Source organism: Salvelinus alpinus, chromosome 6 (assembly GCF_045679555.1).
Source record: "Salvelinus alpinus chromosome 6, SLU_Salpinus.1, whole genome shotgun sequence".
Classification (NCBI taxonomy): Eukaryota; Metazoa; Chordata; class Actinopteri; order Salmoniformes; family Salmonidae; genus Salvelinus; species Salvelinus alpinus.
Window position 1 is genome coordinate 35,036,897 of NC_092091.1, and position 144,179 is coordinate 35,181,075.

At 42.2% G+C, this 144,179-nt stretch overlaps 2 protein-coding genes and 1 long non-coding RNA gene across 3 annotated transcripts; 2 read left to right on the forward strand and 1 right to left on the reverse strand.

Moving 5' to 3' along the window:
• The first annotated feature begins 40,243 nt into the window (after positions 1-40,243).
• LOC139578621 (uncharacterized) lies at positions 40,244-42,144 on the forward strand. The gene is made up of 3 exons (XR_011675582.1): positions 40,244-40,333; positions 40,514-40,638; positions 42,059-42,144. It is a non-coding gene; the product is annotated as an uncharacterized lncRNA (long non-coding RNA).
• A 16,331-nt stretch (positions 42,145-58,475) lies between these two features.
• On the forward strand, positions 58,476-75,010 carry LOC139579684 (uncharacterized). The gene is made up of 5 exons (XM_071408527.1): positions 58,476-58,930; positions 59,004-59,061; positions 64,351-64,476; positions 64,886-64,916; positions 74,895-75,010. Exons 1-5 carry the CDS (start codon positions 58,476-58,478, stop codon positions 75,008-75,010), a joined length of 786 nt encoding a protein of 261 aa, XP_071264628.1.
• A 44,788-nt stretch (positions 75,011-119,798) lies between these two features.
• On the reverse strand, positions 119,799-123,875 carry LOC139578622 (barH-like 2 homeobox protein). Its single transcript, XM_071406468.1, has 3 exons — positions 122,900-123,875; positions 121,619-121,844; positions 119,799-120,445 (listed from the first exon to the last, which is right to left on the reverse strand). The coding sequence occupies exons 1-3, from the start codon at positions 123,450-123,452 to the stop codon at positions 120,133-120,135; spliced, it is 1,092 nt and encodes a 363-aa protein (XP_071262569.1). The 5' UTR covers positions 123,453-123,875; the 3' UTR covers positions 119,799-120,132.
• Positions 123,876-144,179: the final 20,304 nt, after the last annotated feature.

Consider the following 144,179-nt stretch of genomic DNA (forward strand, 5'->3'; position numbering starts at 1 on the left):
TCCAGCATGACAACGACACGAAGCACACAGCCATGGCAACTAAGGAGTGGCTCCGTAAGAAGCATCTCAAGGTCCTGGAGTGGCCTAGCCAGTCTCCAGACCTGAACCCAATAGAAAATCTTTGGAGGGAGCTGAAAGTCCGTATTGCCCAGCGACAGCCCCGAAACCTGAAGGATCTGGAGAAGATCTGTAGGGAGGAGTGGGCCAAAATCCCTGCTGCAGTGTGTGCAAACCTAGTCAAGAACTACAGGAAACGTATGATCTCTGTAATTGCAAACAAAGGTTTCTGTACCAAATATTAAGTTCTGCTTTTCTGATGTATCAAATACTTATGTCATGCAATAAAATGCAAATTAATTACTTAAAAATCATACAATGTGATTTTCTGGATTTTTGTTTTAGATTCCGTCTCTCATAGTTGAAGTGTACCTATGATAAAAATTACAGACCTCTACATGCTTTGTAAGTAGGAAAACCTGCAAAATCGGCAGTGTATCAAATACTTGTTCTCCCCACTGTATATTACCAGACATGAACGATACACTGAGTGTACAAAACATTATGAACATAATGTTCTTTCCATGACATAGACTGACCAGGTGACTCCAGGTGAAAGCTATGATCCCATATTCACTTGGTAAATCCACTCAATCAGCGTAGATGAAGGGGAGGAGACAGGTTGAATAAGAATTATTAAGCCTTGAGACAATTGAGACATGGATTATGTATGTGTGCAAGACAAAATATTTTTAAGTGCCTTTGAACGGGGTATGGTAGTAGGTGCCAGGCGCACTGGTTTGTATCAAGAACTGCAATGCTGCTGGGTTTTTCACGCTCAACAGTTTCCCTTGTGTATCAAGAATGGTCCACCATTCAAAGGACATCCAGCAACTTGACACAACTATGGGAAGCATTCAGCATCAACATGGGCCAGCATCCCTGTGGAACGCTCTCGACACCTTGCAGAGTCCATGCCCTGACGAATTGAAGCTGTGGTGCAACCCAATATTAGGAAGGTGTCTTATTGTTTTGTGCACTCAGTGCATTTTGCCCTTGATGATGAATTTATTATGTGATGATACATTTAGTAAATATTGTTAAAACTCACATTCTTTTTTCTCTCTCCTGTTTGTGAGACATTAAACTCTTCGCCCCAATGGGAGCATCCCAAATGGTATCCCATTCCCTTTATAGTGTACTACTTTTGACCAGGGCCCGTAGGCCTCTGCTCAAAAGTAGTACACTATTTAGGGAACAGGGTGCCATTTGGGACACAAACCTAATAGTTTATGTCTGGATGGTAAACGTTGTGGAAGGAATGGTGTTTATCCCATCTCCCCATCCAGTGGTTAGTCAAATGGACTAACTCGGGAGCACCCTGAGACCCACACCACCACACTGGACGTCTTGCTGTGACCTGACCGATTGCACATCATACTGAGGGGCAGCAGAGAACATTGGAATATTTGATTTCTTGTCAGGCGACTGAGCATAACTAAAACCTTCAATAACCCAATAACCTGTTTGAGATGTCCATGCCTCATCCCTCTGCCCCCCCCCCCCCCCCCCACCACCACCACCACCCATGTCCAACCTCAATACCCAAAAATAGCTAGTTAAAAAGGAAGAAGGTACAACTTAAAAGGTAATGTCATCATAATAAAGGTGAAACTTACAATTGTTCACAGAAAAGCAAATATCATTCATATTAATGGTAAAAATAACCGGTCTTCAATTGGAACCTTATGGTACTCGTTTTACACTCCATGCCGTGATGAGTCCTAAGTAAGTAACTAAAGGTAATAATACGAGCAAATCTAGAGTGGTAAATCTAGTGGTGGCATGCGTTGATGTGTTGCTAGTATCGGTTGGTATACTTTTGTCACGCCCTGACCTTAGTTATCTTTGTTTTCTTTATTATTTTGGTTAGGTCAGGGTGTGACGAGGGTGGTATATGTGTTTTTTTCTTGTCTAGGGTTTTGGGTATGTCTAGGTGTGTGTGTGTAGTCTAGGCATTATGTAGGTCTATGGTGGCCTAGATTGGTTCCCAATCAGAGGCAGCTGTTTATCGTTGTCTCTGATTGGGGATCCTATTTAGGTTGCCATTTTCCCATTTGGTTTGTGGGTGATTGTCTATGTGATGTTGCATGTCTGCAATCGTTATATTTAGCTTCACGTTCGTTTTTGTTATTTTGTATTAGTTTGGTTATTATTCTTCGTTATAATTAAAGAAGATGTATTCACATCACGCTGCGCTTTGGTCTCCTCACTACGACGTTCGTAACAACTTTGCATTTTGTCCCATATTTAATACAGTTGTCAAAAAGGAATGCCTACCAAAGCGATTGACAACAAACGGCTAAGCCTGAGGGTATATCAGCAGGTTTCTCAACATATGGTTTGAACCTGAAACACTGCAGTCATCTGATCTGCCTAAACTATCCTGTCAGACTGTAGCCTCAAAAACATGCTGCAATAGAGGGGTTTAGTTAAACTCTAGCTAAACCCTCTCGCAATGCTCAGATACCAAATTAGGCCCTGGCTCCATGTACAACTTCTGGTTCCTGTTTATTCATGTATATTCTTCCAGTACGCTAAGGACTGTACATTATAGTTTCTGATATTTATTTCATAGCATCATGCTTCTTCTTAGAAACAAATAGACATTTCTGCTGCTGAGAAATGAAATATTAAAAACAGCTCTGTAAAATAAATAAGTAGAAAGACCAGTATCCATATTTACAACAGAGACATGTTGTGAGATTAGAAAATAAATTAGAGGCTCATCTGACATACTTAGAGAAATGATGTACAATGAGGCAAAAACTGCTTAGGGATATTTTGATCAAATGATTAATGAGTATAATAAATACATAATTTACTCGCCTGGCCGTAAACTATTTATCTGAAATGAATGCACCCAGCATTTGGTTTTCATAGCTCAGCACTTAGAAGGGTTTTAAGCAAAGCATTTTGGAAATAACCAGCAGCTGTCAGCTTTTATTCAGAGAGAGACGGAAATTGTTCTTGTGCTCAGAGAAGTGGAAATGTCAATAACTCGAAAAGGTGGTTTTATGATTAATTCAAACCTGATAAGATATCATTACACTTTTTAAGGATATCGACCGTCTCAGAGAGGCGTTGAATGAATAAAAAAGCATTTTTCTTCTCCACTTCATTAGTTTGTGCATCCTAAATTGACTCGTCAATATGCCTTTTGCACGAGTCAGCAAGCACATCATAGCAAGACAACATGACTATTTAATGCACACGTCCTCCGTCTTCCCAAAGTGATGATTCGCCCTCTTTTGGAATCAAATGAATTTATTAGCACCCAAGTATTTACCAACTTATATTTTCTAAAAGTGTTATAAATATACAAAGTGAGCGAGAACACAGCAGATAGATACTGTATAAAGCACAGAAGACCCAGAACCATAGATATCCTATAAATGATTGGATGTAGAATATAGTAATTATATATGTAAATCTATGCCCAGAACCTATTATAGACCTAATCATAACGTATGTAAGGCACAGAACATCCAACTTTAATACTGATCTCATTAGGAATGAGTGCCAAAAACAGCCTACCTGGTTAAATAAAGGTTAAATAAATAAAAAAATAAAAAGGTCAGATTAGCATACATTTGAAGAAGTGATTTTCCACTTAGTGTGGATTACTGACTCTCTCACCACTCTCACAAGTAAAAACTGTTGCATTAAAAGCATTTAACCCATTTTGCTTCAACATATTGCACACATCAAAAGGCTGTTTTTGAAAAGAGCTCTGCTCTTTATAACTGCAGGGTACACTTTGTACGCTTTTCCCCCCTTACCCACTCCCCTCGACCCCCTACCCTCGCCGCGCCTGGCCTGCCACCCTCCACCCCTTCACTCGTCTCTCTGAATAGAGCGAGAGAGCAGAGAGAGAGAGGAGCGTAGAGCTAGGTGTTAAAACTACAGAAGACGAGTAGAGCCAGAGAAAGATCTTGCAGGTGCCCTGTGGGTATCTTTCAAATTAATCGTCTGGCTGGTCTGTCTTATGTGCAGTTTTTAAACATTAACAAGACCTTTGAGAGCGAGGGATGAGGGGGGAGAGAGTGGGAAGGCAGAGGGAATGAGCAGGACATGTCATGATGGTCTTTAATGTTTTATTGAACAGACACAAATTATTTTGGCCCTGGCCTTTAGTGTTGGTTGGAAGTCAATGAGAAGGCGAGTCGGGGCATGCCATGGGCGCTGAGCGGTGAGCGTGACAAGGAAAGTGTGGGATTGAAGGGTCTTTCTGTCTCTCTGAGGCCTACAGCACGGCTCACAAAGAGAAGTTTTATGGATCAATGATGATGACAAGTTTCCACTTATCACCTAATTACTTTAAATTACAACTCGGTGCTTCAGATTGCTCAGTGAGGCTCAGTTGGTAGCGCACGGTGCTTGCAACGCCAGGGTTGTCGGTTTGATTCCCATGGGGGACCAGTATAGAAATGTATGCACTCACTACTGTAAGTTGTTCTGGATAAGAGCATCTGCTAAATGACTAAAATGTAAAATGATGAGCAATACAGTAAACATAGACAACCTGATCTCGTAGACTAGACATAACATAGTAAATGTAAATCTGTGACACTCAAATTAGGATGATATTAGGATGATACTGTGTGTTACGTATGGTTACATAAGACAGATGGCTACTTAAGGCTAAAGCGAAAGTAGGGTGGTTGGTCGGGGTGTGCGTATAACGTGAACGTCTAGCAACCAGAGCATTGGGCCAGTAACCAAAAGGTTGATGGATCGAATCCCCGAGATGACAAGGTAAAAGTCTGTCATTCTGCCGCTGAGCAAGGCAGATAAGCCACTGTTCCCCGGTCACCGAAGACGTGGATGTCGATTAAGGCAGCCCCCCGCACCTCTCTGATTCAGAGAGGTTGAGTTAAATGCGGAAGACACATTTCAGTTGACGGCATTCAGTTGTATAACTGACTAGGTATCCCCCTTTCCCTTTCCCAAAGATGGCAAGTTTGAATCTCATCAAAGACAATTTTAGCTAATTAGTAACTTTTCAACTACTTACAAATGTTTAGCTACTTTGCAACTGCTTAGTATGATAACTAACCCTAACCCTAACCCTTTTAGCTAACTCTTCCCCTAACCTGAACATTAAGCCTTTAACCTAACTCTTAAACTTGACCCTAACCTTAACCCTAACCCATAGCCTAGCTAAAGTTAGCCAGCTAGCTAACGTTAGCCACCTAACCAAAATTCATAACATATACTACGTTTTGTAAGTTCATAACATATTGAACGTTTTACAAATTCGTAACATATAATACACATTGTAATTCATAACATATCATACGAAATGAATAATGGACATCCACAAATTAATACATACCATACCAAACTTAACATATCATACGGAATGGAGTGTCTCAGATTTTCCTTCTATCATAATCCGAAATGCTCTGAGACAAGGTTGGCATAAAGTTTACTGTCCAATGGGGATGGCCAAGAGACTGTGGGTGGATGTCGAAATACAGTACCAGTCAAAAGTTTGGACACCTACTCATTTCAGGGTTTTTCTTTACTACTTTACTACTATTTTACTATTTAAAGGAGTTCCCACATATGCTGAGCACTTGTTGGCTGCTTTTCCTTCACTCAGCCAACAAGTGCTCAGCATATGTGGGAACTCCTTCAAGACAGTTGGAAAAGCATTCCTCATGATGCTGGTTGAGAGAATGCCAAGAGAGTGCAAAGCTGCCATCAAGGCAAAGGGAGGCTACTTTGAAGAAATCAAAATATAAAATATATTTTGATGTATTTAACACTTTTTTGGTTACTACATGATTCCATATGTGTTATTTCATAGTTTTGATGTCTTCACTATTATTCGACAATGCAAAAAATTGTAAAAATAAAGAAATACCCTTGAATGAGTAGGTGTGTCCAAACTTTTGACTGGTGCTGTAGATGATGATAATTTGTCAAGGTTAGCATTTTTTTAACTCAGTTTCTTTTATATAGCAGCTGACCGATGGGACAGATGGGAGATATCTATGGTCAGTTATCAGCCATGGAGAATATTTTCTTTCAAATAAATAAGTGCACTTTAAGCTCTCCGTAGTACATTAACCACCAGTAAGCACTATTTCCGCTGATGGCTGACTGACTGACGGACTGACTAGTGTTAGTAGATAAATAATTTGTGGTTCTAATTTACTCTCACTGGGTACGTCCCAAATGGCACCCTATTCTCTATATAGTGCATAACTTTGGACCAGGGCCCATAGGACTCTGGTCAAAAGTTGTGCACTTATAAGGAATAGGGTGTCGTTTGGGACGCAGGCATTGAGTAACGGAGATGTCCTCTATAAGAGAGTAAGGAGGAGAAGACTCAGGCACTCAAAGCTTTTAAAAATTCATTAGATTTATTTAAAAGCCTTACACTTATTTAAAAGCATTAGACTTATTTAAGTTGCTCTTGGTGAGCCCGTTTATACTACCCTCTATGTAGTAAAATAATTTCATTTTTGTTTGAGAGAGCTCAGCTGTTTATTTTTCAATACCCCTTAGCCCACTTAACGCAAACACATATATTACATTGGATGCCCCCTTTAATGTCTTATTATCATCTCTTAATAACCCTGACTAAATGACAGCTATATTCAACACATAAAAAATATAAGCAATAAGGCCCGAGGGTGTGTGGTATATGGCCAGTATACCACGGCTAAGGGCTGTTCTTCGGCACGACGCAATGCAGAGCCGCTGTATATTTCCATGTATCACAACCAACGTAATTAGAGCAGTAAAAATAAATTTACCATGGCTGTCAGCCAATCAGCATTCAGGGCTCGAACCAACCAGTTTATCAATGCCATTATAAACTGGGTGGTTCGAGGCCTAAATGCTGATTGGCTGACAGCCGTGGTATATGATACTGTGGAATAATAATATATATTTTTCCTGTTCTAATTACGTTGGAAAACAGTTTATAATAGAAATAAGGCACCTCGGGATTTGTGGTATATTGCCAATATACCACGGCTAAGGACAGTGTCCAGGCACTCCGCGCCGTCTCGTGCTTATGAACAGTCCTTAGCTGTGGTACAGTATATTGGCCATATACCACACCTCCTCGGGCCTTATTGCTTAATTATAATGAGACAATATGAAAGCTTGTACATGCTTATAATAAATGATAAAGCATTATACCTGTTTGCTTAGTGTTACCCTACTAGCCGAAATGACATATACACTCTACTATGTATTTATTTGGACGGTGAAGCTAAAACTTTTATTTTGGCTCAAATCTCCAGCATGGGTGTGTAGACTACTGTAGGTACAGCACAGCACAGTACTAAAAGACAGTGACAGCAGAACCCTTACTTTGGTACTAATTGTTATTCTGTGTCACACCCTGATCGGTTACACCTGTCTTGTTATTGTCTCCACCCCCTCCAGGTGTTGCTTTTTTCCTGGTGTATATATCCCTGTGTTTCCTGTCTCTCTGTGCCAGTTCGTCTTGTATGCCTTTCAAGTCAACCAGTTTTTTCCCCGTACTCCTGCTTGTATTCTCTTTTGCTAGTCCTCCCAGTTTTTGACCCTTGCCCTTTTTCTGGACTCCGTACCCGCCTGCCTGACCATTCTGCCTGCCCTGACTTCAAGCCTGTGTAACGGATGTGAAATGGCTAGTTAGTTAGCGGTGCTGCGCGCTAATAGCATTTCAATCGGTGACGTCACTCGCTTTGAGACCCTGAAGTAGTGGTTCCCCTTGCTCTGCAAGGGCCGCGGCTTTTGTGGAGCGATGGGTAATGATGCTTCGTGGGTGACTGTTGTTGATGTGTGCAGAGGGTCCCTGGTTTGTGCCCGGGTCGGGGCGAGGGGACGGACGAAAGTTATACTGTTACACCTGCCTGACACTCTGTACCTCCTGGACTCTGAACTGGTTTTGACCTTTTGTCTGTCCACGACCATTCTCTTGCCTACCCCTTTTGGATTGTTTAATAAATATCAAGACTCAAACAATCTGCCTCCCGTGTCTGCATCTGGGTCTCGCCTTGTGCCCTTACATACTGAGAGTATTGTCACTAGTTATTCATGATTACAAAAATTCTGCTAATTCCATTAGTGTAACGAGACAGGCCAGTTTCCCTCATCACACAGTTATTTCTAATGTGATAATGATACATTTGCATGGCTAATTATTATTTTAAATATTAACTATGTACACCTACAGAAGAACTGTCATTAGCGTTAATGCTCAAGTTGTCAAGAACTCGGATATGCCTGTTTATGCTAGCATACGATTATGTCAGGAAGACACATGTCAGTTGAATGCATTCAGTTGTACAACTGACTAGGTGTCCCCCTTTCCCTTTACTAATAGCATTTCAAACGGTGACGTCACTCGCTTTGAGACCCTGAAGTAGTGGTATAGGATACGAACACTCCATTCCAGCTAAACAATGGATGTGTAGCGTTTTGCAAAAAAATAACATTTTCATACACATCTAAAATCTATTAATAAAAACATCTGAGAACAGTAACATTTTACACACTCATGAAGTTACCCATAAGCAATTATGTCTGATTAAAAGCACAGTAACACATTACATTAAGTTGCCCCTATTACTATGTAACTACCACTAACTTGTTAATAACTCAAACCAAAATCGGACCATGAATACACTTGTAATGCCAGTCACACCCTGTCATTAACATGGTAATTCACAGGTGACTTTCAAACATGTAATCACAAAGCATTAGTTATATAGTGGAACAAGAAACAATGTAATATGTAGTTACACACGTGGAATAACCTGCAGCAAGTGAATGTGTAATTACACATTCCTCGTTCCAATTGTGCAATAACTGATTCCTCTACAACCATATTACCATGTGATTACATAGTAAAGCGTATGCAACTACTATGTTGTTAACAGTTGTAACTGCGCTAGTTACATAGTAATAGGGGCAAAGTGTTGCCAAAAAAACGAATGTAAATAATTGTTGGATAAAGTATTTGAAAATAAACTTAAATTGCTTCACAGTTCATATTATGTACTATAAATTGGGTGGTTTGATCCCTGATTGCTGATTGGCTGACAGCCGTGGTGTATCAGACCACATACCATGGGTATGACAAAACATGTATTTGTACTGCTCTAATTACGTTGGTAACCATATTATAATCGCAATAAGACACCTCAGGGGTTTGTGGTATGTGGCCAATATACCACGGCTAAGGGCTGTATCCACGCACTCCGTGTTGCATCCGTGTTGCATAAGAACAGCCCTTAGCCGTAGTATATTGGCCATATACACAAGTATATTGGCCATATACCACACCCGCTCTGGCCTTATTGGTTAAGTATCAATTAACAATGTGCATATATCAAGGTAAGTTAGCGTCCATCCTGAACCCTGGTTCTGTAAACAGCAGATAGAAGTGTATTCCCATCTCCACAATGTGTTCTATCAGTGATACACTGCTGGCTGTGCACAGGGTAGGACAAATGAAAAAGCTGTCCACAAGAATGTTTTCTAGTACCAGCACCACTGAATTTTATCAACCAGCTAGGGATTGAGTGCCACCACCAACTGATGGCGAAATAGAGTTTTTGGGCAACTTGCTTTCAGCCACAGAGGCTCTATCCTCTATCTGTGCACATGGACGAAAAGAGAAGAGGCGAGAAGGATGAGGAGAGTGGGATTGCATTACAATAAAAACATTTTTAGGTGGAGTTGTGTTTTAGTTTGAAAGAGCACTCTACTTGAGCGGATAAGATTGACATATGCATTCATTAATGAGAGTGGATGGATGATATGCAGCATTGTCAGCTTCTAGCTTCTGTTTAGTGAGGTTCTGATGATGGAAGATTAATCTGCATCCCAAAGGGCACCCTATTCCTTACATAGCGCTACTTTTAATCAGAGCCCCAACAGTGCACAAAGCTGGTCATAATTATTTCAGAACCAGATCTGCCAGGGATCAGCCTCGGCCATCGTGCAAAGTAGCTATCAGATAGTCACTTTTAATATAGGAGAGGAAGAGAAGAGAGAAGAGGAAAGTGGGGCGTTGGTCATTAAAATGTAATTTGGCTTTTTTACTTGGGAAGGATGGAAATACTATTAGAATAACTTTAAAGTGGCTTTAAAACAGCTTTAGAATGGGATGTAGAATTAGCGTGAAGAGCATTTACATTTCTGCACTGGAATGAATGAAAACATGCAAAGAGAAGCACAATGAGAAGGAAAAAACCCAGCTGTTTTATAGATTCATTGCTAAATCAATAACTCATGAATGAGAAACATGGCGATTTCCAAATCAAGCGTATCTTTTTTTTCTTTATTATCATTACTTAATTGATCTTTTTTTATTTTGTTGTCACTTTCAATCTCATTATTAGAGTTAATTATAACAATAACTTGTTGTGAATTATTGTGTGTGTGTGTGTGTGTGTGCGTGTGTTTGTAAAGTGGGAGGAGGGTGTTGTGCTGTGACTGCTGAGTGAGTGAATGTGGTTGATGAAGTGTGTCTGCTTCGTGTCGAACGCTACGGCATCTCCTCTTGCTTTGTATACTTAACTTTATTGATTTCTCCTTACTCTGGCCTTAGGAGTAGTAATTATGAGCCTAGACCATCTCATTGATTTGACTTCCCATCGGAGGCTAGCTTACACTGGCACATCTTTACAGACCAAATTAGGGTTTCTTTAGGACTCGATCCAGTTAACTACAGTTTGTGTTTTCACTTAACAGGACTCCAATCTATAATGCAACTGTACACAAAAATACATGTTTTATGAACAAATATTGATTATTTTAATACATTAATGTATTATTACTTTTTATGCATTAATACATTATTATTAATATTATTATTATTATTATTATTATTATTATGGAAAGCAGCCCATGTACTCCCCCTTCATTAAGGTGTTTACCCGTGTGACTTAAATAATATCGCCCATTTCCAGACGCTCTTGCCTAGCTAAAATCTTAGAATCCTTGGTAAGTACTCAACTTAGATCCTTTTTAACTCTGAAATGTATTCTAAATGATCATCAGTCGGGTTTCAGACCTGTTCATAGCACCATCTCGGTGCTTCTATGGTTTTATGTTATTCATTGTATGGAAAGGAACAAACACTGTGCAGACTTTTTTATTGACCTGTCTAATGCTTTTTATTGACACCTTGGATCACTCATTACATATTCAGAGGTTTTCTACAATAGGCCTGAACGAACCTGTGTGAAGCTGGTTTGAAAATGCAGTGTGTATTTTCTGATGGTGTTCAATCAGGTTTTCTGGACATAACAAAGGGTGTCCCACAGGGATCGATTCTTGGTCCGGTTCTTTTTACAATTTAAATTAACAATATTGGTTTATCTGTAAAAAAAAAAAAAAAGGATTAAAACACTTTCACCTGTATGCAGATGACACTGTTGTGTATGCTATTGCCCCCATGGCTGACCAGGCTAGTTCGGAGCTTCAATTTGCCTTTATTGCCTTGCAGAAAGCCTTTGTTTGTTGTTGTTTTTATTTGCTTTGTAAATATTGTCAACAACATTCATGTCAATTTACACACTCTAAAGAAAAAAAAGAAAGGAATACATATACAAATACAAAAATAAAGAAGTACGGTCAGATGCCAAGCAGTTGCCATATTAAGCAGTAATGCAGCCAGTCAAGATGCTCTCAATGGTGCAGATGTTGAACTTTTTAAGGATCTGAAGGTCCATGCCTAATCTTTTCAGCCTCCTGAGAGGGAAGAGGCATTGTCGTGCCTTCTTCACGACTGTGTTGGTATGTGTGGACCATGTTAATTCCTTTGTGATGTGGACACTGAGGAACTTGAAGCTCTCGTCCCGCTCCACTACAACCCTGTCGATGTGTATGGGGTAGTGCTCAGCCCCGTTTCCTGTAGTCCACGACCAGCTCCTTTGTCTTGCTGATGTTGACGTTGTTGTCCCCACCAGACTGCCTTGTCACTGGCCTGCTCCCTTTAGGCTGTCAGGATCCTACCCACTGTGTACAGTACATCAACACACAAGTCAAGCCACCCATGATTGTCCCGCCTTCTTGTAGTCCTGACACTAATCTACTCTACTTTTAGCAGGGTTGGACAATAATGATCGGTGACCTATTTTTTGGGGAGAGAGAGAATCCTCTCTTTCTCAGTTTTCTGGGCTTGTATGAGTTATTATGTTATTTCCAGTAACATACGTAGGTATACCTTCACAATAACTTACTCAAATGAATGTGTACACTGCGTTTTAAAAACACTGCATTAAAAACTACAGTAATGTCCTCAAAACACTAACTCTAGTAAATACTACCTCCCCCATATCCCAATTTGTGCCACCCGTAAGTAAGAAACCTACATGCGTCACGATTATAGACCATATAATGCCTTCATGACAGATTATAGAAAAGAAAAGAGAAGAAGCTCTGAACTATCTGTTCAGAACCCAGTCCTACCTACCTACAGGTTATGGACAATTTGCTGTTTTAGTATTTCTCTAGTAGGCTTCCTCAAGGAGAAAGCCTGCACTTCTATGTCAAAGACAATAAAAGAAAAACACTATACTAAACACTACTGTAATGGCCATAAAATTACTACAATCTGCAAAAACACTACATTAATTACTATAGAAAATACTACAGTTTTCTTTTACTACAGTTTTATACTAAAGTTAACTGTAAATACTACAGCATACTACAGTTAATACCACAGTAAAGTCCTCAAAATATCTACATTGAATAGTATAGTATTACCGGTATTATCCGGAAAGTATTCAGACCGCTTGACTTTTTCCACATTTTGTTACGTTATAGCCTTATTCTAAAATGTATTAAATAGTTTTTTTCCCTCAGCAATCTACACACAATACCCCATAATGACAAAGCAAAAACTGGTTTTAGAAATTACAGCCTCACGTCTTCATGGTATGACGCTACAAGCTTGGAACACCTGTAATTGGGGAGTTTCTCCCATTATTCTCTGTAGATCCTCTCAAGCTCTGTCAGGTTGGATGGGGAGCGTCACTGCACAACTATTTTCAGGTCTTTCCAGAGATGTTCGATCGGGTTCAAGTCTTGGCTCTGGCTGGGCCTCTCAAGGACATTCAGAGACTAGTCGGAACAGCTGGTGCTCTCATGCATGTTTCAGTGTTATTTACTTCGAAGTAAGCATAGAAGTAGTTTAGCTCGTCTGGTAGGCTCGTGTCACTAGGCTGTTCTCGGCTGTGCTTCCCTTTGTAGTCTGTAATAGTTTGCAAGCCCTGACACATCCGACGAGCGTCGGAGCCGGTGAAGTACGATTTGATCTTAGTCCTGTATTGATGCTTTGCCTGTTTGATGGTTCGTCAGAGGGCATAGTGGGAATTCTTATAAGCTTCTGGGTTAAAGTCCCATTCCTTGAAAGCGGCAGCTCTAGACTTTAGCTCAGTGCGGATGTTGCCTGTAATCCATGGTTCAGCCACGACTCCGTGAAGCGTAAGATATTACAGTTTTTAATGTCCCGTTGGTAGTTTAATCTTCCTCGTAGATCATCAATTTTATTTTCCAATGACTGCATGTTAGCTAGTAGAACAGAAGGCAGTGGGGGTTTATTCGATCGCCTACAAATTCTCAGAAGCAGCCCGACCTCCGTCTTCTCTTTACGTATTATGTCCTTCACGTCGGGCTCATTGTACTTGTTAATGGAAAAAGATGCTTCTGCCAGTTCGTGGTGAGTAATCACTGTTCTGATGTCCAGAAGTTATTTTCGGTAATTTTATAGATTTTTTATTTTACCTTTATTTAACTAGGCAAGTCAGTTAAGAACAAATTCTTATTTTCAATGACGCTTAGGAACAGTGGGTTAACTGCCATGTTCAGGGGTAGAATGACAGATTTTTACCTTATCAGCTCAGGGATTCGATCTTGCAACCTTTCAGTTACTAGTCCAACACGCTAACCGCTAGGCTACCTGCCAACCCTCTCATAAGAGACTGTAGCAGCAACATTATGTTCAGAATAAGTAAAAAAAATGTTTTTACAAACAACAACAAAAATTAACAACAGAACATATTTGGTTAGTAGCACGTAAAACGTCAGCCATCTTCTCCAGCGCCATGACACCACTGCACAGTTAGCTATGCTTAGCTAGCTACCTAGTTAGCCAGCCAAACGTGTATAGTTAGCTAGCAAACAACTGCTTCTAGCTAGCTAGCTACTCTCTTTTGCTTGCTACTGTTGCGCTGCCGTGTCAATAACATGTCTCCAGAAACGAAGAGGTGTCCCAGCTGTGTTGACATTTCACCTATCCACTTCATCCACTTTTGGCATTAGCTACCTCACTAGTTATCAAGCTAATGTTACCTAGGTAGGGATGAAGCTACTAGCCCCTGACAAGTCATCGAAAGTCACGATCTGTGTTAGCCTGGCCAGGCTGGTTACTTCAGACATTGGCTCCCATGACTATTTGGCGAAGTGAACGTCAGTAGCTTATCACAAAGCTTGCTAGAATAGCTATTTTTTTACTCACCATTTCATCATCAGCCCAAAAGCTCCAGGTCGAAGTGTGTTGCAGACAGCCGTAAGCCAGTAGTAACAGGTTGTAAACAGGAGTCCACATGTGAAACATTGTCGGTGGTTCCAAAATAACTCAACCCAGTCCTGAAAATAAATATAGTCTGAAGAGTGTATGGACATACTTTTATCTTAAAAACACAAGGCATCCTATTACATATATTTGACAAGAGCCCTATGAGCTAGAATGTCATCCTAGGCCCTAGGGTGCCTCTTGGAACACAGCCATAGGTTACACCCTGGTAGGATTACTGTTTTCTCTTTTCCAGCCTTTAACAGATCTACTACCCAATTCTACTTCCCCAGTCTACTATGAACTCTTCTGTCCTTCTCTTAGGAAGCGACTCCCTCTCAGACCTGCCTGATTTGGTCCGCTTGGCTTTCTAGCAGGGGTCCAAAAAAGCCTTCCCTTCATGCACTGCTCTGATTATTTAAGACGGAGAGAATAGTGGGTTTAAGGCTGCAGTGCTTTGGGAAAACACCAGGCAGGCTGGAGAAATCTCAAAGCCCTGCTCAATTATAATGGAGAATGGGGAGGAAGATGGAAGGAGGAGAGGGGGGCGACTGGCCTTGGGTAGCCACAGGGGAGGGTCCTTCTGCAGGCCAGCCAATCGAGAGGAGAGGAGGTATCAGGGGCTTTCTGTCGGTGTCTACAGGACACAGTCTAACACTGTCTCACCTGCTGCCATCATTACTGTCTGGAAGAGACCTCCTGCCATGGTGCCACCTCCTGTCTGTACTGTGAGGAAAATCTGTGACAACCCCTAACCCAGTGTTTCCCAAACTCAGAAACTGGGGACCCCAAGGGGTGCACATTTTGTTTTTTGCCATAGCACTACACAGCTGATATAAATAATGAACTCATCATATCAGCTGTGTAGTGTAGGGCAAAAACCAAAACGTGCACCCCTTGGGGTCCCCAGGACCGAGTTTGGGAAACGCTGCCCTAAGCCTTATTCCCTATGGCCAAAGTCATCACATTGGTTAGCTAACCGGTTGTTTATGAACTTCTAATTAATTTTTATCATATAACAATTGGATTAAAGTTTGATAAGATTCATTGTACAATCCATCGTGGCAGGAAATCAAAGTTTGTATTGTTGCTAAAAACTCCCACAGACAGGCATAACAACCCCTGTATCTCTTACAAGTTAATAAGCCCATCTAGCACTTGTGACCGGAGCTTGTTTGTTTTTGTCTGTCTCTGTGTCGGAGCTCTCTCCTCTCCACAGCTAACCCACGGCAGACCACTCCACAGGCCTAACACTATAGCAGATAGACCTCTTCTCCTCTCCTCAGGGGTGTTAGGCTACTGATACCTACATGGAACAATGCAGCAAAAGCCACCTTAAATAAGCAGATACTTTAGCCCAAGCTCTCTGTGCAGCCCTGGATCATTATTTTTTGAAGCAGAAAAACCCAGTTTGACAGATGAACCAAGGCCACAGAGATGCCCGGCACTGCTCCGCCACATAACAAGCTCTCAGAAGAGATACAACACACACTCATTACCATGGTAACCTGCATCAAAACACACTTCCAGGGAGGATTTCTTTGTTTTGTTAAAGGAGAGAGTGATGATTATATTTGATGGGAGCCTGAGCTGTGCACTAGCTAGCGAGACAACACCAGGTTCAGGGGTATTAGTGCACAGCAGCGTCGGGCCTCTGTGATGAGTTAAATAGTCCAAGGCGTAGAAGGCTGCTCTCCCAAACTGGGAATACTACAACAGGAGCAGGATCAGTGGAGGAGTCAGAGTAATTTAATGGGTGAGTTATATTTAGGTGTGATATTACTGCAGGGCTAGAGGAGGGTGAGGATGGTGAAGGATACGGGTGGAGGGGGATGGGGGGACGTTAACCACCACCGACCACAGACACACTGTAGCTGCTCTCTCTCTAACGACTCCTTCAACCTTCTCACCTTCCAGGCATCAGTGAGCGTGTGTCTTCTGTTTTCTTAGATTAGCTTTGATTTGTGAACAGACAGAGCCTTGAAGAATGGTCATTATTGTACTGTAGACCTGCCTGCACTCTTAGAAAAAAGGTGCTATCTAGAACCTAATAGGATTCTGCAGCTGTCCCCATAGGATAACCCTTTGAAGAATCGTTTTTTGGTTCCAGGTAGAACCCTTTTTGGGTTCCACGTAGAACCCTTTTAGGTTCCACGTAGAATGCTATCCACACAGAGTTCTACATGGACCCAAAAGGGTTCTTTCTACATGTAACCAAAAAGGTTTCTACCGGGAACCAAAAAGGGTTCTCCTATGGGGACAGCCAAAGGACCCTTTTGGAACCCTTTCTTCTAAGAGTGTATAGAAATACACAACATTTGATTTTATGGTGTACTGGCATTTTTATGACATCCAGGTTCAACATAACAATTTACACTGAAAACTGGCCAATGGACACAAGGGTCCACCTGACCCTATTAAAAACAGATATTGCATTCTGCTCTCTTCTATTTTAATATGGGTCAAGACTGATGTCATATCTGGAAAAAGCAGCTCTTTATTCCTCTTAACCTCCATCCCTCTCTCTTTCCACCTTCATTCCTCTCTCCTCAGTGTGCTCACAGCATCTGTCATTTGTCATCAGAAGTGACTGGGCTGGTATTACAGGGTCAGCCTGTGAATGCAGTTTAAAACCTTGTGTTTAGTCTCGTCCTCTGTCCTCTTGGCCTGTGTGTCATTCACCAAATAGTCATCCCTCCATCCGATCAACCCTTAAATCTAAAAAAGAGATCTAAAACATGATCAAGATGGGAGATAATTCCGCAGAAGACATTACAGTAAGAGGCCTCATGTTGCTAAGCACTAACTGTGGTACAGAAGTGCAGTGTTTTATCCAACTATCTGTCTGTTGAAATGCAACATCTACTAATTGAATTTAATGCAAAGAGAAAATCCCAATCTCACTGTACACATGTGTAGCTCTACATCATTACATGTACATAATTAAACATTGACATTCATAATCCAGTAATGAAATCCAGTAATGCAACCTCTTTGATTTTAAATCCAGTGGTGAAGGAAAAAGTATTCTGTATCAATCAATCTGTTCCATTCCCTTTCATTTGTAAAACACGTCAAATAAATATTTTGGCACCTGATGCTGGAGGAGCCTGGCTAAATCAAAGTGTATTAATAATTAGTTCTAATTAGCAGTGTGTGTGAGAGGTGTGATGCCTGTCTTCATGGCTGCGCTCCTCCCCTCCTCTCCTCCTCCTTACCTTTCCTACTTTCCTTCCTGAATCTCTATCTGTTCTGCATGTCAGCTGCTGTGAGAGACTGCACATTACAGAGAGGAAGTTATACTTCTCACAAAGAGAGAGAATGACAAAGAGGGAGTGAGAGAGAGAGTGAGAGAGAGAGAGAGAAGGCGTGGGGTTAACGTTTGTGACATCGAGTTAATTGAAACACACACACGCACACACGCACACGCACACACACACACACACACACACACACACACACACACACACACACACACACACACACACACACACACACACACACACACACACACACACACACACACACACACACACACACACACACACACACAAGTGAGAGCAAACATTCAAAAGTGTATCCATTTATTTCAACAGTAAGTTAATTAAACGCCCTGACCTGCAGGGAGGGGTTTGAAGCACCTGTCCACACAGGTTTGGTTGGTAAGCGAGAGCATTTCGGGGGCATCTGGTGATACAGGCCATGAATGGACCTTAATTAGTGTCCCAGCAGGGGTGTAACGAATGGGGAAACACAGCCAGGAATGACACACACACACAGCCAGGAACGACACACACACACAAAGATAGGCATACACACACACACACACACAAACGACTCGCACACACAGCCAGGAACGACACACACAGCCAGGAACAACACACACACACACCGCCTGACAGTGAGTTAGATTTCACAGTGTTGCATCATCATGGATTATCTAACGAGCACCAGTGTCACAAAGCCAACAAATATCCTTGGGACCTGCAGGGGTAAATTAGTCTCCTGCCTCACACCCCTACCAACGACGGGTACAAAATAATAGAACTCACACTATCACTCTCCTTTACAGCAGCCGGGGGCCCACAGCACTGCACTGCCATCACTTTAATGAGAAGCTGTATATTTGTATTATACCTCAAATCCCCTCCCACCTCCCGTTTTCATAGATTCATCTTGCTAGAGTGGATAATTCATCTTATGTTTAAAAAAATCTGATTAGGCCTAACACTTTGGCCCTGTTTTTGCGTGATGAATCATGTGAGTCATATATGCAGCTTTAGATTTATCTTCCTGACCTTTTGTATGCAAAGGAGACACGTTCTGTACAACCATAATGTGACATGTCAGAAAAAGAGGTCAGGGCTGTGAGAACACAAACACTCCCTCCCTTTCTTCTCTCCCTCCCTCTCTCTGATGACTCTATTGTTTTGCTGTGCTGTGGCCTGTGTAGTATTACAGAACAACACACTATGTTCTTCTTATCACAAAGCTAGCTATCTGAAAGTCATGCTTATTCATTTGATTTGATTTGTGGGAGCTAGGCTCACATTTTCAAATGACCAGGGCAAACCATTTATAAACGTTAAATTCTAGTAACCATGATGAAATTATTAGATATTGAGAATGTATGGCAAATGTAAAGCCTTCTAAGATAAGGAGGACCACTTTTGAAATACACTGAGTGTACAAAACCTCAGTGTATTTCAAAACACCTTCCTAATATTGAGTTGCACCCCCTTTTGCCATCAGAACAGTCTAAATACAGTTGTGTCAAGTTGACTGGATGTCCTTTGGGTGGTGGACAATTCTTGATACACACGGGAAACTGTTGAGTGTGGAAAATCCCGCAGCGTTGCAGTTCTTGACACAAACTGCCTGGCACCTACTACCACACCCCGTTCAAAGGCACTTCAATCTTTTGTCTTGCCCATTCACTCTCTGAATGGCACATATACACAATCCATGTCTCAATTGTCTCAAGGCTTAAAAGTCCTTCTTTAAACTGTTTCCTCCCCTTCATCTACACTGATTGAAGTGGATTTAACATGTGACATCAATAAGGGATCATAGCTTTCACCTGGATTCATCTGGTCAGTCTATGTCATGGAAAGAGCAAGTGTTCCTAATATTTTGTACACTCCGCGTAAGTGTTTTAATGAATGCTTTCAAGTGTTATCCTCTGGGATCAAATTGACATCCGGTTTGATGCATGTACCCAAAATGCAATTCTAAGATATATTATAACTATAGGCTAAGATGAGTAAAATGACAAAATTGCCTAATCAAGTATGTGTGTGTGTGTGTGTGTGTGTGTGTGTGTGTGTGTGTGTGTGTGTGTGTGTGTGTGTGTGTGTGTGTGTGTGTGTGTGTGTGTGTGTGTGTGTGTGTGTGTGTGTGTGTGTGTGTGTGTGTGTGTGTGTGTGTGTGTGTGTCCCCGGTTGTAATTAAACATGCATGGGTGTTTTTTTTGCTCATACAGTGTTTTTTTCCACTAGCCTGGGTTTTGACAGGACTTCACAACAACCCCAGGTGGAACCAGGCGTGCAAACAAGCTTGTGAGTACAGCCATGAAACACACACATTAGCACCTAGACCAAATTACTATGCACGCGCCGCTGGGAGGAGGGCCATAACAACACGCCGCTGGGAGGAGGGCCATAACATTGCCACTCGGCTATGTACCAGAGCACTCAGCCAAGTAAAGTGGAAGTCAATAGTCACCATAAGCAAGAATTATATACATTTTTATGTAACGCTCTTCATTGAGATGTGAGCCAATTTATTCAATATGGTTGGATTTTGAGTTTGTGGATATTTGTGATTTATTCCCCAAACACAACCGTAGGATACAATGCATTTTCAAAAATGACAGTATCATACATTATCATTATATATTTTTTAAATTTTCTTTAATGCTAAATAAAATGCAGTCAGGTTTACATGAGCAAACAGTATTATACGGAGCCTGTATGTGTAATCAGCAGGACGTGCAAGTGTTTAGGTCCGGTGTCTAGCAATGAGTGTCTATGGGGACCAGTCATCAGCCTTACTCAGCCCATCTCTCCAGCACCACAATTTACTTCAGTAATTAATACATAAGAGGCTGAAACATCAGCCAACACAGAGGCTGCTAACTGTTCATAAGTAAAGACCACGCCAAATATCACAGAACAAACAATAACGAAAAAAACAGGGAGGGGATACAGTGATGATGGGTAGACTGGAGAGACAGGAAAGACTGGGAAATAGAAGAGTGATGGATGTGATGGGAGGCCACTGAAGAGGCAAGGAGGGAAGAAGAAATGAGGTAGAAAACAGAGAGACAGAATAGAAAGAGAAAGGTAAGAGAGAGAGGGGTGAGAGAGAGAGAGAGAGAGAGGTGAGTGGTATGTGATAAGGGGTCCCACCAGAGCAGTGTAAAGTGAAGCTGAGTTAGTGGTGGAGGTGAGTGAGAAGCAGTCCAGGAGTGTCTCAGAGGGGTTTCCTGCCTGGACAAAGGGAGAATGGGAGAGGAGGGAGTGCTGGTCAGGTCCCCTGGTGGACCCAGTCCTAGCTCTGCCTGACATAAGTACCTTTCCAAAGATGAACAACATCACCTCCACTGTAGCTTAGAAGGTCGGGAAATTGCTCCCATTGCACATCACCCCGACCCCCCCCCCCCCCCCCCACACACACACACACACACACACACACACACACGACTCACCATGTGACCTTCCTCCTGTCCGCTTAGAGTTCCACCTCCCTCCCCCTTGTCCTGCATGTCCAGCTCTGGACAGCTTCCCCAGCCCGGCCTGGCATCTCTAAAGGTAGCTTTTACACTCCTTTACTCTTCCACTTGATGGGACATGGAGACCACTCGGGAACCGCGGCAGACCTTTTTCCACTTGACTTTGTCCATTAAAGTGGTTCTAAAATAAAGCCCTGTTACTCACACATGGAGTGTGGGTGCATTATGGATGTGGCAGTGGTGATGAAGTTGTGGGATATCTTAATGACACCCAACACGTCTCCTGGTAACCATCCCCAGCCCCCATGAATTAACTAGAGCTCATAATTAAACTGCATGGAGGGGAAAAAAATAACAACTTTGGACGTTAATAAAACATTGCTGGTGGTACCAATTTACTTACGCGATTACGCTTACTGATTATGTCAAGTCTCCACTCACACACTCCTCTGTGGCTTCAGCAGAGAGAGAGAGAGAGAGAGAGAGAGAGAGAGAGAGAGAGAGAGAGAGAGAGAGAGAGAGAGAGAGAGAGAGAGAGAGAGAGAGAGAGAGAGAGAGAGAGAGAGAGAGAGAGAGAGAGAGAGAGAGAGAGAGAGAGAGAGAGAGAGAGAGAGAGAGAGAGAGAGAGAGAGAGAGAGAGAGAGAGAGAGAGAGAGAGAGAGAGAGAGAGAGAGAGAGAGAGAGAGAGAGAGAGAGAGAGAGAGAGATCACCTGGTAATAATAGAAAACAAAACTAGAGTTTTCCCCTCCGTCCATGGACAGACAAATTTTTGTTTATTCCAAGAGGCTATAGGGAAGAGACTTCCGTTTAGATGTTCAGTTGCCTAACTCCTTAATGTTAATGTGGTGCTGCCTGCTGGATGATGCTAGGTTAGTATGACGTGTACTGCACTGTGCTTAGCTCACTGCTCCCATTAAGCTTTTGGGGTGTCATCAATTTTTATTCCTACAGAGGATCTGGCACGCGCCAGAGGAAACATTGCAGTAGAACTCTCAATCTACATCCATTTATCCACATTAAACAAATGCTTTAGGGCTGCCCTCAGAGAGATAAGAGTCTAATAGCACTGTCCTAAATAAGTTTGCTTCAGTGTAGCGGTGTATACTTCAGCAGCACATCCAACATTCATGTCCCTCTTTGATGCTTTTATCACCTAGAATAGGCCAGACCCAGCCAAGCATGCATCTACTGCTTTATCTGCCACATCCAGGTAAATCTCCTAGCCCACCCAAGTACACCAGCTTACCAGCTATCAGCTATCCAAGTAAACCAGATAAGGAATATTATGCTTTTCAAATCCCATATTATCAACATGACAAAATAATATCTCATCTCTAACATCTTATCTTTAATTTCATGTTTAATGGACGAGGATAGAACCAGCAGTCAAACATAATTTGTGATTGAAAGACAGCAGACTTCGGTGGCGGTTGGAAAACATTGTTGGAATTGAAAGTGAACCGTGTGAGTAGCCTACCTACAGTGCAGTTAGCTACAGTACAGTGATTATGTCTGGTTGTCTTGAGGGAGGGAAAGGTACATGTGCTAACTGTAATCAGGGGTTGTTCCTGCCATGTAGAGTAGCAGGAACAACCCCTAGCTCCCTGCTGGACACACTGAGGCTACATTATAGGATAATGTTCTCCAGTTTCTCTTACTCCCGGCTTGCAAAGAGAGGAGGAACCTGTCACCATGAATTTTACCGCAGGCCTTGCGGCCATGCAAACACAGGCTATCATATGTAATTGAAGTTAGGAAAAAAAGAGAGCGAGTGAAAAGAAAAGAACGAGGAAAGGAGAAAGGGCTCTTAAAAAAATGGTTTTGTCATCGCTAGTTACACCGTTGAGACGGTGGTACCCGATGTTTGAAACATAACAAAGCTTTTAGCGAAGGAGGGGGCAAATATTTGGAAGGTCAGGAGGCTGAAAAGATTTGGCCTGGGCCCTCAGATCCTCCAAAAAGTCCAACAGCTGCACCATTGAGAGCATCTTGACTTGCTGCGTTACCACTTGATACGGCAACTGCAGGCCAATACAGAGGGTGATGAGTACAGCCCAGTACATCACTGGGGCCGAGTTCCCTGCCATCCAGGACCTCTATTCCAGGCGGTGCCAAAAAATGTGAAGACTCCAGCCACCCAAGTTAAAGAATGTTCTCTCTGCTACCGCACGGCAAGCAGTACCAGTGCACCAAGTCTGGAAACCAAAAGGACCCTGAACAGCTTCTGCCCCCAAGCCATAAGACCGCTAAACAAGACTGCTAAAGAGCTATCCCGGACTACCTGCTTTGAACATTTTTTTTTGCACTAGCTCTCTATGCACACACACTGGACTCTACCCACACACTCACCATACTTAAAATGACACCCCAACACACACATATTACATACGCCCACATACACATAAGATCATAACATGTGCACACATGCATACTGACGCAACACACACACACACTTTCACACTCACCACATATGCTGCTGCTACTGTCTATTATCTATCCTTTTGCCTAGTCACTTTACCCCTACCTACAGTATATGTACATAACTACCTCAATTACCTCGTACCCCTGCCTGCACATTGACTCGGTACTGGTACTCCATGTATATAGCCATGTTATTTTTACTCAGACACAATACATTGGTGTCCTCAGGGCACCATTGTAAATGAGACACCAATCTCAATTGGGTTCCCCTGTATAAATTAAAGTTAATAGGAATACAATTATTTGTTATTCACTGTGTATTCATTCCTCGTATCACTATTTCAAATTATATTTTTTTAATCTTTGACTTTGCATTGTTGGAAAAAGACCAGTAAGTAAGCATTTCACTGTTAGTCTACACCTGTTGTTTACGAAGCATGTGACAAATATCATTTGATTAGATGTTTGATTTGATATGATGTGCCGGTGCGAATCGCATGCTGCATACTTCTAATTTGTCAAACTTTGCATTGCCTTTGGTGCAGCCAGAGTCAATAGAACAGGAAGTTACCAAACCAAAGAGCAAGATGAAAATATGTGTTTTTTTGGCTTTATGGGATAGCTAGCTATTTGTAATCAATGACCCATTCCTATAAGTGAGTACTGTTTTTATAGTAATGTTAAATAATACAATTTGCATAATAACATTTAATTTGCATAATCAAAAAATACCCATAAAAATCTGCCAGTTTGAGCTAGATATATATTTTGCACTGAATGCGTCTCAATCCACCACATCAGCCTATGTCGCACTTTCAAATCTGCGGTGAAAGATGACAGAGCTAGAGCTCTGTTTGTCAGACCAAAAGACATCCCACAAAATCTTCTCACAAAATCGTCCGAACGGTTTGGCCTACAAACTACACTGTATATCCTTTAAATTTGTGGATTCGGCTATTTCAGCCACACCCGTTGCTGACAGATGTTTAAAATCAAGCACACCGCCATGCAATCTCCATAGACAAACATTGGCAGTAGAATGGCCTTACTGAAGAGCTCAGTGACTTTCAAGGATGCCACCTTTCCAACAAATCAGTTTCACACATTTCTGCCCTGCTACAGCTGCCCCGGTCAACTGTAAGTGCTGTTATTGTGAAGTGGAAACGTCGAGGAGCAACAATGGCTCAGCCACGAAGTGGTAGGCCACACAAGCTCACAGAATTGGACCTCAGAGTGCTGAAGTGCGTAGCGCATAAAAATCGTCTGTCCTCGGTTGCAACACTCACTACCGCGTTCCAAACTACCTCTGGAAGCAACATCAGCACAAGAACTGTTCGTCGGGAGCTTCATGAAATGGGTTTCCATGGCTGAGCAGCCGCACACAAGCCTAAGATCACCATGCGTAATGCCAAGCATCGGCTGGAGTGGTGTAAAGCTCTTGGACTCTGGAGTTAAATACATATAAAACAAAGTACTATAAAAATGTACAAATTCTAAAAATTCCAAATCAAATAGCAAAATGATCCTTGGTATGATCATCTTAAAACCATTTCACATAGCTTAGTAGACTGTGTTTGTATCTGTTTGCCGTGCGGTGAGTGCTTTTGCTGCCTGCTGCAGTCTTGGAGAAATGACCAGTTTACCTGATGATATCGACAGCTCTGTTGTAAAAAAATTCGGGCATCAGAGGTCAAAAAGACCTGTGTTTTTCACTGCCTCCTCCGGGCTCGCTACCCATCCAAAGGAGAGTAAATCTCAGAGCTGATTCACTTTTCTGACAATAATTTATAAATGATGCACGGCATGTGTTTGAATTGCGAAAGGCTTTCCATTAACTCAGATTAAGATTTCATAGTGATGCTTGGGAGAATGCTAGCAATATCCCCAGCTCATTTTAATGACATTTTTATCAGTGCTTTTTTCTGTAGTAGTACACTCCTATTGGGATGACTGTGAATGTGAAGGTTGGCTTTGGACATGAACTCCCCTCAACCTGACTGTGTCTCAAATGCCACCATATTCCCTAATTAGTGCACTATTTCTGACCAGGGCCCATATGGCTCTGGTCAAAAGTAGAGCACAATAGTGAAAAGGTTGCTATTTGGGACGCAGCCCCTGACTGCCAGTGGCTCCCAACGTTTCAATATTTGATGGGCTCCAGCTAACTCAGCCGTGATATTCCAGCTGCAGAGATTTAACTCTAATGTAAAAAATGTTGAACGGATGAAAACTGGGATGTCATAAGTAATACATCTATTCCAAGTGGGGGCAAGGCTACCATCCGCACACAGACAAAAAAAAAGAGGAGGAGGGACAGAACAGGGAGAAAAAGAAAAGTATTTAAGACAGAACATCTTAGCCACTCTCTTTCTTCTCCTTTAAGCACCCAAAATGAAATGACTTGAAGCTAAAGGGCTCATTTATAATCCCCCCTCCACCACCACCCTGACCCCTCCAGCTTCCCAGGTCTTCAATTGACTCTTAATTTTGACCACTCTATCCTCCTTTTTGTGCAGCCATCAATAAAAAGGGTCCCATAATGCCCTTCTCGTGAATAAATGGGCATCACACTACTTACATTTGTAGGCCAAATCCATTTATTCGAGGCTCTCGCCCCTTTTCCCCCTTTCTTCCTTTCTCAGCATCCAAACGGATTTCAAAGCATTTGGAAAATCTGTCTATTCAGTGCTAGTGTCCTGATGCATTCTGCCCCGGGATCTGAGAGAGGTCAGATAAGATGGGTCTGATGAACTTTCACTTTTTCTCCCTCTCCTGGCTGCTTCCCAAATGGCACCGTATTCCCTACATAGAGCACTACTTTTGACCAGGGCCAATAGGGCTGTGGTCAAAAGTAGTGCACTATGAGGGAATAGGATGCCATTCGGGACACAATCTATAGCTGTCTCCCTTGAGCCATATGTTGTCCAGCGAGTGCGGAGGAGACTGTTGGTAATGGCCCTGCTAACAAAGCACTCTTTATGCCCGAGAAGCAAAGGAGAAGCGTTGTGTTGCCAGGGGGCAAGAGGTGGAAGAAACACTTTTAGTACATAGCAGTGAATAGTTTTTTTCTTCTTCATTCCATTATACACTGAGTATACAAAGCATCAAGAACACCTGCTCTCTCCATGACACAGACTGACCAGGTAAATCCAGGTGAACGCTATGATCGCTTGTTAAATCCACCTCAATCAGTGTAGATAAAGGGGAAGATACAGGTTTTAAAAAAATGATGTTTATGCCTTGAGACAATTAAGACATGGAAGGTGTTCTTAATGTTTGGTACACTCAGTGTACAAGTGGGCTCCGCTCAAAATATTTGTCTTGACAGTAGTTTAGCATCCCTCCCTCTTTCCCTCCCCTACGCCCGGTTAAAAGTTTAAACCAAAGATGCCCTCTTACTTTGTCTGGTTGTATCTTTAGAGTCACAGTGCCCCTTTTCACCAATGGTTCTTACCACCCTCATTTGTTTGTCACAAACTTTGAATGGTGTTCCAGGGAAAAGGGGACTTGAACTTTGTGTATCTAAGTCTCAGCGGAGCATACACTCAGAGAACTGTGTTTTCTATAGTGGCATAAGCTTTCCTCTCACTGTATTTATGGGTTTTTATTATCAATAATAACATTGTTCCTCTGGGAACTGGAGGCTAAGGATGCCCCCTAGCACTCAAGCTCTTTTACACAGAGAGAGAGACTACCCTACCGTCTAGCTAACATAATAAAGGCCTTGAAGTATCTGTGTGTATCTCAAATGGCACCCTATTCCCTATATTGTGCACTACTTTTGACCAGGGCCCATTAAAAGTGCTCTAGGGTATGTAGGGAATAGGGTGCCTTTTGGGACTAATTCTCTCTCTCTGCTTCTAACTCCCCGATAAGACATGTACTACTACAATACAGTCTGATGGGTATCTTTTAGAGCAGATTAATGGAGAATAAGAGAAAACGTTATGTCAGGGAACAGTTTCATCTCCGTTAATGCTTGGATTGACATTTCAGAAATAAACATACTCTTAAACATACTATACGCAGGCCAGGCCAGTACAAACTATATGGTTGAAATGCTTCACTATTGGTAGTAATTTACATTGTATGGTAACATCAAATAAATACTCACAGCCATGACCCTGCTAGAAAATCTAGAAACATCCAAATTCTGGCCAGGCTGATGACATATTTTATGTCAGATATTATTGCACCTAAAATAATATAAGTTTCTATGCTATTTGGTTTTCTCTGTTTTAAAACCATGCACATATCTAGATAGAGATAAAAAATTGGCACTTCATTAAAATAATAGCAGGTTGATAATATCGTTGTTATAGCTATTAAAAGCTATTGTGCTAAATGTTTAACCGGCTCCTCCTTTCTATGTACTGCAAACAGCTGAAGATGAGAACCATATTTGATGCTCTACTTTGAAGGCATTTGAAAAGGCCTGATGTTAAAGATTCAAGTGCTGCTACAGTTTATGTCTATGAAATCTATTAAGAGAGCTTGAGTACGCTCCTATCTCTTAGTCTACCTCTCTCACCGCTCTCTTCAATACTCCAGAGTACTACCTGTCAAAACCATTTGAGAGTATTTATTAGCAAGGCATCCATGACTCTAATTCTAGCTGCAGCTTTTTAAAACATCTTAACATTTTAACTCTGGGACTACTTTAAAATCTGATCATCTCAGAATGATGGTGATATATAGTTTTATGTGAAATACAGTACCATATATATTTTTGCCTAAAATGTCTATCATTCTATTTACAAATGTTTCATTAAAAGCTAGTAAACCCTGAAAAGGGCATGTAAGTTTATTTGAGTTGGCTGCCAATAAATTGGTCTATCTTGCCATCTAACAGGGGAGGAAGGGGGATCTCTCTCTCTCTCTCTCTCTCTCTCTCTCTCTCTCTCTCTCTCTCTCTCTCTCTCTCTCTCTCTGTCTCTCTCTCTCTCACTCTCACTCTCTCTCTCTCTCTCTCTGTATGACACCCTTGTTATTTAAAAGTAATTTCCTTCATTAACAGGGAAGGACAGTCATCTCCTCTGGGAGCAGACAAAGGCAGACAGCACAGATCACAGCTCCAGGGGCTAGCAGAACAGGCACATGCTGCTCAACTATCAATAACTTCAGCTAATTGTATGCTTTGTAATTAGAAGCATAATCAATTACCAAATCGTTTGTGCTTTGTCCTGCTGCTATCCCTTACGAGGGGAAATTACAATGAGATGAAGAAAGAAAAAGAATTAAACCCTATTGTGTGGTACATTTTCTACCAATAATTAGTATGTGTGTTAGTTGGAAATGAATAATAATCAACACCCATTTTTACTGTGAAAATTACACAGTGGGATTAATATAATGGAGCTAGAACAGAAACTTGATGGTTTGACCTCTACATTGTCAAACTGCAAACAATGTGCTTAATCCTCATCTGTCCCTTCCTATCTTAATTAATCCTAATAGACTATTGATGCCAAGGCAACTGTTAGGCTTTGTAATTAGTATTGCAATTTAGACCGGATAATCTGGGAGGGCATCCCAATTACTCCAGAGGAAATAGAAAGCTGTGACAAGATAATTGTGAAACGATCATTACAGAAACAGATGTTTTATTTATTTTTATTATCCATGCATACATCATACACTCCACCAAACAAGAAAGACAGAAAGAATCAGAGCAATCTTTTGAATATTTCAAAGCCGGCTTATTTAATTGCAGCTATCAATAGGAAACCAATCTGTTAAAATGTCTATGCCTATATAATCTGACCTGATTCTACAGCTGTCATAATGAGTGAGAAATCTGCCATCCATGCTCCTTTACTCTAATCTGGCCAGTGCATTTACATGTCTTTGTGTTTCCACGTTGATAGGGCAATAAATAAAATATATGTTAATAGGATGTTAATTGTTTGACAACAGGCGCTTGACAAGGCTGTGGGAGAGAGGAGGGTTGTGGGTTGTCAGTGATATGAAATGTGTGTATGGCCAGTCAGTCAGTCTGTGAGGAGTTAGGTGAACAGCATAGCCCAGAGCCTAGCATATGGTCCTCTTTCCAGGCTTAAACTGTACCACATAATGGGCTGCTAGAGCCTGCTGTTAATTTTTTTTATTATTAGTGATGTCACCAACTCCTTTGTTTCCCTCTAAGACAATGGCTGCCGTCTTGCTTTGCTCTTCTTGCTTTTGCTCAGATGATAATCCACAGAATAAAATATGATCTTTATGAGATGTTCACAGTTTTTCAGCTAAGAAGATATCCCCAAATAGAATGGGAAATCTATACCTCAGTCGATTTGTGTGTATCTGCACTGTGCCCAAATCACTCCCAAACACACGGTTCATATATTTTTTAAATGATCACAAACATTATTTGCCAGCATAGAAAGCACCCCGTAAATTTAATTTATTTTAATTTCGACAGCGAATGCGTGCTAACTCATTCTTGCCAATCAGCCACTTAAAGTTAATTAGAAATGACTTAATCTTAAAGTGAGTGAAATCTGCCATATGCTTACAGTATGTGATCTATTGGGGACACGGGATTATGAAGAATCCATTTAGAACTAAAGCTGTTGTCATTTGCCAATTAAGCTACTGGTGTATCTGGGAAGAATACTTTATGATATTGAAACAAACACAACACAGCGACACTGATGCAATTTATATTGTGTCGACACATGCCCGCACTTGCGCATGCACTCGTGCACACACACGCACACTATCACAGCATCTATATTAGTTTATATTAGTTACTCCTCCAGTTCAAACTCCAGGGTCAGGCGTTTCATTTACCAATAAGATCATCTATATAACTTGAAAACAAATAAAAAACAAATTAGATCTACATGAATGGCACTATTTGGTTTCTCTGCAGTAACTATTCATGATAGAAGTGATTTCCTCCGATGGATTGAGACTGAGTCATTGAGCAGATGATCAGCAGCAATAAACAGGTCGAGGCCATGGGTGTTGTTTTATTTCAAACTGCTTCTGGATGTGGCCGCTAGCGAAGTGCGGGCCGTACGGCGGTTGACTGTGTGTGGCTGTGGGTTATTTCTGTGGCAGCAGTGTGTTGCCCATGCAAGGGGATGCCAAGCCAAGTGGTTCATACACAAGCGGCCTGAGGGAGGCAGCAGTGAACAAATATGAGCTCAGCAGTGAGCAGCTAGTCACTCTCTCTGTCTCCGAGTGCTGGGCACTTTAAAAGGCCATTTACATAGAGAAATCTAATTACCTCAATGATAGAATAGAGCATTTCATCTGTCTGCATCCCAAATGCCAACCTATTCTCATTGTTGTGCACTGCTTTTGACCAGGGCCAATAGGGCTCGGTCAAAGGTAGTGCACAGTTGTGATATTTGTGACGCAGCTTCAGTCTTAAGCAAATAAGAACATATTATTAAGAAAGAAATTGCTTTTATGAAGTTCTAGATGAGCGTGGCTTATTGAACAGAGGATTCAAGCTTGTAAACAATTCAGTCCTCCTTTTTAATTATGTTCTTCCAACCACAGAATAAAAAGAAAAGAACGTTGATTTGTTTGTGTCGTGGGAGATCAGGTCTGGTCTTTTGACAGAGAATAAAAACCAAGGAGGGGACTCTTTCAGACAATTGCGAAGGAACAAAGTCACTCCATCACTTTCGGCTAAAGAGGAAGTAAAAAGATTGGACAGCCTTGCTCATTCCTGGAGCCTTTCTCCCTAATAGTGTTGAGTCTATGCTGGTCCCACATGTCACCCTATTCCCTTTACAGTACACTACTTTTGATGAAAGCCCTTTGGGCTTTGGTCAAAAGTAGTGCACTATAGAGGGAATAGTGCCATTTGAGACGGAATCTCTAACTTGGCTTAGTCCAGACTTACTGCAGGCTCACTGGGTATTAAGGTGATTACCTCATAGTGAATCACATCTTTATTTTCCCATCAGGACTACAACAAAAAGTACGCATGATATCATCATTAGATTGGCTTATCAGCAACATAACTAAAAGAAAAATCACAAGATGATGCATCTTATCATTTTTATAATAATATTGAATATGTAAATAATTATTGGGACAGGTCGAATGACATGAATTATCAAGATAAATACATATTTTTCTATGAATGATTACCCATGTACTGACCTTTGCTCTTTACACTTGTTTTATGTATCCCAAAGTATCTATTCATCTAAACATGAGTTATGGTCATGGTGACATCTGAGAGGATATTATGTGCGATGGACACAACCATAGAATTAGGAATTAGAATACCAGAATGGACATGAACCTTCTTATGATGTTATAAAAGGTCAGCACTTTTGGTCAGGCAGTGCTGTAAGATATTGTGTAAAACAATGTATTTGAAGAATGTCTCTGCACTTTATGTTTGTTAGCTAGCTAGCCAGTAAGTTTTAGAGGAATGGTTCCATAATTTTTTCCAATTAACTGCCAATATGCCAACATTCCATTCAAACAATGTAGTCAATCCACAGCCATACATTGGTTGAAATCAGTTGATGATATCACAGCTTTCCAATAAGAAAACAAATAGACATTTATGGTCTGTTTCATATATTTTAGAGGCTATTTACACAGAAAATGTATATAAAACCTGTATAAACTGTATTTATAAGTGTATGACAATATTTTAAGTTGACAATAATAAAAATTTTGATATATCAAGTGCCTTACTTTAATTTTCATACATAAGTAAAATAAGGAAATGAGAACTGTAAAAATAATCCTGTTGTTTTTACGGTAACTTACTGGCAGGCTATAAATTACAGTAAAAAATATACAGTATGTTACTATAAATTCCAAAGAAACTTTGGTTTAACAGTACATTACTGTAAAGTTGACAGTTCACTGACATTCATTCCAATTAGACTGGTTTGGATTTCACCCTGACCACATTGGTTGCCATTTTCCCTCATTCTGGAACTTTGAGGGTTTATGAGATAGCCCCTATAATAATGTGTGTGTGTGTGCTCACTCTCGCACAAGCCTTTATGTGTGTGTTCGCATCATTTATGCCTCTCTACCCTTTGTTACATTATAGCAATTTTCAATACCACACCAATTTCAGCCTCCATAATGTACAGGATGTGTTTTTCATTACATGAATGATCATCAAGTGTTTCCAATTCGCCCTTATTTCATGACAAGATTGGGGCTTTCTGAAAATAACTCCTGGAAATGTCTGCTTGCGGCAGCTTTTTGTTCCCCCTCTGCCTGAAATGATAGGTAATTGTAGTCTCTCCATGAAGATTTTTTAGCTCTGACCTTTCCTACGTAATAATATATAAATTGATGGAGAGCAGATTGCCAGGCTGAACCCCTTACTCTCTCACCTGCATCTCAATCTCAGATGATGGCATGGAGGCTGTTCTAGCCGAGGGTTTCTGAAACTCGGTCCTGGGACCTCCCCTGGGTGCACTTTTTGTTTTGTTGCCCTAGCACTACACAGCTTATTCAAATAATTGAAGCTTGATGAGTTGGTTATTTGAATCAGCTGTGTAGTGCTAGGGAAAACACCAAAACAGGCACCATTTTGATATTGTTGTTTTGCGGTGCAGTGTAACGTTTCTTCCCTGGCAATTATACCTCCATTAGATTTAGGCTACTGCCTATACAGTGCACTACTTTTTACCAGAGCCCATAGGGCTCTAAAGTACTGTACTACAGGGAATAGTGTTCCATTTGGGACCCAGAATTACAGCTGTGAAATTAGGATTCCATGCACAGGACAGGACCCTTGTTCTAGCTTCAAAATAGATTCCCAATTTTTTTAAACTCCTGAGCAAAAAATTGCCCTTCTTTGATCGTCACAGTCTTGAAATAACATAGCCAAAAGCTCCCAATCTTGTAAACTTTCAGGACCACGCTCCCTCGCCAAGTTTCACACCGCCACTGACAACGAACTGTGCTTCTCCTCGCTAAATTGGAAACCACAAAAGGACAATGCAGCCGTAGTGAGACTCTCCAAATAACCTTTTCTCAAAAACATAAAAAGGTACTTTAACTGTAACAATTGTTCTCTGTGTCCTTCAAGTAAATCCTGATTCTTTCAAAATAAAAATAAAAATGCTCTGTGTTTTTTGTCAACACAGATAGATTAAAACGAATTGATTCATGTCATTTTTTATTTTCTTTCACTTTATAATGGACAGTTGTGTTATATTTAGTGCTGTACATGGAAAATGATATGCATCCACATCCATGGTGTCTATATTGCTTTCTGCAGCAGCCCGTGGATTGTGTTAGCGGTCCAGACCTTGTGTGGCATGCTGGCCCTTTGAATAGTGTATTGGCAAACCAGCATGTCTCCAGTATATCTCTAGGCATAACGAGTTCACAATGGAACACTATACCAAGGTGACTCCACAGCTATCTGCACACACACCACACACACACAAACTCTACAGCTATCGACCAGGGTGCCTATAACCAGCAAGGGACCCGTGTAAAGGGTGGCGTCCATCCGCTACTTCTTTAAAGCAGTTTGAAGTTGGGTCTCTCAGCTCAGACAATGCAGGGCTGTGCGACTCAAAGCCTCTGCAGGAAGGAAAGACTGTCCCCCTGACTCCATCCATGGACACGCTGTGTGGTAGATTGGTAGATTGCTCATTTCCATCTCCTGTTCCGGCTCCCTGTAAACTTTCTCTCTTTCTCTACCAAACTCTAATTAGAGTTCTGCTTTCCTCCACTACCACCAGACTCCCTTCCTGACACGTGAGTCTGTCCACAGCAACGACGACAACAACAACAGCAAAACCAGGCAGACACAGATACATACACTACCTGCTAACATCTCACAGACAGACTGCAGGCTATTTCCATTCTTACTGGGTTCAAGGAAAGTGTAAGAAACTGACAACGATTCTCAGAAACACAAAAAGTATTCAGGGGAGAACTCAAAGTAAACTTGATTCTACTTTAAATTAATAAAAATTAACAACGTGTATTCAGTTTATTGTGTTATTACAAGTACCTGAGAGTTTAGATCTATTTTCAAAATTATCACATAACCACAGATTTTTAAGTCTGTCTCGACGACAACAGGTCTATAGTTCCCTGTGTGCTTCACTCACCTTCCTCTTACATTCCGCCACCCTAACCCACCAGCGGATGTAATCTGGATAACTCATTATTTCTACTATTCCTGTCTGGGGGGCCTTTCAGTCCCTGTAATGAGGTATTAGAAACTACACACTAAATTACTGAGCTTTCACAAGGCACATTTTTTAACACAGGGGCTGAAAGCCGATCGTCTATGTTAATCATTTTATAACGTTGCAACCTGGGGCTACAGCCACACCTCTGAACTAAGAGCTTACAGAAATCCCAGTCTCTCTCTGCTAGGACATTGGTTGTTACGTTTTTCTGACCAAGCAGCAGAAAATCCAATTATTAGCCACAACCCAATTACTTTCCCCTCCGACTCAGTGGCTCAAATCCAAGGTCGGATTTGTGGATTAGCTTGCAAGGTTTACGGGGTAGCTTCCTAAAAAAGGAAAGCAACAATGTTGAATTCCCCCGTCGGCTGCTTGCCTGCACTCTTCCGGGATTTGGAGTCAGAGGGCAACATAATCATCAAGGACAGGGGTGATGAGGGATGGAGAGAGAGAGAGAGACGGGGGGAAGAAAAGAGAAAAAGAGAAGAGAGAGGGAAAGAGGAGAGGGGAGAGAGATAGTGACATACAGAGGGAGGGAGGGAGTTTGCACTGCATCCACTCTGGCAGTGAAGACGTCTCTACATACTGTATGTACACCGTACACATAGGAATATATCCAGTGACATTGGAGTCATCCAATCATATACTACTTACATCTGTATGATGACAACTCTATAGGCCTCGATTAAGGGCTGGCATCGTCCTTTCCCCCCTGGGCAGTCAATTTGCAAGTACTTTGTAAAGTATGGATCTGTCCTAAAGTATGGATCTGTCCTGGACCCCATGTCAAAGGTGAAGTGAGCCAACTATTGTGTTGATATTCAATACTGCATTCATGTAGGCTACCTTATGTGTATGCTCACAAAGAAGACCTAAACGCGATCAGAAATAATGCTGTGGGTTTGGAGAAGGAAAGAAAGAATGAAAGAAGGAAAGAAAGAAAGGAGATAGAGAGGTAAGAAGAGAGACGGGTCTATCTGTGGACAAAAGATCAGTGTAAACTAGGGTCAGGAAGCCAAGCAGGGCCTGTCAGGGGAGTCCAGGCCACTAGTAAAGTCATATCGACTCGGCAGGCACATTTAATGCTGGGAGTCACTTTGAGGCCAGACGACACTCCATTTGTAAGTCAATCATAGAGGGGAGATGAAGCCTGTGTGTGCGCGTGCTTGTCTGTGCGTGTGTCTGTTGGTAAGGGGGTTGTCACTTTCACCTCCAGAGGACTTCATTGGACATTGACCTCTGCACCAAGATCATCCTCTTTGACCCCTGGCTACTCCTCTGACAGATTGCCTGACAGGGCAGTTATTTGAACACAAACAGACTCGGTTCAGAGGTGGTATTGACACAAACTATTGAATTATTGGACTATCAAGGTCTCACTATGTTAAGATGCTGCCAATAAATGTTACTGCTATACACATCATTATGTTGCCCTGGTAAATTTACACAAACTATTCTCATAATAGGGATAGAGCCAAAACTCAGGGAATAAATGTGTATTTGTTGGTGTCGTATGTATTATGTAGATGTGCAAACCAATTTTTCCTTTAAAGACATCCTCCAGCAATTTCTGAACTTTTACTGTTGAAAAGTGATATTCAAAGTATAAATACAGTAAAGGGTAAAAAAACTAAAACATTTTCAGCAAAATAGTGTTTTTTATACACAACGGCAAAACAACGACATTGAGACTGGTGGTTTGCGGGTACTATTTAATGAAGCTGCCAGTTGAGGACTTGTGAGGCGTCTGTTTCTCAAACTAGACACTCTAATATACTTGTCCTCTTGCTCAGTAGTATGCTGCAACGTTTTTTAAAAGATAAAATGCACTGTTAGATTAATCAATTTCCCGGCTAACTATCAGGAAATTATATTTAGCGATTTTACAACAATATTATAGGGTGCCCACCCACTCTGCCCAGGGTGGGTGAAAACATGCTTTGGTGATGAAATGTCACTTCCTTATCTTATAAAATACATTTAACCAAGACAAATGTATCCAAAAAAGATTTTATAACCTAATACATCAAAAAATAAGCACCAACCTTTGTTGCCAGAGCGGTGCAGCTTTCTTGCCACAACTTTTGAGGATTTTACATGTTGTGGTTGTCATCTTCAAAGTTGTTACCCCGGGTCGCAAAAAGATAAATTAGCATGACACGAGCTGAATTAAATGTAAAAGGCTTTGAAAATTAAGAGTTTGCAGTACACTCAGTGCTCCATTGACATTTTACAGAGATATGTTTGTTTTTGTGAGAAGTCTTCGACAAAAGAACAGGAATTTCGCATTAGTACAAAAAGTGTATACTAAAATATGAAAATATTACATGTCATGTCTCAAAATCGATATCTATCTTACCTCTATATTGTCCTGCGGTTTTGATAAAAAATATGACGAGTTCAACGGGAAAGCCTAGCTGACGTGATGCTGTGCAATTTTCCTTATGTTTGACAATTTTTTTTCTCTGGCCTCCATTGATTTAGTCACCCTAATTTTGGCCACCCTACAAGGGTATATGCCAATAACTTGTGAACGGATTATGATAGAGAATGAGGTTTGGACCATTGGTTTTCTTAGAGGATTATCTACACAGTTAAGGGGTAGGAAGCATGAGTTTTTACTCACCAAAGTAACACAGTGTGGTCAAAGACTTAGTAACTTAGTTATAGTCACAATTTGCTTACCTATAACTACAAACATTGTTATGTATTTGTGTTTTTTAACTTATTTCCAGATATCTTTGAAACTACCCACAATTCACTATTTCTCTGCGTCATATGTGACTAGTTTCAGGAAAGTAGACGTATGTTGCACGTCACTACTTCACAGGAGCGGCATTTGAACATAAACATTTATTTTTCATCAATATGCATTTTTTTGACAGAAATGCCTTCTGGAACATGTGAACTTTCATTTGCCTTAATAATAAACTTGTATTCCATCCATAAAAATACGAATACAATTGTTAATTTGCAAGCCTAGTTGGTTTAGCCATGGAAAAAGTGGCAACCTTCCCACTAGCCATGATTGGCTGAGATAATGGATGGGCTGGACATGCCCATCCATGAGTTTGGAAATGAGTTTGGATTGGTCTGCCATCAAGCATGCTTCTGTCTATAACGTGAGCTGTTCAGTATGTGTTGACAGTACTTTCTACTGCACCGTTTTTGAAAGATATAACATTAGCTATCGAGAACTACAAAGGTCTTGCTACTTTTCTCAACAACATTGATGCACTGAATTTAGCAGGCGCTATCAACAGATTAGTTGGAAAAAGTGATGGGCTACACGGTCAGTGTGAACCGTAGTGACTTGACACAACGCTGGCCAAAAGATGTAACGTTAGCTACAAACAAAATTGAATAAAATGGTTCCAGTCTGCCATGAAGCGTTCATCCATGTATATGGGTAAGAGTGTAGCTACATTTTCAAAAATAAGTTTCTACTTTTGTCAAGTAGTTTTTAATTGCAAGTTAAAGCGTACTGTTAGTTAGCTTGCTTACTCGCTAGCAATTGTTACATGTATGATCTGTGTAGTAATATTATTCATATCAGAAGTCCATTTGCATTTCTAGTTATAGCCTAATGTTAGCTAGCTAACATTGAACCTAGTTTATTAGCTTTTGCTACCTGCAGATTCGTACTACAGCTTTGACAATGTTTGTATTTGTTGTAGTATGGGTTGGGATTACGCCGGTTCCTTGTTTATCTAGCTAGCTAGCTAGCTACCTAGCTACATGTCTAAACAAGAGACTCCATATAGGTCGGATTATTACAAGACCCATCAAATTAGCCAGGTGTGTCTGGAGGGGATTACGGCCATCTATTGTATTTCATGAATATGTGTACATGTCTAGACAATAGTGAACCATCCACTTAGCTGATGCGGCTGAGGTTGATTATAGCATTTCCTTCACATGACCTATCAATTTAGACAAGTGTGTCGGGACAAGTTTGGTAACAACCAAAGCCATCTAGATAATATAACATATTATCAGAAATATACAGTAAGCTATAGTACATAATATTACTTGTGTTATGTAATACATGAAAGCTAGTATTTATAAATACATTAAGAGTTAGGCAAATATATTAGTCTTCGACATGATTGATCCCCCAAGTGGAAAAAATGGCCTAAGCCTAAAGAAAATAACATTCACAATATAGTATAGTAAAATAATAAATAATTGCTGTGAAAATAGACAGTAAATGGATGTTGACTGAAGATTATACTTAAATACTGATTCGGCATGTTTAGATTATTAATCTATTTTCTACATTTCCCCCACCCTAAATCTAGTGTCTAGCACCCAGTGCCCAGGATGAGCCTTATCCCATTGAGAGACCTTCTCGGATAGTCTCTTTACCTCTACAGTCTGAAGTGCCGGTCGCATCACCTGCATTGGGACCAACTGGACCGTGTCATAAAGACAAACAGGTGCAATATCCAATGCCAAATACAAGAAGCGTTGGTGAGTCATAATTTTTTATTTCTGCCCTAGTTACTTTGGATTTGATATTATGGTTGCTTTGTCTTCTCATATGTCACATTTATACTGCTCACCTCACCTCATCACCAGGCAGTTACAGTGAAAAAGCTGTCAATACCAATAATATATTATCATAAAAACTGAGCAGATTTAATTTGTGCACATACTGAAATATGTCTAGGATGGCAAGCGATCAACAGTATGGCACAGTCCCAGTTTGTGCAATGCACATTAATTGGAGAAGATGAAGAGATTAACCTGGGTTAGGAGGAGGAGAACGAGGACATCTATGGCGATGGAGAGGACATGGAGGATGAGGACTACATCCCAGCTGAGGATGCAGAAGATGACATTGTTTGCCCTACAGCATCTGTAAAAATGTCTGACATTATAATAATGTCTGACATATAGTATATTTATTCACTATCAGCTAGCCTGAGGCTTCAGCCAGTTCGGATGAGAAAATACATTTATTGTGTTCCAGTCCAAACTAATGAAGCTTTTCCAAGTCTGTGTTGGGTGTGGTGCGGCGAGTTCAGGGACTACGTCAGCAGCGAGAGGGACAGCGCTCTACATCATGCAGATCTGCAAGTCGTACAACCATGTGAGAGAATGGTCCAGCCAGCCTATCTAGAGGGTGCCAGCAGGAAATCTAGTCCTTTCTGCTGCCATATTGGTGTCAGGTTGTATGCCGACCAAAGTCCTCCGAATGCTCGGCATTATCGGAGTGGCAACTATTCACTGCAGCACATTCTTTCGTCACCAGCATAACCACCTTGAGCCAGCAGTCCTCAACACATGGGATGTCGAGCAGAGTGGCACCATCAAAACCCTCAAGGAAATGGGTGGAGATCTGGTCTTAGCAGCAGATGGAAGGAGTGATGCTGCACTTCCTGCCGAAGCACACCGCCTTTCTCCTACAAGGGAATGCATGCAAGGTCAGTAAAGCCATTTCAAAATAAGATATTTTTTCTAACTACTGAAATGGTCATTATTACAGTCAAGTGTATCAAAGCCCTTTCCAGTGTTTGTGTCTCTCAATATTCAGCAACCCATCAAATGTATCCTATGCTTATTTTTTAAATAATTTTTTTAACAATTTATATCATACCTTGCAGCCTTGCATTAGAATGACAACAGTGGATGGATGCAGGCAGCGAGAAAAGACTAGCTGCTCAGGTACTCCCTCTCCTTCCCAAAGACCAAGAAGGGTGGATACACAATTTGGCCAAACCCACCTATGGTAAGAATCACAATATATAAATGTCAAAATATATAAATGTTTATTTTTTATTAGTCTGCCAATATTGTTGACATGCCTGTTTATGATTTGTGGCTTTACAGACCACGCTGGCAAAATAGTGAACGTTTTTGTAATTTTTTTGTCCACCAGTAGCGGGGAAGACAAAAAAAAGCCATATTACAACCTATGTGTTGTAATAATTGCGTTGTTTACTCTATATCCTGTTCATTCATACGCCATGTGACCGTGATATATAGGTCTAAAGGCCAAGACAATAAGAAGACACAGTGGCAGAATAAATTCAACTATACCTTTGTTTTATCACAAAACCGGATAGCAACCTCTGTCCAGTGTGTGTGCATTCGTACAAGTAGAAAAACATGTTGACTCACCCTACTTGTAGAGAAATGCCAATGCCATCCTCCTCTTCCATGTTGACAAAACAGTCTATCACTCTGTTATACAGAACACACTTGTATTTCTTGTTGTCCTAGGCTACCTGGTTAAAATGCTTGCCCACTAGCCTAACTTCCATTCATGGGCAAAATTGGCTAGTTAACATTAGCCTTCTACATCTAGCTACATATTGAACTTCCATTCTCTCAGGCCAGGGGCACAACAATGTATGAATTAATGGTTTGATCAGAATCGCCATTATAATCACGGGCCAGTGCGGAGAATTAAGTAAAACCACAAGTCCCAATCCCCATCTACATCCATAGCTAATTTAGGAAAGGGCCAACACAACGAGATGCAACAATTCAAGTTTTTCTGTCAATGCTCTCAAAGGGATTTGGTAGGAGCGACACCAAATCCAAGCTGGCTTCCCATGACACTTGTTTTTGGTGTGCCAGGACCATTCACATTTGAGCTCGCTCAGTTTAGCTCAATGCTGACTGGCTAATTTTTTATACTTTTTTTGTCAAGGGAGGCCAGACGCTCACTGGCTTCCCTTCCCTTCAATGCTATGGGCTGCAACAATGTCATACTCGTTTGGACAGACAGCATCAGATAGATGGCCTGCACGTAGAAAGGCCGAGGGATGCTGTTTCACTCCGTCTGATGCTTTCTCCTGTGAGATACATGCCGCGATACTCCCTAAATGCTTGGTCCTTCATGGGACGTTGAAACTGGCTTCAGAATGGTGGAGTTCATTCCAGGATCCTGGGGTCTGACTCCCATGAAGGACTAGGCATTTAGGGAGTATATCATGTAACGTGTAGGGCTTTTTTACATGCGGGTGGCTCTCCTCGTGCCTCAGCTTCTCCGGCCTGCTCTGTAATGGCTTGAGACAGTACTCATGCAGTAAGTATTGTTATTGTCTCATTGGTAATATTTTGTGTCATAATGATTCAAAGTATGTGTGACAACTTGAGTAACATTTATTTCTATTTCTGTATTTCTCCCTCTCTTCCTCTAGGAACCTGAATACCACCACAGTTCAACATCCGCCTTCTAATGTCAAGCTGCCATCAACACACATCCAGCCCTAAGCTGATTCCTGTCCGTCTGCTAGGGTAGAGCAGTAACTGTCACTAGGGTTTAGTTACACAAAGTTGTTCCCTTGTATTCTCTGCCCTTGTTTACTTCCCATTACTGAGTTGAGATAATTTGATAAGTTTAAGCAGCAGTTATACACCCGCCCGAGGTCTATGTTCATCGGACCTGGCTCCTTGACGATCCTCACACAAAGCGTGGCATGTCTCTGCTGCTGCCGCCAAGCTTTCAGAGTGGAATTCAATCATCCATAAAGAAATGTATTGTATTTCAACAATGGAATTGTTATTATATATTAACTATCATTATTATGGGGACTGTGATCACAAAGTGAAATGTGACAGATAAACACAAAAAGCACTCCATGTCAAAAGTGATTTTTATAACTGTTAATGAAAAGGTAAAAACGTGTTTGAATTCTTTGGATGTTAACTTGAAGACAGTGTAGTACATGTTCTCCTCATTTGGGAACCTATTTCTTATCCCATTTACTGCACACACTGGAATTGGCAAGTTTCCTTTGCCATGGTATGCTAGCTGATAAGGCTAGTTAGCTGGCTAAAATAGCTAGGCTTTTCACATCAGAAGTGCCTCTCTCCCTGGCTCTCGCTTTCTTTGGTAGCTAACTCAGCCTATAGTCCGAACCACGATTGACCCCATCCGTCAATATTTGTGTCCACTCTCTTTGCTTTTTTTTTTATCTGCTGGAGGGTTTTGTTTTAGTTGTTCTGTGTGTTACTGCCTGTGCTCGCTGGTCTTGATTGTTGTAGCGTTAGCTGGCTGGCTACCTAGCTGGCTGAAATAGCCAACGTTAACTGGCTGGCTAGTTTGCTGGCTAAGGTAACATTAACTGCATATAACATTCTTTGATAGCTGGTTAGATGTTGTTATGTATTTCAAAAAAAGTTGGTTATATTTAATGTAGTTGTTGATAGCAACTGGCTGACTCATGAAGTGCTCATGTAAAGTTAGCAGGCTGGTAGGGCTAATGTTAGCAGGCTAGTTTGCTAGCAACCTTGCAAGCTGATTTGTAACAATATATTCATAAAGTATTTGCTCGCAAGTTGGCTGAAAATGTAATTGAAACCAGTAGTCATGAGTGCTCACCCCCCAACAACGACAAAAAAATCTGACATGACTTCGATCGGTTTTATGTAATAATTTGAAAAATAGAATAGTGGTGTGTAACTTTGCATTGGGACTTTTAACGCGTACACTAATGCAAATCCATATGTTACATGTGGTTCTGTTTATACTACATACCCTTTAAGCACTGTGAAATACTTTATAACAGTATTACAATGTATTTTTCTATTGCGCGACGCTGTGACAATTTTTGTGCAACCAAATCATGGGCTGGTGCAACCAACTGAAAATGTTGGGAAAAGTTCATCTGGAGCCCACCTATACTGTTTTTTATATACTGTACTGTAAATGAGCATAGGTTCATGGTAGGCCAATCACAACATTTCAGTGCAATAATCCTATGGGAAATTAGGCCTATGGGAGTTTTTTTAAATGCTCTGGAGATGAGAATATTGCTATATCCTGTCACGCCCTGAACGTAGAGATCATTTTAGGATACATTTTATGTCTCTATTTTGGTGGGCATTCTATATTCACTTTTTATGTTTTGTATTTCTTTGTGTTTGGCCGGGTGTGGTTCTCAATCAGAGGCAGCTGTCTATCGTTGTCTCTGATTGAGAATCATACTTAGGCAGCTTTTTCCCACCTGTATTTTGTGGGTAGTTATTTTCTGTTTTGTGTTTCTCCACCTGACAGAACTGTTCGTTGTCGTTTTGCTCTTTGTTATTTTTTTCAAGTGTTTTTTGAGAATAAATCATGAACACTTACCACGCTGCGCTTTGGTCCACTTCTTCATGCAAAGATTACCGTTACATATCCAGAGACCAAAAGAATGAATAGATAAACACATTTTTGAATTGCAGGAGGGGGGATTGCATTGAACCAAATGATTAATTTCCAATAATTTACTGCCCATAAGGGTGGGGTACTGCTAGTAATATATTATTATACCTAACTGTCAACCTTTTATTATGTAGATACATTTATTTCTGCTAAAGTTGGCAAAAACCATCCAAGGATGAAGCAACCAACGTCTCATTAAATGAAAGTATATCTATTAAAACCTCTTTAAAGTTATGGTAAAAATATATAAATAATTGTACAGTACCAGTCAAAAGTCTGAACACACCTACTCATTCAAGGGTTTTTCCTTATTTTTACTATTTTCTACATTGCAGAATAATAGTGAAGACATCAAATCTACACTCCACACTGCCCTTTTCCACCTGGACAATATGTGTGAGAATGCTATTCATTGACTACAGCTCAGCGTTCAACACCATAGTGCCCTCAAAGCTCATCACTAAGCTAAGGACCCTGGAACTAAACACCTCCCTCTGCAACTGAATCCTGGCCTTGCTGACGGGCCGCCCCCAGGTGGTAAGGGTAGGTAACAACACATCCGCCACACTGATCCTCAACACGGGGGACCCTCAGGGGTGCGTGCTCAGTCCCCTCCTGTACTCCCTGTTCAATCATGACTGCATGCCAGGCACGACTCCAACACCATCATTAAGTTTGCCGATGACACATCAGTGGTAGGCCTGATCAACGACAACAACGAGACAGCCTATAGGGAGGAGGTCAGAGACCTGGCCGTGTGGTGCCAGGACAACAACCTCTCCCTCAACGTGATCAAGACAAAGGAGATGATTGTGGACAACAGGAAAAGGAGGACAGAGCACGCCCCCTTTCTCATCGACGGGGCTGTAGTGGAGCAGGTTGAGAGCTTCAAGTTCTTTGGTGTCCACGTCACCAACAAACTAACATGGTCCAAGCAAACCAAGACAGTCATGAATAAGGCACGACAAAACCTATTCCCCCTCAGGAGACTGAAAAGATTTAGAATGGGTCCTCAGATCCTCAAAGGGTTCTACAGCTGCACCATCGAGAGCATCCTGACTGGTTGCATCACTGCCTGGTATGGCAACTGCTCGGCCTCCAACCGCAAGGCACTACAGAGGGTAGTGCGTACAGCCCAGTACATCACTGGGGCCAAGCTTCCTGCCATCCAGGACCTCTATACCAGGCGGTGTCAGAGGAAGGCCCTTAAAATTGTCAAAGACTCCAGCCACCCTAGTCATAGACTGTTCTCTCTGCTACCGCATGGCAAGCGGTACCGGAGCACCAAGTCTAGGTCCAAGAGGCTTCTAAACAGCTTCTACCCCCAAGCCATAAGACTCCTGAACATCTAATCAAATGTCTACCCAGACTATTTGCATTGCCCCCCTCCCTCTTGTACACTGCTGCTACTCTCTGTTATTATCTATCCGTAGTCACTTTAATAACGCTACCTACATGTACATATTACCTAAATGATCTCGATTAACCAGTGCCCTACACATTGACTCTGTACCGGTACCCCCTGTATATAGCCTCCCTATTGTTATTTTACTGCTGCTCTTTAATTATTTGTTACTTTTATTTCTTATTCGTATTTTTTATAGATTTTTTTTAAACTGCATTGTTGGTTAGGGCTTTTGATTTGATTTTATATGGAATCATGTAGTAACCAATAAAGTGTTAAACAAATCAAAATATATTTTATATTTGAGATTCTTAAATGTAGCCAACCTTAGCCTTCATGACATCTTTGCACACTCTCTGCATTCTCTCAACCAACTTTTGACTGGTACTGTATATACATTTTTACTATTCAACAAAAGTGGAAGAATAGGGCTTGAAATACTTAAATTCTTTATAAATATAGTAGCAATCTAATTATAAATTACTTACTGTAAGATTTTACCTTTTTTATTACTGTAAAATAAATATGATAATATTTAATGACAATACAAATTTGGGCCCATTTCATATACCTGACAACAGAGCATTTCCTGCCAAGCCTCTTCTGAGCAACGCAGAGACACCATTCAAATGTCTGCAGATTCAGCTTTACGCACAAAGTGATTTTGTCCCTCTGTGACCAAGAGAAAGTGGTTGTGTTTCAATTCTACTAAATTATTTATTTAAAAATTTGTGTTGAGAGTTCTAAATCTGATGAAAACCACGATTGCTGAAAACGCTAGACTGTCCCTTTTAATATGCGATCTCCCACGCTGGGCTAAATCCCTCAGAGGGAGATTACATTGTTTTTTTTGTCTGGATAGGCCAGAGAATTTACACGTCACCCCCTATGCAAATGTTGGGTGTGAAACCTGACACTTCAAGTCAGCTCTGCTGACAGAGTGGTAGTAGAAAGCAAACCCGATGGGGCTTTCTGGAACTTTAAGGAACTGGACCCTGCAACATCCACAGAGGGCATTGTACACCAAGTCAGAACCGGTCCAGAACCCCTAAATAGGGGATTTAACATCTAAGGAGTTGAGATCATACCAGTGCGTTGGATGGGTAATTTGTGCCTGCTGCTCAATTGTCAAATATCGTTCAGTCTAAAAGCTTTGTAAGCTTCATCAAACCATCTATTCTCAATTCCCGATCGGAGCATGTGAAATTCTGTTGGCAATAATAGTCTGGAAGGGAAGGTATACCGGTCTCAATTATTATGCAGGGATTAAATCCAACACCCTGCTTTATATTAGCCTGCTTGAGAGCCTTATTGTGCTAAAGTCTACAGTAACCTGAAGTATCTCTTTAATTATTGCCTAATTAACCTGCTAATAGCCATGTCCGCTAATGTCCCAATGCATCCACATCCTTACCACTACCATCTCTTTAAATTATCAAGTGCTGTAGCCGCAAACAGATTACCTCGATAATTATCCAAACGGCCCGACCGATGCAATCACGCCCAGATTATACTAATAAATCAGTTTAGGTGATATACACTGAGTGTACAAACATTAGGGACACCTGCTCTTTCCATGACATAGACTGACCAGGTGAAAGCTATGATCCCTTATTGATGTCACTTGTTACATCCACTTCAATCAGTGTAGATGAAGGGGAGGAGACATGTTAAAGAAGGACTTTTAAAGCCTTGAGACAAGGAATGTGTATGTGTGCCATTCAGAGGGTGAATGGTCAAGAAACAAATATTTAAGTGCCTTTGAATGGGGTATGTTAGTGGGTGCCAGGAGCAACAGTTTGAGTGTGTCAAGAACTGCAACGGTGCTGGGTTTTTCGCGCTCAACAGTTTCCTGTGCGTATCAAGATTGTCCACCAACCAAAGGCATCCAGCCATCTTGACATAACTGTGGGAGCATTGGAGTCAGCATGGGCCAGTATCCCTTTGGAACACTTTCAATACCTTGTAGTAGAGTCTATTCCCTGACGAATTGAGGCTGTTCTGAGAGCAAAAAGGGGTGCAACTCAATATTAGGAAGGTTTTCCTACTGTTTTGTATACTCAGTGTATAACTACGATGGTTAATTGTTCCTCATTTTGACATGTATTCCAATGGGACCATGTTGATTACTACTGTGTCAGTCAGATTCTCTGTCCCATCATATATCTCATCATTAGATCAACTGTTGAGCAAGGTGTCTTATTAATAGCAACTTTCCTCTTTAGACGTGATTTTATTATCCGTACCTCCTTGACAAATAGCAGTATAATCATGACTGTTTAGGGCCAGAGTTGTGAAGGGAAACTGTGTTATGATCAGATCTGTGCTGGTGTGTCTGAACAGTTTGCTGTGGGGGAAAGTAGCGACCAACTGGCTGAGGCTGGCCACTGTTCTGGATGACTGATAGAGAGGAAGGGGGAGGGAGACAGAGACAGAAAGATAGACTCTATTGACTACATAACATCCTGGTCCTCATGCAGAAGAGACACTGTCATCATTAACTAGTGAGTGTTGAGTCTCTGATTCATAATCAACTCATCGGCCTGGCCGGTCGTGTCACTCATCATAGAGGTATATGTACTGTACTGTGTGTCCAACTCTGGTCAACCTTTTCAACTCTACAGTCTCCACAATAAGCAATTCTGCTGAAACGTTTGTCACTAGACTCGACAAATGATCATCTTAAACAAATGTCAGTTTCAGTCAAGGCATCGCAAGGTATCAAAAGGCATCGTAAAAGACAGACACTGCATTGTTGCTGAGGAAATGTAACTAGTCATCCACTGCAGTGATTTGGTACTGCCAAGTCCAATCTTATATCACTGTGTCTATCACAGACAAGTACAACCAGTCAGACAAGAAGGGGGCAAAGAAAGACGCCCCCTTAACTAAAACAGATCAGGACAAGGAGAGGTTATTACAGAAGATGTTCTCTCCCGTGTCCCTCTAGACACACAACCACTGGAGCATTTAAGTCGCTAGACGAACAGCTCAGACAAGTGAATTGACGTGTTAAGTTGCTGTCCCCCCTCCCCTTCCCTTCCCCTCGACGTCTCCGAAGACCTACCACAACCAACGATAGTGGGTTCCATTAGGAATTTCAAGTTGAATTAAGGTGCTTGGGGAGGATACATTAACACATGTGCATAACGGCTCGGTAGTTAAATGTCAGAATGGGAATGAGGCCTGTGTGACTGTGACTTTATATTCCATTAGCCAGCGCCTCATGTTACCCTGCTGAGGAACTAAATAATACATACAGACAGGCCCCCAAAACACAAATCATCTTTTCACAATAATAGAAAATTAATGGGCCTGGCTTTGGTAAGTAAATTACACCAGGAGGAGTTCCTAGGGAGTTACATTATTGGCTGGGACGATGATGACAAAGGATGCATTATAAGACCAAGGAAAATAGAGGGATGCACTCGTCCAGAAAATGCTGAAATCTGAATAAAACGCGGCGGGAGGCTCTGTGAGACATGGCTTTCTAGAATCACCTTGTATAAAAATCCAATTCAGTTTGGGTGGTGATTAATTCATAAGCCCGTTAGTAAAATATTTCCCGTACAAAAATCCTCTGACAAAGAAAAAAGAAGGGTGTGTGTTTTGGAGTAGGCATATGGAATTAACATTTTCGCATGGTTGATTCAATTTATTTTTATTTTTTTAAAGAAATGGCTAAGAGCGAGCGAGGTCTTGAAAGATGCAAATGGAATAGTAATTTTATGGCACATTAGTTAGCAGTCACACTAAGTCATGTACACAATATGTACCCATCATGATAAATAAAGACATACTTATAATGGTTTTATTTATGGCCCTGTAATATGCAAACCATTATCACTCACTCTGGATATTAGAGTACTACAGTCCCAAAGTACTACATGATACCAGGATTTTGTGTTTAACAAAAACAGCCATCTGATTGTTTAGTATGCGTGGTGATTATCGTACAGGACTAAACAGTGTACGAATGTTGCAAGTCATATTTCTTTATTTCGAAATTTTTTATTTAACCTTTATTTAACTAGGCTGCATTGTATTGGTGGCATTGTACTGAAATAAGCTGAAATAAGCAGCAGTGTAATGCCACTATGCACAATGCATTTGTTTACATTGAACCAGTGACTTATGACTTGTTACAGCATTAGAGCGAATGCATCTTACCTAGATGAAGTTTAAACATGCCTTGCCTTAGGGTTTTGAGAAACTGACGGTATACAATTACCTTATTTTAAAATATAGAAATATGATAGAAATATAAAATCAAGCCAAAACTGAAATAGCTATTTACATGACTCTAATGTAGGCAGGGTAGCCTAGTGGTTAGAGAGTCAGACCAGTAACCGAAAGGTTGCAAGATCAAATCCCTGAGCTGACAAGGTAAAAATCGGTTGTTCTGCCCCTGAACAAGGCAGTTAACCCACTGTTCCTAGGCTGTCATTGAAAATAAGAATTTGTTCTTAACTGACTTGCCTGGTTAAATAAAGGTAAATATATATATTGAAAATGATAATCCTCTCTATAGGACCTCTGTGCATGACCTTTGACCCACAGCATGCAGTGACACAGGCAAACCACAGGGGGTGCTGTTTTTCTAGTGGAGCAGGTGTTAATGGCATCTCATTTCCCCACATAAACACCTTTCTCTCTCCCTGCACATCAATTATTACCACAAGCACACCAATCTATTGTTTACTTTTTAAACAGGATGAGATGGGGGGGGGGGGGGGGGGGGGGTGGGTGTTGCACCATATGAGAGCAACAGAGCCAGCCCTGTGAGTCTACACAGGTTATAGTGTGGAGGGAGAGAGGAAAGAGGGAGAGGGGGAGACACGGACATTGAATAGGGGGAGGGGAGATGCGAGAGGGAGCAGGGTAAGAGGGGATGTAAGACAGGGAGGTGGAGAGGGAGAGGGGGTAGAGGGAGCAGGGGAGAGGGTAGCGTAGTAGGACAGGAGAAGGAGCAGGGAAGATGGGGGTGTAGGGCAGGGGGAGAGATGGTGGTGGAGGTGTCGGGAAAGAAGGGGGAACAGGGTCGAGAGAGGAGAGTGTAGGACATGGAGCACCAGGCCCCAGGAGAGTCATAAATAAGTCACACAGCCCCTGGACCTTCCTCTGAAGGTGCCAAGACTCTGTGATCTGACTCTTTCATCTGGTAGCCCTCCAGTGTCCTGGAGAGATGTAGGGAATTCAGATACTGAGTTACATGGGAGTGTGTGTGTGCGTACGTCTATGCCTATGTGTGTGTGTGTGTGTGTGTGTGTGTGTGTGTGTGTGTGTGTGTGTGTGTGTGTGTGTGTGTGTGTGTGTGTGTGTGTGTGTGTGTGTGTGTGTGTGTGTGTGTGTGTGTGTGTGTGTGTGTGTGTGTGTGTGTGTGTGTGTGTGTGTGTGTGTGTGTGTGTGTGTCGTGTGTGTGTGTGTGTGTGTGTGTGTGTGTGTGTGTGTGTGTGTGTGTGTGTGTGTGTGTGTGTGTGTGTGTGTGTGTGTGTGTGTGTGTGTGTGTTGTGGCTGTGTAAGAGTGTGCATGTAACATCACAACCCTCAGCATCAGAGACATCAGGCATCTTCATGCCCCCAGGGACCCAGCCATCCACCATTGTTTCAGAGCAGAGCTTTCTTTTTCAATTAGAAGCTCCAACACCAAGCCAGCAGTAGCAGGTGAGGTAGCTAGCTCCACAGCCTTCAGTTCAAATAATGACTGCAATTAAGCAATTAAGAGCCGGGAGGCATAGAGGCCAGGAGCTGAGCTAGCTATCTCTCACCCTTCTTAAACACACTGTAAATGAGGATTCGCCAGGGAATACACATATTATTAGTCCTGTGTGTTATTAGGACAGCAACCTGTGCTACGCTGCTCCCTGTTGTGTTCTAATATAAATAGGTCAAATTAAGTGAGACTAGTAGACTAGAGCCGTGGTGATTTATCATGTTATCGTTATCATTATTATAACAATAGTTATTGGCATGAGTATTTTTTATTTATTTAACGTTTATGTGTACTGGTTAATTAAGAATGCATTCTTATTTACAATGATGACCTGTCCAAAAGTAATGATTATGAGTATATAATATATGACTACCGATATATTTCTTCAAAATAGAACTGTATAGTAAAACGATATATTGTTTTAACCGTATACGACCTTAGAAACCTTCATATTTTCTTGCTTTACTGTTAGAATAGTCAACCACACAACCAAGGCACTGGCCAGCAAGGATGAGATATTTGGCATTTGTCAGGTAGGAAGAAAAAGTCCAAGCGAGCTAGCCTCACATTCAGAAATAACACACGTTTTTAAACTATTGACTGCACTGAAGCTGCAGACTTCAAAAGATCCCGCTGACCTGTTTGCTGAGAAGCATCAAACCAAGTTTTCTCCTCCTCTCTTTCTCCTCCTCTCCCTCTCTCCCTCTTCCTTGCCAGTACTACACGTTTCATTATTAATATGTTTTTTTCTCAAGTTTCTCTCTGACCCAGGACATTAAATAAAACATTGTATGGTTCATGAAAGATTATGAAAGAGCAGAGCATAAGCAGCGGGAGGTGTAAACTCAGCACAATTCATTCTGCTATATAATGTCAATGCCAACAACCCCCCCTCACCCCACCTCCATAGCCTGCAGACATATTGGCGGAACTACCAATGGATGCTAAGCTTTTTCCGACAAAGCTCCGAAGATAAAGTATCTCCCTTTTATCCCTTCTGCAAATCAATTCTGGGCCTTACAGCGAAATCCCATAAAATAACTTCAAACACCACTACTTACTCCGAAAATTTGTATTATGGCTATATCTCTTTGAACCTTTACCACTGAAGTTTTGGAGGAAAAATGATTTAAGCGTTACCTGCTAAGATGTTGGCCTGTCAGCACTTTACCTCAGTTTTTCTTGACATATCAACCTGTTACCTTGACTCTGTCTCCCTCCTCACTCTCTCCTGCCTGTCTGTCTGCGTGTTTGGGGTTTGATTGCCGCTAACCACTCAGACCTGCAGATAAATACAAACGCTGCATGTTAACTTAATGGCTGCAGTAAGCGGGAGTTAGCAGGCATGAAGGCCCTACTGGCGCTGAAGCCGCCGCTTGACTGCTGAAAAATTCATCTTCTCCATCTCAACACTTCATCTCAACAAACCGTACCACGGCTGGGCCGGTATGGACGGTTACAGGGAACAGATGGGTTAGATTTTGATGATGGTTCTGTAAGTAATTGCAGAACTATGATTGTAGGGTTGGTGGAGTGGGGACCCGAGATCGTTGCTGGAATGATAATTGATAACATCAACAAACCACATGGATCGAAAGGGAAAGTTGTTGCTATCTGTTTCAAGGCATTATCACGAGGAATCTTTTAACCAATTAGAAAACCTGTTGAGACATTAGTGCATGATTACCAGAGAATAACCCTCGTTGCTCCTGTAATCTGATTATAGTGCTCATCCTAATCTAATTCTAATTTCCACAACTATCAGTCTAATGATGAAGGTCTGGTAATCCCAGCTCCTTGGATCTATGGGCTCTTACTTTGTGGACTGGCGTGATGTACTGATCTCTCTTCTCTCCTGGCCCTCCTACTACCCTTCTTCCCAGAGACTAAAGGCTGATTCAGTAATCTGGATATGATGGGCAGGTTCACTCCTAGGTAGAACAAATGCACTTGTGTGAACAACTTCAGTGATCACGGTCCTTGACAGCAAACACTCCCCATCAGAATAACACAGCCATGGGGGACTAACGGGCTGAACCCATTCTAACTCCAAGTCATCTTTCTTCATGAACCGGGACCCTCCTTAACTCTCTCTCTTACAATCAACCTTCCCCTTGATCATTTGAGTGGTTGAGAGGTGAATGAATTACACACAAAGATACCAAATGGTATCGACACTAATGCATTGATTGACACATTATCTGATGCTTTTCAGATGTTCTATTGAGGTGAATGCTACAGTAGTTGTCATCAACAACAATCCTGTGCACCAGCAAAGCTCTTTAGCCTGGGACTTTTCAATTATGCAAGACTCTTCCCTCCAACTGTCAGGGCCCAGGGGGGGCCAGCGTCCAACTGTCAGGGCCCAGGGGAGGCCAAGCGACAGTCTGTGCATTATTCTTTGATCAGGGGTTATACGGTACATAAGATTTCACAGACTCGACCAGACACTGTGAGACTGAGTGCTATCTGACACAACACACACTCATCCTATCCAAGATGACAGAGCTACAGAAGCAATACATGCCATTCCAATCTTGTTACCATCCAAACAATAAGAGGTTGAGAGGGAGGGGGTAAAGGGCTAAAATTGTCATTGTTTCTTCACAAAGCGACAGAGATCCAACCAACAAAACACCCCATCTGGTGAAAGTAGACTTAGGTTGTGTTCCAAATGGCACCCTATACCCGAATATAGTGTCCCACTTTTGAGCAGGGCCCATAAGGTTCTGGTCAAATGTAGTGCACCATATAGGGAATAGGGTGCCTTAGTGAACAAGACAAAAACACCCCTTTCCCTCCCCATACACCCCCTCACTCACCCTGAGCTTATTGTCTTTTGTTGAGGTTTAAATCAACTCCCTTTTTGTATTTGCTTACACAAGGTCATACTGCACATCAATACTAGGGTTGTACTTACGCCAGATACAGATCAAGGGAGGTTCAACTGCTAACGATGAGAAGACACAGGTTCCATTTATAGTAGTTAACCGAGGATTACAAGTCAATTGGCTAATGAATAAACTGGAGTTACAGTAAAACAACTGTTAAACTCAAACAAAGCATATTATACCTTATTGTCTTTACCGGATTATGCCCTATAACAGTATTTTTTGGAAATCATTATGATCAAAGAACAATAGGAAACAGAAATAGACTTCATATTCGTACATGTCTTAGCGTTCTAAATATTCTGGTGAAATATTATATTGCACTATAATTAATATATAGCTACCAGGCATGGCAATTACACACACACACACACACACACACACACACACACACACACACACACACACACACACACACACACACACACACACACACACACACACACACACACACACACACACACACACACACACACACACACACACACACACACACACACACACAAACAGCACTACTCTAAAACACAGAAGAGATAGTAGAGAACTCAGATAAGCTTATCAACTACAACACAATTTCAGACAGCAATTCCCAGGGTACCTCCTCCTACAATCTAAATCAGTTCAATAAACTCTGTCATGGAATCAAGCACTACACCACCCCAACTTCAGCTAGGACATAATACAAGCCACCTGCCTGAAATGCTTTGTCACTGAAATGAAATGTGATGTACAACCATTTTCCATGTGTTTGCCTCTCAAGTATGGATACTGAGCTTAATTAATTCAGATGGATCCCAAACACTGAACTTCTGCTCACTGCTGTTACTGTTTGGGAAGAATAAAAAAATGTAGCAGGGCTGTGTGTGTGTGTGTGTGTGTGTGTGTGTGTGTGTGTGTGTGTGTGTGTGTGTGTGTGTGTGTGTGTGTGTGTGTGTGTGTGTGTGTGTGTGTGTGTGTGTGTGTGTGTGTGTGTGTGTGTGTGTGTGTGTGTGTGTGTTTATACATTTTCAAAACTACTCTGTGTCTCACTCATGGCTAAAAACACTTTTACCACAAAATCCCACATAATAATCTGTGTGCAATTAGCGAGAATGACTTCAAACTAATGTACTCTCCAGAGATGGTGGTATAGTTAGTACCGCATGATTTTGTCTTTAGTATTTCATTTGTCATCCAGAACCCTGGAAGGAAAAGACAATGTACACTCCATTTTGCAACCTTTAGGGCTCTATGTAATCTGTATCGCGGAAGTTCAGCATTACCGTGTGATTGAAATTTGAAGGCAATGTTCCTGAGTTAGTGTAGACTGTGTCAGAGATACTTTCGAGGAGATGGGAAACTCCGTTGGAATCGTATTAACGCCCATTATGTAGGGTGCCCATGAGTCATCAATGGGCCACGCGGTGCATTCTGGGTGATTTTGGGACAAGGATATCACTCCTTCAAGGAGTGAATGGAGTCAATTGGGCGCTCGCTCAAAAACCCAACATTATAATGAATTACGTGAACAATAAGAACAACATTACACATCTTTTCCGAGATGTGAGATGATTAATTTGTTCTCTGTAATATCGTATAGCTTTGAAATCGTGACATTACGTACTTTCGAGGAAAATAATCCCATTTCTCGACTTTTAGAAGGGATTGTGTGATGATTAGCAACTACATGTTGCAGCATGACAACGTGAACACGATTGGTCGACAGTCTGCTGGGTGGGGCGTTATACGTTTCTCCATTCTTTGGCCAATGGGATTCCTATCCTCCATTCTAAGTATCTCTGAATGTAATCAGGGTAAGGGGTTCATTTGTCAGCTCAATCGGGATTTCCTTTACATTTCTAGAGAGCAATATGTAACTCTTCCGCGATACAGATTGAGTAGAGCCCTTCGTTTTCTAAACAGGGCCGGCACCAGAACTAATCAGTTGGACGGGCCTTTGATTTCCATAGGCAGGCACTTTTTTTCACGGGACCTCCTATGTATTTAGCAGGTGTAAAAGTAAAGACCATAGGCAGCTTGTGAGTTGGAAGTTTGGGGAAACTTAAAATTTATCCTACCATTTCTACCAATCTGCATGCCAGTTAGGATTATTTTTATATGCACATTTTCGTGGAACAGTTTCATTTCAATAATAACATTTTAGTTTCTCAAAATCACAGCCTGTAGGTCAATGCAGGCCTATAACTTCCATCATTAGCAAAGTAAAATACATATGCCTACAGCCAACAAATAAAAACAGTAGAAAATATCCTGATGAAAAATCAATCCCATTAATCTCTCTACTCCGCATGTCTACCTCCATTTCTATCTGCCTTGACTTGAGCTACCAACTAGCCTATTCTTGGCACTCTGACTTTTTTTGCAAAAATTGTCCTCCCTCATCTTAAACGGCACTGATCGGCACTTGGAGGTACAGTCGGGCAGACCAGAGCCCCTAAGGCCCGTACATAACGCCGGCCCTGTTTCTAAAGAAGCATTTTAGCTAGGATATGTTTTGTAATGGACTCTACTACCGCACACACAGCTAACTAGCTAGCGATCCCACATTGGCTACAGTTAGATGTTCTGGCACACTACTCTACATTACTAAACCCTTCATGAAGAGTGCTAAGGAGTGGGCTTAAGTTTAGGGCTAAGGATATACTCTTTCCACTGTCAAGCAGTATTTTAGGGACAAGGCTCAAGGGTACTGTAGGATTTCACTCAAACACACATTTAAGTGCTGTTTGTTGTCAGAGAAATCTACTACTCTGATGAAAAATTTAGCGTGCCCAGCTCAGAGTCCTTTTCGTTTTCATTGCTCAGTTCTGAATCCTGTAACTGAGCACAGACTGTTTAAATAAGATATGCAGATTGACTGAAATGGAGATACAAGACCAAATAGACATGGACACTAGCTTCCACCTCAGCTAGCTGTAGCTTCAATCCATCCAAAGACTTTGTACATCCACCAGTATCATGTCCTATACAGGTTCCATCTCATAGCTGTAGCTCCAATTCAACTGGGTTGCTGCTCCATAGCTAGATTCAACCAATTCCTTGTTTACAAGAGATATATATCTGTATTTATATATTTAAATGTGGTCAAATCTAAAACCAAGTCAATGACACCAGTTCCATCCTACAGTAAGGTTGGTAAAACAGGTGTTTAGGCCTAGTTCATGTTTTTACCCTGATTCTGACACACACTAGGGACACACTGTTTACAGCAGCAGGAGGGGAGTGTTTTCTCACCAGGGCCCTGTGTGCTCTTCCATGTAACATATAAAGGGTAGCGAGAGGAGTCTTGATGGGGAGGCTGTGCAAACAGAGTTACAGGGAGCACACGTGTCTAACCCTCTGATACCTCCGTCTCACACTGAGACTGTCAAACACAGGGAGAAGCAGCCTCACAGCACAGCCTCACAGCACAGCCTCACAGCACCCAAAACAGGGGGGTCATATTCTGGTGGCTCGTATGAATTCAAATCATGTCTCAAGTTTAAGAAGAACAAACTCAAACATCGGTCATTTAAGGTCTTATCTCCCAAAATAATTAACGTGGTCCAACCACTCAAGCTAATTAGGCCTACTATAATTGTATGTGACAAATCGGGAGGTTTGGAAAATTGGGAAGAGGGAATTTCCTTCGAAAGGACCCATGAGCACTAACGTGAAGTTCATAAGAGCATATCACATTTGCTGTCAAACAAACGCTACAGATGTTTATTTTGGGGAAAGGAAGGCTAGATACATTTTTCATTCATTCTCCATCTTAAAAATGTGGCATAAGTAAAAGCTTTGATTTCTGGATAAACAGATGGAAAAGGGGTCTTAGAAAACTTCTACCAGAAAAAGTCTTAAAAAGATATCAGAAATAGGGATGGGCATTTCATTTGAGTACTCAAGTATGCGACTGGGGGGCAAAATATATATATTTTTAGAACCCAAGTCCCACACTGGAATAAAAAATGTGCGCATTTATCGATATGTCAACAGTGAACAACAATGCCTAATTTATCATAACCATTACAGATAACAAATCCTGATTGCTAAATTGCCCCATATACAGTATATTCAGTCAATTAAAAAAACTAATGCCATTTAAGAATCATTTATTGAAACTGTGATATCAACTGGTTATAAACTCAGCAAAAAAAAGAAACGGACCTTTTTCAGGACCCTGTCTTTCAAAGATAATTCGTAAAAATCCAAATAACTTCACAGATCTTCATTGTAAAGAGTTTAAACACTGTTTCCCATGCTTGTTCAGTGAACCATAAACAATTAATGAACATGCACCAGTGGAACGGTCGTTAAGACACAAACAGTTTACAGACGGTAGGCAATTACGTTCACAGTTATGAAAACTTAGGACACTAAAGAGGCCTTTCTACTGACTCTGAAAAACACCAAAAGAAAAATGCCTAGTGTCCCTCCTCATCTGCGAGAACGTTCCTTAGGCATGCTTCAAGGAGGCAGGAGGACCGCAGATGTGGCCAGGGCAATAAATTGCAATGTCCGTACTGTGAGATGCCTAAGACAGCGCTACAGGGAGACAGGATGGACAGCTGATCGTCCTCGCAGTGGCAGACCAGGTGTAACAACATCTGCACAGGATCGGTACATCCGAACATCACACCTGCGGGACAGGTACAGGATGGCAACAACAACTGCCCGAGTTACACCAGGAACGCACAATCCCTCTGTCAGTGCTCAGACTGTCCGCAATAGGATGAGAGAGGCTGGACTGAGGGCTTGTAGGACTGTTGTAAGGCAGGTCCTCACCAGACATCACCAGCAACAACGTCGCCTATGGGCACAAACCCACCGTCGCTGGACCAGACAGGACTGGCAAAAAATGCTCTTCACTGATGAGTCGCGGTTTTGTCTCACCAGGGGTGATGGTCGGATTTGCGTTTATTGTAGAAGGAATGAGCTTTACACTGAGGCCTGTACTCTGGAGAGGGATCGATTTGGAGGTGGAGGATCCGTCATTGTCATGTTTTGTCTTTGATCATGTCTTGTCCCTGTGCTTCCCTCTGCTGGTCTTATTAGGTTCTTTCTCTTTCTCTCTCTCTATCGTTCCGTTCATGCTCCCAGCTGTTTCTCATTCTCCCTACGACCTCATTTACTCTTTCACACCTGTCCCCTATTTTGCCCTCTGATTAGAGTCCCTATTTCTCCCTCTGTTTTCCGCTCCTGTCCTTGTCGGATTCTTGTTTGATGTTTGCAGTTTCTGTGTCCTTGTTCCGCCCTGTCGTGTTCTTTTGCCTTCTTCAGATGCTGCGTGTGAGCAGGTGTCTATGTCAGCTACGGTCTGTGCCTTCCTGAAGCGACCTGCAGTCTGTGGTCGCGTCTCCAGTCGTTCCTCTCTATTGACGAGAGGATTTCAGTTTCCTGTTTTGGATTACCATTGATTTATATCCAGGAGAATCATTATTTGTTTTATACTGGAATAAAGACTCTGTTACTATTACGTCGCTTTTGGGTCCTCATTCATCTGCATAACAGAAGAATCCGACCAAGATGGACCCAGCGACTACGGATTCTCTCAACACTGCCGTCAAGTTCCAGGGAGCAATGCTCGGCAGACACGAGCAGGAATTGTCTGCTGCTCGTCATGCCGTTGAGACCCTGGCCACTCAGGTCTCCGACCTGTCAGGACAGTTTCAGAGTCTTCGTCTCGTGCCACCAGCTACTTCCTGGTCTTCCGAGTCTCCGGAACCTAGGGTTAATAACCCACCATGTTACTCTGGGCAGCCCACTGAGTGTCGCTCCTTTCTCACCCAGTGTGATATTGTGTTCTCTCTCCAGCCCAACACATACTCAAGAGAGAGAGCTCGGATCGCTTACGTCATATCACTCCTTACTGGTCGGGCTCGGGAGTGGGGCACAGCTATCTGGGAGGCTAGGGCTGAGTGTTCTAACGTTTATCAGAACTTTAGAGAGGAGATGATACGGGTTTTTGATCGTTCAGTTTTTGGGAAGGAGGCTTCCAGGGCCCTGGCTTCCCTATGTCAAGGTGATCGATCCATAACGGATTACTCTATAGAGTTTCGCACTCTGGCTGCATCCAGTGACTGGAACGAGCCGGCGTTGCTCGCTCGTTTTCTGGAGGGACTCCACGCTGAGGTTAAGGATGAGATTCTCTCCCGGGAGGTTCCTTCCAGCGTGGACTCTTTGATTGCACTCGCCATCCGCATAGAACGACGGGTAGATCTTCGTCACCGAGCTCGTGAAAGAGAGCTCGCGTTAACGGTGTTTCCCCTCTCCGCATCTCAACCATCTCCTCCCACCGGCTCAGAGACTGAGCCCATGCAGCTGGGAGGTATTCGCATCTCGACTAAGGAGAGGGAACGGAGAATCACCAACCGCCTTTGCCTCTATTGCGGTTCTGCTGGACATTTTGTCATGTCATGTCCAGTAAAAGCCAGAGCTCATCAGTAAGCGGAGGGCTACTGGTGAGCGCTACTACTCAGGTCTCTCCATCAAGATCCTGTACTACCTTGTCGGTCCATCTACGCTGGACCGGTTCGGCTGCTTCCTGCAGTGCCTTGATAGACTCAGGGGCTGAGGGTTGTTTTATGGACGAAGCATGGGCTCGGAAACATGACATTCCCCTCAGACAGTTAGGGAAGCCCACGCCCATGTTCGCCTTAGATGGTAGTCTTCTCCCCAGTATCAGATGTGAGACACTACCTTTAACCCTCACAGTATCTGGTAACCACAGTGAGACCATTTCCTTTTTGATTTTTCGTTCACCTTTTACACCTGTTGTTTTGGGTCATCCCTGGCTAGTATGTCATAATCCTTCTATTAATTGGTCTAGTAATTCTATTCTATCCTGGAACGTTTCTTGTCATGTGAAGTGTTTAATGTCTGCTATCCCTCCTGTGTCTTCTGTCCCCTCTACTCAGGAGGAACCTGGTGATTTGACAGGAGTGCCGGAGGAATATCATGATCTGCGCACGGTCTTCAGTCGGTCCAGAGCCAGCTCCCTTCCTCCTCACCGGTCGTATGATTGTTGTATTGATCTCCTTCCGGGGACCACTCCCCCTCGGGGTAGACTATACTCTCTGTCGGCTCCCGAACGTAAGGCTCTCGAGGATTATCTGTCTGTTTCTCTCGACGCCGGTACCGTGGTGCCTTCTTCCTCTCCCGCCGGAGCGGGATTTTTCTTTGTTAAGAAGAAGGACGGTACTCTGCGCCCCTGCGTGGATTATCGAGGGCTGAATGACATAACGGTTAAGAATCGTTATCCGCTTCCCCTTATGTCGTCAGCCTTCGAGATTTTGCAGGGAGCCAGGTGCTTTACTAAGTTGGACCTTCGTAACGCTTACCATCTCGTACGCATCAGAGAGGGGGACGAGTGGAAAACGGCGTTTAACACTCCGTTAGGGCATTTTGAATACCGGGTTCTGCCGTTCGGTCTCGCTAATGCTCCAGCTGTCTTTCAGGCATTAGTTAATGATGTACTGAGAGACATGCTGAACATTTTTGTTTTCGTTTACCTTGACGATATCCTGATTTTTTCACCGTCACTCGAGATTCATGTTCAGCACGTTCGACGTGTACTCCAGCGCCTTTTAGAGAATTGTCTCTACGTGAAGGCTGAGAAGTGCGCCTTTCATGTCTCCTCTGTCACTTTTCTCGGTTCTGTTATTTCCGCTGAAGGCATTCAGATGGATTCCGCTAAGGTCCAGGCTGTCAGCGATTGGCCCGTCCCTAAGTCACGTGTCGAGTTGCAGCGTTTTCTCGGTTTCGCTAATTTCTATCGGCGTTTCATTCGTAATTTCGGTCAAGTGGCTGCCCCTCTCACCGCTCTGACTTCTGTCAAGACTTGCTTTAAGTGGTCCGGTTCCGCCCAGGGAGCTTTTGATCTCCTCAAGAAGCGTTTTACATCCGCTCCTATCCTTGTTACTCCTGACGTCACTAAACAATTCATTGTCGAGGTTGACGCTTCAGAGGTGGGCGTGGGAGCCATTCTGTCTCAGCGCTTCCAGTCTGACGATAAGGTCCATCCTTGCGCTTACTTTTCTCATCGCCTGTCGCCATCGGAACGCAACTATGATGTGGGTAACCGCGAACTGCTCGCCATCCGCTTAGCCATAGGCGAATGGCGACAGTGGTTGGAGGGGGCGACCGTCCCTTTTGTCGTTTGGACTGACCATAAGAACCTTGAGTACATCCGTTCGGCCAAACGACTTAATGCACGTCAAGCTCGTTGGTCGTTGTTTTTCGCTCGTTTCGAGTTCGTGATTTCCTATCGTCCGGGAAATAAGAACACCAAGCCTGATGCCTTATCCCGTCTCTTTAGTTCTTCTGTGGCTTCTACCGACCCCGAGGGGATTCTCCCTGAAGGGCGTGTTGTCGGGTTGACTGTCTGGGGAATTGAGAGACAGGTAAAGCAAGCACTCACTCACACTGCGTCGCCGCGCGCTTGTCCTAGTAACCTTCTGTTCGTTCCTGTCTCTACTCGTCTGGCTGTTCTTCAGTGGGCTCACTCTGCCAAGTTAGCTGGCCACCCCGGCGTTCGGGGTACGCTTGCTTCTATTCGCCAGCGGTTTTGGTGGCCTACTCAGGAGCGGGACACGCGTCGTTTCGTGGCTGCTTGTTCGGACTGCGCGCAGACTAAGTCAGGTAACTCTCCTCCTGCCGGTCGTCTCAGACCGCTTCCCATTCCTTCTCGACCATGGTCTCACATCGCCTTAGACTTTATTACCGGTCTGCCTTCGTCTGCGGGGAAGACTGTGATTCTTACGGTTATCGATAGGTTCTCTAAGGCGGCACATTTCATTCCCCTCGCTAAGCTTCCTTCCGCTAAGGAGACGGCACAAATCATCATTGAGAATGTGTTCAGAATTCATGGCCTCCCGTTAGACGCCGTTTCAGACAGAGGTCCGCAATTCACGTCACAGTTTTGGAGGGAGTTCTGTCGTTTGATTGGTGCTTCCGTCAGTCTCTCTTCCGGGTTTCATCCCCAGTCTAACGGTCAAGCAGAAAGGGCCAATCAGTCGATTGGTCGCATTTTACGCAGCCTTTCGTTTCGAAACCCTGCGTCTTGGGCAGAACAGCTCCCCTGGGCTGAGTACGCTCACAACTCGCTTCCTTCGTCTGCTACCGGGCTGTCCCCGTTTCAGAGTAGTCTTGGCTACCAGCCTCCTCTGTTCTCGTCCCAGCTCGCCGAGTCCAGCGTTCCCTCCGCTCAGGCTTTTGTCCAACGTTGTGAGCGCACCTGGAGGAGGGTCAGGTCTGCACTTTGCCGTTACAGGGCGCAGACTGTGAGAGCCGCCAATAAACGTAGGATTAAGAGTCCTAGGTATTGTCGCGGTCAGAGAGTGTGGCTTTCCACTCGTAACCTTCCTCTTACGACAGCTTCTCGCAAGTTGACTCCGCGGTTCATTGGTCCGTTCCGTGTCTCTCAGGTCGTCAATCCTGTCGCTGTGCGACTGCTTCTTCCGCGACATCTTCGTCGCGTCCACCCTGTCTTCCATGTCTCTTGTGTCAAGCCTTTTCTTCGCGCCCCCGTTCGTCTTCCCTCCCCCCCCCCCGTCCTTGTCGAGGGCGCTCCTATTTACAAGGTACGGAAGATCATGGACATGCGTTCTCGGGGACGTGGTCACCAGTACTTAGTGGATTGGGAGGGTTTCGGTCCTGAGGAGAGGAGTTGGGTTCCATCTCGGGACGTGCTGGACCGTTCGTTGATTGATGATTTCCTTCGTTGCCGCCAGGGTTCCTCCTCGAGTGCGCCAGGAGGCGCTCGGTGAGTGGGGGGGTACTGTCATGTTTTGTCTTTGATCATGTCTTGTCCCTGTGCTTCCCTCTGCTGGTCTTATTAGGTTCTTTCTCTTTCTCTCTCTCTATCGTTCCGTTCATGCTCCCAGCTGTTTCTCATTCTCCCTACGACCTCATTTACTCTTTCACACCTGTCCCCTATTTTGCCCTCTGATTAGAGTCCCTATTTCTCCCTCTGTTTTCCGCTCCTGTCCTTGTCGGATTCTTGTTTGATGTTTGCAGTTTCTGTGTCCTTGTTCCGCCCTGTCGTGTTCTTTTGCCTTCTTCAGATGCTGCGTGTGAGCAGGTGTCTATGTCAGCTACGGTCTGTGCCTTCCTGAAGCGACCTGCAGTCTGTGGTCGCGTCTCCAGTCGTTCCTCTCTATTGACGAGAGGATTTCAGTTTCCTGTTTTGGATTACCATTGATTTATATCCAGGAGAATCATTATTTGTTTTATACTGGAATAAAGACTCTGTTACTATTACGTCGCTTTTGGGTCCTCATTCATCTGCATAACAGTCATGGTCTGGGGCGGTGTGTCACAGCATCATCGGACTGAGCTTATTGTCATTGCAGGCAATCTCAACGCTGTGCGTTACAGGGAAGACATCCTCCTCCCTCATTTGGTACCCTTCCTGCAGGCTCATCCTGACATGACCCTCCAGCATGACAATGCCACCAGCCATACTGCTTGTTCTGTGCGTGATTTCCTGCAAGACAGGAATGTCAGTGTTCTGCCATGGCCAGCGAAGAGCCCGGATCTCAATCCCATTGAGCACATCTGGGACCTGTAGGATCGGAGGGTGAGGGCTATGGCCATTCCCCCCAGAAATGTCCGGGAACTTGCAGGTGCGTTGGTGGAAGAATTGGGTAACATCTCACAGCAAGAACTGGCAAATCTGGTGCAGTCCATGAGGAGGAGATGCACTGCAGTACTGAATGCAGCTGGTGGCCACACCAGATACTGACTCTTTCTTTTGACCCCCCCCCCCCCCTTTGTTCAGGGACACATTATTCCATTTCTGTTAGTCACATGTGTAACGAACGTTGTCAGGAGAAGGAGAAGAGGACCAAGGTGCAGCGTGGTAAGTGTCCATATTACTTTTAATAAATACGAAACACTTGAACAAAACAAAAAAACGACAAACGAACAGTTCTGCAAGGTGCAATACACAAAACAGAAAACAACTACCCACAAACACAGGTGGCAACAGGCTACCTAAGTATGGTTCTCAATCAGAGACAACGATAGACAGCTGCCTCTGATTGGGAACCATACCAGGCCAAACACATAGAAATACAAAACATAGAACAACATAGAACTCCAGACATAGAATGCCCACCCAAACTCACGCCCTGCCCAACCAAAATAGAGACATAAAAAAGATCTCCAAGGTCAGGGTGTGACAACATGTCTGTGGAACTTGTTCAGTTTATGTCTCAGTTGTTGAATCTTGTTATGTTCCTACAAATATTTACACATGTTAAGTTTGCTGAAAATAAACACAGTTGACAGTGATAGGACTTTTCTTTTTTTGCTGAGTTTATTATATTGTTGTACCCAATCTTCAAAAAGGTAGTAACCTTAGTAGTGGCGCTTGCTTATTGATGCCGATACCTGTGCAATGGCATAGCCTTGTTTTGTTAATTTATCAGACATGCCGCACTTATTTCCCAAGCCCTTATCACAGTCAAGACACACCTATTTTATAGTTTAAAAAAACATGATTTAATATATGAGAATGGAAAAATATAATATTTTTCCAAATTAAAAAAGTTAGTGAGAAGTGATGCGCATCTCACGTCTGAAACAGTTATTCTCAAAGAGGGATCATTTGAAACGGGGGTCAGTTTAGCAAAAAAACTATCTGTCTTCTTTTCAATATACATAAGTTCAATTTAGTTTATTCTGCCTGTTCTTTAGAATTGTCTAAATGGCTTAACAATTCCACATTGAACACTGCATGGTGATGTATTAACGTACATGCTACCGTTCAAATGTTTGGGGTCACTTAGAAATGTCCTTGTTTTTGAAAGAAAAGCACATTTTTTTGCCCATTAAAATAACATCAAATTGATCAGAAATACAGTGTTGACATTGTTAATGTTGTAAATGACTATTGTAGCTGGAAACGGAAAGGAAAATCTACATAGGCGTACAGAGGCCCATTATCAGCAACCATCACTCCTGTGTTCCAATGGCACGTTGTATTAGCTAATCCAAGTTTATCATTTTAAAAGGCTAATTGATCATTAGAAAATCATTTTGCAATTATGTTAGCACAACTGAAAACTGTTTTGTTGATTAAAGAAGCAATAAAACTGGCCTTCTTTAAACTAGTTGAGTATCTGGAGCATCAGCATTTGTGGGTTCGATTACAGGCTCAAAATGGCCAGAAACAAAGACCTTACTTCTGAAACTGATTAATGCACTCCTTGCCTGGTCCGTGAGGTTTGGTGGGCGGCCTTCTCTTGGCAGGTCTGTTGTGGAACCACATTCTTTCCATTTCCTATTAATGTATTTAATGGTGGGATGTTAAAAGTTTTAGATGTTTTTTTTAACCCAAGACCTGTTTGGAGAGCTCCTTGTTCTTCATGGGGCCGCTTGCTTGGTGGAGCCCCTTGCTTAGTGCTTTTGTGCAGACCCTGGGGCCTTTTAGAACAGGTATATATATATATATATATATATATATATATATACTGAGATCATGTGACACTTAGATTGCACACAAGTGGACTTTATTCAACTAATTATGTTGAAGGTCTGAAGGTAATTAGTTGCACCAGATCTTATTTAGGTGCTTCATGCACGCACCACTTTCCGTTTTATTTATTCCTTTTTTTATTTCACTTCACCAATTTAGACTATTCTGTGTATGTCCATTACATGAAATCCAAATAAAAATCTATTTAAATTACAAGTAATGCAACAAAATAGGAAAAACGCCAACGGGGATGAATACTTTTGCAAGGCACTGTATGTTTGGTGAGTAGGCTTAGGCTTAATGATTCTGAAGAAAATACTCTCTCTCTTAATCAAACTAATGTTTTGGCCTATTTTCAGTGTGGAACCTATCTATGTTTAGGGAGTTATATGCTAAGCTAACCAATTCTAAAAGGAACTAGCAGTTCACAAACCAGCCTAAGCGGGAAATTATTCCAAAACGGCAGCTCTTTGTTGGAACACATATTTCCCTACTTCAATCAGTCTATTTTGAATTTGTGATAAAACTGTCATCATACACACGCGTGTATCCCAGCACGCGTGTGTATGATCAATAATGGTGCCGGAGGAGATGGCTTCCGTTTTACGTCTCCTAACCAATTCTGCTTATTTGTTTATTTGTAACTTACTTGTAACTTACTTCTTGTACAGGACAAATAATTTTTTTACAAAGCGAGTTGGACGTGAAGGATTTACTTCAGACACCGGACACGACACAAATCCCCGTCATTCGCATAAAGAAGAGACAGAGATATAGGGGACGTAGGTCGGCATGCTTTGTAAGAATCCGACGGCGAGTGGGTAACCCACCACTACCATCCGTCCTATTAGCTAACGTGCAATCATTGGATAATAAAGTGGATGAGCTCTGATCAAGACTATCCTACCAACGGGACATTAAAACTGTAATGTCTTATGTTTCACCTCATGTTTTACCTCATTTCTACCAGCATGTTACGTGTACAACCAGAGGAAAAAAAGCTCTAGACCACCTTAACTCCACACACAGATGCGTACAAAGCTCTCCCTCATCCTCCATTTGGCAAATCTGACCATAACTTTATCCACCTGATTCCTGCTTACAAGCAAAAACAAAAGCAGGAAGGTCCAGTGACTCGCTCAATACGGAAGTGGTCAGATGACGCAGACGCTAAAGTACAGGACTGTTTTGCACAGACTGGAATATGTTCAGAGATTCTTTCTATAGCATTGAGGAGTACACCACATCAGTCACTGGCTTCATCAATAAGTGCATCGATGACGTCATCCCCACTGTGACCGTACCTACATACCCCAATCAGAAGCCATAGATTACAGGCAACATTTGCACTGAGCTAAAGGGTAGAGCTATTGCTTTCAAAGAGCAGGACTCTAACCCGGACGCTTATAAGAAATCCTTCTATGCTCTCAGACGAACCATCAAACAGGCAAAGTGTCAATATAGGACTAAGATTGAATCGTACTACAACGGCTCCGACGCACGTCGGATGTGGCAGGGCTTGCTTGCTATTACGAACTACAAAGGGAAGCACAGCCACGAGCTGTCCAATGACACAAGCCTGCCAGATAAGCTAAATTACTTCTATGCACACTTCGAGGCAAGAAACACTGAAGCATGCATGAGAGCACCAGCTGTTCTGGACGACTGTGGGAACACGCTATCAGTAGCTGACGTGAGTAAGACCTTTAAATAGGTCAACATTCACAAGGCCGCAGGGCCATACGGATTATCAGGACTTGTACTCAGAGCATGCGCTGACCAACTGGCAAGTGTCTTCACTGACAATTTCAACCTGTCCCTGATACCAACATCTTTCAAGCTGACCACCATAGTCCCTGTGCTCAATAACACCAAGGTAACCTGCCTAAATGACTACCGACCCGTAGCACTCACGTCTATAGCCGTGACGTGCTTTGAAAGGCTGGTCATGGCTCACATCAAGATCACAGAAACCATAGACCCACTCCAATTTCCATATCGACCAAACAGATCCACAGATGACGTAATCTCCGTTGCACTCCACACTGCCCTTTCTCACCTGGACAAAAGGAACATGTACGTGAGAATGCTATTCATTGAGTACAGCTCAGTGTTCAACACCATAGTGCCCTCAAAGCTCATCACTAAGCTAAGGACCCTGGAACTAAACACCTCCCTCTGCAACTGGATCCTGAACTTACTGACAGGCCGCCCCCAGGTGGTAAGGATAGGTAACAACACATCTGCCACACTGATCCTCAATATGGGGGCCCCTCAGTGGTGCATGCTCAGTCCCCTCCTGTACTCTCTGTTCACCCATGACTGCATGACCAGGCATGACTCCAACACCATCATTAAGTTTGCCACCGACACAACAGTGGTAGGAGTGATCACCGACAACAATGAGACAGCCTATAGGGAGGAGGTCAGAGACCTGGCGGTGCGATGCCAGGACAACAACCTCTCCCTCAACATGATCAAGACAAAGGAGATGATCGTGGACTACAGGAAAAAGAGGCCCATAGCGAGCATCCTGAGCATCCTTGCATCACTGCCTGGAATGGTAACTGCTTTTTTTTCTTCGTTGTACCCCACAAATGCACATGTACAAATGGAACACTAGAGTCAAAGCAAATTAACGTTGTCTTCAAAACAAAATTCCGAACCACATTCCATGAAATAATAGTACAGTACAGTTGAAGTCGGAAGTTTACATACACTTAGGTTGGAGTCATTAAAACTTGTTTTTCAACCACTCCACACATTTCTTGTTAACAGACTATAGTTTTGGCAAGTCGGTTAGGACATCTACTTTGTACATGACACAAGTCATATTTCCAACAATTGTTTACAAACAGATTATTTCACTTATAATTCACACTATCACAATTCCAATAGGTCAGAAGTTTACATATACTAAGTTGACTGTACCTTTAAACAGCATGGAAAATCCCAGGAAATTATGTCATGGCTTTAGAAGCTTCTGATAGACCTCCACAAGTCTGGTTCATCCTTGGGAGCAATTTCCAAATGCCTGAAGGTACCACGTTCATCTGTTCAAACAATAGTACGCGATTATAAACACCATGGGACCACGCAGCCGTTGTATCGCTCAGGAAGGAGATGCGTTCTGTCTCCTAGAGATGAACGTACTTTGGTGCGAAAAGTGTAAATCAATCCCAGAACAACAGCAAAGGACCTTGTGAAGATGCTGGAGGAAACAGGTACAAAAGTATCTATATCCACAGTAAAACGAGTCCTATATCGACATAACCTGAAATGCCGCTCAGCAAGGAAGAAGCCATTGCTCCAAAACGCCATAAAAAGCCAAACTACGGTTTGCAACTGCACATGGGGACAAAGATCGTACTTTTTGGAGAAATGTTCTCTGCTCTGATGAAAAAAATATATAACTGTTTGGCCATAATGACTATGTTATGTTTGGAGGAAAAAGGGGAGGCTTGCAAGCCGAAGAACGCCATCCCAACCACGAAGCACGGGGGTGGCAGCATCATGTTGTGGTGGTGCTTTGCAGCAGGAGGGACTGGTGCACTTCACAAAATAGATGGCATCATGAGGGAGGAAAATTATGTGGATATATTGAAGCAACATCTCAAGACATCAGTCAGGAAGTTAAAGCTTGGTCGCAAATGGGTCTTCCAAATGGACAATGACCCCAAGCATTCTTCCAAAGTTGGCAAAATGGCTTAAGGACAACAAAGTCAAGATATTGGAGTGGCCATCACAAAGCCCTGACCTCAATCCTATAGAAAATGTGTGGGCAGAACTGAAAAAGCGTGTGCGAGCAAGGAGGCCTACAAACCTGACTCAGTTACACCAGCTTTGTCAGGAGGAATGGGCCAAAATTCACCCAACTTATTGTGGTAAGCATGTGGAAGGCTACCCGAAACGTTGGACTCAAGTTAAACAATTTAAAGGCAATGCTACCAAATACTAATTGAGTGTATGTAAACTTCATAATCATTCTCTCTACTATTATTCTGACATTTCACATTCTTAAAATAAAGTGGTGATCCTAACTGACCTAAGACAGGGAATTTTTAAATGTCAGGAATTGTGAAAAACTGAGTTTAAATGTATTTGGCTAAGGTGTATGTAAACATCCGACTTCAACTGTAGGTTCTAGCCTGATAGAAAATGTAGTTTTGACGTCAATCACTCAAGCCCATCACTAATCAGAAATACATCAAAACACAAGATATATATTTTAAGAAATATTGCCTTTTTCCTCGTAATTACCTTTTTTCATGGTTTTGCCTCTTATTTCCATTATCCACATATACTATATATGCAAAAGTATGTTGACACCCCTTCAAATTAGTGGATTCAGCTATTTCAGCCACACCCGTTGATGACAAGTGTATAAAATCGAGCACACAGCCATGCAATCTCCATAGGATATCATTGTCAGTAGAATGGCCTTATTAAGAGCTCAGTGTCTTTCAGCGTGGCACCGTCATATGATACCATCTTTCCAACAAGTAAGTATGTCAAATTTCTGTCCTACTAAAGCTTCCCCGGTCAACTGTTTGTGCTGTTATTGTGAAGTGGAAACGTTTAGGTTCAACAATGGTTCAGCCGCGAAGTGGTAGGCCACACAAGCTCACAGAACAGAACCAGCGAGTCCTGAAAAGAGTAGCACGTAAAAATCGTCTTTCCTCGGTTGCATAATTCATTACCGAGTTCCAAACTAGCCCTGGAAGCAACGTCAGCACAGAAACTGTTCGTTGGGAGCTTCATGAAATGGGTTTCCATGGCCGAGCAGCTTCACAAAAGCATATGATCACCATGCGCAATGCCAAGCGTTTGCTGGAGTGGTGAAGAGCTCGCAGACATTGGTCTCTGGAACAGTAGAAACGCGTTCTCTGGAGTGATGAATCATGCTTCACCATCTGGCAGTCCGACAGACGAATCTGGGTTTGGCGGATGCCAGGAGAATGCTACCTGCCCAAATGCATAGTGTCAACTGTAGAGTTTGGTGGAGGAGGAATAATGGTCTGGGGCTGTTTTTCATAGTTTGGGACAGGCCCCTTAGTTCCAGTGAAGGGAAATCTTAACGCTCCTTCATACAATGACATTCTAGACTTCCAAGTCTTTGCGTCCAACTTTGTGGCAACAGTTTGGGGCCCTTTCCTGTTTCAGCATGACAATGCTCCCGTGCACAAAGCGAGGTCCATACAGAAATGTTTTGTTGAGATCTGTGTGAAAGAACTTGACTGGCCTGCACATAGCCCTGACCTCAACCCCATCGAACACCTTTGGGATGAATTGGAACGCTGACTGCGAGCCAGGCCTAATCACGCAACATCAGTGTCTGACGTCACTAATGCTCTTGTGGCTGAATGGAAGCAAGTCCCTGAAGAAATGTTCCAACATCTAGTGGAAATCGTTCCCAGAAGAGTAGAGGCTTTTATAGGAGCAAAGCGGGGACCAACTCCATATTAATGCCCATGATTTTGGAATGAGATGTTCGATGAGCAGATGTCCACATACTTTTGGTCATGTGGTGTATCTTTAAGATATTTGCACACTTCTCTCCCTCGTGAGGAGGGAGGATAATGAACGTTCACAGAAGTAACAATTAATGCTATATCTACCAATTACTTATAAGGATTTTACTGATATCAATTTAGTTTATTAATTATTAATGGTTCAAACTCGTAATTCTGTTACTAAAAAATGTGTCAAAAGAATTACTGCAACTGAATTTGCTACAATGGAAAATCATAATAGTCACAAACCACAGTTGGCATACTGGCATAGTGTTATGTTCAGCTCACAATGGTTTTCTTAGTCTTTCTGTTGTCTGATGGTCAAACAATGTGTTAAAACAGTCTGAGCAACTTTCTCTCTCTCTCTCTCTCTCTCTCTCTCTCTCTCTCTCTCTCTCTCTCTCTCTCTCTCTCTCTCTCTCTCTCTCTCTCTCAGCTCTTACTGACACCTACCCCTCTCCATTTACTGTACCAGCAAACTCACCCACTGAGCATGGACCAACACCAGACATCCATGAAATTTGGTCAGTCCACCCTAGCCATGATGTTAACATCCACAGATGGACAGTAAAGACAATTAGAGTATAGTACAGTACAGTAAAGTAGTGTACAGTACAGTAGATTGTACTGTACTGTTCTGAACTATACTCTACTTTATTGTACTGTACTGAACTCTAATGTACTGTAATCTACTGCACTGTACTGAACTCTACTCTACCCTGCTGTGCTGTATTGTACTGCACTGTACTGTACTGTACTGTACTGTACTGTGCTCTGCTGTGCTCTGCTGTGCTGCGCTGTGATCTACAAACTTGTGAAACATGAGGAGAATGACATTCATATCCATAATTATGCATTTCTGTGTGGTACAGATCAGGGACCCATGACGTAATTCCGTTACCGTAATTCCGTTGCTTGGTGTAAATCCACTTCACTTACTGTAGTTCAATAACCAAAATAGATGATTTCATACTCAAGGTGCCATCTCATAGCTGACAACCCATTCTTTCTGCAGACATCTTTGAATCTTAATAATTCGGAGCAGTTATCTATGTACATGACTTAGTCATGCGTACATAGATTTTACGTAAGGGTGATCACGGGAATCAAACCCACTTTCCTGGTTTTGCAAGCGCAATGCTTTACCAACTGACCTACAGAGCGTTCTTTGAACTTAGCGGAGGCCAGGAAAAAGACTCAAATTGTAACTTAGTTCCCTCTGTCAGTGTGGGAATATGTAAATGTAAAACGGAATAACTGTTCTGACTTTTCACCTAAATGCTTTGTCAGATTTGACTAAAACCAGCAAGTTCACTTTCAGGAGAACAGTAGCAGGAAAAGACCGAGCGAGATGGAGAGAACGAGAGATCAGGAAAGTGATGGAGAGAACAAAAGAAGCCTGTGAGAGAGAGAGAAAGGGAACAAGTTCTGCGAAAGAGAACAAGAGAGCAGGAGAGAACGAGAAAGCAGGAAAGAGAGAGGGAGAGAGGCCTGGGAGAGAGGCCTATGAAAGAGACGGAGAGAGAGAACGGGAGAAAAGGTGAAAAGCTAAGCAGTTTATGGCTCGTTTGTCTCAGACATGGAAGGAGCCCACATTCAGTACTCTCTATCCACAACAATGTGGTTTGGGCTTTTCAGAAAATATCATATGAAAGTGGCAGATAATGATTGCCGGTAGACTCTCTCACACTCTCCATTGTTCCCACTGAGACACCGCTTTCCTGGTGTCGCCCGTCACTCTCTGCCTCTTAATTGAAACAATTTCCTCCACCGCCAACGTTACAGCATTCACCTCCCCTCCACCATCCTATCTCTCCTATGAGATCCATGAGGTGCTACTGAAAGGCCCTGAGGCAGGCAGGCAGGCAGACAGACGCCAAGCTGAAAGGATCAGACTTTAGGAGGAGTGATCCATGGATGGTAGGAGAGATAGAAAGAACAGTGTTTACACGACGTCACCGAACCAGCTGTTTTCCTGCCTGTGTGGCTGGCTTTGGTCCAGGCTTCCTTCCTGTGACTGAGAAGACTGAGAGACTGAGAAACGGAGGGAGCCAATATAACGTGAGAAGCAGCCACTGCTGCTGCCGTCGCTAGCTGTGATATCCTTAAGTTCTCGCTCCGAGTTGTGTGCTGTACAATCCCCCTCACCACTTAGGGAGAAAACAGCCCGCTTGAGAGCCGAGCTTTGATATGTAGAAATATGAAGGCGTCTTATTTACCCCCCATCCCTCAGCTGGGAATGGAGGGATGAAAGAAGCGGAAAGAGAGAAGGAGGGAGAAGGAAGGAACAGGACGCTGAGGGTCTGGGGATTAACAATGACATAACATGAAGAGGGGTATGTCAGCGCAGTGACACCTCGTTTCGCCTGCCATTGTCTGATTACCCCAAACCACAGCCCACCATCGACAGGGATGATCACAGAAAGGCGGGAAAAACACAAATGTCAGTCTTAGGTGACAAAGCCAATTCCCGCAGTGCCTATTCCTTAAAATCAAACATTAGAGAAGTGGAGAAGAAGCAGAGTGAGCATAGGAGAAGGGAGAGAAAGAGAGAAGGAGGAGTATGGAGGGTGGAGGAGGAGAAAGAGAGAGGGGAGGAGAGACTCACACATGGACAGCTTACAGGGGATACAAACCAAAAGATTATGTTAATCTTACTTCCTTTGTCCCCCGCGAAATGTTTTCATACTACGCCTTTTATGTGTGGAGGAAGGGATGTGAACCTCTTCAGTCAGTGACAGTGGGCACTTTCTGTGTGGTTTCTGGGTAATTAGCAGCAGTAGCAGACCCTTTCTGTTTCTCTGCTCAAGCTTATGGTCTTCTTAAGGGATTTCTCCCCCCTCAGACCCCTCTCTCTGTCTGCTGCTGCTGGGGAGTCCTGATTCCCAGCCCTGGCCCCAGCTCCCCGGCACTCCCTGGCCCTATAGCTCACTGGCCAAGCCACGACCAGCCATCTGCTAGTGATAGGAGGATCAAAACCTTCTGAGGCTCTCAGCAGCGACAACAATCAAATGGACAGCTTAAGTTCAGACAGGTGACTGCATGAATTAAACCATTCAGGACTGAAACACAACACCGAAATGGGTCCCAATTCATCTGTCCACAGATTCCACTACTGTTCATATCCAGGCCTGACTTGGACTTAGCGCCATGTCCACATATTGCTGGTGTTCTTGTCTAGTTGGGTAGATGTTGTTGAAACCGTCAGATCCTTTTGAGGTTTGCCTTTTCAATAAATGATCTCGGTCACTTGTAGAAATTATATTTGTTACATTATTGTTAATTGAAGTAAACAAACTGTAAAGGTATATGCTTGAGTGAACAGTTCAGAAGCAAGCAAATCTCCATCTCAATTATTAAAATCACATCATCAAACCGCACCACTCCACCATCTTCCTCCCAATGCTTTTTTTGGCATTGAGGGGGGTCCAAAATATATCGGGACAAATTTCTTACAAAAACACTTAAACTTCTGGAGAATCAAAAGTGGTTGTAAATAGTTGTATCCTCGTTGGGGAGAACTGACTCCTAATCTCTTTTCCCATGGAGAGAAGCAGAAGCCAGGGGATGGCTAAGGCGTGGCTACTGATACCACAAACACTCCTCTTTAAACCCTGCATAGAGGATAGATAACAGAAATCCCACATCTAAAGACCACTGGTGGCTTACGCTCATCATATCTCCTGGGCCATTTCAATAGGAGGTCAGAGGAGCTTCTCAGATAAAGTGGTGTACAAGGAGATCAGAGGGGTGGAGCTCTTCAGGACGACAACATACAGAAAACACATTTTTTGAAATTGAAACCGATACATTTCTCGTTCCAGAAGAGGTGTTAAGTCTCGTTGTGGCTGTGTTTTTGTTCTTTTTCCCCTTTCTCCTTTGATGTAATTTTTTGGGGGTTTAACTTAATAATGTTTTTTCAATGAGCGACACCTCTCGTCTTCTCCTCTCCACTCCAATAGATGAAGCCTCTCTTGTTTTGTTGTGGGTTGAGCTGCTGCGTCTCATTGTCCCCGTCACGGGTGCTTTGTCTTACACACAGGCCCCAGTGCAGCCCAGTGCACCCACACACAACGCAGGGGGGGCCGCATCAAAGCCTGGGCGAGATGGACTCAGTAACACTGGATTAAGGTCTTCTGCATGATAAAGTAGCTACCTAGGGGTGGAATTAACTTAATATGTCAAAGAATGTTATTGAGAGGGTATAAAGTGCCAAAGAGCTCTGTCATTCTCTCCGTAATGTCCTAATCCTGGGCAGGACACAGAAGGCTGTGGGGCTGACTGGAGCAGTGTGCTAATCACAGAGATGCCTTCCCATCTGTAGTCGCCTTCGTCCTTTAAAGCTGTTCCAACTTCTCCCTAAACTCAATTATCGTCCCAGAGAGACCAAGATGGCATGTTAAGTTACGTGAAAGGGAGACTCGGAGCAGGAGCAAATAGAAATCTCCAGCGTTAAAGCAATGAGGTGTAGACCAACGCCGCCAATTGGAGTCGAGCTAAACAGATTAAGGCAGGGATCTATAGACCTGCAAAACAACGTGACAATGAGTTAAAGGGAGGAGGAATCTCACTTTCAAAGCATCCTCTAATCTATTAATCACGGCTGGATCTGAAGGCCTGTGCCCCGGCATATATTTCTCTATTTACACCTCACACACTGCTGAGACCACCGGCCATCGAAGACCTCAGATGGGGAATGAGCAACACACGACGTCTCTCTGACGAGACCGACCAGCCTTGATCCCTTGAGCAATTTGACTCCGTATAGTAGTCCCATTTAAAGGCTAATATGTTGTCTTCTGTTTTAATCGTGTTTCAGATACATTCCCTTTTGTATAGCAGATGGATTCCTCAGACAGTGCAGCACAAAAAACGTAATTTGCTTTTGTCAATCTGTCGACAACTTCTGCATTGACAAACATCAGTTACAAACAGAACTAGCAACAGCAGATTTATTTTTGCGTTGTAAGATGTTCAGAAGCTGTCAGCTCTGAGAGAGGGAGACAATACAAAGCATGACTGCCTTTTAGGCTTTCACTAGGGAGAAATAACACATCCATGAGAGAAAATGAATAAAACACTTTGATTTTGATGCAAAGGCAATGAGATGTTATAAATCCATTACTTTATTTAGATATGACTAAATACATACTGTATCTAAATACCAGTGGTGGAAAAAGTACCCAATTGTCATACTTGAGTAAAAGTTAAGATACCTTCATAGAAGTAAAAGTGAAAGTCACCCAGTAAAATACTACTTGTGTAAAAGTCTAAAAGTATTTGATTTTAAATATACTTAAGTATCAGAAGTAAATGTAATTGCTAAAATATACTTAGTATCAAAAGTATCAAAAGAAAAAGCATAGTCATTTCAAATTCCTTATATTAAGCAAACCAGATGGCACCATTTTCTTGATTTGTTTTCTATTTACAGATAGCCAGGGGTACACCTCAACACTCAGACATCATTACAAATTAAGCATGTGTGTTTAGTGAGTCCGCCAGATCAGAGGCAGTAGGGATGACCAGGGATGTTCTCTTGATAAGTGTGTGAATTAGACAATTTTCCTGTCCTGCTAAGCATTCAAAATGTAACGAGTACTTTTGGGGTTCAAGGAAAATGTATGGAGTAAAAAGTACATATTTGTTTTAGGAATTTAGTGAAGTAAAAGTAAAAGTTGTCAAAAATATAAATAGTAAAGAAAAGTACAGATACCCAAAAAGTACTTTCAAGTATTTGTACTTAATTACTTTACACCACTGCTAAATACAAAACTGTAACATGTCTGATGCATGCTTTACAGTTTATAAAAAATGAAATGACACTGAACAGATTACTGAACAGACCTGGGATCAAATACTATTTCAAATATCTTAAATACTTTCACATAGACTGCCTTGCAAAAGTATTCAGAACCCTTGAATTTCTTCTTAATGAATTTCTTGTAAGACATTTTATTGTCTTACAAGGTTGGATTAAAATGTATTTAATTGTAATTTTTCTGTCAACAATCTACACAAAGTACTTTCCAATGTCAAAGTGGAATATAAATGATATACAGTAGCAGTAAAAAGTTTGGACACACCTACTCATTCCAGGGTTTTTCATTATTGTACTATTTTCGACATTCTACATTGTAGAATAATAGTGAAGACATCAAAACTATGAAATAACACATGAAATCATGTAGTATCAAAAAAAAGTGTTAAACAAATCAAAATATATTTTATATTTGAGATTCTTCAATTACTACCCTTTGCCTTGATGACAGCTTTGCACACTCTTGGCATTGGCTTCTGTCTGGCCACTCTAACATTAGGGCCTGTTTGATGGAGTGCTGCAGAGATGGTTGTCCTTCTGGAAGCTTCTCCCATCTCCACAGATGAACTCTAGAGCTCTGACTGGCAGCCATCTCTAGGAAGACTCTTGGTGGTTCCAAACTTCTTCCATTTAAGAATGATGGAGGCCACTGTGTTCTTGGGGACCTTCAATGCTGCAGACATTTGTTGGTACTCTTCCCCAGATCTGTACCTTGACACAATCCTGTCTCGGAGCTCTAAGGACAGTTCCTTCAATCTCATGGCTTGGTTTTTGCTTTGACATGCACTGTCAAGTGTGGGACCTTATATAGACTGGTGGGTGCCTTTCCAAATCATGACCAATCAATTGAATTTACCACAGGTGGACTCCAATCAAGATCTAGAAACATCTCAAGGATGATCAATGGAAACAGGATGCAACTGAGCTCAATTTCGAGTCTCATAGCAAAGGGTCTGAATACTTATGTAAATAAGGTATTTCTGTTTTCATTTTTAATACATTTGAAAAAATTACAAAAAACTGTTTTTGCTTTGGAAATATGTGGTATTGTGTGTAGATTGATGAATACTCTGAATGCGCTGTATATATAAAAGTATGTGGACAACCCTTCAAATTTGTGTATTTGGCTATTCCAGGCACACAGGTTGCTGACAGGTGTATAAAATTGAGAAGAATGGCCTTTATTGAAGAGCTCAGTGACTTTCAATGTGACACCGTCATAGGAGGCCACCTTTCCAACAAGTCAGTTGGTAACATTTCTGCCCTGCTAGAGCTGCCCCAGTCAACTGTAAATGCTATTATTGTGAAGTGGAAACGTTTTAGGAGCAACAACGGCTCAGTTGCGAAATGGTAGGCCACACAGGCTCACAGAATGGGACCACCGAGTGCTGAAGCACATAGCGCATAAAAAGATTCCTCTGTTGCAATACTCAATTCCGAGTTCTAAACTGCCTCAGGAAGCAACATCAGCACAATAACTATTCGTCGGGAGCTTCATGAAAAGGGTTTCCATGGCCGAGCAGCCATACACAAGCCTAAGATCACCATGCGCAGTGCCAAGCGTCGGCTAGAGTGGTGTAACGCTCGTTGCCATTGGACAATGGAGCAGTGGAAAAGCATTCTCTGGAGTGATGAATCACGCTTTTCCATCTGGCAGTCCAACAGACGAATCTGGGTTTGGCGGATTCCAGGAGAACACTACCCACCCGAATGCATAGTGCCAACTGTAAAGTTTGGTGGAGGAGGAATAATGGTTTAGGGCTGTTTTCATGTTTCGGGCTAGGCCCCTTAGATCCAATGAAGGGAAATCTTAACGCTACAGCACACAATGACATTCTAAACAATTCTGTGCTTCCAACTTTTTAGCAACAGTTTGGGGAAGGCCCTTTCCTGTTTCAGCATGACAATGCCCCCATACACAAAGCAAGGTCCCTACAGAAATGGTTTGTCGAGATCGGTGTGGAAGAACTTGACTGGCCTGCACACAGCCCTCACTCAAATAAAAGCACTTGTTTTGGGCTGTGTATTTCAACATACTCAAATACACAGAAAAAGTATTTTAAACACCAGATACTCAAATACACATGTATTTGAACCCAGGTCTCTTACTGAATGAGGGGGAACTTCAGTAAATTTCAATACAAACAATGAAGAGAATATATTTATGTTGATATATTTATAAAGAATAAGGACATGGGAGCTTGTGTCTTTTAAACAATTTCAGTAATAAGCCGGTGAGTTTTAAGCCACTGAGTGTGGCATAAATGTCCAGAAAGTACGAGGTAATGTGTGCAGCGGCAAGTCTGGCCGTTTTGTTCTGCTCGTTGGATGCTTTAGCCATCATGACCTCAAACCACCTCCTATGTTGTGCGTGTGCGGAGGTGCGTGTGTGCGTGCACGATTTAGCATACTGTACGTACACGCTCAGGCCCAAGGGCTGGGGGGAGTCCGACACAGGCAGGCACTTCACTGTCCAAAGCTAAGCAGGCAGCTATCAGAAACCCACCCAGGCTCCGTATATTCAATTAAATTAACACAAGAACACTATTATAACACTGCTGAGATACTGACCCTGGATAATCGATAACACGCAATGACAGGCTTCATTTAATCTCCATTTTACACTGTTTCCTACTCTCGCCATAACAACAGAGCAACCAATAACAAATGACATGCAATTTCACATTCAGCAAAGCATATACACAACGATTCTCTCTGCATCAATTCAGTTCCATATGTGGACTAAGTTTCCATTCACGGCAGGCGCATAGTCAGACGATTGCGTTGAGTAGTCGAGGCAAAATGGCCTACGCCTCCATGCCACACAACCATGCCAAATCTACTTAGGACAAAATTTGTGCTTGCTTCCCCTCAAAAGAGCCGAGCTTACAGTCTGCCGAACGAACAAATCCATAAATTGGTGCATTTGTGCGGCAAATCTTGAGAACAACTGACCTTCACAAAGCCATTCGTCCAAAATGGCCTAAATGTGTTGAGTCTAAAAGCCAGTCATTACTCCCAATAAGCAGACTTGGGTCTGATATTCTGCCAGACAGAGATAGCACTCTGGAGAATGGACAGAATGGTGTGATACTCTTTATCAAACTGGAAATACATTTCTCTAAAAGTTCCACTGTTTGCTCTGAATTGAACTAAGTACCTGTGAAGGAGTGCAGTTCCTCAACCATGTGATGCTTATGGTATGTGGTCTTACACCGTGTCAATGGCCTTGTTTGACATCAGCTCACTCAGAGGAAAGACAAGCGAATAAGAAAGGATATGGCTCCTAACTGTTACAGTGTAATGCGGGCCTACAGCTTTTCTTGTGGACGCAAAAAACCTTAATGTGACATTTTGCGCCTTTGAGCAATATAACATATCTCTGTGAGCATGGTGACACAATTAGAAAGGAGGGCATATCCTCTTCCTCTGGCACAGATCCAGTAGAACGTTTTCCCGCCTAAACAGGCCAGGCGTCGCGTAGCGGCCAGTCACAGCGGAGCGCCCTTCAACAAGAGAAGATGCTGCTGCTGACATGCTGTACAGAGGCATTAACCTGTGTGTGTGTGTGTGTGTGTGTGTGTGAGTGTGTGTACGTGCGTGTGACATGCTGTACGAGGGCATTAACCTGCTGAACAATGTTATGCCAACTCTGGAAGTTCCAGAAGGGGGAAAAAAGAAGGATGCGATTGTCACAGCTTGTTTGTTCTCTCTTCATCTTCTGTCTCAGCGGCCGGGGTCTGCCGGAGAGGAGCTGTTTAGTCCGGGTACCATCCACCTACCACCAGGCTCTCAGGTAATCAGAGATGACCACGAGACAACACCAGGAATGCCTTCCAAATGGCACCCTGTTCCCTGTATAGTGTACTACTTTTGACCAGATCCCTATGGACTTGAATTTGGGTCAAAAGTAGTGCACTATATAGGGAATAGGGTGCCATTTGGGACGTAGCCTGGCTGTGGCATCAGGAGGACAGAGGATAAAAGCTACTGTTACCATACTTTTCCGACTTTACTCTCTCTGATACATAGTTTACCGCTGTAATACCCTGACATTTACACTGTTGAAAACACGGCATTACGTGAATCTCTGCATTAGGAGTTTGGCTACTCTTCTTACAAGCCACACATATTCGACTACCCTAATGTGGTTCTGCTGTAATGATGTTAGGCTACTACTACTGCTAATGAACAACTTGGATAAATGCACTAGACTATGAGTGTTGGCTCGTTTTCCTTTTTGGAGAAAGCTTGTGGCATAAACACCTCAGGGATGGAGAGGGGGAGTTTGCATTGCATCCACCCTGGCAGTGAAGACGTCTCTAGATACTGTATGTGCACCGTACACATAGGAACATATCCAGTGACATTGGAGTCATCCAATCATACACTACTTACATCTCTGTATGATGACAACACTATAGGCCTCCATTAAGGGCTGGCATCGTCCTTTCCCCCCTGGGCAGTCAATTTGCAAGTACTTTGTAAAGTATGGATCTGTCCTGTGCTCTCCAGTCCCAAACGAAGGCATAAGGACCCCATGTCAAAGGTGAAGTGAGCCAACTATTGTGTTGATATTCAATACTGCATTCATGTAGGCTACCTTATGTGTATGCTCACAAAGAAGACCTTAACGCGATCAGAACTAATGGGGTGGGGGAAGGAAGGCGAGGAAGGGAAGTTAACAGAATCAAATAAATGACCTGAGGACACAGTAGTCTAAATGGGGAGAGGAAAACATACACATCTCTAATTGACCACTCATGCTCCATCAGAATCATATTTTTTCCACTTCATGCTTGGATTCCTAATGAACCTTTTCTCCTTCTGTAAACAAAACAATATTTGCACGGAAAATTACAAATGCGAGGAGAAGTGAGCTTTACACTCAATGCTTCGGACATCGCGGCTTCTCTTCTTCCAAACAGCAGCGGCAAAACAAGGGCCTTTATATCTAGTTACAGACATAGCCATGCTTTAGTGCACTGTGGGGTTTTAGAGGGGGTTGGGATGGAGGAGGAGTTCAGATCCGTCTTGACATTTCTAGCGCCACAATTGTCGTAGGATGGGGAACTCAGAGACAGATGTGAATACCTCCGGAGACAAGCTTTAAAGAGCATTAAACAAATACATTTTGGAACTCAAACCAAAGGGTGTCACGTATGCATTTTCCTGAACACTGCCGTTGCGGGAAGCCTTCTTTAAATGTCTTTTGATGTTTATAGGCTATAATGCAGCCTTCTTGTAGAACATTGTGAAACACTGCTGGAACACATGGAATCGGAATTGGAATGGAATCCCATCTGACGCATCTATATTCCAGCTCCATTTATACATAGTTGAATAAATATCCCACTCTCTCCGACTCTAAAGTGTTATTACTCAGAAGCATTACGAGAAGAGTCATTTACCCTCTGTCTCCTAGGAGCACAGAGGAAGGAAGGAGAGTTTATTCGTGTAAGAATGGCATTTGATATGGAGGGCTGGTGATAAAAGAAATCCAGACTTGAAAAACGTCCCCAAAACCGGATTGAACCGTAAGACAAGAGTGCTCATTTAGCTTTAAACACCCATGTCTAAATCACTTGACGCAACATCCGCCCTTCACTCCACGTCAGCTATTGTTTATCTATGACACAGTTGACATTGAGAAATGCATCTGCTGTACTTCGAGTCCAGACTCCTTCTGAGTCTCTGTAGAGGCCTTGGACCAGTCAGCAGTCAGGGAGAAAAGGTCATTCAGCTAATTACTGCTCGTTCAGCTAAAGGTGATTCCATGCTGCTGACATCTAATATACTTTCGTCTCCCATCTCTGACTGCTCCAGAACCATTTTTCACATTGAAACTTTGCTCTCATTATCTTTGAAGTTTACATGCTGCACATTGTGCCAAAACGTGCCTTAACACAGAAATCAAGTAGCTGATTTGGTTCTTTGTGCGTATGACATATGTGACGATCAATGCAACATACCGACACACAATAGCCAATCAGCGCTATAAAACTGAAACATAACAACCATTGCCTTACCTTATAACAGGGGCTGATATTGGCAATGAATCATAACATATTGTATGAGATTTCCAAATGGATTTAAGGCCTCAAAAGTTACCTATAGTTTGCAGACAATGGGAAGTGGGTTGTTGGCTTGTTGGCTTTCTAGGTGTTCATGAAATCCATGTTATCTGTGTTACTTCAACATTGTGTGACATACCAAGGATAAATCATGGCAAGGTGAAGAATGGAGGAGATTGGAGGAGAGGGTAAAAACACTAGAGAAGACGAAACACCTCAGGATATGGGAAATAAAGGTCAACACATTGACACTGTTAGACTTTAGACTGTGCTCTTTTACGACATGTCTGAATCAGATGTATTACATTTGTAATATAAGTGTAGTATTGTTGTACATATAATATAATAACAGAAGTAGTAATAATAATAATAATAATATATGCCATTTAGCAGCAGACACTTGTATCCAAAGCGACTTACAGTCATGAATGCATAAATATATTTTTTTTTACTACGGCCTGTGCTCTTCTATAAATGTGTTCATGAGATGTATTACATTTGTGTAACATACCTTTTTACTTGTCATCTAGCTAAATGTATAACATACCTTTTTACTTGTCATCTAGCTAAATGTATAACATACCTTTTTATTTCATTTGTTGTCTACATAACTCCAACTATGTGAACACAATATCATGATGTCTCCCATGCAGCCAGCCCATGTGGTTATGAATGTAACTGATGCTCTTCTAAATTAGAGTTCATTGTGATGTTAACACTGCTGCTGTGCTGCTGTGGGTATGAAGCATAACAGCACAGCGAGTCTGTTCTGTCATCTCTGCCCTACTCTAATGAATACTGAGATGCTCCACTTGCCAGGAGAGAAGATTGGAGGGGAGGGTGAATGTGTGTGTGTGTGTGTGTGTGTGTGTGTGTGTGTGTGTGTGTGTGTGTGTGTGTGTGTGTGTGTGTGTGTGTGTGTGTGTGTGTGTGTGTGTGTGTGTGTGTGTGTGTGTGTGTGTGTGTGTGTGTGTGTGTGTGTGTGTGTGTGTGTGTGTGTGTGTTTTAGCTGTTTGAGAGCACAGCAAATCTGTCCACAACACTAACGCTCATCCTAATTGAATCCCACTAATTAGCCACCACGTATATCTGCCTGATGGATCCTCCACTGGTTCCAGATCTGCCACCAGAAACACTGAGCTGGTCGCTTTCAGAGGCTGAATTCCAAATGGCACCATATTCCATATAGAGTGCATTACTTTTGACCAGGGCTAATAGGGCTCTGGTCAAAAGTACTGCACTATGTAGCAAATAGGGTGCCATTTTGGACACCTCCAGAGCCTTCCCTCACTGGCTGGCTGAGACATCTTAAAGTGCAAAAACATTTCCCCCCACAGGCTCCTCTGACCATGTTGGCGTCCCAATATAGGTTAAGGGAAAAAGCCTCTCATGGTTATGAGAGAGAGCAGGCCTAGTGTAATTTAAATTCAGATGACATTTACTGTCTGAGAGTATTAGAGCCAGGGCATCCTACTGCTGCTTGGTCTTACTCAGCATCAGCAGGCCCGGGGCTCAGGAGAAAGGAGGAAGACGCTCTGCTATAGCTCTGTTTACTGTAGCTACTCCTCCAATATGGACCTGAGTCTATGATGGTGTGGAGGAGATCTAGAGCCTTATACCCTCATACCACTAATGCCCAACCCTCCCAGCCCAGAGGTTGCCACACCAACATGGAGGGAGATAACCTGGTGGAATGTCATGTACACAGGTTTTGTGCATCCCAAATGACACCCTATTCCCTATATAGTGCCCCACATGGCCCTGGTCAAAAGTTGTGCACTAAAGGGAATAGGGTATCATTTGGATCGCAGGCCATTGTGCCCTCAGAGCCACGTTAGACACCTTCAGACTGCATTCCAGAGAATGTGCCCCCCTCTCCCCTCCTCTCGACCTGTCGTGCCATAAGAGGGAAAGACCCCAGACTTGCTTTCCACATAATTTATAAATAGCCAGGACCTGGGTGTTGCTGGGAAATATAAGCTAGGCTAAGCTGGCAGCACCAGAGGAAGGGACAGTGTGCTTTAATGTCTTTGTACTAAGATTCATCTGAGCCTCTGAGAGTGCATAGGGTTGTGTAGATCTGATTTTGATTGTGTGTGTGTGTGTGTGTGTGTGTGTGTGTGTGTGTGTGTGTGTGTGTGTGTGTGTGTGTGTGTGTGTGTGTGTGTGTGTGTGTGTGTGTGTGTGTGTGTGTGTGTGTGTGTGTGTGTGTGTGTGTGTGTGTGTGTGTGTGTGTGTGTGTGTGTGTGTGTGTGTGTGTGTGTGTGTGTGTGTGTTGGTGTGTTCTCTATGTGCTATTTAGTGTGTGTGCTTGTGCATTTAACTGTTGAGTAAAAGTGTATTGGACAAGGTCTGAGCTCAGAGAGGCTCCTAGCAATGACACGACCTTGGATGACTAATACAACCCCAATCATCAGCCATCAGACAGGACCAAAGGGCTAGCAACCTGGGGGACAATCACAACCTGCTTAAAATGTAACAAAGATGAATTAGGCAACTTAATTGTGCAAGGCTAATGCACTGGAGAGTATAGTAATGTTATATGGAGATATCCCTTATGTTTTCCTGCAGTTATCAGAATTATTTAAAAGCAGAAAATGTATACACATGAAAAACTACAAAGCACACAAATAAGCAGTACATGTTCATAAGCATAGAGGTCTATAACAAAAAAAATATATATCACTGTCACGCCCTGACCATAGTTTGCTTTGTATGTTTATATGTTTTGTTTGGTCAGGGTGTGATCTGAGTGGGCATTCTATGTTGTATGTCTAGTTTGTCTGTTTCTGTGTTTGGCCTGATATGGTTCTCAATCAGAGGCAGGTGTTAGTCGTTGTCTCTGATTGGGAACCATATTTAGGTAGCCTGTTGTCATTGTGGGTTGTGGGTGATTGTCTATGTTATGTTGCATGTTAGCACAGTGTTTATATAGCGGTCACGGTTGTCTTATTCGTTTTGTTGTTTTTGTTTAAGTGTTCTTCATTAAATATAGAAGAATGTATTCAAACCACGCTGCGCTTTGGTCCGCTTCTTACGACGATCGTGACAATCACATTTTAACATTACACTGACAACGGCTTAAAGGCCCTGTTTTTCCAGTTTTTTTAGCTAATAAAGCTAACACTATAATAGTGTGAATTTTTTAAATTATTATTATTTCCTGATAGTTGCTGGTTGAAAATAAAATCCACACAGGACTTTCTAATCAGCAGGTTTTGTATGGGTGAAATTTTGGTTTGCCTGGTGACATGACCAGGTGGTATGAGTTAGTAAACCAATAGCAAACCTCTCTGCCAATAACAGTTTGTTTTCAGATTACATATCCCTCCCATCAGGGCCCTCCACCGATTTGGTGCCTTTCCTCTCCCCACTCAGACCACACTCACCAAAATTCTTGCTTGAGGAAAAGTTTTTTTAAATAGCTACAAGTATTTTTTTTTCTTTTTGACAATTTTAATGGACAACTATTATAGTAAGGTACTTAATTGTAACCCAGAAATTATTCGATATTTAGATACAAATGGCTGCATTGGGCATTTAACTGATAATTTATAAAGTACTGAGATTCAACATTCATTTGAAAGTTGTAATTATTGCAAGTATAATATTGGCACTGCATGTTTGCCCATACACCCAGTCCTAAATAGAGGATTAAGCATAACATAGCCTTTAGAAGCCTAGGTTGTAGCTGTGACAGGTCCCTGAGAAACATACACAGACTGCTTGCAACACATGTCATATATCATAGCTTCAACATGTAGCCCCAGTCCACTACTACCTGCAAGCTACAAATGTGCACTTCTCTTGCCATTTCCGCAAAAAACGGAGACAGGGGAAGGAAGGTTGTATAAACTAAAGCCAAATATCTCTGCATTTAGTCTATTGATCTAACCTTAGAAAAATTTGAAAAATACACAAGTATAATAATTTACTACATTCTGGAATTTAAAAACATCATATTAACATATTCCTCTCTGAATACCCAGGAGCACTTTGAACAACAGAATAGATGTAATATCCAATTAGCTCTCACAGTTTCACTGTCACACACTGATCTGTTTCACCTGTTGTTGTGATTGTCTCCATCCTCCTCCAGGTGTCGCCCATCTTCCCCATTATCCCCTGTGTATTTATACCTGTGTTCTCTGTTTGTCTGTTGCCAGTTAATTTAGTTCATTCAGACCTACCAGCGGTTTCACCCTTGCTCCTGTCCTGTCTATAGTGCCTGTTTCCTACTTTTCCTGGTTTTGACCTTTCTGCCTGCCCTGATCCTGAGCCTTCCTATCGTCCTGTACCTTTGCCCCACTACTCTGGATTACCAACCTCTGCCTGCCCTGAGCATGCCTGCCGTCCAGTACCTTTGCCTGCCCGTGTTCGATTTAATAAACATTTGTTACTTCACATTGTCTGCACCTGGGTCTTACCTTCAAACCTGATACTCAGGTAGGAATTAGACGTTCTTCCATGTTTCGCAAACATCATATTTCAAAGTTCTTCCAAAAGTCAAATATCTAAGTGTTTAAGGTTAAGTTTAGGCATTAACTCTGAATTTTTAAGGTTAGGGTTACGTTTAGTCATTAACGCTGAAATCTTAAGGTGAGTCATTAACTCAGAATGGTTAAGGTAATTATTGAGGTTTGGGATAGGCTTAAAATGAAAAATCGCAAACAACTTTCTATCGCTGGATTCGAACTTGCAACCTTTCGAATCAGAGGCAGATGCTTACGAAACTTACTTGAAGGTAACAGCGCTCACTGCTACCCCTAGTGGCCGGTTTCAGGCCATTAGGGGTAACCCCACACTATATCATCTAAATAAAGTGTGAAGTCCAAATATAAATTCTAAAATATGAATACTGCAAGTTGCATACAAATATAAAATAATGAACAACAACACACAATTTGCTCACTAGTTTTTTTATACACTGATCATCCCCGCACAGAACCAATTGGGCTGAGGATGGATCAACCCAATCATCAGGGCTGGATGGGTGGTTCTGCCTGGGAGGAATCAAGTGAGGGGAACGACCCAAGTGGATCCATCCCTTTTACTCACTCCTTAGCTGTGTTCCAAATGGCACCCTATCCCCTTTATAGAGCACTACTTTTGACCATGACCCATAGGGCTTTGATCAAAAGTAGTGCACTATGTAGGCAACAGGGTGCCATTTGGGATGCATCCCTCACCTCACTCCCTCATGGTGATGTGGCTAGCCAATTGGTCAGTGTTCAGGGGAGCTAAATATCTTGTTGGTCCAATTGTTTCAGCAGAAGAGAGAGAGTAGAGTCTTGGGTGGAAGAACAGCTGTCATGGCTGAATACCGAAGCAGCCTTAATACGCTAACGGGGCGAGGATAATTCCCACAATGCAACGCCTCATTTACATGTATATCCGAACATGAGCGATTTCTAGGCCACCGCACAAAATATGAGGAGAGGAGTTGAAGATGTGTTCATTACGTACATTTACTATAAATGCACATTTTTATGAAGTGAACCCCACCTTGGTGATGTGTGCAAAATTCATTTTAATTGCTCTTTTGAATCTAACATAAATAAAATCAGTTCAGCTGTCCAATGTCATGCTTTTCGTATTTAAATAGCTGCTTACTTTTTGGCAAAATGTTCATTTTCAGAATACGTGAAAACGTATATTCCCATAACACATGCTGTTATGTAGCTTCCAAATCCATGGTCTTAAATTTTGTAAAAAATGATTACAATAATGTTTCTCCAACAGGGTGGAGAGAGAGAGAGAGAGAGAGAGAGAGAGAGAGAGAGAGAGAGAGAGAGAGAGAGAGAGAGAGAGAGAGAGAGAGAGAGAGAGAGAGAGAGAGAGAGAGAGAGAGAGAGAGAGAGAGAGAGAGAGAGAGAGAGAGAGAGAGAGAGAGAGAGAGAGAGAGAGAGAGAGAGAGAGAGAGAGAGAGAGAGAGAGAGAGAGAGAGAGAGAGAGAGAGAGAGAGAGAGAGAGAGAGGCAGGACACACAGGATCCAGAATGAGATTGTAGTGCAACATAAAATATGGCTTTTTTTACAACAGCACAAAAAAAAGTGATGTTAGGATAAAAGTGCTAAGTGGTATATATTATATTTAGTAAATGCGAACGCATTTTGTTTGGAAGAGTTAGCTAATGGTGGCAAATTTGTTGAAGATCATTAAAGGCAGTCTTCTCCTATCTACCTCATTTACATTTACATTTACATTTAAGTCATTTAGCAGACGCTCTTATCCAGAGCGACTTACAAATTGGTGCATTCACCTTATGATATCCAGTGGAACAACCACTTTACAATAGTGCATCTAACTCTTTTAAGGGGGGGGGGGGGGGTTAGAAGGATTACTTTATCCTATCCTAGGTATTCCTTAAAGAGGTGGGGTTTCAGGTGTCTCCGGAAGGTGGTGATTGACTCCGCTGACCTGGCGTCGTGAGGGAGTTTGTTCCACCATTGGGGTGCCAGAGCAGCGAACAGTTTTGACTGGGCTGAGCGGGAACTGTACTTCCTCAGAGGTAGGGAGGCGAGCAGGCCAGAGGTGGATGAACGCAGTGCCCTTGTTTGGGTGTAGGGCCTGATCAGAGCCTGAAGGTACGGAGGTGCCGTTCCCCTCACAGCTCCGTAGGCAAGCACCATGGTCTTGTAACGGATGCGAGCTTCAACTGGAAGCCAGTGGAGAGAGCGGAGAAGCGGGGTGACGTGAGAGAACTTGGGAAAGTTGAACACCAGACGGGCTGCGGCGTTCTGGATGAGTTGTAGGGGTTTAATGGCACAGGCAGGGAGCCCAGCCAACAGCTTCTCCTGTCTTCTCTACAATCCATTGCGTTCCAAATGGCACCCTATACCCTAGTGCACTATAAAGGCAAAAGGGTGACATTTGGGAAGCATTCTCTGTCTGGTTAAATGTGGAAGACATTTCAAATGAATGCATTCAGTTATACAACTGACTAGGCATCCCCCTTCCCTTTCCTTTCTCTTTCCTTTCCCTTTCCTTTCCCTTTCCTTTCTCTTTCCTTTCCCTTTCCTTACCCTTTCCTTTCCCTTTCCTTTCCTTTCCCTTTCCTTTCCCTTTCCTTTCCCTTTCTCTTTCCTTTCCCTTTCCTTTCCTTTCCCTTCCCTTTCCCTTTCCTTTCCCTTTCCTTTCTCTTTCCTCTCAAACTAAGTGTTATACTGGCCATATAAAGAGTTGCTATTTTTGCTTTTAATTAAAAGTTTGAGCAACATCTTGATGAGCACATGACAGACAGTCATTATTCCTGGATGATTTTAATCTAATGTTCTCTTCCTTCACCGTGGGAGGAAGGTCCCCCATGCTGTGGTCCTCTGTATCTGCAGCCGCCCGAGTCCCCAGCCGCCTTAGTCTGCATTCTACCGGCCACCGCAGTGATGTCATCCTCTCCCTGGGTGCTTCTCAAGTTGAAATGGAGGAAATTGGCTCAACTTCACTTGTTGGCATTTTGTGGTCTTTAAAAGAAGAGGGGGTCTCATTAAAACAATATAACCAAGAGACGAGCCTTCAAGTTTCTCCTCCATCATTAGACAGCGTAACAGCAGATAACAGAAATTCAATTAGACATTTGGATAACTCCATGTTGTCAATGTACCTCTGACAGAGAAGCACAGTGTCTAACCTCAGATGGCCACCCTGTAGAACTCTTCACCTTTGGTGTTTTAATGAGGGCTGCGACTGAGGAGAGAGTGACTCAATGATTCAAATAGGACGGTCATTGCTGAGATCTCACCTATCTATCTCACAATCTAGCCTAATCCTCTTTGCTCCCCCAGCCTTTGGCCTTCATTTCATGTGTATTTTATGCCCATAGATGAGATGTGAAGACATTTACACACAAATAACTCAACAAAAACGAGGCTTATTAAAATTGGCTATATAGCTAGTTAATTGTTACTGTCTGTTCTACTTTTTTGTCTTCCTTAAAGTTAGTCAAGCGTTCAGGTATAAACTATGTACTGTTAATCAAATACAGTACTCACGTCTTGTGTGATACCATGTTTTAATTGAACTGAATGATGTGTTTTAGGTAAGACAGAGCGTATTGTAATTTTCACACATGGAAAGGTCACGTTCGCCTTACCTGTGATTTATGTTCCTGGAGGAACTTAGCGAGCTATAAATATACTGGAAACAAGCAACTTTAATTTATAGATACCTATTAAAATAAAAAAGATTCAGAGAAGTTAGAAAACAAACAGAACTAGGGTTAGGGTTAGTGGATAGTCAATCTCAGTTAAACCTGAACTAAAGTATTGTGTAATTGGTCAGATGCTCGATTAAAGTTATGGTTCCATGCGTTTTAAGAGAAGAGCTTCACCCTTTCTCTTTGCAAGTCACGGGCAAGTCTATGGGCCAAAAATTACCCCTCCCCTTCCAAAATTTGAAAGATGCTAACACCTGTGAAATCGTGATTTGCCCATATAACCAGTGACGAAAAACTCAAGCACTCGAACTAATGCTGATCGAGCTCACGCATCGTGTTGTTTCATGACAGATCTATGGTACCATTTATGTTTACGTAGTCTGTCCATGAGAGATTAGTGGATAGTTAGTTGAAATGTTGTTGACAGTTAGTTGAACATCTACTGAACATCTACAAGTGATACATTTGGGACTATCCAAATAAAGTGATACCGTCAGAAAATAGATTCCAAAGATAAGTTCAAGTCTGATGTAGTTATATTAAGCAGTGGTTCACTCTCCAAGAACTCTGTGAGGAGGCCATTTTTATAGAGTGGAGTACTGACTATGCACACAAACAGGCTTACGGACAGAGGGCCAGCCAAGCAGCTTTCCCTAAACACACTCAAAGGGATGAGTAGCATTCAATGAAGAGAACAAGTGACTTGGTTAACATCAAGCCCCTAGACACACACACACACACACACTCTAACAAATTTGGATTGTCCTTTGTTTTTTTGAGGATATCGACAAAAACCATAAAAACAGATAGAGTAAGTGATAGGCATCTTCTTAAACTCACCAAAACTATGACTTTGCAGCGAAATGCAGGTGTAAAAAAAAATATCCTTAGGCACTTCAGCTGTGGAGAATCGATGAAAATGTCTGCAAGTATGAAAAACAGAAACTTCAGCAACAAAAAATGGTGTACTCCTTTTCAAGTACTGCAGCACTTAAATGTGAGAATTTGTAACCAATCAGAATTGTATTACAAGTTTTGTGTTTGGCTAAGCAGGATTACATATTAAAGGAAACAACTCAGGTAGGAGTTTTACCATAAATCACCATCCTCCAGTCCCAAACAGATTTAAAAAAAATAAGAAAAGGGGACAGAGTGAAAAAGTAGAGCCACACATAGCCGTAGCTGTGGTCAGGGGTTTAAGAAATTAGCAATGCTCAACTGGAACGGAAGTACCTCGCCGAGACCGCCACAGAGTAGGGCTCTCTAATCATATGTAACATCTACCTTTGGAACGTAGCAGAGGGAGTTTACAATAAGCTTAACTGCTACTTTTATATTGCGCCCAGCAGGCTTTCCCCACCATGTTGTGCACTTTGAACACTATTTTGTTATTCTAACTTCATAATCCGTCCGGAGCTCTCCTGAACCGGTTTCCTTCTAAAACTCTACAGCACATCTTTTCTTTGATATTTTGTAGAATACATGAAATAGCTACTTTTCTCGTTGCTCGTTGTTGTAGTTTTGGTTATTATAGTCGACAGAAGTCTATCCTTAAAGGCTTATTTGTATTTTAGATTTTCATTCTTTACATACAATCTGTCCCCATCCATTTCGGCCAATTTTTATGACCCCCCCCCCCTAAAAATATCTATGAGCTTGAAAATTCAGTTAAATGTTGGGTACTTACAAAGTACTTTGTGGACGGTGGCAAGAGAGTAAGAGACCATTCGATTGAAGCAAACACCCCTCCTACCAACCCATTTACTATCCCACAAGATATTTTTGTGTCTAGATTAGTTTAATTTGACGGACTCCGTGGTGTGGTCCATTTAGTGGGGGCTGAACCTTCCTGAGTCCTGTTGCGCTGCACCGTTGAAACGTGGGAAGGGAGTTGGAAGGCAGGACGTGAATTAATTTAACTCTGTACGTAATTCTGCCTCAATGGCCTTCTCTGTCCTTGCACGGAGGCTTGAAGAGGAGACACGGAGTCCGATTGCTCAATATTCATCTACATTTTTCCCCTGGATAGACACAATATGTTGGGCTTAATTAACTTCTCTCAAAGGTGAAGCAGTGCGCACCATCTGCTGGGAGACAATCACATTACTATGCCTTTCCCTATAATCCCCTTACTCTATTTAAGCAGAGGGCTGTGCAGGCAGGAAGAGAGAGAGAAAGAGAGAGAGAGAGAGAGAGAGCGAAAGAGATGAAATCAGGAGGGAAAAAAAGAGAGAGAGACTTCCAAATCATCATATCCAATTCTGAGAGAGCTCGCAAACCTTTAATCTGTAGGAAAATCGCCTAATGTTTTTTTCTCCTTCCCCAGAAAATTCCCCAAATTGAACTGCTTGATCTCTCAAAATTGTTGTGCAGCAATTATTTAAAGCCCTTCTCCCATCAAAAATAACTTTTTCTCTCAGAAGACGTCTTGGTTCTAAGCCCAGCTCAAGAGCTATAACAGATTTGGAAACAGGGAGTTAGCATAGCTAGATATTTTGGATGCCCCATCCAAATGTCCAGAATAGTGATCTAACCTTAACAAATTTAGATAGCATATCACCACTATGGTGATTTCATCATATCATTTCTGTGAGAACCCACACTTCATTCTTTAATAAATCTCAAGGACCACACATTGCAATCATGGGCCTGGTGAACTTGCCCTGAAGCCGGGTCATTATTTGATCTTTGTGGCTCTTAATCTGATTATGTCATTGTGGAGGTAAACTTCAGACCCAATCTTGTTAGCAGCTGGCTGCGATGGATTACGCAAGCCAGTCAGGTGGAGAATGAACTGAGCAGTTCAGCTTTGGCCTTGCTTCTCTTTCAAGATCCTCACCATCACTACTTCAGCTCCTTCTGCTTTTCTTTCCACTGGCCCTTCAAACAAGATATTATCTCCAGGCTCACGCACAGGCCCCTCCCTCTTTCTTTCTCTATGATGCCTTAACTAAGCCAAGATAAAGACCAAAAACCCCAAAATCCTGACCCCTTTCTCTCTCAAACATTTAGGATTTCTTAAGACGTTCATTAATCTAAATATATTTAATATATTGGATGATTTATATAATCTGATGGCTTCTTTTGAATAAAAATATTTCACTCAGTGAAAAGGTAGCTACCATTCTAAAAATCCTAAAACTCCAAGCAGTTTTGGACCAGTCGTTTGTTGACTGAGTTTGACCGTCGAAGGAGAGGTTAACGCTGTAGGTCGAGAGAGGTATGCAGCGTTGCTTCAATTCTCCAAATCTTAAATGAGGATTTTTTTTTTTTTTTGCTTTTTCTTTTTTCTCCTTAAATTATGCAAATGCTTTAGATGTGTGGTCCCGCTTAAGACACTCACAGTTTTGCTTGTGGTCTTATTGCGTCATTGAGTGCTTTTACAGTGAATGCACACCACAGTCCAAAGCACAAAAAGTCCCCCTAAAGGCTGAAAAGAGTTCAAAGCATTCAAAAGACAAAAAGGACTAAGCTGGGATATTTTATATGTACACTGAAAAGAAGAATAAAATATAAGTTCCCTATTGGCGCCTGTTATGGCAATGGGACCCATATCAAAGCATTATGTTACTACATAAAGGGCACTGCATTTTCTTCTTGCACACCATATGCAAGGAAGAAATGAGAATAATTTAGACAGGCGGCGATTTTGTTACACAAACCACTGAATGCTCTTTTTGACACACCATTGAGGGAACAAGGAATTCAAAAGAGGTTATATTCGATCAAGTTTTCTGCCTGAGTAGGTTATAATCACTGCCAAAGTATTGAGCACTACATAGAGTAGAGCTTCTAAGGAGGCTAATCAGCAGGTTTTCTCCCTATTATCGCCTCTCATCCGAGGGTAACAGAGCACCGAAGTTCCCCTTTCCATTGATTATCTGGACGGGAATTTAAATATTAATACACTCCCCGGCCATGCTTGGCACTCTGTTGAGCCCCGCTCCATGGTGAAGCACTCATTCGCCAGATTAAAAAAACACCCCTTTTTTTCTTCTTTTTTTTTTACACGATCCTGCTCTCTCTTTTCAGCGTAGGAGAAGGAAAAAAAACTTCAAGGGGTAAGTTGAGAGTTGAGAAGGAGGAGAAAGGGGGCCTGAGTCTCTCAGAGTCTCAGAGTCTCGGCAGTGGAATTCAAAGGCGACACTTCCCTTCAGGCCGGGGTCTGGTCTGGTCTGCTAACGATGCAGGAATCACACAGTGGTCATTTAACTGCTGCTGCTGTCTGCCACTGAGACACGGAAAGAAGGGAAGACGGAGGGAAGATGGAAGGATGGAGAGAAGTCCATCTATGACAAAAAATTCCTTTGTGGGTATCCTTGCAGTAAGACAAATCTATTGAAAATAAGTAACTAGCACACATGTAGTGTGTTTGAAACACTTCACAACTTTGCAACACAAGGGATCTAAACTGAACACATCTGAGGAAAACCTAGCTGAAGAAGTGTGCTTAAAAAGCCTTCTCCACTGCCACTTTCTTTTGAATTGTGTGTACATCAGATCCATGCACCCGGAGAGCCTTGGTCGTTGAACCCCCTGAATGTGAGGGCACATTGGGCAAAGCTGCCCTCGGGCATGGTGGTTCCACTGTGGAACACACACACAAACAAAGCGCAGGGACAGAGCCGTGTTGACATCAACATTGGTAGGGCTGGTCCTTGGTCAACCCATTTACACAAGTTGTGGCCCCACTTGACTGGAAAGTGTGAAACCAAATGCTGCAGAGAAAATATTACTTATCTGCCTTGATGGCTACACATGTAAATAAACAGTATCATATTCAAAATTATTAGAAAGAAAACAAGTTAAACAGAGCTAATTTAAAAAGTTTACAAATACCCAAATATATGATAGTTAACGTTATTGGAACCAGCATAATTAAAATTGAATTTAATGCATGCTAAATGTATATTTTCTTCAAGTTCCTCGGTGTCCACATCACTAACAAACACACCTAGACAGTCGTGAAGAGGGCACGACAAAGCCTATTCCCCATCAGGAAACTAAAAAGATTTGGCATGGGTCCTCAGATCCTCAAAAGGTTCTACAGCTGCAACATCGAGAGCATCCTGACTGGTTATATCACTGCCTGGTACGGCAACTGCTCGGCCTCCGACCGCAAGGCACTGCAGAGGGTAGTGCGCACGGCCCAGTACATCACTGGGGCTAAGCTGCCTGCCATCCAGGACCTCTACACCAGGCTGTGTCAGAGGAAGGCCCTAAAAATTGTCAAAGACTCCAGCCAACCCAGTCATAGACTGTTCTCTCTACTACCACATGGCAAGCGGTACTGGAGTGCCAAGTCTAGGACCAAAAGGCTTCTCAACAGTTTTTACCCCCAAGCCATAAGACTCCTGAACAGGTAATCAAATGGCTACCCGGACTATTTGCATTGTGTGCCCCCCCCCCCCCCCCCCCCGTTCTTTTAAGCAGCTGCTACTCTCTGTTTATCATATATGCGTAGTCACTTTAGCCATACCTACAGGTACATACTACCTCAATCAGCCCGACTAATCGGTGCCTGTATATAGCCTCGCTACTGTTATAACCTCGCTACTGTATATAGCCTCACTACTCTTATAGCCTCGCTGCTGTTATTTTTCACTGTCTTTTATATCTATTGTTCACCTATTATCTTTTTTTGACTTTTGCACTGTTAGTTAGAGCCTGTAAGTAAGCATTTCACTGTATTCGGCGCACGTGACAAATAAACTTTGATTTTATTTTATTTTCACAAATCTACAAGTAATATTTAGCAGATTTTGCAGATAGACTGAATATCTCAGAAGAATTTGGAGTAGATGACCATGAGAAAAGTGGACCATAAATTGGACAAGTGGAGTGATTGGAACCAGAATGCCTTAAAGCCCATTCTGCCATTCTCTTTGCTCTTATGACACTTGAAAGTAGTGCGCCAAGATTAGACTTCATCATTTAAATTATGAGTCAGAGAGACCTATCTTCACCAATCCTATTGTAATCCTCCAAGAGCCGCATAATAAAGAGATCAGCTCGGAGCACAAGACAAACAATTTAGTGGGACGATAAGTCCCAGATTCATAGTGCGAAGGAGATGTCCATTAATATATCTACGTTGATTTGCATTCTCTCTAGCAGGGGTTCACCTGGAGAGAAAGGGGATGGGCTCCAATGATCCAAAGACATTAAGCTCACTTCACACACAGAAAAAAATGGTCATAAGCTATTATACAGATGGCTTTGCATCTCTGCAGGAGATACAGTATATTGGGTCTTTAAATGAGGTGGACTTGGCAGAATTAAGAACAGTATTTTGGGTGAGCGGTGGTGTTTTCTTTCAGATCTATCTACTGAAGGTTCTAGTAGCCATTGCTACTAGACAAAGTAACATGGTTCACATACATGGTTCATATAGGGAGGGACAGAAGGAAAAGGCAGCCACAATGACATGACAAAGAGTTGTTTCATTTCTAATATGATGATGAACCGATGATCCAGCTCTACTGCACGATAATGGCTGTGTCCCCAATGGCACCTCATTCCCTTTATAGTGCACAATTTTTTACTACGGCCCATAGGGCTCTGGTCAAAAGTGGTGCAATACATAGGGAATAGGGTTCCATTTGGGAACCAGACATTATGACGGACAGGTGGCATAGTCTGCAGCCTATCTGCCCAGTGTCCATTAATGCAAAGGCACAGAGGTCATTAGCATCTCTCCATGGTGTAGCATAAACCAATCACCTACCAGGATCTGTATCCTGTGTCTCCTGTGATGGCTGGCCTATCTGTCCTGCTCCCTGTGGTTATTCCCTACACGTGGAAGGTCAGCTAATGATGCCGGACAAAGACGTCTGACCACGGGGGTCTACTCCAACGCTCTGATTATAACCTCGCTCCCCACACCTCTTAATCAGAGACAATACACTATTATGGATTTTAGACATATCTCTGGGGTCGGCACAGCTCATCGGAGAAACTTCTACATTTTAAGTTACCATTACTGTGTGGGTGCTTTTTACGTTTTAATTATCACTTACACTCACCCAGTGATGTAGTAAACTCTGATTGCCGCAAAGGGTCCGCAAAAGGTGGGTAAACCGTAGAGCAAAAACATTTTGGTAAACTGCATTTACTTCATTTACCCCTCCACTACGCCACAGCACTCACCTCCATATGCATTTAGACAGTGACGCTTAAATGTTTCAAATTGGATTTCAAAATCAAATAAAAATATATTTGTCACATGCTCCCCTTAAAAAACAACGCAGTTTTAAGAAAATACCTTTAAAAAAAGTAAGAGATAAGAATAACAAATAATTGAAGAGCAGCAGAAAATAACAATAGCGTAGTTATATACAGGGGGTACTGGTACAGAGTCAATGTGTCAATGTGCGGGGGCACTGGTGTCGAGGTAATTAAGGTAATTATGTACATGTAGGTAGAGTTATTAAAGTGGCCATGGATAGAAAATAACAGAGAGTAGCAGCCGCGTGGGGGGAGGCAAATAGTCTGGGTAGCCATTTGATTAGATGTTCAGCAGTCTTATGGCTTGGGGATAGAAGCTGTTTAGAAGCCTCTTGGACCTAGACCTGGCGCTCCGGTACCGCTTGCCCTGTGGTAGCAGAGAGAACAGTCTATGACTGATGTAATGTATTGGGCCGTACGCACTACCCTCTGTAGTACCTTGCGGTCGGAGGCCGAGCAGTTGTGCAGCTGTAGAACCTTTTGAGGATCTGAGGACCCATGCCAAATCTTTTCAGTTCCTGAGGGGGAATAGGTTTTGTCGAGCACTCTTCGCGACTGTCTTGGTGTGTTTGGACCATTCTAGTTTGTTGTTGATGTGGACACCAAGGAACTTGAAGCGCTTAACCTGCTCCACTACAGCCCCGTCGATGAGATTGGGGGCGTGCTCGGTCCTCCTTTTCCTGTGGTCCACAATCGTCTTCTTTGTCTTGATCACGTCGAGTGAGAGGTTGTTGTCCTTGCACCACACGGCCAGGTCTCTGACCTCCTCCCTTTAGGCTGTCTCATTGTTGTCGGTTATCAAGCATACAACTGTTGTGTCATCAGCAAACTTAATGATTGTGTTGGAGTCGTGTCGGGCCGTGCAGTCATGAGTGAACAGGGAGTACAGGAGGGGACTGAGAACGCACCCCAGAGTGGCCCCTGTGTTAAGGATCAGCGTGGCGGATGTGTTGTTACCTACCCTTACCACCTGGGGACGGCCCGTCAGGAAGTCCAGGATCCAGTTGCAGAGGGAGGAATTTAGTCCCAGGGTCCTTAGCTTAGTGATGAGCTTTGAGGGCACTATGGTGTTGAACGCTGAGTTGTAGTCAATGAATAGCATTCTCACATAGGTGTTCCTTTTGTCCAGGTGGGAAAGGACAGTGTGGAGTGCAATAGAGATTTCATCATCTGTGGATCTGTTGGTGCGGTATGCAAATTGGAGTGGGTCTAGGGTTTCTGGGATAATGGTTTTGATGTGAGCCATGACCAGCCTTTCAAAGCATTTCATGTTACTAAAGTGTCATTTTTTATTTGAGGGTATTTTCATACATATTGGTTTTACCACTTAGAAATGAATGCACTTTATGTATCTTGTCCCCCCATATGAACAAGTCATATATATTTGGTTTCAAAAGTCTTAAAGTATTGAAAAGTTTAGTATGCGTTCGTTTGGTATGTGTTCCAGCTTGTGACTCTACAAACTCATTGGATGCATGTGCATATTGTTTTGGTTGTTTTTGGGGTAATGTTGTGCACAATAGGATCTGAGTGGTGAATGATGACTGGAGAAATGTTCTTTGTAAGTGAGTAGATTTTGCTAATGCCATGATTTAGACAAATCTTAAATGAATCATTAATAATGGTGAGTGATAAGGTTACAGAGGCTACAACAAAACACGCTAACCTCTCACCATTACCAATAACAGGGGATGGTTGGCATTCAGTTCCTATTGAGCTAAATATAATCCGAAGCACAACCAAAAGAAACTGCACATGCATCCAACAAGTCGGTAGAGTCACAATCTTAATGTAGTCATCGAGTGCAAGGAATATGGGACCAAATACTCCATCATCGTCAATACTCTGTTGAAGATTTCACAGTACAACCTCAGTACAGTCTTCAGCATGGCCTAACATTTTTCAACAGACAATTGTCAGTGTTCCAACATAAAAGATTCCTGGAAGACTATTGCTCTTCCAGGAATACAGACTTGTATCATTGCATAACGCTGTACTTCCATTAGGCCTTATCAATCTGCAAGCGTCATACTTTGTCATTCATATTGCTCTTGACTGGTTTCATCTTCATCTCAACGTTCTGGTCTGAGCATCAAGGGCTTCGATTACATCAAAGGCAAGGAATCCACCAGATATGGAACTACGCTAAGCTGCTGTTTTAAGTACCTCAGAAAAACAGAGGAGCAACTTAACATTCTTTCCTGTTGCCCTTACTTCATAGGTTGCGTCACAAATGGCAACCTATTCAGTGCGCTACTTTTGACTAGGGCCCATCAAAAGTAGTGCACTATATACGGAATAGGGTACCATTTGCGGCGCAGAATATGAAACACCGTACAACAAGAGAGAGACCGCTGTGACAGTTCAACATGGATGACAAGAAACACAGACAGAAAGAAGAATAACACAGCATCGGAGCAAATACAGCAGTAGTATAACTGATGTGTCTCCTTCACAGAACTGGCATCCTAGTCAATTTTCTTTGAGATGTGTGAGTGTGAATGATACTTGCCACCACCCATCCATCACAGGAGGATAGGAGGAGATGATGAAGAGGAGGATGGGGAAAAGGGGGGTGGAGGTGGAGAACGGACACCCCGGGGAACTCATTACCCAGCCCTATTAATCTGTGGTTTGACCCCTGTGAGAGAAACTCCCCAAAGAAGACCTACCTAAAGATGAAAACAATTGTGTTGTTCCAGGAACAACAAAACAAAATGCCAGCTCAAGTGAATAGCTGTCTCTCTCTCTCTCTCCAACTAAGCAAAAGCCGAATATTTGGTGTTGAAAATAAACATATCTTTATTTAATAGTTTATTTTATTAGAGGACAGTACTGATATACAGTGAAGGAGAACTAAAAGATCATCCCCCTGTGTTAGAAAATCATGGTATTTGTCCCTCTCTCGATGACTAAACAATGTTATTGAAGAAGGTACGGTGGATGTGTAACCAGGCCAGGGCTTTATGTAGTTGTGGAATTTAGAATTCAAGGCACACTTAACCAACATGACTACCACAGCATTCTGCAGCGATACGCCATCCCAACTGGTTTGCGCTTAGTGGGACCGTCATTTGTTTTTCAACAGGACAATGACCCAACACACCTCCAGGCTGTGTAAGGGCTATTTGACCAAGAAGGAGAATGATGGAGTGCTGCATCAGATGACCTGGCCTCCATAATCACCCGACCTCAACCCAATTGAGATGGTTTGGGATGAGTTGGACCGCAGAGTGGAGCAAAAGCAGCCAACAAGTGCTCAGCATATGTGGGAACTCCTTCAAGACCGCTGGAAAAGCATTCCAGGTGAAGCTGGTTGAGAGAAAGCCAAGAGCGTGCAAAGCTGTCATTAAGGCAAAGGGTGGCTACTTTGAAGAATCTCAAATATAAAATATATTTTGATTTGTTTAACACTTTTTTACTACATGATTCCATGTGTTATTTCATAGTGTTGATGTCTTCACTATTATTCTACAATGTAGAAAATAGTTAAAATAAAGAAATACCCTTGAATGAAGTGTGTCCAAACTTTTGACTGGTACTGTATGTCCGATAAGGGTAGTAGCCATAGTGGGACAAAACCTGTTAGTGTTAAGGTCTGGTCTGTCACCATGTCCGAAGGTCAGACATCATTACTGGCCTTTCCCTTCCCACCTCCTCCTAGCACTGGGAATCAGGTTAGCAGGATGATGACACTGTGTGGATGGACTCTCCGTTTCAAACCGACTATCTGGGAGAAACTTCAAGCTTTGATTTTTCCCTCAGAAGGCTGGAATGAAAGGGACAGTGATACATATTTCAGGCCCAAGGCTCCACAAAGGGACTGTGGAATAGAGGTAAAAACCTTTGAACTAAACAAAGGTCCATCACCCACACTTCATATCAGAAGGACTGTGTAGCCCCTTGTACCGATGAGGATAGGGGTAGAGGGGATGGGGGACCAGCATGGCCTGGCTGACAGGTTGTCTGAGTGTTGTCTGACTGCATGTCCAACAACCCAACCCTTGTCTTCCCCATCCCACCATCCCTTCATCCCTCTATCCCTCCATTCCCTAACTCATACTCCTTTCTGGCAATAGAGAAAACCCATCCAGTTATAAGCAAACGCTTCCACTCAGTGTTCATCATCGCCATCCATCTGTGGTCCTTTTTTAATCTGACCTGGGGCCTGGCAAGCCTTCACCACCGCCAGCATCGGTTGCATTAAGTTGATTAAAGTGGCTGGCCTGGCGGACACTGGCACTTGTGTTGCTCTCACTGTGATGCTAGATGAAAGACTAGGCAGTGAGGCCCCTATCCTGGTTCTCAAAGATTCCCCCTCCCCTCCCTTTGCTCTTAAAGGAGGGTTCACAAAAGACAAAAGGCACTAGAGTGAAAGCAATGGAAAGCTTCTTTGCCAAATTATCTCTAATTGTTCTCTTTCTTCCTTGTTGGATCACTAGTATGCTTTCTGCAGTGACGGGAGGATGACTTACTTAGCCCGCCGCAAGTTCTACCTTTAAAAGCCACTACCCTTGAAAGTAGACAGCTTGAATGAAGAGCCCTATTACCTTAGCAACACTTGTATTATTATCAAAGGCAGTGGGTAATTGATGTGGTGTCTTTGAAGGACAGAAAAACAAAGTGTTCTGGGGAAGCATAGCCCCAAGGTGGATACAGTGCCCCCAAAACGCCTGATTTGGGGTCGACAAAAGGATGTTGGGATGTTTCTTTTTGAATAATATGATCACTTGAAAACAAAACAGGAAACTGTGGACAATATACAACTTCCCTTAGAAAAGAGGATGAGTGTTAAGAGATATCATTTCAGCATATGTGTTCTTATTTTGTTCGTGTAAAGGAGATGTCCTAACCATCTTGGGTCTTGCATTCAAGCTGGCAACCCAGCTACTTATCAGTTTTAAAACAATTTAGAGTTCACCCATCCTGAAAGTTCCCTGTGCAAACGTCTCGGCTCCTCATCCTGTCTTGGAGTGTGTTTGTCCTACGAGGCAAGCTCTCCTTTTCGTTCCAAACACAGCATCTTTGTATATTTAACTCCTGGAAATGAAGTTAAGAAAGAAAAGTGACAAAGTGTTATTCGAGCCTCAGTGTAAGAAAAACAACAACAGAAAATAAATAATGTCTTTGGCATTAAAGAGCTGTTCCAGAGATGATAACATTATACAAGAAAGGCACGTTGATCAGTGCTGTGGTGGATTTTGAGAACTAAGTCATTGCATGCTTGTGTCTGAGACAAATGATCGAATTTCTTAAGCAGAGGGCCTGCAATATGCCAAATATGCACCAAATTACCCTTCAAAAATAACTCCTCTGCGTCTTTACTGAAGCCGCTGGAGTGAGTATATAAAATAAAGGGGCAGCATAAATTACCTGGTGGATGTCAATCGTGAAACGTAACGCATCCTGTTTTCTCTTTGTAATCGCGTCGGCTCTTCGTCTCGCTGCACATTGGCGGATAACATGAAATTAAAGTATTCTCTCTCCAGCACCACCAGAAGTACTCACACCGCTTTCTGACACTTGAAAACGATGTGGTTTCATGAAACCACAGCTGGGCCCACACTGATTGGCTCTCTGCACATGCTGCCAGTAAACTTTCTAGTGCTTGAGGATCTGTCTGCGCCGGGACAGGTGGTGTTTATGCAGATGAATGAACACATTACTGTGTGCTCTTCCTTTTGGTTTAAACATTAGAGTTTCAAATGTGACAAATCAGATGTTCGTCTTCCTTCCGCATCCCGCTCAACCGACACCATTGTGGTTGGCTCCCCTAGGATCCGTGTGAGGAGGTTTGCGTGAGCATGTGTGCGCATCCATAAAGTATGTGTTTGTGTACAAATGATGGTATATGCGTGTTCTGACTTACAATATCTATGGCGGAGTTTCCTTGTGTTGGTAAGTGCTTCCCCAATGTTGTATAGTCAGTGACAGAGTTGGGGCCCCGTTTGGACAATGCAAAAAAACAGCAACACTAGGACGGTAAATAATAGGGAAAAGTCTTTTAAAAATGATTTAGACTATTGAAAAGTAGCATTTACATTCAACACAAAGAGGAGGAACGTAAGCTGTAGCACATAATGAGCAACCAGCCACTTGATAAGATGTCTACTCCACACTGAGCGAGAGGCGCTTTGTCTCTGCGCCACTTTGTGCCTTGGCTTGGTAGCCACCACAGAGAGCTGTAGAGCTGTAGGAGTGCATCCCAAATGTGACCCTATTCCCTATATAGTGCATTACTTTTGACTAGAGTAAAGTGGTGCACTATATAGGGAATAGGGTTGCATTTGGGACACCGCCTAGTTGCGCAGTCTTGGGTGGGTGGGACACTAAAGTCTCTATTGTCTGAGTCAACTTGACCTGACCTGGCTGGTTAAGCTGATGCATTGTGAACAGCAAATCGCTTCAACTGAGGGGGTTGCTTTGTGTGTGTGGCTACGCAGAAGATAATAAACCTTGTAATAAAAAGAGCATCCCCATAGTTTACAGAGAGACGGACCAGTTTTGTTTCCTGGCTAGTCCATTGGAGGTAAGTCCTCTTTCCCACTGCCTGGGAGAAATGGGAACAAATGCTGTGGTGTTTACTAGTACATTGAACCATAATGAGGATTAAGTTGACTACCGTGCCTTGTATTAGCAGGCAGGAGCCTCTCAAGGGGCAGAGCTAAGGCTCCAAAACTCTGCAGTCTGCAAACCCTGGTCCTCCATTGGATGTACCATTCTTTCTGTCCATATCTTAGTAGGTGAGTGTGTGCATGCCTACGTGCGACATCCACCCGTGCCTTTGTCTTCGACGTACAATGCTTGTGTGAGTGAGTGAGTGAGTGAGTGAGTGAGTGAGTGAGTGAGTGAGTGAGTGAGTGAGTGAGTGAGTGAGTGAGTGAGTGAGTGAGTGAGTGAGTGAGTGAGTGAGTGAGTGAGTGAGTGAGTGAGTGAGTGAGAGAGAGAGTGAGTGAGTTTATTAAAAGAACAAGTCTCCCTGCTAGTCTTTACAGGCCTTGATTGTTGCATGTCATGAAATAGCTGTTAGCTTGTGATACAGCAGTAATCAACAACTTGTTTTTCAGCCTGATGCCCACAGCAGCGGTAGGAGTGGGAAGAGGGCAGTGACAATAATGCTTTAGCCCCAGCTAGCTGCTAATAACACTTCACCAGGAGGCAGGTCCGGGCTTGTATACCTCACAGGTATCTGCTAACGTCTTATTGCCCATCTCTTCACACCCTCATTGCATTTAGTAGCCTGGATGTGTCACTCTGTCCTCGCCAGAAGTCGATCTGGACTGGAGACTGGAGTCAACTGCAATTTTTAAATGTAATGAACTCTAACACAACACAGGCTAGCTCCAGTAAAATAACTTTCTCACTACTCTGGTTTCAGCCTGAAAACAAGCAATGGATGGATGAAAATTAGATAAACGACATGGGGTTTTCATTTTTCACATTGAACAATGCAGCAATACAATCTTGTGGCATCACACACTCATGCAACATGTTGATTTTACAATCAAACATTTTATATAACAGATAGCAATCACTTGTCAAGCGATGCCGTTGCCCTCTGATGGCTAATAATGTTGTATCATACCATGGAGAAACAAACAAAACTCTCAATGCAGATCCCTTGTGTTATAAACTTAATTTAAAAAATCCCATTTAGTCACACTAGACAGGGGTAGTAGTCTTCACCCATCTTCACACAGTCCTGATGGATCAATCATGGAAGGAAAATAGCAGGAAAATAGCAACTGTTTTCAGTTTATTACCAGCGGTTTACAGGGGCGTGAAGGGACTAGTCAGGACTTGTATGATTGTCTAAACCGGGCACAGCTCTTGTTTATGGTCTCTTGCCGACTGTTCAGTGGGCACAGAGGGGGAAGACGGGGAAGAGGGGGGGTTAGTGGGGAGAGAGGAGGAAAAACAGGGGGAGAGAGGAGAAGGAGGAGAGAGAGGGAGAGAGGGAGCGAGGAGGCAGAGCAGGGGAGAGAGGAGATGGAGGAGCAAGGGAGATAGACGGAAGAGGGAGAACGGGAGGGGGAGAGGAGGGAGAGCCATCATCTCCCTACAGGCCACTGTTGTCTCCTCAATCCCTGCTGGACCTCCCCAGCAGACACCTTCATATAGTCTAATTACCACAGTCCCAACAGCAGCCCTCCCTTCCTCCCCTCCTCCCCTTCTCCCCTTCTCCCTCCCCAACAGCACCCTCCCTCCCCGATATGAACTACACAACTAATTGTTCCGTTACACCAATAATGACACAGCCCTGGGAAGAACAAAGGATAAAAACAGAAAGGTAGAAATGAAGTCAACGTGATAATGTTCATTAACCCTGATCTCTCTCTTATTACATCATCACCCCTCTCTCTCCCTCCCTCCCTCCTCTTCATACCGCCGTACTCAAATTAGTACTCAAATTAGTCCACAAATTATCCACAACCATTCCAGCTATCACTAATTATCCAAAGAGTTTGTCATTAGGCGATTTCATTTCCAATCTTTAATCAACACTTACTCAGACCTCAGGGATCCTGTGCTCCCTATAGCGGTTAAACAAACCAACAGTTCAAAGGATCAGGTATTCCACTTTAAGAGGAGAGAGAGACAAACTGGAAAAATATAAAAGCAAAGGGTAAACAACTGTTCACTTGAAAGAAACGGTTCCTGCAGCCTCACAGCACGGACGCTCCGATCTATAATTAATTTCAGTCCAAAAATTCTCTTATCTTCTCAAATTGGGGCACCGTAATTTCAAGACAATTCTAAACTATGTAGTCTGGCTGAGCTCTGAGCTAATAATAAGACTGATTAAAGAGGGAAAGAGGGCATTGACCATTGTAGCGATGTACGCATCCCAGAAGCCCATTGGGCTTTGGTCAAAGGTAGCTCACTATACAGGGAGAAGGGTCCCATTTGCAATGCATACAATGTATCTCCCATAGCGTAGAGCCTGGCAGTAGTGATATGGCCAACAGGCCAAGGTGCTGTCCAGCTTAACTGTTTTCGGTGCCCTCTGGGGCCAAAGTCTTTTCCACAATTAGCTAAGGCTCCCAGTAATTAATTCACAATTCTCAGTTTACTAATTCACAATAGATCAGTGCCAGTAAATCTCACTGACAAATGTCGATTAATAAAATTAGGTATGCCAAGCAAAAACCTAATAAAAAATCATTTATAAGAATGCTGTAAGTACAGAAATGGTTTGCTCAGTCGGAAATTAATATCCATCTAGTCAGGGACAACTGTATGGACTTTAGAGTTTGTGACAGCAACTTCTAACGACTCGCGGCTTGTGAGCGTCATAGAACAAAACAGGCATCATGTGCATGTTCCTGAGAGTTAGGACTTTACAGAAGTTTTTGTAAGAAGAACCGTCTCCGGGATCCGCTCTTGTTTCACAAACACAACTCTAGCTCAGCCCCCGTTAATCACACAGAGAAATGGTTGGTATCAGCGGATGCAGAAGAAATGGACAAATCCAATGCAACAACCCAGCAGGTTAGAAGTCTGGCATCACAGTGGGACTGTAGGACTTGGCTGTTTAATACCATTGGTTCCCTGAGACTATGCAGCAGCATAGAAACGAACACAGTTCATCTGATTTGAATAAACCCACGTCTGAACTATATTAGGCCTACCAACTCCCAGAGATTTTCTCCACATCGTCAACAAGAAATTTATACCAGTGCGATGAATGGTCATTTGCTGCAAACTCTAATTGAGACTGCTCCAAACTCTAATTCCCATATAACTGACAGTACTTAGTCATCCTGCGCCCCATCCAATGTAAATCTACCTTGTAGTTGTGCTAGGCTACCAAGCCTTGACAGGGTGCATACTTCCTTGCTACGGTCTTATTTCTCCACTTACATAGACCCAGCCGCCAGTCCCTATGCAGTTTTCCTTTGAGAGCTATGCAGATGTTAGTTCTGACTGATCACACTCCTAATGTGCAGTAATTTCAATTGCTTCTCAGCCCACATCCTTCTCATCCTCCTCCCGCCATCCCACCCTCCCACCCTTAATGTCAGTGCATCGCTCAGTGAAAATGCCAGTACCAGAAACCAAGTCTGTCACTTAAAATATAATGCTGTCAGATCTGTTTCTTTAACCTTGAACCAATTAGCTGTTGTTGAGCTGTAATGAGTCCTGACATCACTCCGTTGTGATGAAACCCTTAATTGCTCCGGTGAAAATTGAAGCTTTTGACATCACTGCTGACAGACTTTTTTCTTTTTGCCTCTTCCCCCCCCCATCTCTCCCTTCGTGCAGTCGCATGTGACTTGAAAGGTAGAGGAGCTTCACCACCATCAGTTGTCCCGTCAGGAGAGAGAGAGAGAGAGAGAGAGAGAGAGAGAGAGAGAGAGAGAGAGAGAGAGAGAGAGAGAGAGAGAGAGAGAGAGAGAGAGAGAGAGAGAGAGAGAGAGAGAGAGAGAGAGAGAGAGACGGCTGGATGTTCTGAAATGATGAGGCCATTTAAGCCTCATGATAGGACCTGGCTAGAGCGTCATTCAACAGGACTGTCAGCGGCATCCACGCTGGTTTGAGGAAGAACTATGGATGCTGATAAACATTGAGCTAAAGCGTATAGATCAGGAGTGTCACGTGTTCTCCCTCTCCGGCCTCTAGGTCACCAGGCTGCTGATTATTGCGCACACGTGTCACCTTCGTGGCGCGCATCAGCGCCTAATGACACTCACCTGTATTCCATCACCTTCTTGATTACCTGCCCTATTTATGTCACTCCCTTTGGTTCCTTCCCCAGGTGTTATTGTTTATGTTTCTTGTTCTTGTTCATGTTTCTTGTTTTGTATTATGTTTTGTTTATTGATTAAATGATTCACTCCCTGAACTTGCTTCCAACTCCCAGGGCACACGTTACAGAATAACGCATCACCAAAGGGAAGCATCAGGGAGTCTTTTTTTTGTGTTGGAGGTGATGTCGTGTCCGGATGTCAGTACCGGATCTACCATGGAGGCCTCAGCCAGTTCGTTGGATTCTCATACCTCAGCTGGCTCGACAGGTTTCCATACCTCAGCGGAATCGACAGGCTTCCATGCCTCAGCTGGCTCGACAGGCTCCCATGCTTCAGCAGCCTCGACAGGCTCCCATGCCTCAGCAGCTTCGATAGGCTCCCATGCCTCACCTGGCTCGACAGGCTCCCATGCCTCAGCAGCCTCGATAGGCTCCCATGCCTCACCTGGCTCGACAGGCTCCCATGCCTCAGCAGCCTCGACAGGCTCCCTCCCATGCCTCAGCAGCCTCGATAGGCTCCCATGCCTCAGCGGGCTCGACAGGCTCCCATGCCTCAGCGGGCTCGATAGGCTCCCATGCCTCAGCAGCCTCGATAGGCTCCCATGCCTCACCTGGCTCGACAGGCTCCCATGCCTCAGCAGCCTCGACAGGCTCCCATGCCTCAGCAGCCTCGATAAGCTCCCATGCCTCACCTGGCTCGACAGGCTCCCATGCCTCAGCAGCCTCGACAGGCTCCCATGCCTCAGCAGCCTCGATAGGCTCCCATGCCTCAGCAGCCTCGACAGGCTCCCATGCCTCAGCGGGCTCGATAGGCTCCCATGCCTCAGCAGCCCCGATAGGCCCCTAGGCCTCAGCTGGTTCCCATGCCTTGACCGAAGCTGTTTCTGTTTCAGTTTCATGTCTGTGCATTGTTTGTGTTTCTTGTTTTGTATTATGTTTTGTTTATTGATTAAATGATTCACTCCCTGAACTTGTTTCTGACTCCCAGCGTTACAAGGAAACTATGTTGTGGTTTTGGGATGGAGGATGAATGGCTGTATGCATCCCAAATAGCACCCTATTCACTATATAGTGCACTACTTTTGACCAGAGCCCTATATAGGGAATAAGGTGCCATTTGTGATGCAGTCCCAGGCTCAGGGAAGGACACTATACAGCGCATTCGGAAAGTATTCAGACCCCTTGACTGAAATACTTTATATAGATAAGTATTCAGACCCTTTGCTATGAGACTCGAAATTGAGCTCAGGTATATCTTGTTTCCATTGATCATCCTTCAGATGTTTCTACAACTTGATTGGAGTCCACCTGTAGTAAATTCAATTGATTGAATATGATTTGGATAGGCACACACCTGTCTACACAAGGTCCCACAGTTGGCAGTGCATGTCAGAGCAAATAAATCAAGCCATGAGGTCGAAGGAATTATCCGTGGAGCTCCGAGACAAGATTGTGTCGAGGCACAGACCAAAAAATGTCTGCAGCATTGAAGGTCCCCAAGAACACAGTGGCCTCCATCATTCTTAAATGGAAGAAGTTTGGAACCACCAAGACTCTTCCTAGAGCTGGCTGCCCGCCAATCTGTGCAATAGGGGGAGAAGGGCCTTGGTCAGGGAGGTGACCAAGAACCCAATGGTCACTCTGACAGAGCTCCAGAGTTCCTCTGATGAGATGGGAGAACCTTCCAGAAGGACAACCATCTCTGCAGCACTCCACCAATAAGGCCTTTATGGTAGAGTAGCCAGACGGAAGCCACTCCTCAGTAAAAGGCACATGACAGCCCGCTTGGAGTTTGCCAAAAGGAAACTAAAGACTCTCAGACAATGAGAAACAAGATTCTCTTGTCTCATGAAACCAAGATTGAACTATTTGGCTTGAGTGCCAAGCATCACATCTGGAGGAAACCTAGCACCATCCCTACGATGAAGCATGGTGGTAGCAGCATCATTCTGTAGGTATGTTTAACAGCAGCAGGGACTGGGAGATTAGTCAGGATCGAGGGAAAGATGAATGGAACAAAGTACAGAGATCCTTGATGAAAACATGCTCCAGAGCTCTCAGGACCTCAGACTGGGGCGAAGGTTCACCTTCCAACAGGACAACGACCCTAAGCACACAGCCAAGACAATGCAGGAGTGGCTTCAGGACAAGTCTCTGAATGTCCTTGAGTGGCCCAACCAGAACCTAGACTTGTAACCAATCTAACATCTCTGGAGAGACCTGAAAATAGCTGTGCAGCGACGCTCCCCATCCAACCTGACAGAGCTTGAGAGGATCTACATAGAAGAATGGGAGAAACTCCCCAAATACAGGTGTGCCAAGCTTGTAGCGTCATACCCAAGAAGAATCAAGGCTGTAATCACTGCCAAATGTGCTTCAAGTAAGTACTGAGTAAAGTGTCTGAATACTTATGTGAATGTGATATTTCCATTTTTGCAATGAAATTTGCAAACATTTCTAGAAACCTGTTTTTGCTTTGTCATTATGGAGGATTGTTTTTATTTTTTATTTTAGATTAAGGCTATAACGTAACAAAATGTGGAGCAGGTCAAGGGGTCTGAATCCTTTCCGAATGCACTGTATGGCCTATGTTTGGACCAGGACCGAGACTGTTGTCTTTTCGAGGGTTATTCGCTATTGCCCTGTGTTTTGGTTAATCATGTCACATGACCTGGATTTTAACCTTTATTTAAAGCCTTTTCAAGAAATTAGAATTACACCAAAAATGTAAGCAATTGTCTGAGGATGGTGCTGGACCATTTGACATGAATGAAAAAGAGGAGATTGTGATGAAAATGCATTAAATAAAGGTTCAAATGCTGGTCATGACATGATCAACCAAAGCACTCAGACCTAACTATTATGATTAACCAAAATTGGGTGAACTCCTCCTAGACATAACGCCTCCTCCTCCAAGTGACAGGGATGTACGGCGATATCTTATTGTTTCCAGTTTCATTTAAATAATTCATTAACAGGTGACCCATGTGACTGTGACTGCCTCTAATAGAAAAGCAACGGATCCCTTTGAAAACAGCCTTTGTGGCATCGATATGAGTCAGAAACAGTTATTCTAGTGTCAAAATTGACTACAAAGTGTAAATATGATTATTTTGGTCATATAGTCAGTCTCGTCTAAAACATCCATACGTCACAACGTATTAGCCGCAGCTTTGAAATGGAATGTGAGATGTAAATCTACATCTAGAATAGGATGATAGAAATCCTCAATAATTCATGTAATGATTTTTCTATTTGATCGTAATTATTCCTATATAGCCTACACTTTCTTGTTTTGAACTTCTAATGCAAGTTAGGCAGGTGTGGCAATTTCTTTTACCTATATTTAACTAGGCAAGTCACTTAAGAACAAATTCTTATTTTCGATGACGGCTTAGGAACAGTGGCTTAATTGCTTTGTTCGGGGCCAGAAGGACAGCTTTTTACCTTGGGGATTCGATCTTGCAACCTTTCGGATACAAGTCCAACGATCTAACCACTACGCTACCTGCCACCCCAATGATCGCAAGAGCAGCTGCTCGCGGTTTTGATGGCTCCAATGCAGTTCCACCTCTGACACAGCCAAAACATCTGCTATGCAGGTGTTTGCTATCACCGGTTAACGCTTGAGCTGACTGAATCCAGGGGAATCTATTCAATTTGTATCGCTGAATCGTTATAGGTTGCCGATTGAAATGTAAAGGTAATTTCCGATTGAGCTGACATATGCAGCGTTAATTGTGAATGCAGTCTCCGCCAATGCGGATTGTCTTGACATTTTCATCACGCTGTAATGCTGGACTTCCAGTGATATGGATTGAATAAAGTCCTAGGCCTATATTGTAGACTACTTAGAAGACTCCTTGACTCAAGGTGACAAAATGTAGATTCTCAGCAGAAGGTCATACAAGCGGGCTTCAACTCCGTCTGGGCCTATTCTATTTCCAACCAATCAGTTTCTGATGGAAGGACTCCTTGATGGAGGTGTAAATCTAATTGCACATTAATAGACTGAAACACACCTTATGTTATACACTTACCATACTTGCTTGTCAATTCGTATTAGCTGCAGCTTAATCAAAGTCAGGTCGTTTATCTCACATAGGCCTAATTGAACAAAGCTGACGGCAGCTTATTATTGCTTACCCAATAATAATGCACTAAATCACAGATTGGGCACATCATTGCATGTTGCCACACATCATGAAACACATTGAGCCAAAAATTACAGACATTCGCCATTGTCGCAAAATAGAACTCAATTGATTGAACATGAAATTGACTTTGATATGATTGAAACAGCCTTCGGAAAGTATTTACACAAAGTGTTAGGTTTGGGGCAAATCCAATACAACACATTACTGAGTACCACACTCCATATTTTCAAGCATAGTGGTGGCTGCATCATGTTATGGGTATGCTTGTAATCACTGAGAATTGGGGAGTTTTTCAGGATAAAAAATAAACAAAATGGAGCTAAGCACAGGCAAAATCCTATAGGAAAACTAGGTTCAGTCTGCTTTCCACCAGACACTGGGAAATTCATTGCCCTTTCAGCAGGACAATAACCTAAATCACAAGGCCATATCTACACTGGAGTTGCTTACCAAGAAGACAGTGAATGTTCTACTTGAAAATCTATGGCAAGACCTGAAAATGGTTGTCTAGCAATGATCAACAACCAAATTTGACAGAGCTTGAAGAAATTTGAAAAGAATAGTGGGAAAATGTTGCACAATCCAGGTGTGGAAAGCTCTTAAAGACTTATGCAGAAAGACTCACAAGCTATAATCACTGCCAAAGGTGCTTCTACCCAGTATTGACTCTGGGGTGTGAATACTTATGTAAATTAGATATTTATAAATGTACTTTTCAATACATTTGCTACATGTTCTTCAACCATGTTCTCACTTTCTCATTGTGTGTTATTGTGTGTAGATGGTTGAGAAAGAAAATCTATTTAATCCATTTTAAATTCAGGTAACACAACAAAATGTGGAATAAATCAAGGGGTATGAATACTTTCTGAAGGCACTGTAGACCCATGTAGCCTATGTAGGATACCTTTCAACGCAGTCATCTTGGTTTTAATTTTAAGCATCATTTTATCGTTCACCTGTTTGTAACAATTGCTATTAGCCTACTTTGGCAACTTTGTATTTGTAGTCAACGTGTTCTGGAGTTATCGGCAGTCAGAGTCAGACAGATAGCCTAAACGTCTTGATTTTTGCGTAGATTTTCTGTGAATAAAGTGCCGCGGAATGGAAAAATAATAACTTAATGATGCACTTTGGCTGCTTTATGAATGGTCTGGATCACTCGTAGATGTGCGATGGTTTACATTTGAGTGATAATTCCCCGATGATCTTAACGTTAGGAAGGCCATGGGAAACGAGGCCCAGGTATACAGTAGATATTCCGCTGTTCCTAGTGAATCCTATATTCATATCAGACTCTTGGGTTGAATTGTAAAGTGGTTCAAATAATTGTTTTGACTATTTATTTTACAAAAAAGCGCATTGGTCTGGCACAATTTGACAACGTCAGAGTTTATGAAAATATACATATTGTTAATATCATAGATGAGCAATGGAAAAGGAAACACAAGGCAAAACTATGGTATGTCTGGTGTGGGCCAATGTCAACTGCACTTGTTGAACAAGTTTTAAAATTCCCTCTCCGGCCTAAATACTATTTCAAAGAATATATCCTACAAAGTGCAGATTATATGCTCACGTGGTTATATAGGCTATGCTACGTATACACAATAGTGCATTTTTGAATTATTAATAAGGACAATATTGGTTCATTTCACGCCTCTAGCAGTAATTGTATGGTTTGAGTGTATGCGACAGGTCCTACACCACAACGCCTGCCCACAGTCACAGCTTCTGCACAATCCCAATTCGCATGTTGCATGATTCTAACCGTATTACTGTTTTCCCAAATTCACAAGCTTTGAAAACGCACATCTTGACAACCCACCATCTTGCAAATTATCACTTTGACACCCAGCCATCATCACGGGACAAGTTTAAGTATCCAACCAATGATAATTAAGGGAGGATACCCAAATGCGTAAAAAACACCACGCATCCCGCCTCTCTGTTTGTGCAACTGTGCGCGTAAAAGCGTGCGCGTCATAGGCAAAGCCAACCAAGCCACCATCCAAGAGCCAACCAAGTCCCCTCGCACGTCTCGGGCGCATAATTACTGTAGAAGTGTTTTTATTGTTTGGGATAAAAACGATCTGGTGATATTCGTGTTAAGAGAGAGACGCAAGTGGCGTAGTAATGAGAGGGCCGAGGAGAGTGTAAGTGTTACCTCATTAAGATAATGACTAAGATATCGCAGCCATTACATCAGTTGGAAAATGCAGCAGCGATTAAAGAGGGCCAACACCGTTGGTTCCTCGAGGCAACGAGAACAAACCAGCCCTCTGAAGCCCGTCTGTTATGTTCTGGCTAATGTGTGTCATGGCAATGAAAGGCCTGAACATCTTCGTTTTATTTTTAACACCCCTTCGCCTTCGTCTTCTCCAACCAACCAACCAACCAACCAACCGCTTGGTATTGTCAATAATAAGTGCTCAATAAAATAGTATAGGCTACTATACCTTTATCAAAAGCTGCATGGACAGAATTGCCAAGGTTATAAATCAGGTAATACTCAGAATATTTCTGGAGATATCATAATTGGTATCAATATGCAAGGACGTGCTGTTTGTCCTACAATGAACTGTGTGTGCAGCTGATTTCATATGCGTGTTCTGCATATAGAGTGCAATGTATTTAGCTAAATAATAACACAAAACCGACAAACGCATATCTGCCTGAGCCATGCAAAAGTTGAATTTACAGTTTGATCTTTGAAGCGTTCTTTTTTTTTTTACAACACAGGGAACTTCGGCTGGTTCATTTTATTCTGCAAGCTTTAAAGCTGGAATCCTAGTTGCTACATATACATGGATGATATATAGGCCTAGCCATTGATTCTTGGAGAATAGAACTTGTAAATGCTTAGTTTAACTGTCGTACCCCATCAGAACCCAAAATACAAGTTTGTTTTACTTCAATATTTGTAAACAATGTAAATGTAGACAAACACTGTATAGCCTCAAAACATGGTTGAAACTATAATTGAGATATCATGGATGGTCAGTCCTTGCATCCTTTGCTTTCTGTTTGAATTTGAGAGTGGTTACATTTCTCCAGGCCCATCCCTCAGCTTTTTACCAAAACACAGGTGGGGTATCCGCTGTGTTATTGTTTCAATTAAGGATTCTAGCTTTAAATATTTTGTCTGCATGACACACTCACGGACAGTGATTTTAATCTCAAATCATGGTGCAAATTGGTAGGCCTGTTTTTTCAATTAAGAAAAATATTCAAAAATAAGAATTGTAATCAACATTGATTTATATTTTAGTTGGGCCAGCATAAGTGGTTGACTTTATGATTTCTTTCTATTTGTTGTAAATTGTGAATATTTTTGTCATTGTTGGGATCATCCGAAACGATCCGCAATAAGAAAGGGGGCCACGGCTATAGTCGTTTGAACATGAGGGGCCACTGCCTAATAATTCACATAGCGGTTGAATGGCTTATTATTAATGAATTGGAATGGCGCACCCATCCTTTGCCCAGAGCAATAAATAAATAATGTTTAGAAGCCATGCATACGATAAAATGCCTCCTTATTGTTGCTAAATTGGACATGTGTGCAATACTGCTGATGAGCAGACAGCTAATGTAAAAACAGATCACATTTAGTCAAGTTCATTTGTTTTCTATGAACGATTACCAATCAGTCCTAAAGGTTAAAAAAAACAATGATTTTGTGCATCGTGCAATTCGATGGCATTTAGGCTATTTCTTCCTAATAGCCTACATTTTCTTATTTTTCCCCTAATAGCCTAAATTATACGAAAAAGAAAATGTATACCCTCGTAATAGCCTTACTCATCAAAATGTTGCAATATAAATAATGATGGTGTGCATCAATACAAATCTGATTTGCCATACAGTGTTCGTGTGATTACCTCCTTGGTCCCTCGCCTCGGCGAGCATACATTGTTTTATCTGTTTGCTAGCTTTTAATTAGGCAATCTAATGGTGGACCACTGAACTATCCCGCTTTTCTATCCTCAAATGGGAAGAACGTCTGACGCTTCTTGTGTTGAAATTCACCAATGACCGGCTCTGCAGTCTCTGTTGTGAATACCAATTAATGCATATGCAAATAACGCTGCAGGAAATATGAGAACAAATTATTTGTTTAAGGGACACATAATCCCTATATTTGAGCCATCGTCGTTTTATATTTATTTTCGTTCATTTTTCAAGAGCTACCTTTTGTTTTACAGTTTAAATTTCATTGGGACAGTCACGTATAGCCTAATAAAGACAATAGTCCAGGTTATTTTCTTATTTCGTTGCTAAACTGTGAGGAAACTACAATTGGGCTATAGCCTACATAAAACAGCCTAGCGTTCCCTTGTCACTGTCGAGACCAGCAAAGGTCAACTTGGCTAGAACAGGAATTTAATAACACAGTAATCAGCAAACGATTCACCAATTAGGGAAGCCCAAACAAACGTGCCCCAAGGCGCTTCCATCCGAGAGTCAATTCACTTGAAAGCGGCCCCTCGCCACTATTCTCTGGGGGATGTGATTATACTTTAAAAAAAAATACTATTCTAATGTTCATTTAATTATAGTCCCACGTGGTATTTTTTAAAATCTCTGTCACCGATAGCAAACATACACGTTGTCCCAAATAGAAAATAATACGAGTATACAAGACCCGAGATAGGCGCAAATGTCCTGTAGGCCAGCTGATAAATGTTTTAAAAAAACATGTTTTGGGCAATAGCCCTGATAGACCTACCGGTTTATATCTTGTTGTAAATCCCTGCTCTCTATGGCCCTAATAAGTCAAAAGGTTTCGCTTATTAGGCTACCATAAGCATAAAGGCCTATCTGAGCCTGGTTTAAGTAAGCCTAATATTGTCCTTTTTTTCTTCAAGAAATTTTAATAACTGTTCCGTTTTCACTTTTAAATCAACGGATAATGCCAAAATATGGACAACGAACAATATAACATTTCCAGTGATATGTTGTTTGTTTACAATTTTTTCTTTAGTTTTAATGTCAGTGCACTTTTTAATCTCTCACGCTGAGATGCCTCGCGCTTGCTGTCTGTCGGGTGCGCTTGTCTCGAGCGTTGTGCTCGCATAGAACAGCTGCTGCGCGAAGACCACCTTCCCGATTCCCAGGGTACCAACCCAGCATCTAATCAAACCATTCATTCTCACCATCACATAGAGAGAGCTGCCTGCTGCATATGCATATAGGCGACCGAGGGTAGACTACAGTTCTCGCCAAATGAATGCGGTCACATGATAAAGTGAAAAGTAGTCTAAAGAAAGTCCTATTTGCATTGCCGATTAAATCATGTTCGATTAAATAAACATGTAGGCCTAGTCCTAACTTTGAATCTATAGGTGATTTTAAATCTATAGGAAATACATTTATTTTGGAAATATATAAATTGTAAAACTTGAAATCCGGGCATTCGAGATGAAGATTTCAGATTAACCCCATAGGCCTACGCTTTCAGCCTGCAGAAATATTAATGCCACATGGTGTTTTGAATGTTTGGATGACAATGAAGTTCAGGCTGGCTGCCCCCGACGTCTTTCACATAGAAGTATCCGAGAAGAATCATTTTAGTATCATTCCGTCTTTATTCAACCCTTTCTCTCCATCTAATAAACTTTATAAGTTTATTTGCTAGTATAAGTGTATTTGTACAAAAAAAACTAAACAAACAATCAATCAGACATATGAACAGTCCTTTTTCTGTCATGGCCTCGACTCGATGCTGGCTCTCAGTCATATTCAATATTACATCCTTTTACTTCTTCTGTAAAGTTGTTTTTTATATACTGTTTTTTTTTTTTTCAAATGTATTTTTCATCGTTTGTTGAGCGCAGTTAGTCACATCACATGTAGACCAGGTTAAAAGTGTTTTTATGGAATCGTCTTGTTGATGTATCTACCGCTGATGCTGCGTGCCGGGCATGGCGTTACCCAGCGGGTTCAATGCCGGTTGGCCCCCAGGCCCAAGGCCATGGATGAGTACTCTCGGGACAAGAGGCCTCTGGAGACCGGGATGTGGTTGCTGCGGAGTCCGGTACATACTGCTGTACATTGCTGCGGCTGCTGCGGCTGCTGTTGTGCTGTCCATGGTGCCCAACAAGCTCGGGTGGTAGAAATAGGGCGACGGGAACATTCTTTGTAAAGCGGAATAATTTCCGGCTTCAGCCAGTAGCTCTAATCCGACCGCTGTCTGTCTTTTCCACTTCGTCCTGAAATCAGATCAAAATACAACAAATCAATTATTTAACTGGTTCAGACTCTGAGAATTCCCCAAACGGACCCTTAATTGGTAAGATCTAATTATTTGCAGCATGAATCGGTGATTATGCCTATAATTAGCCTAGGCAAATGACACATCCAAGAAAAGTTAGGCTTTTTCAAGTGGGCAGTGCCTATATTTAGTCTATAAGATCATAGATTCATTTCAGATCATTACTCCCTCAATTGATCCTTCTCGCTAGGCCTCACCAAGTGCACTGTAAACATTGGCAGGCTAACTTTAAGATGGTAGGCTATAGCCTATTTAGGCCTATACAATAATGTATAAAAACGTAGACGTTGTATTACTATCGGCTATATTGAACGAGAAAGAAAACCGCAGGATTTTAAAATGATTGCAGTCATACCATATTTCGTCATTATATTGTGCTGTGTCTGTATTTATTTTAGCTACTATATGGGCGCCGGCGCTGTTAACACTAATCTTGGCTGACATTTGGGGAAATCTTAACAATGATGCCGGAGAGGCAAATTGTGCATTGTCAACATCATGTAGCGACTGTTCAGACATACTTTTATAACCCCAGAGGGATGTGTATTTCAATAACCAATACCATGTAATAAAACTGTGTGGGTTAATCTTGTAAATAAATATCCTCATGTGTCTAGGTCCATGGCAACCATTTTGATTAGACCTGTTTAACTATTCCTCTTGATCTGTTCTAAAGTTATTCTATTGTACTGTATTGCATTCTATTCGATTCTATCTGTTCAGTAGTCCTAATTGTCTGAAATCCATGCAGGTTATGGGCCTGCATTTAAAGGCAACAAAAGCCTAATACAAACCAAAATACACTTAACTGCACATCAACCACAGGCCAACTCCTATTAATTATATTCCAGTCTAACGAAATTAACTAAAAAACAGCACATGCATCCACCTTACATCGTGTTATTATAGGCTTACATTACTACAGTTATTAAAATGATATAACATTATTAGTAGTAGGATATATTCATGTAAATAACATCACCACCAATAAAAACTAGCCTAATAATAAAAAAAATAAGCTGATAATAATAGCCTAATAATAACAGAGATTATTAAAAAACAAAAACATTGTGAAGATAATGAATGATGTTTTATAATAGGTGTGACATACCGTCGGTTTTGGTACCAGGTTTTCACCTGTGTGTCGGTCAGGTTGAGTGCTGCCGCGAGGTCCATGCGATCCTGCACGCTGAGGTATTTTTGGCGCTCGAAGCTGCGCTCGAGTTGGTTGAGTTGATGGTCTGAAAAGGCCGTCCGTGCTTTACGAGGTTTTTTTGACCGTGATTGAGGACTATCTCTGCTACTTGAAATTTCCCGTTCATTCTCTTCTTTTGTTCCTGAATGGGAAAAATTATAAGTGGATAATAATTTTAGTTTTTATATAGGCCTAATTCAAGCCTATGGTCCAATGAAAATAAATTAGCAACAAATACGTGTCCTATCAGTTCTGAGCCAAAATAAGGTCAAAATATTTATTCTAAAAATGAAAAATATAAATACATTGAAATAAACAGTTGCTTTTAAACGTTGAACCTGTTACAATAGTTTTTTCTAAAGCTAAGCAACCGAGTTGAAACTGAAGTACTTCATTTGTCAGACAGCCAGCAAAAAAATAAAAAATCTACGGCCAATAAGAAATCCGGACTGTATTTGTCAACTTAAGTTTTTAGTAGTAAAACTGGGAAATCGATATGTCAATCCATCTCTATTTGTAGCAGTTTCTGCAGCGCTCGTGATCCGCCCTCTAGGAAGAACAATAATCTCTCTAATTGACACACAAGGGAGGCTCGCGCACCGGGAACATCTCGCGCCAGCCTTACATCTGTTTTCGATTCTGTTATGCTAATAAAAAAGGGCAACTGAAAATCAACCCTTTAATATCATTGTCTAATAAGACAGCCTTTGAAACATATACACAAGGTGGTCTACATTCAAGGCAGTTAGCCTGTACTGTACACTGTGTTTGAGCTTAAAAATAACTATACCAACCAAAGAAGCCTACTAAATAGCATTATAATGTGAATTTGAATTTCCATATGCGTAAAATATATGAAAAACAAAAGTGTTCTTCTTGTTACTATTATTGTTTAATTATTATGCCTATTGACGCAATTGACCTATTCAATTTGGTGGTTATTTTCCAATAACATTTTTCTATAGGCTAGGCTACTTTCAGCTTTTTTAGGCGCAAAAAATTCAACACAAATAGGCTTTGTATGTGAGCTTTGGATGTATTCTGCACACCATTAGCCGACTATGACAGCCTACCCAATAAAATACACGTTTTTAAGTACACTGAAAAGCTCACTTACGCCATCCAAAAACTAAACCATAAAAAAAGCATACAAAACATTTCCATATAGGCCTAAGTGTAACCTAGATATTCACTTACCGTTGCATTTCATTTCCATATCGTCTCTTTTGTCCAACTTGCTCCTATGTTCATCTTGTTCCAACTTCGGCCTGAAGCCGTCCCCACTGTCCCTGGCATTCTCTGGTTTGGGGGTGTGATGGGGTGACTGTACGCTGGTGCTGTAAGGTGCGCACGCTGCCAGGGGTTTGCTGTCGCCTAAAATGTCTTTGATTAAAAACGAAGAGGTGGCAGTCCTGGGGGCACAGCCGGCCCCGGCCCCTAGCTGCTGCGGCTGGGGCGATAGTTGCAAACTCCCTGGTTGGTTGTGGTGGTGGTGATGATGTGGTAGGCTGTCTTGGAGCAGATGCGGCTCGGCGTGCTCCATGGTGACGGAGATGGGGGAAGAGGGGGCCGTTCCCACTGTGTCTATGTCCGAACATGACGGGGACGGGGTGGCCTGGCTCCGGCTGAAATCCGCTGTCCTGCTGTCACCGAGGCGGAAATCTCCGTTCATTAGCGCGGTGTTAACAGAATTAGTAGCGTTGGATAAAATAGTGTCTATTCCAAAGTTCGATCCGCTGGAGGATTCCATAGTAAGAAAAGGAAATAAATACGGTGATTTAAGTCTTCATAACAACATTAAATTGTATCCTCCATACAATTAAAACTAAACGAAAACTATAAGAGAACATAAACAGAGGCACATGTACTCCTAAAAGTCAAACGAATTTAAGAGTTGAAATGGTCAGGAAAATAAACAAAAGCGAAATCCACGTTGTATATAAAAATACGGTCCAAGAATATGTTGTTACATTCAATAGTAAATCTGGAGACCAGTGGGTCTGTCTGTGTAGTCCACGTCCTTTTGTTATGGGTAATGAACTTTCTCTCAAAGTTGTGGTGTGGAGATTCGTACGGCTAACTCCTCAACATCACGCTCCCCTTTTGCTTGTAATCGTTCTAGTGTTGCTCTACAATTACTTCCTATACTGACGTCACGGCCACGGTGAGGGAACTAATATTTTCTACTTTATCATAACACTCTCCGCGTTTTCCTCTTCCTCTCCTGTCATTGGTTACAGCGTGACGGCCCCCGCACCTCACCAATCAGGGAGTTGTTTCTTTATCTTGACAATCTCGAGCCAGCCATTGAATTCTGGATGATCTTTTGAGCCATGCGTATTCGACTATGCCTTGGCATAAGCCTTCTTCATGTAAGCAGAAAAATAAAAACCGAAATTGCTGTACTTAAAATGGAGTGTTGAATAGAAAGGAAATGAAATGCAGCACTGGAAATTCATTTGCGTTAGTATGTGTTTTTACACAGTATTTGTTTTATTCACGAGTTGATTTGTTTTTATTAACAACAACCAAAAAATCGAACTAAAAGCGATTCACTATATTTTTTCCAGCTACACAATTGCAAAATGCAAGAATGTCTACAACCCTATCGAAATAGCTATTGCAATATCTGTCTGCTAAATAACATGCATGACATGTCTAATATGTCAATGGTTTATTTCCGTGACATGGAATGCATGAGACAGGCTCATAGAATCTAGACAGGCTCATAAAATCTTACACTCGAAGAAAAAAAGGTTATAGATAGAACCAAAAAGGGTTATATTTCTTGCTTCATATGTGGCACCCATAAAGGCTCAATACACTGTAGAACCCATTTGTAGGGTTCTTTGATCAGAACCCCAGGGGTTCTTGTTCACTGAACCAGAACTGGTTCCATTTAGAACCCTTGGGTTCCATATAGGATTCTATATGGAACCAATTTCGGTTCTATATTGAACCTTAAGGGGTGCCATATATGAAGCAAGCATTTAACTATTTTCATATAACTCATATAACTCGAACACTTTTCTAAGAGTATAGAACGAACGCATGGTTGTATTTTTGTGTCAGGCTTTTCTAACAATATAGCTTATAACTTGAGGGAAATTGTGGGGTGAATATTTGCCTAGACACATTTTGGTGTAGACTATTTTCCAGATTAAGTTTAATCTTATTTCATCAATTGAGTATTGTATTGCTAGGTTTTCTATAATCCCAAACCTTACACCTAACCTACTATGTGTATTATACCAGTGGCAATACATTGCAGGGATGTGAATGGAGACAGAGAGATAGTGATAAGACCTAGCGCGGTACATGTGCTGGTAAATGGGAGGAGTGGTAACTGTCGTGACAGCACACAGTTCTCCACTCTAATTAGTACAGTAATTATGAAATGCTAATGAACGATCAAAGGTATTATAATTACACTGCTTTCTGATGTGGAATTGAAGGACGGAGCGAGAACGTTATATATTCCTTTTTGGAATTAGTTCCCTTGACAGAACTGCATGCTGTTCGTACATGCTCTATATATTTTCTAGTCAGTTCTATTGTGTTCTGTTTGTGCTCTAAAATATTCCTGAAATTCTTATTCTGGTATTTATCCCGCTAGCTAGAGCGACACATGTTACACCTGGGTCTGACGACGAGACGTCAACACTGGCATTTTTTCGCCTGCAGATTCTCTCTCTCTCTCTCTCTCTCTCTCTCTCTCTCTCTCTCTCTCTCTCTCTCTCTCTCTCTCTCTCTCTCTCTCTCTCTCTCTCTCTCTCTCTCTCTCTCTCTCTCTCTCTCTCCCTCCCTCCCTCTCTTTCTCTTTCTCTCTCTCTCTTTCGCTCTCTCTCTCTCTCTCTCACACACACTTTGCAGCATGTTTGTAGTGTGGCTGGCCGCGGCGGTACCAGACCGGTTAAACACTACTCTGCAACTGATCACGCTGTGATTTGGTGCTCGGGTAGGGTTCCACTGACAGACCAGCGTGGGACTCATCATTAGGTTTGTAGTACATTGATATTTGTTGTCCGACTTCAAATTAAATGCATTGATAACGAGAACATTGAATATAATTGATTTTACTTGTTTTTGTTTGTTCATTTTATATTATTATGTTTAGTTGGACATAGACATTTTAAACCAAAATCTGATATTAACTTTGTTACTAGGCCTAAATTCGAAGCTAAAATGCGATATGTTGTGTGTTTGTGTTAACGACGATATGGAGAGTTCATAGGCCTAATTTAAAAACTTTTGAACACTTATAAATTACACTGTTACAAATATTAATGAATAGCAAAAATATATATTAATGTATTTATTAATTAATTATTAATATCATACATTTATTCATTTCATCCCTGAAACGGCTTAAACTTTGGGGGAGTTGATGAATTGCTCGGCTTATGAATATTATCGACAACGGCAAAGACGGGGCTCGATGGAACTCAGCTAATGTTGTTCACTGACACAAACAAGATATCGACAAAATGGACATCGTTGGAAAATAAGCTCTCGTTAACATGTTCAATATTTGTAGCCAATTATATACAATCCAAGCGCCATACAGGCTACGTATTCTGTATTGCTGTATTCAGTTTCTCAGTAGGCCTGTATGCTATTTTGTTGCTGGCTACAGCATATATTTTGAAACTATTTACATTTAACAATGGTGGAATTCACAATGATTTACCATGACAGGGTTACGAGATTTATCAAAATAAAATGGCAAGATGTAGAAATTAAAATGTAATATTGATGAGATAGAATATGAAAAGTGATTCCTTGAGAGGGGCTCTTTTGGAATGTGCTCCTCTCATGCGCCGCAGACAGCTCAGGCTTGATTAAACGAATTTCGTCACAAGGCGGCGACAAATATACCAGATTATTATGCACAATAGGCTAATAATGCACTGTTTCGTTGCTTAATAAAGGTTTGCTATATGTCAGGAGGATTTCTAATTTATAAAATAATAAATCAAATGTGATCATTAACGAAACTTTTATGCTAGGATTTGTTGATGTCCACAGAAATGCTGGCCCATGTTGACTCCAATGCTTCCAACAGTTGTGTCAAATTGGCTGGATGTCCTTTGGGTGATGGACCACTCTTGATACACACGGGAAACTGTTGAGCCTGAAAAACCAAGCAGCGTTGCAGCTCTTGACACGGTGTGCCTGCACCTACTACCATGCCCCATTCAAAGGCACTTAAATGTTGTGTCTTGCCCATTCATCCTCTGAATGGCACACATTCACAATCCATGACTCAGTTGTCTCAAGGCTTAAAAATCCTTCTTTAACCTGCCTCATCCCCCTCATCTACACTGATCGAAGTGGATTTAACAAGTGACATCAATAAGGGATCATAGCCTTCACCTGAATTCACCTGGTCAGTCTATGTTATGGACAAAGCAGATGTTCTTAATGTTTTCTATACTCAGTGTATAGGATACAAGTGAAAAAACAAGAACATTATCATTAGCCGAAATACATTTTTACTTGTTCAAGTTTAACTTGATATGAGTATATAAGTAAGTCCAAAATGGATAACATCATGTCAAACACAAGGTTGTGTTGTTGTGTGTATTGATTTAGGCAACTTTATTAGAATACGAACGATCCAGAACACATAGGCCTAGTTCACGTAGTTTTTCATGTAGCCTATTTAAATCAACCACCGTGTGGGAGAAGAACAATCCATAAGCAATGTATTATTTTATTTACCTTTCTTTCTCTAAAGTACAAATCACTACAGACGACCAAAGCGATAGTAAAACATGTCAGTCAATCCGTTGAAGGGAACATTGCATGTTCATTAACAGCCAACTAATTGAAACGGCAACAATCAATCGCATTATTAGGGTTAAAGTCGCTGCAGGAACAAATACATTGAATGCTACCAGTTAGGGTATCATCTTATTAGCCTCAGCGGATTGTCGATGATGGGACAGTGAAATAATAGTTCGCACCGCATTGATTATCTCGCTGCTCTGCGTCGAAGCTGTCACTCCAGTCCACTGCCGATCTGAAGTCTTTTGCATTGGCCAGTTGCAGCATTTATATGGAGACAAGCCACATTAGGGGTCAATCACTCCAGGCCAGCAAGGCCTACCAAAGCCAGGCCAACTAACTAAAACAAACAGTTTAAATGCATGATATAAACCTACAGATTATCATAGGTATTTTTTTTTTTATATAACAGTATGTTGTGAATATTGCTTCAAATGTTGGTTGACGTTTTGACTGCACAATCTGTCAAATGTCCTGTTCCATGGCCCTTTAAATTATAGGCACACTAGCCTTAATATGTATAATTTGAGTACAACCTTTTAACTGTTTCACCATATCATAATCCACAGTGTTTCGTTATCATTGTTGAGAGGGTTTACATTTCCCCAGCTCCCTCAGTAGCCTGTACCAAACAAAGTGGCAGGGCCAGAAGGTTGCAATGACAAATGTTGCCTTTAACCATTTACTTGACAGAAGAGTGTAGGCCGATGAAGTATAGAAAATGATGTATATATTAGGTGATATTATGTATCTATTCTTTTGACTCACTTCCAGTTGATCAACATCTGGTCACCAAACATGCAGGGACAAATGACAAATTATGCATTTAATCATTTGCATTACAGTAGAGTATTGTTCTACTGAGGTAGAAAAGTAAGATCATTTCATAAGTCAGCACTCCATTCAAGAAATTCAATATTTCTGCTTCAATCCCTCCGGTATAAATTAGCTCAACTTCAGATGACAAATAGGCCTACTAATCAAAAGACTATCACATTTTTCCCACACATTTTATTTAAAATGAAATTCCACGAGCTAATTATAACATGTGTATGTATGGGACATTATCAATTAATTCGGCTAATTAATATAAATTAAATTGTCATCTCCCAAAATGAGTGAAATGGATCAGCCTTTTTACAATCTTTCAGTTAGTCTATGACCAGGGTGACATTTTATAGGCCTTTACTGATTCAAGTTTTAAATGTTTTGGTGTCAAATCTATGTTATTTTTATTTTTGTTACCATTTTAAATTACTTATATAATGTTTTGATTTTTCTCTCAGCAGCACACACATACGGGACGTTAACTTACAAATCGTCTTACATATTTATGTGGGGTGTAAAAAAACTGTGAAAAAAAGGTTTTGAAATAAACATATATACAGTTGAAGTCGGAAGTTCAACAGCAATTTCCAAATTCCTGAAAGTACCACATTCGTCTGTACAAACAATAGTATGCAAGTATAAACACCATGGGACCACGCAGCCGTCATACCGCTCAGGAAGGAGACGCGTTCTGTCTGCTAGAGATGAACGTACTTTGGTGCGAAAAGTGCAAATCAATCCCAGAACAACAGCAAAGGACCAAGGGAAGATGCTGGAGGAAACAGGTACAAAAGTATCTATATCCACAGTAAAAAAAAGTCAGATATCGACATAACCTGAAAGGCCGCTCAGCAAGGAAGAAGCCTCTGCTTCAAAACTGCCATTCTACGGCAGTTTTCAAAAAAGCCAGACTACGGTTTCCAACTGCACATGGGGACAAAGATCGTACTTTTTGGAGAAATGTCCTATGGTCTGATGAAACAAAAATAGAACTGTTTGGCCATAATGACCATCGTTATGTTTGGAGGAAAAAGGGGGAGGCTTGCAAGCCGAAGAACACCATCCCAACCGTGAAGCACGGGGGTGGCAGCATTATGTTGTGGGGGTGCTTTGCTGCAGGAGGGACTGGTGCACTTCACAAAATAGATGGCATCATGAGAAGGACAATTATTTGGATATATTGAAGCAACATCTCAAGACATCAGTCAGGAAGTTAAAGCTTGGTCGCAAATGGGTTTTCCAAATGGACAATGACCCCAAGCATACTTCCGAAGTTGTGGCAAAATGGCTAAAGGACAACAAAGTCAAGGTATTGGAGTGGCCATCACAAAGCCCTGACCTCAATCCTATAGAAAATGTGTGGGCAGAACTGAAAAAGCGTGTGCGAGCAAGGAGGCCTACAAACCTGACTCACTTACACCAGCTCTGTCAGGAGGAATGGGCCAAAATTCACCCAACTTATTGTGGGAAGCTTTTGGAAGGCTCCCTGAAACGTTTGACGCAAGTTTAACAATTTAAAGGCTTTGCTACCAAATACTAATTGAGTGTATGTAAACTTCTGACCCACGGGGAATGTGAAGAAAATAAATAAATGCGTAAATAAATCATTCTCTCTACTATTATTCTGACATTTCACATTCTTAAAATAAAGTGGTGATCCTAACTGTCCTATAACAGGGAATTTTTATTAGGATTAAATTTCAGGAATTGTGAAAAACTCAGTCTAAATGTATTTGGCTAAGGTGTATGTAAACCTCCGACTTCAACTGTATACTATATATATATATATATATATATATATATATATATATATATATATGTATATGTATGTTTTAAAAGATACAGAAAAATAAATACAGAAATAAGCTACTATCATGATCTTCAAATAGCTCTACAACTTGAAGAAGTAGCTAATAGTATACCAGAGTAGCCACAACACATTCTTTTAACAGGATAATATACAACACAAGCATCCCCCTTCTCCCTTGGACAAAATACTGATATAATCATAAAGCAACTGACAGTGGACAGATTCAGACCTCAAAGAATAGTCTGTAGATTAGATTTACAGGAGATCTGATAGCTACTGTAGTCGATACATGTTTGGGTTTGAGTGAGATAGTATTATGGAAAATATCACCCTGAATTGCTACCACCAGTGAGAGCTACTGTATTCTTACAGTAATTAGAAGTAGTTAGAATCAGTGGAGGCTTAATTAGTGTTACAAATGTCTAATAATGCTTGTAATAGTTATGTGGCATAAATTAATTGTCACTCTACTCTAATACTTCATGACAGTTCAAGTAGATGACATTTCCAGCAACAATGTGATTATTTAATGTGTTTACTTTTTAAAACAAGCTCTCAGTGCTGTCTCAATGAGGACATGTTGACATGAAGCAGGGGATAACATGACAGTTGTGTGGTTAGGGTTGTTGTGACATTGACTAGATGTCAGAGACGTTCCTTTCAGATGGACCACTTACCAACCGGGGGGGGAAAGGTCAAGGGTCGGTTAATAAATCTCTAAAGACTTTTCAACCTTTTTATTTCCTCACTAACATGTTGTTGACTGCTGATGCTCATTTAAACATGATCTTGTTTAGCCGCTTTAAAGTCTGAAGGAAGGAACAATGTCTAATGTGGATCTATGGATATTGTGTGACTGTGAGCTAGCGGATGCTTGGCAGACATCCACACACCAATAACTCATTTATACAAGTAATATCAGTGAGATTATTACAGTAATCACACTATAGACAATTTGGTTGTTTAGCAACACAATTGTCTTAGATTGTTGACAACATGTTAACTATATTTCATATCTAAATGTTTATTGAAAACATAAATACGTTTGCACAATGAGCACTTGTTGTCTCTGAAATATATCGTTAGAGTTGTTATTTAGCTAGCTAGCGAATTTTAGCCATGTTAGCATTGGCATGAAATCAGTTAAAACACTTCAAAACAAGACTTGATATCAAGAACAAGATAAAACTAGCTGAAACTAGCCACCTATGATTCCCCACATGGCTGCTTCTTGTCATTGTTGCTAGCTATCTGACCGTTCAGAATCATAACAATGTACGGCTTCATGCCCCTTTGATTTGCCGTTTTTGTGACGTTGTTAGCCAACCTGTCTATAGAATTTTTTAAATAAAATATGTAGAACATCCTCCATGTGAGCAGGCTGGAAAAGACTAACATGAAGTTGTTATGCATCAAAATTCAACTTGAAATAATCTCTTAGGAACTGTGGTATTAAAGGTATTGAGCTTTCAGTGCAATGTGACATTTGCAATGCGTTCTTTCCAGATCCCAATATTATATGTTTCTTCATTCTTTACCAGTCTTTTCTGTGCCTGAATTTACTCTGTAATAAAACATGTGACATTCAAGTTTAATTTGAAGAGCGACCAAGTATTAATCTAAGGTACACATGGAACAAAGATAATAAGACAGGGAAGAGAAGAGATACTGTACTGTACTGACGCCTAGGGTCATGTATGAGACAGACATCATGCACATTTTAAATCTGATTCGCAAATAAACATTTGTGTGCCTCTTTAGTGTGTGTGTTTGTGGATTTATTGTGTGTGTGTGTGTGTGTGTGTGTGTGCGCGCGGGCTCCCCATACAGTTTAGCCTTGACCCTTTCTGTTCAGACACCGTCACTGTCCCTGTCATCAAAAGACATGTGGGGCCTGTTCTTTCCCTTTTCCTCTTTGTTAGTTTTACACATTCATCCAGTCTTTAGGTACAAGATGCTTAATGGTCAGAGATGCCTAAGCAGTGGAGTGAGCTTCACATTGATTTGAGTGAGCTTCCGTCCCTCCATTCTGTCCTGCATCATGTCCACAGCCACAGCACTTAATCACTTAATTACCTAATCTGTCATTCAGAGAGGGAAAGGCAGCACCCTCCCACTACCGACGACCTCACGTGATTGATCCATGCTGATGGCGTCACAAAATAATTACAGCACGCCTCCTGATTCCATAGCATGTTGACGCATCACGAAGGTAATCGGAGGCTCAGAAGGACTCAGTACCATTTCCTGTTACTTAAAGTCCAAACGAGAAGAGAGAGGCAAGGAGGTAGGAAAGATGGAGGAGGAGCTATGGATGAAGAGGAGGAGGAAGAGGGGGAGGTTTGGGCAGTGGACATTAAGAATTGCTGGAGGGGAACACGCGCACTTCGTCAAAACTATGCAAGTGATTTTTTTCACACAAGCCAACAAATGGCAGCTTGATTTTGTCCAACACAGGTTTAGTCAATCCCTATGGGTTCTTTTCTAGATTGGCATCATAGCTTGACAGACAGGCTGTTGGAGGCTAAATGGGGGATATGTTTTGTTTACCAGAGATATGCCCTCTACTGCTGTCATCTGGACTAAATATAGACAGACACCAATAGCAAATACCTGCTTTCTCAAAACCAGTTGAGACATTCAACCTGGCTGCTAGTACTTAGATGCTTAGACATGGCTGTACTTTTTACCAAGTGGGCCTATAGGCAATCGTACTGTATAAATGTCCTATAACGACAACACAGGATGGGCTACATGTTACTTAAACCAATTCTATTCTGACCATACTTGACTATAATAGAAAGCGAAGCTGTTGGTTTTGTATTGTTTTGCATTTTTATTGTCACATACCAGATAGGTGCTGTGAAATGGGTTGTTTTACAGGGTCAGACATTGTAGTACGAACTAGGGTTAAGCGCCTTGGCACATCGACAGATTTTTCACCTTTTCAGCTCGGGTATTCAAACCAGTGACCATTCGGTTACTGGCCCAACGCTGGAACCATTAGGCTTCACACAGTAAAACGTATGCTTATCGTAATACAACACAAGCCTTGCTGATGACATGTTCATTGTTTCAAGCTGCTCTCAGTGTTGTGTTTCAGATCACCATCTCTATCACCTTAAGCCACATCCAGTACCACTCTCTGGGAAACATAAATAAGAATGGAGACGTTGCTATTATCCATGAGGGGGGAAAATGCAGGCGTAGAATTATTCTCTATGTCATTCATTTATATTTACTTATAAATTACAGTAATTTATACTTACTTATGAATTAAATAATTACTGTAGAACTATATATTTTTTAATTCTGTTTATTAAAATTGCATGCAGACATTAAAGACACTGCATAAACATTGCTATGGTGAGTTTGAATGAATTGCAGCCATAGTCTTTATGTATTTACATATGCGATATAAATGAGAAAATCAAGAAAAATACTGGACAATCTGACATGTCCGCTCAAAAACTGTCAAAATGTATCCACACAATAAAAATATAGGTAATATCACTAAAAATGACTTATAATTAGTCCAATTAGTGTCCAATTCGTGTCTAATAGCAGATTCCCATCATTATCAGTGGTAGTTAGCATTAACACCATGTTTGACTAAAACAGCCCTAACGCCTTAATTAATGAACTCAATATGGATATATCTATATTGGATTCAATGCATATTTGGTTGTATGTGGTTCCATGGCAACTGGCAGGGATGGAGAGGAGAGGATAGGTCACCATTACATCACTAATGGGGTTGCCATCCTGTAGCTGTACAGGGGTGCATTGTGGGAGCATTAGTATTCATGGTGAAGAAGCGTTAACCATCATTACCTGTCTCCCTTCTCCTGACACACAACACTGTCAGAAGGAGGGGAGGATCGGCATGGCGCCACACGTTACCCATCCCTCAACTCACTGACAGCATGTTCACTCCGTGCTGGCTGCCGTGGTGAAAACAAGGGAAAAACACAAACAACACAATGTAAATTGTGAGTAAACAATGTACATATGGTATCTGCACCTGAAGGGACCCACGGATCTTTCTCACCAGGCAGAAGCGAAGTGGAGAGACGATGTTACTAATGAACCTGGGCAAAACACAACTGTGAATAATGAAACAACGCTGCATTTTGCAACAGAGAGAGAGAGAGAATAAAAGGTGAAATCATACAATGAGCAGGAGGAAGAAGGGGAAGAAAAGAGGAAATAGGGAAAGAAAGCAAGCGATGATTAAATGATCAAAAGCTGGCAGAGAGAATGTGTGTGTCACTGTGAGGCGCGCTCCTCATCTCCCCGCCAGTAAAAGTTAGGTTTCAAGCGCTGTGTAATTATAGCAGGGGGATGTCAATTTGACATTAATACAGCCAGCAGAAACGCCCTAATTGGCCTCAGAGGAGAAAGTGAACCAGAAAATATATTAACATTTTAAAAAAGCATATTTTGCCTAATCCTTTCACTTTCCAACAATATTTGAAGACCAAAATGCCCCAGGCATGAGAATTTAAATGAGCAATTTTGTTTTTGAAGGAAACGGCCAATGAGACAGAAAATAGACTAAAGGGAAATCATTAGTGTATGAGAGCTCCTGCCTGACAGGCCGGCCTTGCTGACTGGCTGGCCTGTCACTAGGACTCTGTGTTCAGCCGCTCCACGCTATGAGCTAAGCTGATAACATGAAAAGACCCATAAACGTGCAGCCAGAAGTCAAAGCTTATTATCTGAAAGATTCAAATGCAGGCATAAGGATGAAGAAGAGGACAGAAAAAACCTAGGAGAGTAGGGGGAACAGGAGGCAGGTCTAGTTCTTCTTTCCTGTAGGATAGGAAAGAAAAAAAAACTGTCCAGATCAAGGTAGAATAGAAGTTGTAATAGGACCCCGTTACTTGACACAAACATGTGGCAGCAGCGCTGCCGGAAAAATATTGCAGCAAATCACAAGATCACACAAAACCAGAAAAGATACAAGAAAAAAACGTTGCAAGATGGCAACAAAGGTACGTCCCATATGGCACCCTACTCCCTATGTAGTTCAGTTCTTTTGACCAGGGCCCATAAGGAAATAAGGAATAGGGTGTAAGGAATAGGGTGCAATTTAGGATGCGTCCAAAACTGCTGAAAGTAGTGAGGGGGATGTGATCTGTGATGTCCCAGTGTCCAGGTTGATGTGATATGACTGTCTCAGAGAAACACAGCTAAGTCAAGTCAGACAGCGTTAGCCCACTCCCCTGGTGATGGAGCAGCTGAAGCAGTCATGGCCCCTGGCACGGCGTGGCACTGCAGGGCAAACTGCTCAGCCAACTTGGAGACTGCTCAGCCGCTTTGCCCTTTTCAAACACAACAGAGGAGTGAGTGTATGTTCCAAATGGCACGCTATTCTCTTTATAGTGAACTACTTTTGACCAGTACGTCCCCCTATAGTAATGCACAACATAGGGAATAGATTACCATTTGGGAGGCACACAAAGGAAGATGGGAATGAGCTAGCCGGTCAGCTTTAGCTCAGTAAAGGAGGCCAGGTTTATCACCTCTGGCTAAAAGAGAGGGAGAAAGAAAAAAGAAAGCGTGAATGGTTGACAGAGGAAAGTGAGAACAACAACAGATCTCAAACCCTGTCTGTGTCTCTTTAGTGCGACAACAAAGGGCACATGATATTCCCTCTCTCTCTATGCTCTGTCAAGATACTGGTTTGTTGGTTGGTCAGAGGTTTCTTACTGCTGCCTGCCTGGCACATTAGGGCAGTTGCCTATAATCCCTTTTACACAGAGGCCTTAACCTTATTTTCAAATTTTTTACCTTATTTTCTAATTTTGTACCTTATTTTCCCATTTTTTACCTTATTTTCTCATGTTTTACCTTATTATTGTATACAGTGCGTTCAGAAAGTATTCACGCACATTTACTTTTTCCACATTTTGTTAATACAGCCTGAATTTAAAATGGATTAAATTGAGATATTGTGCCACTGATCAAAACACAATACCTCACAATGTCAAAGTGGATTTTTGTTTATAGAATTGTTTTCAAATTAATAAAACATTTAAAGCTATAAAGTCAATAAGTACTCAACCACTTTATTATGGCAAGCCTAAATACATTCAAGAGTTAAAATCTGCTGAACAAGTCACATAATAAGTTGCATGGACTCACTCTGTGTGCAATAATAGTATTTAACATGATTTTTGAATGATTACCCAATTTCTGTACTCCACATACAACGATCTTTAAGGTCCCTCAGTCAAGTAGTGAATTTCAACCACAAAGACCAGGGAGGTTTTCCAATGCCTCGCAAAGAAGGGCACCTATTGGTAGATGGGTAAAAATAAAATAGCAGACATTGAATATCGCTTTGAGCATGGAGAAGTTATTAATTACGCTTTGGGTTGTATATCAATACACCCAGTCACTACAGAGATTCAGGCGTCCTCAGTTGCCGGAGAGGAATGAAACCGCTCAGGGATTTCACCATGAGGCTAATGGTGAATTTAAAACAGTTACAGAGTTTAATGTCTGTGTTAGGAGAAAACTGAGGATGGATCAACAACATTGTAGATACTCCACAATACTAACTAAAAGACAGAGTGAAGTGAAGGAAATATGTACAGAATATAAAAAAAAATATTCCAAAGCATGCATCCTGCTTGCAATAAGGCACTAAGGTAATACTGCAAATACACAACACATTACTGATTACAACTCTTCATATTTCCAAGCATGGTGGTGGCTGCATCATGTCATGGATATGCGTCATCAGCAATTGTCATTGTTAGGAAAAAATAAATGAAATAGAGTTAAGCACAGGCAAAATCCTAGAGGAAAACCTGCTTCATTCTGTTTTCAAACAATCACTGGGAGACAAAATCACCTTTCAGCAGGACAATAACCTAAAACTCAAGGCCAAATATACACTGGAGTTGCTTACCAAGATGACATTGAATGTTCCTGAGTGGCCTAGTTACAGTTTTAGCTTAAATCGGCATGAAGATCTATGTCAATACTTGAAAATGGCTGTCTAGCAATGATCAACAACCAACTTGACAGAGCTGGAAGTGTTAAAACGTTAATAATGGGCAAATATTTTGTACGAAGCTCTTAGAAAGATTCACTACTGTAATCACTGCCAAAGGTGATTCTAACATGTATTGACTCAGGGTGTTGAATACTTATCTAATCAATATATTTTTGTTTTTTATTTTTCATAAAATAGTACTTTGTGGAGATTTTTGAAACCCCCCCCACAATTAAATACATTTTAATCCCAATTTGTAATACAACAAAATGTGGAAAAAGTCAAGAAGTGTGAATACTTTTTGAAGGCACTGTATTGAAAGCGTAGAGGTTTTTGTATGTTGTATTTGTTCTCTCTCAGTCTTCGCCATCAGCGGCCATTTTTTTGTATCAGGGTTTTATGTTTTTCTTCTTCAATTGGGGCTGATATTATCTCCATCCAAAATGACACCCTATTCCCCATTTAGTGCCCTACTTTTGACCAGAGCCCTATGGGTGCCATTTGGGACTCAGACATACTTTGAAAGCAGCATTTAATCAGGCCCTTTGATAAACATTTGACACAAAGCGCCGTGTTTCTGTCTCTAGCGTTCTACTGCCTTGGGCTAGAGATTGAGATTGACTGGATTCTCATCCACAATTTTCACAATTTTAAGCCCACCTGTCAGAGAGCCTGTCAGTCAGAGTGACACAAAGATGGTAGGAATCAAAGGATGGAGGACACAGGATGATTTCTCTTCTTACAGAAGACAGAGGAAGACTGAGGCATGACAAATGTGGAAAGAAGTAAGGCATATTGTAGTAACAGATTCTTCACTGAGATTAGTCATATATTTACTAAATCAATTACAGGTTTATTGTAATATCCAACAACAAAACAGACAAAATAACCTAGGTATATCATTATATGCAACATACAAGTGAAATTATTTCTTGCAACAAAACAACATTGTAGCCATTAGGAAAACAAAAACATAATCAACTCATTTTGCTAACCGTCAAAAAACACATCCACAACAAAATATATCTTTTTTAAACGGAATTCTCCCCATTCTAGTCCCATCACTTTCACTACACCAGCAGACATCTGATCGAAGCTGAAGGAAACTACAAACTACCAATCATTTGACCCTGAAGCATCGAGGATGGAGCAGTGTTCTCTCCACCAACGGAAGCCAAGCTACAGGTCACCAGGGGTCAACACCTTCCTTAACCAGCCTACAGCGTGCTAGATGCTACAGTGCGATGGGAGGGAGGGAGCTCTCGGCTTCATCCCAAATGGCACCCTGTTCCCTGCATAGTGCACCCTGGTCAAAAGTAGTGCACTATTCAGCGAATAGGGTGCCAATTGGGACGCAGTCCTTTCCTCCAGCCACCCAGGGACTTGACATGGCCAGAGAGCTCTGTTGTACCGGCCCTGCAGCTGCACTCCCTACAGACACTGGATTAGTATTGAGGAAATGCACAATGACACCAATGTTACTTCTATAGATCTTGTGTATAGTGTGCTTTTTTTAAATCTCGCCATCAAGTACTGTAAGCGAGAAAGGTTTTTAGCAGGTGGTTGGTAGTTTAGTGAACTGAGGTGAGTTTCCAGAAGCATTTGTAGCTAAACGTAAGCATGCAAACACCCTGCTGGAAGACTACAGTATAGACTGTTTTTTGTTATTATGCAAAGCATAGTACAACACAACAGTATTGGTTTCCAGGAATAAATGATATGACCTCTAGCTAGCTAGAGCTTTGACCAACTCCAATCAACCCTTTGGTTGATTCCTCACACACGCCGACACATTCAGTTTGATTTTCATTAGCATCAATATGTTCGTGTTCGTTCATTTCCAAGGACAGTAAACAATGGGATTTCACATATCATAAAGGTCTCAAACCCTAATAATGTAGCTTCACTACTGCCTTCCATGGCCCTGCCAGACTCAGGGAGCAGCCCAGCTAACGTACAGGCGTTATTGATGAGCCACTCAGGACATCTCCCTGCTATTAGCATGCGCATTTCCCAGGGATGAGCCACACATCAACTGAGTCTAGTTTGGCAGGGTCAGAGCCAGCAGGGGGCTCATATATGAGCTGCATAGCAATGCCACAGTTACAGTATTATGGTTGGAGATAGATGGGGTGTGTGTGAGAGAGAGAGAGAGAGAGAGAGAGAGAGAGAGAGAGAGAGAGAGAGAGAGAGAGAGAGAGAGAGAGAGAGAGAGAGAGAGAGAGAGAGAGAGAGAGAGAGAGAGAGCAAGAAAGAACCAGAGAACAAGAGAGGGAGAGGGAGAGAGAAAGAGAATATTAAGGCCACGGTTATGTTATAGTTATAGAGAGAGAACAATGAGAGAAAGTGAGAGATAGAGAGAGCGAGACCAAGAGATAGTAGGACAGAGAGTGCGAGAGAGTGTGTGTGAGAGAGAGAGAGCAAAAGGGAGCGAGAGAGATAGTCAGAAAGTGAGACAGGCGAGAGACTTCTCTAGACTAGGACCTCCTCTACCTGATGGGAACATGGCGAGCGGTCTGTTCTCCCCTCATCAATACAGCAGGCCTCTTTGTCAGTAATTTGCAATAAGTGTCCGCGCCACATCTTTAGGGACCTGGAGGAAATCATTACTGGCTGAGGCCCTGCTCTGCTCCTAATTGGATGCGTAAGGCCTTATCAACCGAGGATTTTCTAAGACCTTTGACAGATACCAATACGAAAATCATTGTTCAGTTGTCAATTTAAGAGACCGTTAAAAGAGCTTATTTTAATTTTAATTGGAACTTCCTCCTCCCTTCACAGTGAGCCGCCAGGATTAAAATAGGAGCTCAGCCCCTCGGTGAGAGAGAGAGTGTGTGTGTGTGTGTGTGTGTGTGTGTGTGTGTGTGTGTGTGTGTGTGTGTGTGTGTGTGTGTGTGTGTGTGTGTGTGTGTGTGTGTGTGTGTGTGTGTGTGTGTGTGTGTGTGTGTGTGTGTGTGTGTGTGTGTGTGTGTGTGTGTGTGTGTGTGTGTGTTCATAACCCCTGGATGGAGAAAATTATCTTTCAGGTACTGTATAATAATATGTAGGTCAAATTGGCAGGTTAGAGCTGTGACCAGCCTACAAATGAAGACGGCGAGCATCAAAACACATTTAGTTTACAGAAATCGCCCAGGCTGTTTCCTGGGACTTCATGATCAGCATTAAATAAGGCTGAATCTGATCTGTGCTGCAAAGCTCTCAATTAGGCAAAACCACATCCGCTTGTAGGGAGTGTGCCGGCCGGGGCTATCATAGATCACACTCCGTAAACTGATCGGCTGATACTGCTGCTGCTGCTGTCACATATTTATTATGCTCTGTACTCTCTCGGCGACCCTGAACTCAAATCACTAACTGCTTTTAATAAGGCTGTACGGCCTGGGTGGGAGGTTGTGTGTGTGTGTGTATTTGTTTGGCGGCCTCAGCCTTCAACATGGCATGTTTTGCGTCTGCACGGGGGGGGTGGCTGCGAATGCTGGCAGATGCGGCGAAAGCTAATATGCGTAAACGGCCGTGCAGCTAGGATGAGCTGCTGACGGTGAAATGGCCACCCAGAGACCTGGGAATGACTGGGGCTGAGGGGCTAGGGGGCGAGACTTGGCAGCAACTGATGAACCCATGTCTCCACTCACTGATCCCTTTTTTTGGAATCGTGGAACCCTCCCTCGCTTTACACAGATGTGAGCATCGCCCGATCCATCTATCCTACCATCACTCGTCTGCCCCAAAGAGAAGGATTTGTGATTGTGAACAGCTTGCTACAAAATCAAAAGAATGTATTATTTATCACACACAAAACACTGAACAACAACAAGAGCCCATCACAAATCAATATGGCCAAGCCGAAGATCATTTTGTTTAAAAATATGGAGTTGTCTGAGGATTTAGACTCAACTGCCTAGTTACTGTGATGTCCAACCCAGCTCTACAGCCAGTATATAGCAGTATTGTATTATACAGAGGGTATTTATCTATCTCCAGTATCAGTCTCAGAGGAGGAGAGAGTGAAAACAAGGCTAATAAAATGCCTAATTAAAGAAAGAGAGAGGAGGGAAGTTGTCAGGGTATAAAAGCTTATTTTTTCTTCTGCACTAGCTGCATGATTTTTTACGGCCATGTCTGTGGGAGCCTGTACTGTGTTTGCCGGCTGTTTTACTGGGTGTCAGCACGGATTTGAAGCAAGGAGCCATCTAAGCATGCGTATTAGGCGATTCATTTGACCTCATTATACTGCAATAAAAAAGGAACCCGGTTTACTAAATATCACCACGCCGCTCGCACAGCCGCACGCCGTTTCAGATCATGCAGAGGAGTGTGCTAAAAAGATGATTCCAGAAATGTCTGGTGAAGAGAGAAAAAGAGAGAGAGAGAGTGAGAGTGAGAGGGAGAGAGAGGAAGAGAGAGAGGGAGGATGGGAAGAGAAGGGGGAGCGGGTGAACCCTCACTAGCCAGGAGGGATTCTGACAAGAGCAGGAAAAAAAGCAGATACGTAAAGCCCCTATTTATTAAGAGCAGAGCAAGTGAAGAAAAAAAGATTTATGCTTATAATTTAAGGCAATTAAAGCATGCCTGTTGGGCTGGCCTATGGCGATTGTTCTGAGTAAAAAGGAGGCCGAGCTGCTGACAAGCATTTGAATCCACTAAGTCCTACCAGGGGAGCTTACACTGCAGGCATCAAACCCAAACTAAATCAATAAAATAATTACACTTTTATAAATTGCATTTTGACAAGTATCAGATAGCTGCTAAGCTTTGATATAATGAATTCCTCTGAGGTGATGCAAACAAGGAGAGGCGTACTTAGAGATCCAAACAGTGTATGCTGTCAGATGCATCGCTGCTATTAATTACTACAAATTAATGTGACTCTCTCCGCCTCTCTCTGCTGATTTGGATGGTAATCACACTACTAACCAGCACAGGGAACATATGCAATCCTACCAAAATAATAAGCCTGTGTGCATGTTGTGTTTACAGGCCACGTAATTTGCTTGATGCGTTATTTTAACCCATCAGCCTCACACACACACACACACACACACACACACACACACACACACACACACACACACACACACACACACACACACACACACACACACACACACACACACACACACACACACACACACACACACCATGAACACACACACACATGCAGGGGAAAAAATAAGAAAAAAAACTAACCCTATTTATGTTCATAATTTATTTGTACATTTGATTGCCCAGTGACCCCCTGCATCAGTTCAGCACACATAACAAGGCCCACCACCACCACAAGGCAGCACTCTAAAGCTGAGCAATACGCCATTAGACAAAAAAAAGGTGTGACATTTTGCTACAGTAGCGAGGGAGCAGAAACGAAAGGAAGGCTTTCAGAGAGGGATCGCGCTGTGGCAGGGTGGCAGCTAAAATGTCCTGTCACTGCAATCACGCTTCAAATCACATACAGCATCAATGGGGAGACCACCAGGCACCAGTGACATCTTTGCCAGACGCCAACAGGCGTTCTAAATGAGACAGTAGATAGTAATTACGCCCCCTCACTAGCTAAATTGTTTACCATGAGACTGATCCGCTCTGCCAGGACTGCTTACTAGCCCAATTTTTCATCCTTAATAACAAGATCTTTTGTGGCATTGCGTGGCTGTGTCCCAAATGGTACCCTGTCCCCTTTATAGTGCAGTATTTTTGACCAGGGCCCTATGGGCTCTATATAGGGAATAGGCTTCCATTTGGAATATATACTCTGTGTAACAATTTAGGAGGGGTGAGGCTGGATCTGAAACCATCCTAATTTGTTCAGTTCTTCATTTATAATTTATTCCTCTTCAATGCATTTTATCTTAGAACGCTTTGCAAATAGTATCAGTATACTTGTGTTTACACACATAATGCAAAATGTACGATTTTTTAGATGTTTTCCCCACAAGACACTACAAAATTATGGCAATGTAAATGTAATGACAATTATGAATGGATACTCTGCTATATAAAGTATTTGTGCATATGTGTGGGTCTATGTGTCTGAAAATAAACAATTATTTTAGCCAGTGCATATACAGTCACTGACAGTCACTCATATAGCCCATGTGAACAATTGTATTTTAATTGGCAAGTTAGTCTAGCGGCCAGCTATCTAAACTTGTAGTAATCATGGTCGAATTATCGACGGGGTGCCCCCATTGATTTTGTTAGTCACTCTTACCCAGATATCATATTAAAAACTGCAAACATTTCTCTCCACCCTATGGCAAAATGTGTAGAATTGCAGGAAATTTGCAGTAAAACTGAAAAATCTAATCTCCGCCCCCATGGCAAAATGTGTAGAGATGCAGCAAACTTGCATTAAAACTTCAACATTTCCCCTACCCCAAGGTGAGGGGAGGGGTGTGGGGGCCTACAGGCTAAGGCTGGCTTTGGATGTGGGTAGGCAAACCTGCAAGCCACTGTGGCCCCTCGTAATGAGTTCATATGTTTTGTGGCCCCTACTCCCATCAAAGTTGCCCATCCCTGCCCTAGTGCATAGTGAGAGGAGAGCATCTTTATTCTTTATTGGCATGTGAGTGTTGTCTCTGCTACAAAGCACCAGCTGGCCTGCCTGGGTTTGCCCTTGTTGACGACACTTAAAAGTCTACATGATCTCATTCCCGTGATACATTTGTCCCAGACTCCACCTGGATTTGGTGACTATTGATGACCTCTGTAAAACAAAATACCCCTGAGGATCCTCACACTGAACCCACCATGGCCTAGAGGGTGTGTGTGTGTGTGTGTGTATGTGGTTTGTGTGCATACATGCATGCTTTTCTGTGTGTGTGTGTGTGTTCCAGTGGAGTATCTGGGTAAGAAACACTGGGCTCACAGGCCCAGGTTCTGTTCTGCTCCATTGGAGAAGATCTGAAAGGAGTGAGATTTGTTTCTTTATTCTGTAAATGTGTCTACCACAATCTGTGCGTATATTCAACATAACTCACAAATAAAACCATAATCCATAGATACGTAACAAATATTTCACACATTAAACTATAATCAGTGAA

Coding starts and splice junctions, on each gene's coding strand:
- LOC139578622 (XM_071406468.1), bottom strand. CDS start 123,452: ATGGAATCCTCCAGCGGATCGAACTTTGGAATAGACACTATTTTATCC. Junction 121,845..122,899: donor TATGGAAATGAAATGCAACG/GTAAGTGAATAT, acceptor TTTCCCATTCAG/GAACAAAAGAAGAGAATGAA. Junction 120,446..121,618: donor ACCTGGTACCAAAACCGACG/GTATGTCACACC, acceptor ATCTGATTTCAG/GACGAAGTGGAAAAGACAGA.
- LOC139579684 (XM_071408527.1), top strand. CDS start 58,476: ATGCCTAGTGTCCCTCCTCATCTGCGAGAACGTTCCTTAGGCATGCTT. Junction 59,062..64,350: donor ATCCGTCATTGTCATGTTTT/GTCTTTGATCAT, acceptor TCTGCATAACAG/TCATGGTCTGGGGCGGTGTG. Junction 64,477..64,885: donor GGTACCCTTCCTGCAGGCTC/ATCCTGACATGA, acceptor GAACGTTGTCAG/GAGAAGGAGAAGAGGACCAA.